Consider the following 107500-nt stretch of genomic DNA (forward strand, 5'->3'; position numbering starts at 1 on the left):
AGAGACAGACACGCACACACACACACACATCGAAACAACACTCCACTCAACCATTTTAAACACTAATTTTGCATTATTTATTTAAGCTCACTGAAGACACGATCACAGACACTGGTTGGATGTAAAGAGGATGCGGAGGGTTTATATTGTTGTTATACGTACTATACCTTTTCTACGTGGTTTAAATATGTCTGTATATGTTGATCTGTGTAAAACCAGCAAAATAAAACTTTAAAGCTGTACTGTCTGTGTGTATGTCTTTTTGGAGTGTCTTTGGCGCCCCCTCTGGTAGAACCTGGTCATTACATAGTTTTTTTCCTACTGCTATTCGAAAGTCAAAGTCAGCTTTATTTATCAATAATTATAATGATAATTATATTACTAAATCTATAATACGTTTCTCTCTGACACACGGTGCAATAAGAACAAAAGGATAAAATAAGGTAAAATCAGATCAGTAATATCTACAGTAAATACAAAACAGAACGGTGTATATAAAGTAAATAAATTGAAATGTGCAGATTCGAGGACCATCATTTACAACAATTTGGTTACTCTGTCTGGCACAATAACATACCAACATCCATCCCCTCCTCCCTCTCTGTCTCTCACAGAGTAGCAGTGTATGTGGACTGTCCTGCTGGCTCTCTGTCCTTCTACAGTGTCTCCTCTGACTCACTGATCCACCTCCACACCTTCAACACCACATTCACTGAACCTCTGTATCCTGGGTTTGGGCTCTGGAACCACTCACCTTGTTCCACAGTGTCCCTGTAGGAGGGAGAGTCTCCTCCTGACCTGGTAGTTCAGCCTGTACATGATAATACATTGAGGAACCATATGTATCATTGTATCTGTCGTTTGAATGACTCTAATGTCATCATAATGCTGCTGTCAAACCCAAGTTATAGCGCAGTTCGCTACCAATCATACCTTTGGAGGCATTGGTATAAGGGCCTTTTATAATTGGTCGGTATGTGTTTTTATTCTTATTTATGTGTGTGTTGTCTGTTTCTTGTATTGTATGTTTTTTAAATGGACCTTGGGTCTAATAATAAAAGTTGATGAATACACAGCTGATGTTATTCAGTACCAGCCTGATGTCTACGTTGTAAATAAGACCTCATCAGAACGGGTGATGCTAATGTCAAAATAGGATAAAATAAATCTGAATACTCAAAGTTGTTTCTGCTGGTTTGAGGTGTTTTTTTGAACAATGCGAAAAATAGTTGTAGGTGGTAAAGGTGGATCTGTCCACATTAGTGTAATAAGTAGTGACGTGGTGAACATTAAACACACCTGACTGATCAGCTGTTTGCTGGTCCTATTGCCCTTTCTGCCACTTCGTGCATCATAATCTCTGCACAATGTTTTGGTCTCCAAACAGCAGTAAACATGGACAATACACACTTCATGGACAATACACACTTCATGGACAATACACACTTCATGGACAATACACACTTCATGGACAATACACACTTCACTGAAAGGAAAACAACAACTTGCCGTGTGATATTTGTTGTTTTTTGAGTGGGCAGTAGAGCAGGTTTTCAGCATCATGCCTCAATAGGGACGTGGGGACGGGTGAGTTAAGACAACCCACAAACATTACAATTCACATTTAAACAGTGAAACTCCAGTAGCGTGACTTCAGAGTTGGAGCCAGAGGTTTTGCAGAAGGTGTAGAGGCAGTTCTCTCCCTCTGGCAGGATCAGTGGGTAAAGCTGTTTTGTTTTTATTGAAAACATCACTGTATTGAGAGCTTGTACCTCAATTTTCGTTGGACTTTTACATTTTACATTGACAATAAAGAGATTCTGAATCTGTTGCATGTCAATGTTGACTATCTCTTGCTGTAGTGGATGATGGACCACATCCCTTGGCTGAGTGTGGTCTCCAGGGGCGATGAAGCACACGTCAGACCCTGCTGGATTGTGAACTTTGTTTTTTGCTTAAACAGAAATATATCAAAGTTATATATTTTTTTTTTTAAAGATATTTTTTGGGCATTTTTATGCTTTATTGATAGTGTAGAGACAGAGGTGAAATGGGGCAGAGAGGGGAGTGACATGCAGAGAACGACCGCGGGCGGGAATCCAACCCGGGTCTTCTGCTGGGCCCGGCCCGGGAGGGGGGGACGCCTTACCAACTGAGCTAAAGGCGCCCCCATCAAAGTTATTTTAAAGTGTATTTCAACTTTGTTATGAACTTTATTTTATAAAATCATAAATGCTCCAGTTTTCATGTAACAGGGTGCAATGCTCTGAGTGAACAGCAGGGGGCAGCAGACATTCATGTTTCCACCATAGACTGTTTATAAACACTGCGGAGGGATGGATCAATCTACCCAAGTTGAATCACTTGTTTAAATGCCTAAAATATTAGTTTTTTGCACAGTATTAATGAAAGATAGACAATTACATTTTATTCCGGCTACTTTTATATCACTGTTAATAAATTAAACTGAATTGACAAATGCAAAAGACTAGATAATTATGTAAATACGTAAATTAATATGTAATTAATTATTATATATTTATATGAGTAAATGTTTAAATAAATTGATTCAATAGATAATTAAATATTTGAATGCTTCATAAATGTAGAATAATATAATTAGAGGTAGGGAATAGCCCCCTGACGTTTGATGACTGATGTTGGTGGTTTAATTTTGTACTTTTTTGGATAAATCAAATAATAAATCAATCAATAAATCATTTCCTAAGTAGACTATATGAATAAATGTTTGGGGAAATTATTAATAAGTTAAAAAATATATATACAAATTAATTTATCAGTTCTCTGCATGTCATCCCCTCTTTGCCCCATTCCAACTCTCTTTCCAAAATCTGTCAATAAAGAAAAAATGCCCAAAACCATAATCTTAACATTTAAAAAAAAATCTGTGAATATCTCCTGACAATCTGCTACCTGTCCATACTGTGTGAGAATACACAGCCTAGGCTCTGTAAACTGGTATGAAAACAAAGGGAATGTAAACAGAGCCATTCGTGCATAGTTGAGTAAACATACAGTATACTGAACATAAATATATATATCCAAATGATTCCAACTGTGTTGGTGATGAGTATCATGTATTTTTTGAGTGTAAAAATGTAAATGTAGTGTACTTTAGAGATAAATACCTGCCAAAATATTATGTTTATTTTCCATCTCACATAAAATTGATTTTGCTTTTGAGTTAAAAAAAACCAGGGGTTATTGTTAAAACAGGCGCCTTTCTGAGACATGTATTGCCATTGTTTAAGTAATGTTTTTGTTTGTTTTTGTTTTCTTGCCGTACACCATTGTTTTGTTTTGTAATGATTTAATTTGAACTGTGTGCTCCATGCCATGTGCTATGGCCGTGAGCCTTAATAATAAATGAAAATGAAATATATAAATACAGTCTCTGATATACATGAATACAAACCATTTAGCAGAGGCAAATCTCAATCTGTTCTGCACTATCAAATACAGTTACCTGCTTTGACACACACACACACACACACACACACACACACACACACACACACACACACACACACACACACATTTGTACTTGAGTGAGGACATTCTTTGACAAAGCATTCCCTAGCCCCTTACCCTCACCCAAAAAATCAAAAAGCCTAACCCCAACCTCACACTAACCCTAACACTAAATTGTACCCTGAACCTTAAAACCTAATTGTAACCCCCACTCAGCCCTTTAAAGACCTTTCCAACCATTCATTCATTCATTCATTCATTCATTCATTCATTCATTCATTCAACCTTTATTTATAATTAGAGATCATTGAGGGGCGATACTCATTTCTGTTCCGGAAAACAGGGAGAACTGTCAGAATATGTCCTCACCGTGAAACGATTAAAAGAAGTCCCCTCTTGAGCTTTTGCCATTTCTGCCCCAACCCTCTGGAACTCCCTCCCCCCAAACATCCCAAACTCAGACTCCATAAACTCATTCAAAAGCCAACTCAAAACTCACCTCTTCAAGAAAGCATACGACCCCTGACTCCACCCATACCACACCTGACTCTATTTTTGAATTTGTTTTTGTGTTTTTCTTTTTCTTTTCTTTTATGTATATTCTATGCAATGTAAAGCGTCTTTGAGTGACCTACAAAAAAGCGCTATATAAAACCTATCAATTGTTATTATTATTATTATTATTATTATTATTATTATTATTATTATTATTATTATTATTATTATTATTATTATTATTATTATTATTATTATTAATTGGCACCTTCTTTAAAAAAAATTAAAAGGCATATTTAAATTAATATTCTGACAATATACCTTAAAAGGTTAGTTTTCTATGGTATTTTTTTTATTTATTAATGAACAGGAATAGAGGTCCACACTTGGTCAATGTAGACCGATAGTCCACTCTTGGTTATGTAGGAATGTACAGCATATTAGATATTTTATTTTATATAGTTTAATTTGAGGGATTTTGTCCCCACTGGGAATAAAAACTATTTAGCAGAGGCAAATCTCAACCTGTTCTGCACTTCCTCAATAAACCACCAGATGTCAGTCCAGCGCAACCACACACACGCGCGCACACACACACACACACACACACACACACACACACACACACACACACACACACACACACACACACACACACACACACACACACACACAGTGGCCTATCAGAGAAGTGCAGAACAGGTTGAGATGTGCCTCTGTTAAATAGTTTTTATTCCCAGTGGGGAAAAATCCCTCAAATTAAACTATATTTCAAATATCTAATATACTGTACATTCCTACATAACCAACAGTGGACTATCGGTCATTATAATGACCAAGTGTGGACCTCTATTCCTGTTCATAACAATAAATGAAAATAGAATTAAAATATATATTTTAAGGTCTATTGTAAGAATATATTAATTTAAATATACATTTTTATTTTTTTAAAGAAGGTGCCAAAAGGGGACTTCAATCCTTGAACAATACATTAAAGATACATATTAAAGACTTCATTCACTGCAGCAGTGGAGCTGTCAGACCTTTAGCTTCACCAAATCTGACACACACACACACACACACACACGCACGCACGCACGCACGCACGCACGCACGCACGCACGCACGCACGCACACACACACACACACACACACACACACACACACACACACGCTCCTGCATTGCACTGGTCTACATTGTCCAAGTAGGGACCTCTAAACCTGATAACTAAAAAAATTTGCAAAGCATTTTTTCTTAAAGAAGTTGCCAAAAGGGGCCGTGTTGTTGTCAGAGGTCAGAGGACAGAGGGCAGACTCGTTTGAGATCAAATACACTTTTTTAAATACAGTTTATGTCTCCTTTAAACGTGGTGGAAATATTTTTTTCCAATTGATGTGTTTGTTGTGAGTTGTTTGTGTTGTATGTTTTCTACTGGACCTTGAGTCTGATAAAATAGATGATGTGTTTTCTTTTATGTTACTCAGTGCATAAGTTGACGTGGTGAATCTATCTCCAGCCACCTCAAAGTAGTCATGTATGCGTGTGTCAGGTTACGAGAATATATAGGAACTGCTCTGGGAGATTCAGGGACATGACCCCCTAATAAAATATTAGATTTCCCTGAATCTTAATGTGCCTCTGAAGACATTTGTAGAGCAAATATTGGAGAGCATTAGCTTTAAAACCCTGTCAGTCTGTCAGCTATAAACCGGAGAATCAGGTTAAATGTTGTAATGATCCGCTCTACTCTGCTCTGGAATGCACTACCCCCGACATCCGCAACACTGACTCCATATCCCTGTTTAAATCCAAACTCAAAACCCACCTTTTCAAATCTGCATACCCCCCCCCACCCCCTTGATCTTCCCTTCCTCATCACCACATCACCCATTGTCTACTTATTTTAAATTGTTTTTAATTCTATTTGTGTACCTGCCTTGCTTTTTATAATGTATATGTTTTTAAACGTACGGCGACCTTGAGAGTCTTGAAAAGTGCCTCAGAATAAAATGTATTGTAATTATCCACTCTACAATCCATTTAATGATTTTTTCCTTTCCATATTAATAGTCAGCACTTTGTAATATCTTTATTAAACTTCATATTTAATGTCACAGAAAGAGACAAAGAAAACATAAAAAACATGTTGTACTTCAAACTTTTAAGCCACAAAATACAGCGAAGACTGAAATATTTAGTAATAAAAATCACTTGTTGTGCCAGGTGTCATAGGTGTGAAGGAGATCACTCGATGTGTTCCCATGAGGGTTTTTCACTAGTTGAGTGTAATTACTTACTGCTCTGAAAAACAAACCACAATGGATTTGGCAAGACTGATGAGAAAGCTTTGATCATGCGTTCCCATGAAGTGTTTCAACGGTTGAAGCTATGATCATTAATCAGCTTTTCATTTACTGCCAGAACATGTCTGGGCATCTAGTTTGTTAACTGTTTGTTATTCCGTGTGTAGAAACATTTCAAACTCAGTTCTTTCTTCATATCTGTATTTACGTCATTCAATTTCACAGATAATAATTTTAACAACAAAGCAAGCAAAGCCCAAAATATTATTCACTAAAAATCAATATTTCCCCCGTTTATCCCATGTTTTCCCCATTATGTTCTTGTTGCATGTTTGTCTCCCCTGTCTGTCAGTGTGTGTCTGGGCGTGGCTCACCTACATTCTGCTCTCCAGCTAAACTCCTCCCACCTGCAGTTCATTCACTCTGATTGACAGCTAACTGATTTAAACCGGTCCGTCCCATCCAGTCTTTGCCAGTTTGTTGTGAAACCTTCAGTGTGAACTCGGGATGAGCCTGAATACGAATAGGAATTCGTAAAAGCACGTTTAATGAGATAGATACAGATATTTATTTATTCCCAACCAGCCTCTTTATTCATATTTAAAAAAACATATATACTATAGTGTTTGCATCTATTCATACAGTGTAATTTTAGTTTTGGCCCTGTTTGTTTGAGAATTGATTATAAGATTCTGTTGATTGCTTAATAGGCTATGGCCTGGGCCTAGACTATATCTGCCACCTTTTGACGCCATATGAACCTGTGTGCTGTGTTACATCCTCAGGCTCTTCTGGCTCTCTGTCCAGGCCTAAAGGAGACCAAGCCTTTTCCTGCAGGGCCCCAAGGCTCTGGAAGGCCCTGCCTGAGACATAAGGCTGCCACTGTCTTCTTTAAAGTCTCATTTAAAAAGTGGATAGCCCAGTGTGACTGTATTTGATCCTTTGGGTTTTTGCTTGACTTGTGTTTTATCTGGTATTTAATTTGATTTATTTTTGTTTTATTGAAATCTACACCCGTAAGGCCCTTTGTACTACTACTGTTTGATAAGTGCTTTATAAATAAAGCTTATAGTTGGCCTACATCGGGGGCGCCTTTAGCTCAGTCGGTAAGGCGTCCCCCTCCCGGGCCGTGCCCAGCAGTAGACCCGGGTTTGATTCCCACCTGCGGTCGTTCTCTGCATGTCACTCCCCTCTCTGCCCCATTTCACCTCTGTCTCTCTGCACTATCAAATAAAGCATAAAAAATGCCCAAAAAATATCTTTAAAAACAAAAATGGTTGGCCTACATCCTGTAATGATTCTCGTGAATTTCTGCCTTATTTTTGGAATCCTGCCTTAACTTATATAGTGCTTTTATCCAAAGCACTTTACATAGTTTGTCTCATTCATTCATACACACACACACACACACACACACACACACACACACACACACACACACACACACACACACACACACACACACACACACACACACGCTCACATTCGCGCCTCACGTGACAGCTTAAAGCTTAAAATACCTTAGGAGTATATGACATGCGTTCTTTCCCCTCGTTTGGTACGTAGATTGTGATGTGTTCAAGTGCCGTCAGTAAAAATTTGTATTCGGCGGAGGTAGCGTCATAGTGATTTATTCAATGTAATCTTGTAAAATGTATAAAAACTGTAACACCGGAAGGTAGTACCGTATACTGGGGTCTCATTTGGGGAAGGTTTAAAGGTATTAAAACATGGATACCACCCAACCCTGCTGTCCAGCCACGTCCAGCCACGTCCAGCCTCTCCTAGTGTGTCTCTGTGGATCATCCCCCCCCCCCCCACGTCCAGCCTCTCCTAGTGTGTCTCTGTGGATCACCCCCCCCCAGCCTCTCCTAGTGTGTCTCTGTGGGTCACCCCCCCCCACGTCCAGCCTCTCCTCGTGTGTCTCTGTGGATCACCCCCCCCCCCACGTCCAGCCTCTCCTAGTGTGTCTCTGTGGGTCACCCCCCCCCCCCCAGCCTCTCCTAGTGTGTCTCTGTGGATCACCCCCCCCACGTCCAGCCTCTCCTAGTGTGTCTCTGTGGGTCACCCCCCCCACGTCCAGCCTCTCCTAGTGTGTCTCTGTGGATCACCCCCCCCACGTCCAGCCTCTCCTAGTGTGTCTCTGTGGATCACCCCCCCCCCACGTCCAGCCTCTCCTAGTGTGTCTCTGTGGATCACCCCCCCCCCCCACGTCCAGCCTCTCCTAGTGTGTCTCTGTGGATCACCCCCCCCCACGTCCAGCCTCTCCTAGTGTGTCTCTGTGGATCACCCCCCCCCACGTCCAGCCTCTCCTAGTGTGTCTCTGTGGATCACCCCCCCCCCACGTCCAGCCTCTCCTAGTGTGTCTCTGTGGATCACCCCCCCCTCCCCCCACGTCCAGCCTCTCCTAGTGTGTCTCTGTGGATCACACTCCCCCCCCCTCCCACGTCCAGCCTCTCCTAGTGTGTCTCTGTGGGTCACCCCCCCCCCCCAGCCTCTCCTAGTGTGTCTCTGTGGATCACCCCCCCCACGTCCAGCCTCTCCTAGTGTGTCTCTGTGGATCACCCCCCCCCCACGTCCAGCCTCTCCTAGTGTGTCTCTGTGGATCACCCCCCCCTCCCCCCCATGTCCAGCCTCTCCTAGTGTGTCTCTGTGGATCACCCCCCCCCCTCACGTCCAGCCTCTCCTAGTGTGTCTCTGTGGGTCACCCCCCCCCACGTCCAGCCTCTCCTAGTGTGTCTCTGTGGATCACCCCCCCCCCATGTCCAGCCTCTCCTAGTGTGTCTCTGTGGATCACCCCCCCCCTCACGTCCAGCCTCTTCTAGTGTGTCTCTGTGGATCACACCCCCTGCAGTTGGGAGTGCCTGTTTAAATGCCCTGACTAGAATGAACCTGCATTGTGGCACCAGATAACAACTGCTAGATCATATCACTGTTCTTGTGCCAGGTTTAATAGGCGTGGGTGTAACGAAGGACACGCTATCTGTTCTCCCATGAACTGTCAAATTTAATTACTACCTGCTTTGAGCCAAACAATAAATCAGTGTTGATCAATACAAACAAGGCAGACCTGAACAAGAGACACACACCCACATGTGTTTCCCCACAAACTGTTTTAACGGCTCAAGTTATTATTACCGTTATCAAGCTATTCATTCATTGCCAGAAAATGTCTTGGCAACTTTACTTTATCACGTACGTGATGAATCCAGTTTTTAATGACTTTGGCAACTTCGACTGTGTGTTGATCCAAACAGGCGCTGTGAAGACGTGACTTTGGGCATCTGGGAAATGGTGGTTTTAACCTTGTGGAATTAATTCTAGTTTTAACCACTCTTACAGCATTCAAACATTATGAAGTGTCTTCTAACAGGGGACCAAGCTGAGCTATTGTCTGAGAGATAGACTGACACATTAGACATCATTGGGTAGGTGTATTATATTAATAAATAACAAGGAAAAGAACTAGCGGAAATGCCCTCACATTCAAGGCATATTGACGCATAATGAAATAATATAATAACATCTAATCATCTAGTACAGGTCAGGCCAACCTGCGGCTCTTTGCCTAGCTTTGTGCGGCTCTTCAGTTCATATCAAATTTTGTGTTTATAATTTTTCTTAAAGGGCCCCAACTCCTCCCTATCCAGTCAGGTACACTGACTTTTCCGCACAGATACAATTATTGGCAAAAACATATTAAGGAAGTCAGTGTTTCCCAGATGATTTTGGGATACTGTGGCAGGGATACTGGTCCTTGTCCCTGAATAACATTTTTACCGTTTTAAAGTAAAATGCATCAATCAAATAAACTTTAAAGGAAGATTTAGAGGCTAAATCAAATCCTGAGATGCAGAAGGAACATTATTTTTCAGATTTTTCTTAATTAGGCAGCACTCTTTACTCTGCAACTGTAAAAACAGTAGATTGGTCTGCAGACCCATGTTCTATGGTGGAGAGACCCATTTCAACAGATAAAGGGTGGATAGCTACTTTTTATGAACAGCATTTACACACAGAAAGTTTATTCCTGTATGTGTGGGGGCCTTAGAGGCCCCTCATGAAGCCCCTAAGACAGAGTTAATAATGCTGTTGTTTTGCACTTTTTTATTTCTCCCCTACTAGTTGAGGGGGCCATGATGATTTATTTCCTTATATTTAGGATATTCCTTTTTGGAACCTGTTATTGACATGAGTGACTGAGCTCTTTGACTAGACGACACATAAAGTTACTATCAGTATCTCTGGCATAGGGCCCCCTTGAGCCCTTGTGCCCCTGGGCCTGGTAGCATGCACAAGCATTATTTATTTAATTAAAAAAAAAATAATAATAAAATTCAATTGAAACGGGTGAAACATAGTCAAGGCCGCTACTGCATTATCATTTTGGTTGTGTGACATTTACAGTAAATCTGGCTGAGCAGAGGTGTGTGTGTGTGTGTGTGTGTGTGTGTGTGTGTGTGTGTGTGTGTGTGTGTGTGTGTGTGTGTGTGTGTGTATGAGGAAGGGATGGGGGGATGTTCATGTGTACCTGTGTGTACGATGTGGCTCTTAGTCTCTGACTGGTTGGCCATTCCTGATCTAGTAGCTCCACCTGAAACACTTAAAACAGAAAACTTTTAGCCCGATCCCCCAGTACAACCCATGCTGCTAACTCCCCTCAACATGCTAGGCCCCCACTGAACATGCTACTAACTCCCCTCAACATGCTAGGCCCCCACTGAACATGCTACTAACTCCCCTCAACATGCTAGGCCCCCACTGAACATGCTACTAACTCCCCTCAACATGCTACTAACTCCCCTCAACATGCTAGGCCCCCACTGAACATGCTACTAACTCCCCTCAACATGCTACTAACTCACCTCAACATGCTAGGCCCCCACTGAACCAGTTTCAGATCAAATGCAAATATAATATAATTCATGTTCAAATACAGAGAAAACAAATCAACATGTAACAACATTATTCTTTGGAGTGCATACAATTCTAATAGAAAAATAAATGCAATTAATGTGAAATTCTTCTTTTACAATTGATGATACATCATGTTAGGATTTCACTGTGTGTTTGTGTGTGTGGTGTGTGTGTGTGTGTTTGTGTGTGTGTGTGTGTGTGTGTGTGTGTGTGTGTGTGTGGTGTGTGTGTGTGTGTGTGTGTGTGTGTGTGTGTGTTCAACTGTCGTTTGTTTGTACTCATTGAAACAGGTCATGGTGACAAATGCCTTGAGGATATTTTTTTTGGATGACTCATCAACGGTGACAATGGCAGTTACAATGACACAATGAGCCACAGCATCTCTTTTCTCTATATAAAGGAGGCTGACTCTTGGTAGGTGCATCAGAACTCAGCACATCAGTTGACTTCTTGCTGCCTAGCATTCACCCTGTCACCAGACACGTAAGTGTTCAAGAATCTATTTTTTCTATAGACTTTGTTCAGACCTTCATCATTATAATCTTTGTTAAATATTAATTTACCATGTCATTATGATGATCCATTATTGACAAGTTATATTTAACTTTGTGATATTGTGTTTACTCATGGTCTTCCTTCTTGTTTGCAGTTAACCACAATGGGCGACTACGTCACCGACATCTATGTGTCCGTCAATGCACTTGAGGAGCAACAGCTCCAATCACAAGGTTTCTTCATCATCGATGAGAATCTGAACGCGGGGGCCGGAGGAAACCGCGTCTTTCTTTGGTACAAACTAGGAAGCAACTCAAAACCAATCACCAGGATTCAAGCGTCATTCAACGACGAGATGGCCGTGGGGCTGGCGAAAGCCGGGTACCATAAGATCAAAAGAAACCTCAATGAAGGAGCAGGATGCGAATGCAAAGCAATCTACCTGTGGTACTACAAAGGGCGCGGGCAGTACCATACACCCATAGAGGACATCAGTGTCACTACAAATTGCGAGAATGAAGCCCGGAAGTTTAAGAATGGCTGGGAGAGACTGGCCTGTAATCTGAACCGCAAAGTTGGAGGGAAATGGGTCCACATCTGGTTGAGGAGATCCGAGCAAACCTACATCTGTGATGTCGATGCCACTGATTCCTTCGGTGTGGACAAAGACAACTTCAAGGATGGCTACATCCGTGTGGATGAAGATACTAACAGGGGTCCAAGGGGGTCCTTCGTCTTCCTCTGGTACCGTGAGACCACCGACCCCAAGCGTGCTCTAACTGACCTGAAAATCTCCACCGATAACAGCGAGAGAATGAGTTATCAGCAGCAAGGCTACACACCACTGTATGTGAACCTCAACGATCGGAGCGGAGCTGACCAGGTGTACATGTGGTACAAGAAATCCATGGGCGACAATCCCATTATGGGCATGACCCTGATTGTCAATGACGAAACTCTCAAGGATTATGCGAAGTATGGTATCAATGTCATTGATAAAAATCTCAACGCAGGGAACTGCAACACCATGTTCCTGTGCTTTAAAAAATGAGAGCCAGAGAAAGCCGTCCCCATGCCAACACAGCTGAGAATTCTCAACACTCAGTCCCCATCCTCCCCCCAACAAAAAAATAGATAAACAAAATCATTTTGGTGAACGCTTCTTTCAACCTTTCTTTCTGTTTTACTACAGTGTATAAACAATGTGATTCATTACTTAACATGTTTACTACTGGTAATAAGTATCAATGGTGTTTGAATTAAATGTTAAACGTGTTCAAATCAAATTAATCAAACTGTTTCAAATGGCTGTTTATCGTGAAGTTTGAGCTCTGTATCTCTTTGTTCTGCACATTTCCTGCTTAAAAATAAATCAAAAAAGACAAAGTTGAATGTTCAGTGTGTTTGCTTTAGACTGAGTGTCTTCATCTTCTTATTCCCATCACTGTCCTACTGACAACACAGGGCCCACATCTATCACACTGCTAAAAGTAACATTTTTAAACTTTATTGTAAAGTTTATTTAAATTTATCAATTTCAGAAAAATATGTTTAAAAAATCATCCTATAGTAACTTATGCATTTCTTCTAAAGTGAAATGCTCTTTTAGGGAGCCCAAGTTCCTAGATGAATATTGTGCACACACATTTGGAGACTGTTATGTACAAACTATCCTTGGTAATGATAAATAAATAGTTTGATAAAATCCCTTTATGGGGACACATGTCTGTGTATCTCTGAGCTAGCTTTTCACCTAGCACAAAGGCTATCACTAAAGCAGGTAATAACTACACTGAACTAATTAAAACACGTTATAACCTCTGCACAATGTCTGTCATGTTCACCTGCAGCAGAATCTAAATTATCAAATCAGTTTTATTTTGTACAGCCCAATATCACAAATAGACAGTTGCCTCAGTGGGCTTTACATTCCATAAAATGTGTTGTTTTATCGAGGACAATAAGCTAATAACTATACTTCATATTTTAATTAGATATACAGTGTATGTCTTTTCATTGGTTAAACACATGATGAAAACTGCTAGAGTTTAAAGGCAGAATGTCAACGGTTCCTGCCTCTCATATCTTTGGAACGTAAGACATTGCAATCAATATTTCTCTAACAATTATAGGGCCGACATTCAGCAGGGTGATTTATTTGACCGATCACTGATAAAATGAATTAATTAGAAAGTGCACTACTTTGACTCTGCTGCAGCTTTGTTCCTCCCTCTGCTGAGTTTACACTCACCATTCGCTCTGACTTAATGTCTCGCCCACAACACTGTCTGATTGGCTAGATGCCCACGACACTGTCTGATTGGCTAGACGTCACACGAGTAATGGCCAATCAAGACTGATGCCTTGGTGCCACTGATTCATAATAGGTTTGTACGTGATACAGTACTAAGTACTAGTAATATAGCAGTAGCTTCCAAGTTAGCACATAAGATACACAAATCTGAATAATAAAGAGGCTATTTGGGAATAAGAAAATATCTGTATTTATCTCATTATACGTGCTTTTGCAAATTCCTGTTTGGATTCAGTCTCATCCCGAGTTCACACTGAAGGTTTCACAACAAAATGGCAAAGACTGGATGGGAAGGACCGGTTTAAATCAGTTAGCTGTCAATCAGAGTGAATGAACTGCAGGTGGGAGGAGTTTAGCTGGAGAGCAGAGTTTAGGTGAGCCACGCCCAGACACACACTGACAGACAGGGGAGACAAACAGACAGAACAGAGTGGGAAAAACAAGGGACAGACAGGAGAAACACAGCTAGTTGTCAGTTATTATCAGCTATTCATTTAGTGCCAGGAAATATCTTGGCATCTATTATATATTTACTGTATGAGTTATTCTTCATGTAGAAAGATTTCGTGTTTCCATCTTTTCAATGTATGAAAAAGTGTTGCTTTTAGTAATTGTAACATTTTAATTCATTTTCCATAATTTTGCAGTCTCGACTGTTGGTTGGTCCTAACAGCTGTGATGATGATGTCACTTTGATAATTTGGGGATTGTGACAGTGTTTCTCACTGTTTCAGCTCTTTACACATTGAGTCTGCCACCTGTCCCAATCCTTTGACACAGTGAATGAATGAGAGAGATGCAGGAGTCACTAACAGGCCCAGACGCCGTCCTATACGGACCTGGACCTGTCAATCAATCAATTATTTAAGTATTTTAAATTTTGACAAGGCACTTCTACTTTGACCGGTGCAGCTTTTCTAGACTTTACGGTTTAGCACATCAGGAAATCCATTGACCAATTGCATTCGAGTAAAGCCGTCCCACGTGATGCCACTCCCGGCATCAGGCTCACAGACAGACAGAGAGAGAGAGCTATGGGAGAGAACAGTGAACTGGAGACAGACAAATAACTAGACATCGCGCTCTCCCAAAACAAATAACACAACAACTAACACATTTGAGAAAGCCATTCCTTATGAAAAGACAGGCAAGCTCTGGAGAGAGGTAAAGGCAAATGTTTTACCTGGCAAAGGATATTATTTTAAGTTATGACAAAGAGTTTGTTCAAAAGAGTCTGAGGTAAACCATGTCAACATTCTTGTTAATGTTAAAAATTGGTTAAATTGCACACACAGATTAAATCTGGTTTAAAAAGCTAGGCAAGGCAAGGCAAGGCAAGGCAAGGCAAGGCAAGGCAAGGCAAGGCAAGGCAAGGCAAGGTAAGTTTATTTATATAGCACAATTCAGACACAAGGCCACTCAAAGTGCTTTACAGGGGCAAGATTAGAATACATAAAACACATTATAAAACATTTAAAAGCGAATAAAAGAAGCAAATAAAATTAAAATTGCAGGTTAAAATGGAAACAAAAAAGTCTTCAGACTTGATTTAAAAGAACTGAGAGTTGCAGCAGACCTCAAGTTTTCTGGGAGTGTGTTCCAGATTTTTGGTGCATAATAACTAAAAGCTGCTTCTCCTTGTTTAGTCCTAACTCTGGGGACTGTAAGTAGACCTGTCCCAGACGACCTAAGGGCTCTGGGCGGTTCATAACGTATCAGCAGATCAGTAATGTAGGCCTTCTTTGACCTGAATGGTCTGTTTTTTTCTATTTTTTCATGTGCATAAATGTGTTTATTTAACTAAGTTTAGCCTATTACAGGCCTACTAAGACTTGTTAAATAGTCTTAACCAGTATGATAAACTAATGAATCGGGATAGAATCAAGAGTGTGATCCTGCCATAAAAAAGGTGATAGGTTATGGTATTTTTGCCAATAGCGCAGATCATAATTTTATTTTACATGCATTATTTTTTTAATTACTACCTGTGTAGTGGCACTCCGTCTCATTCCTTCTCCTGCGTACCACTTGTTGGAGTCAACTCACAGTGTTTGCAACGCGAGCGAAAAGACGAGACAATGTTCCTTCGTTTTAAAATGTTTACTTGAAAGTCTTCAAAATAAAATACACGTCTTCACATGGTAAAATGCACGGTCTAACGCACGGTCAAAAAACTGTGTAGCTTCCATCAAAGTCAAACTCCAAACTGAATTACGTTACAGCCGTTACCGTTATAACTACACAGTGATGTCATCACGTAAAAATCCAAAAACATAGAAAATAACTTATTTAACATATTACATAATAAATTATGCATTTTAACAGTTGTTACACATTATGAATAATTATGAAATTATTGTTAGCAGTTTTTAACCATTTTAAACTAAATATTTATAATAAATCAATTACTGGCATATTGGCTCTTACAACCTGCTTTGAGTATAAATCAGTATTGATCAAGATAGACCTGAACAAAAGACACCCACAAACTGTTTTAACAGCTCAAGTTATTATTACCGTTATTCAGCTATTCATTCATTGCCAGGAAATATCTTGGCAACTTTACTATGTCACGTACAACTATTTTATGAATCAGTGGCAATAATGTAATAACTGATATAATGTAAAAAGGTTTTTTATTTTGCATCAGTTAAAACAATATGAAGCCAGGAACATATTTTTCTCCTAATGTCCTAGTGTAATAATTTTATTACATTAGAGTGAGTCAATAATTGATGGATCTCAGGGGAAATTTCTTCAATGTAGAATGCAATGAAAGAGCTCTTTCAATAGTGTTTACTGTAATTCAGCTCAGAGTGGATTATGGTGTTTTTGCCACTTCAATGTGGAGGACTGTAACGTGTTTAACTTTGGAATCACCTGCTGCCGTGTAGCTCAGTTGATGGCGGCAGTGGCGGAGTGGGTAGGGAGTTTGCCTCTGGTGTGCAGGGTCGGAGGTTCGATCCCCCTTTTCCCCGCCACATGTCGAAGTGTCCCTGGGCAAGACACTGAACCCCGAATTGCTCCCGATAGTTAGCTTGCACCCTGCGTGGTAGCTGCTGCTATCGGTGTATGAATGAAAACAATGTAAAGCGCTTTGAGTCTGTGGAAAATGGAGATAAAGCGCTATATAAGTCCATTTACCATTTACTCAGTGCTGCCAACTGACACCTGACACTCCTGCTGCTTTTGCATGTCAGCTGCACCAAGGCTTCTGTCTTGATTGGCCGTTACTCGTGTGACGTCTAGCCAATCAGACAGTGTTGTGAGCTTCTAGCCAATCAGACAGTGTTGTGGGCGAGACATTAAGTCAGAGTGAATGGTGAGTGTAAACTCAGCAGAGGGAGGAACAAAGCTGCAGCAGAGTCAAAGTCGTGCACTTTCTAATTAATTCATTTTATCAGTGATCGGTCAAATAAATCACCCTGCTGAATGTCGGCCCTATAATTTGTTAGAGAAATATTGATTTGAGTTCCTCACGTCCCAAAGATATTAGTGAGTCAGGATCCATTGAAATTTGTTATAGTTATTAGTAATTATTTCTGATTAAAACTATAATTATGGGGCGCTCCGGTGGTGTGGTGGGTAGAGCGCGTACCATATGGGCTCAGTCCTTGTCCCAGTGGTCGTGGGTCCGAATCCGACCCGTGGACCATTATTGATTGTCAACTAGGGCCCGACTGACATTGATTTTGGAGTGCTGATGCCGATACCGATTCCGATTATTTACCCTGGCTTTTCCTCCCTATTAACTATCTTACATCTGCACTACTGTCTTTGTTATTATGTGGATGTCTGGATTTTATGTCTTTTATTTTTGTTATTGTTATTTTACCTGTTATTGTACCATTTTTCACCTACTGAATGCACTATAAATAGCACTTTGGTCAGTGCAAACTGTTATAAATGTGCTTTTATAAATACATTTTACTTACTTACTTATAACTCACCTAGGCCCTTTGGCACAAATCACCCCAACCCCAGCATTTTGGATAATAAGCATGATGCAGCAATTTAGGACTTACAGCGTGTTAACTGTATAGACTCAAAGTGTAGCATACTAAAGCACTAAAACATGTGTCAAAGGTTTTCAAATGTGTCTATAATTGTTCAGACACAATAATCAAAAAAACCTTGATCATAGAAATTTTACTTTGAAAGGCAAAAAACTGTTTTTTTTTAGCTTTAATGTGCTTATATCTTATTCCATGTTTCTCCCTTCTTTACAGGATGAGTCAAATGGATGGCTCTTTCAAAAATATGTGGTCACATTTCCAATTTCTTCTATGGTGGCACTACTTCCCCGCTGGCACAACTCACCCCACTCTCCCATACTATATATATGATTATAATATACAGTATAGCTATAGTATAGTTATTTAGCTTATTGTCCTCGATAATGCAACATATTTTATAGTCTGCTGCAGGTAAACATGACAGACATTGTGCAGAGGTTATGAAAAGTGTTTTAGTGACTTAATTAGTTATTACCTGCTTTAGTGATAGCCTTTGTGCTAGGTGAATAGCTAGCTCAGAGATACAGTCACACAGACATGTGTCCCCATAGAGGGATTTTATCAAACTATTAATTTGTTATTACCAATGATAGTTTGTACAGAACAGTCTCCAAATGTGTGTGCACAATATTCATCAAGGATATACAATTAACCAACTTGGGAGCCCTCTTGCCCTCCCTTAAATAGCATTTTACTTTAGAAGAAATGCCGAAGTTACTTGAATTGTGCAACAAATTTAAAATCTACTTTTTCTAGCACAATAAACATTTTACTTTTAGCAGTGTGATAGATGTGGGCCCTGTGTTGTCAGTAGGACAGTGATGGGAATAAGAAGATGAAGACACTCAGTCTAAAGCAAACACACTGAACATTCAACTTTGTCTTTTTTGATTTATTTTTAAGCAGGAAATGTGCAGAACAAAGAGATACAGAGCTCAAACTTCACGATAAACAGCCATTTGAAACAGTTTGATTAATTTGATTTGAACACGTTTAACATTTAATTCATACACCATTGATACTTTTTACCAGTAGTAAACATGTTAAGTAATGAATCACATTGTTTATACACTGTAGTAAAACAGAAAGAAAGGTTGAAAGAAGCGTTCACCATTTTTTTTGGGGGGGGGAGGGGGGCCTCGACGACAACTGAGTGTGGAGAATTCTCAGCAGTGTTGGCATGGGGACGGCTTTCTCTGGCTCTCAATTTTTAAAGGCCAGGAACATGGAGTTGCAGTTCCCTGCATTGAGATTTTTATCAATGACTTTGACACCATTCTTCGCATATTCCTGGCAAGTATTGTCATTGACAATCACGGTCATGCCCTCAATGGGATTGTCGCCTCTGCTTTTCTTGTACCACATGTACACCTGGCCAGCTCCGCTCTGATCGTTGAGGTTTGCATACAGTGATGAGTAGCCCTGCTGCTGATAACTCTGTCTCTCGGTGTTATCGGTGGAGATTTTCAGGTCAGTGAGCGCCTGCTCGGGGTTGGTGGTCTGACGGTACCAGAGGAAGACGAAGGACCCATTGGGACCCCTGTTAGTATCTTCATCTATACGGATGTAGCCATCCTTGAAGTTGTCTTTGTCCACACCGAAGGAATCAGTGGCATCGACATCACAGATGTAGGTTTGCTCTGATCTCTTCATCCAGATGTGGATCCAATCCCCTCCAACTTTGCGGTTCAGATCACAGGCCAGTCTCTCCCAGCCATTCCTAAACTTACGGGCTTCATTTACGGAATTTGTAGTGACACTGATGTCCTCTATGGGTGTATGGAACCGCCCGCGCCCTTTGTAGTACCACAGGTAGATTTCTTTGCATTCGCATCCTGCTCCAGAATTGAGGTTTCTTTTGATCTTATGGTACCCGGCTTTCCCCAGCCCCACGGCCATCTCGTCGTTGAATGACGCTTGAATCCTGGTGATTGGTTTTGAGTTGCTTCCTAGTTTGTACCAAAGAAAGACGCGGTTTCCTCCGGCCCCCGCGTTCAGATTCTCATCGATGATGAAGAAACCTTGTGATTGGAGCTGTTGCTCCTCAAGTGCATTGACGGACACATAGATGTCGGTGACGTAGTCGCCCATTGTGGTTAACTGCAAACAAGAAGGAAGACCATGAGTAAACAGAATATCACAAAGTTAAAAGCTTGACTCGTCACCATATTAAAATATAACTAGTCAAAAATTGATCACCATAATGACATAGGAAATTAATATGTGCATGCATACTGCCCCATTTACACTATTAACAAAGATCATAATGGATGAAGGTCTGATTTAAAAATTTAAAAAAGTCAATAGAAAAAAAAATATTCTTGAACACTCACTTGTCTGGTGACAGGGTGAATGCTAGGCAGGAAGAAGTCAACTGATGTGCTGAGTTCTGATGCACCTACCAAGAGTCAGCCTCCTTTATATAGAGAGAAGAGATGCTGTGGCTCATTGTGTAATCCCTACCTTTTGATGAGTCATCCAACAAAATGTCCTCAAGGTATCTGTCGCCATGACATGTTCTAATGAGTCTTATTGAGTTTCTACCTGCTTTGGGCCAAATAAATGACAGGTGGCTTGGCAGGACTTCAGAGAAGAAAAGTTGATTAAGTAAAAAGAGCAGGACCTCACAACCCTCTATGTGCAGTCGAACTCTCTCTCTCTCGTTTGTCCATTGATTTCGATGATGACGTCGACTTTTAAACTGTTTGTAAAGTTTTAAATAAATAAAAACATGCTTTATAGCCGAAAACAGCACTACCACTTTCAACAGACAGAGTAACTGCATAGTCCCTTATGCCTCGTTTCCACCGAGTAGAGCGGGTCGGATCGGAGCGGTTCGGTCCGGGTAGCTTTTCATTTGCCAAAAGTTGGGTAGGGTACGGTTTAAGCGCACCTAACCGCTCTGAGCCGCTCCTAATTTCGGGTGGGGGGGGGGTACCAGCCGCCTGAAAGGGTGCCGAAAAGGCGTAGCTACACATGCCGTCCGTTTATTGGTCGAAAGAATCATTTCCGCCGTGTGTAGTCACCTCGGCAAGAGTGAAGAGAGTCTTGTGTTTTAGCGAAAATGTGAGCACAGCACTGTTTATTGTGTGGTGTTTTTCCTCGTCATTAAATTAATCAGTTGGCTACACTGTGTCCCATAGTCACGTAGCTGCCGCAGCCAGCGCTGTTCGCTCACTGTCTCTATCAGTTGCACCGAGCCGTCTCTGTGCGTTTACGCTTACAACAACACGGGGGGGAATAAATAAAGAAGCGGCTGGTTTGACCAAGCAAAAACGGGAGACCGCTGGCTTGACCACAGTTGTTCCACAGCCCAATAGTTTGACCCATATTCTGGCGGCGGCTATAGCAGTCCAGCCTAAACCCGGCCTACCAGTAAGCTGTCCCGCTCTGAGCCGCTCCGACCCGACCCGCTCTACTCGGTGGAAACGAGGCATTACATGTGGAAATGTGGTTCAATATAAGTGTCTAGTGTTATGTAGGATTTCTTTGGGAGAAATATGAATTCATGTTAGGACCACCAAGGCTTTCTGTTTCAAAGTGGTTCTTCTGACACATTAGTCATTATTGCACGGATATGGTCCCAACAAACACAAAGGCTCCAGCTGTGTAGCGATGTTAGCTCTACCTAGCATGCTGTGTAGCGATGTTAGCTCTACCTAGCTTGGTGATGAATGTTCCACTCTGTGTTTGTCTGCACCGTTTCAAGAAATGAGCTGGGGATCGAAGCAAAATAATCTCCACCAAAGTTTTCACTCTCAAATGGATTTAAGGGAAAAGATCTTATACATTTGGGGGGCGGCTGAAATCCTGTGTGTTTAGTGCCCATGTTCATTGTGAATAAGGTCATGTGCCTCTGCTCCATTGGTGGACTAATACAATGGCCACACAGACAGAGGCTGGGCTGCTGGTTCAGTGGGGCCCTAGTATGTTGAGGTGAGTAAGAAAGCAGCATCGGTTGTATTGGTGGTTCGGGCTAAAACGTTAATATTGCCTGTCTTATGGGTCAGTCTGTCTCTGACAAAAGTTCAGCTTGCACCCTCTGTGGTAGCTGCTATCAGTGTATGAGTGTCTGTGTGTGTGTAAATGAGACAAACTACGTTAAGTGCTTTGGATAAAAGCACTATATAAGTGCAGCCCAGTCCAAAAATACAGAGTTCAGGCAGGATCCAAAAATAGGTCAGAAATTCACGAGAATCATTACAGGAAGTAGACCAAGTTCCCACTGAATAATAACAAGATTTATTTATTTAAAGCACTTTCCAGTGTATTTAAAAGTGTTTTTGATTGTATTGCCTCAAAAAAAAGACTGGATGGGACGGACCGGTTTAAATCAGTTAGCTGTCAATCAGAGTGAATGAACCGCAGGTGGGAGGAGTTTAGCTGGAGAGCCGAATGTAGGTGAGCCACGCCCAGACACACACTGACAGACAGGGGAGACAAACATGCAACAAGAACATAATGGGGAAAACAAGGGACAAACAGGGGAAACATTGATTTTTAGTGAATAATATTTTGGGCTTTGCTTGCTTTGTTGTTAAAATTATTATCTGTGAAATTGAATGATGTAAATACAGATATGAAGAAAGAACTGAGTTTGAAATGTTTCTACACACGGAATAACAAACAGTTAACAAACTAGATGCCAAGACATGTTCTGACAGTAAATGAAAAGCTGATCAATGATCATAGCTTCAACCGTTGAAACACTTCATGGGAACGCATGATCAAAGCTTTCTCATCAGTCTTGCCAAATCTATTTATGTCTAGCAGCAGAGCTAACGTTAGCTTCATGCAGGCTGATGTCTAGCAGCAGAGCTAACGTTAGCTTCATGCAGGCTGATGTCTAGCAGCAGAGCTAACGTTAGCTTCATGCAGGCTGATGTCTCTAGCAGCAGAGCTAACGTTAGCTTCCTGCAGGCTGATGTCTCTAGCAGCAGAGCTAACGTTAGCTTCATGCAGGCTGATGCCTAGCAGCAGAGCTAACGTTAGCTTCATGCAGGCTGATGTCTAGCAGCAGAGCTAACGTTAGCTTCATGCAGGCTGATGTCTCTAGCAGCAGAGCTAACGTTAGCTTCATGCAGGCTGATGTCTAGCAGCAGAGCTAACGTTAGCTTCCTGCAGGCTGATGTCTAGCAGCAGAGCTAACGTTAGCTTCCCTGTCACTGGAGCTAGACTCATGTTGGGTGCGTTTAAAAAAACAAGGATATTTTTACTGCTTTTCAGACGGCTGGGGTCGACTTTGTTCAATTTATCATTTACTCGGTCGCTTTTGGATGTATTTGCACTTTACGCGTGTAGCTCTCTTCTCTGTCTCTCTGACTGAGGGTGTGTGTGAGCGTGTGTGTGTGTGTGTGTGTGTGTGTGTGTGTGTGTGTGCGTGTGTGTGTGTGTGTGTGGGTGTATGTGTGTCGTCGGTTGAGCCCCGCCCTTCACAAAACTCAAGAGGAGAGAGCAAAGCAACTCAGTGACACTACCTGCACATGAAGTAGATAAAAAACAAAAGCGTTTAGTTTGTTACGTGACATAGTAAAGTTGCCAAGATATTTTCTGGCAATGAATGAATAGCTTAATAACGGTAATAAAAACTTGCAAAACAGTTTGTGGGAAAACACATGTGGGTGTGTGTGTCTTGGTCTGTCATTCATAATGATTTATCAACTCTTCATGAGAGAACAGATAGCGTGTCCTTCATTACACCCACGCCTATTAAATCTGGCACAAGAATAGTGATATGATCTAGCAGCTGTTATATGTGGGCTACACTCACGGACCTATAAAGGATACACTGTGTCCCGCTGCTACGATGTCACTATAGTTAGCCTGTAGCTTCTGCGGCCCGCGCTGTTTGCTCACTGTCTCTGTCGGCTTGCACCAAGCTGTCTCTGTGCAAAAAAATTACCGGCCTAATACGCTCGCAACACGGGGGAATAAATATATAAGCGGCCGGTTTGGCCAAGCAAAAACGAGAGACCGCTGGCTTGACCACAGTTGTTCCACAGCCCAATACTTTGACCCAGGGCTGGACTGGGACAAAAAATCGGCCCTGGCATTTTTGGCCATGGTAGCTCACCATGATTATTTATACGATATGCGGAGGCAGGGGCGTTGTACCACTTTCTGGGCCCCTATACAGGAAGTCCCGATGGGCCCTCTGAGAGGCGGTCTTACAATACAAACATGTAAAAGCTGTTTGTCTTTAGTCCAAAACCTATGAGTGACTGGTCCCTCTCTGAGCCAGATAACAACACAATGTTTCTATTGATGAATGAGCAAATCATTACACGTACTTGAACACAACCCCTGGTCTAATGACTCTTAATAACCATGCACACACACAGTGTTTCTCACAGAAATTTTGGAGACTGTGTCGTGGACCCTGGACCTTCTAGGGGGTTCTGGGGGAATGCTCCCCCGGAAGATTTTTTTTTAAATGTTAAAGTAAAATTCATCAATCTGGTGCACTTTGAGGAGAAAACTAAGGCTAAATCAACTGTTTCCTATGTAAGCTATTTAGCACTATTTTCTGGAATAATTAATAGACACAGAATGACCAAAAAGCAGAAAGAAGAAATGTACATGTTTAAAAAATCCAGTCAGCTTCGGGAATTTTTTTACCTTTGTTTGTATTTTTTAATGGCCCAATATAGGCCCCTGATCTTCGTAGCCCCGAACAATGTTATTTAAAAAATGTACTGACGAATGAAAGGCCCCTGATATCCGTTTTTTTCTTCCTAAATAATATTTTTCAGGGCCTTCAAAGATCAGGGGCCTATAATAAGCCAGTAAATTTTTTATTTTTTTTTAAATAAGTTTTTTTTTTTTGGGTGCAGCCCCCCTCTGCCTTGGGCCCCCCAAGCCTGTCCGCAGTCCGACGGCCCTGAACGTAACTGACCATCGTCAGATGCTCAAAATTACCGAGTAGAAGTTGAATGCGTGATAATACAATTCAATGCAGCCTCTGAATGGGCGGCCCTCTGCTGTGTGTGTGATTGGGCCAGGCCCAGCCTAGAACCATTCTGAGTAATGGCCTGGGACAAAGTTTTATTTAACTTTCAGGTGAAGTTGACAGCCTGCACACACATTTATATGTCCATGGCACTCCCGAGAGGGAAGGGACCTCGGCCCTCGGCTGTGTGACTTGGCCGGGCCGGGCCGAGTCACACAGCCGAGGGTCCATTTAAAAAAAAAAAAAAAAAGATTTACATTTTTTTATTTTATTTTTTTTTTGGACCCGGCCCGGCCCAAAATGTCTGCCGGCCCACCGGGCATTGCCCGGTACGCCCGATGGCCAGTCCAGCTCTGCTTTGACCCATATTCTGGTTTGTGTTGTCGGTTGAGCCCCGCCCTTCACAAAACACAAGAGGAGAGAGCAAAGCAACTCAGTGACACTACCTGCACATGAAGTAGATAAAAAACAAAAGTGTTTAGTTTGTTACGTGACATAGTAAAGTTGCCAAGATATTTTCTGGCAATGAATGAATAGCTTAATAATGGTAATAATAACTTGAGCTGTTAAAACAGTTTGTGGGAAAACACATGTGGGTGTGTGTCTCTTGGGCAATAATTGAATTTGAACACCTGCAAAAGTGAGAAATCACCATTTCCCAGATGCCCAAAGTCATGTCTTCACAGCGCTTGTTTGGATCAACCAACAGTCGAGGTTGCCAAAGTTTTATACGATATTTAGCCATAACTTGAGCCATTGAGCAACAAACTTTGTGGGAATACACATGTGGGTGTGTGTGTCTTGTTCAGTTCTGTCTCGTTTGGATCGATCCATAATGATTTATTGACTCATAATGTTTGTTTCGCTCAAAGCAGATAGTAAGTAAAATTGGCAGTTCATTACACCCACGCCTATTAAACCTGGCACAAGAACAGTGATATGATCTAGCAGTTGTTATCTGGTGCCACAATGCAGGTTCATTCTAGTCAGGGCATTTAAACAGGCACTCCCAAGTGACATACTTCAGAAAATCTGAAGGGGGCAGATGATGAAGTGTCCCTGTACCCCAAATTGCTCCCAATGGTTATCTTTATCTAAGAGCCTAGGTTTTGTTTCAACATTAACGGGGACACAGTAAATGGGGGATCCAGGGTACCTCCCCCATATCTATCTCATTATACCTGCTTTTACGAATTCCTATCAGGATTCAGTCTCATCCCGAGTTCACACTGAAGGTTTCACAACAAACTGGCAAAGACTGGACGGGAAGGACCGACTTTAATCAGTTAGCTGTCAATCAGAGTGAATGAACTGCTGGTGGGAGGAGTTTAGCTGGAGAGCAGAATGTAGGTGAGCCACGCCCAGACACACACTGACAGACAGGGGATATGAACAGACAGAACAGAGTGGGGAAAACGGGACAAACAAAAATTCACTACAATTACACTGTAAGAATAGATGCAGAAACTAACATTTACTCTACCACTATAGCAATGCCTGCTGGGTATGGAAGGTAGAGGTGATGTGTGCGGAGCATCTCTCTCATTCACTCACTGTGTGGAACTGTTTGGGAGGACAGGTGGCACACTCAAAGAAAAATAATGCCATTCCCAATTCATCTCAACACTAATGATTACTATGAACTAAAAAATGCATAATGTTGCTTAAAAAAAGTAAGTAATGCCCGTTATGCAAAATATTCTGAAAAATACTCTAATGTGCAAAGCATACAGGTTAGGCCGACAATTTGGCTTTCCTCAGGTGTATTTAGATAATGTGACCCATGACCCTTATCTAGTTTCGGCGCATTACATGGAAAGAAGGGTGTATCACAAAAGGTGGCCTTGCTAGATCACCATGTTAACTTAGGCTGCACGGCTAACCTGCTCAGACCTGCTTTTGTTCATAGTTTGAGATAAGAATCGTCTCTTAAACTGTATCGTAACATTGGTTTACCACCTCTAGTGTATGAGCGGGGATCCTTACAGTCCATGACAGGGACTCATACTGTCCAATGCACAGGGGAAATAGGGTAAGGTCAAGCGCCGCGCCACCTTTAACCTAGCCAGTGACCACCTAAAACCCTAGCCAGTGACCATCTAAAACCCTAGCCAGTGACCACCTAAAACCCTAGCGAGTGACCACCTTTAAACCCTGGCCAGTGACCACCTAAAACCCTAGCCAGTGACCATCTAAAACCCTAGCCAGTGACCACCTAAAACCCTAGCCAGTGACCAGTGACCACCTTTAACCCTAGCCAGTGACCACCTTTAAACCCTAGCCAGTGACCACCTTTAAACATAGCCAGTGACCACCTAAAACCCTAGCCAGTGACCACCACCTAGCCAGTGACCACCTAAAACCCTAGCCAGTGAGCACCTAAACCCCTAGCCAGTGACCACCTAAAACCCTAGCCAGTGACCATCTAAAACCCTAGCCAGTGACCACCTAAAACCCTAGCCAGTGACCACCTTTAAACCCTAGCCAGTGACCACCTAGCCAGTGACCACCTAGCCAGTGACCACCTTTAAACCTAGCCAGTGACCACCTTTAAACCTAGCCAGTGACCATCTTTAACCCTAGCCAGTGACCACCTTTAAACCTGGCCAGTGACCATCTTTAACCCTAGCCAGTGACCACCTAAAACCCTAGCCAGTGACCACCTAAAACCCTAGCCAGTGACCACCTAAAACCCTAGCCAGTGACCACCTTTAAACCAGTGACCACCTTTAACCCTAGCCAGTGACCACCTTTAACCCTAGCCAGTGACCACCTAAAACCCTAGCCAGTGACCACCTTTAACCCTAGCCAGTGACCACCTAAACCCTAGCCAGTGACCACCTAAAACCCTAGCCAGTGACCACCTTTAAACCTGGCCAGTGACCACCCTGACTAAGACATTTCTTACAGTGCACTGGGGAAATAGGGTAAGGTCCCACACAAAGCCAGGAAGCATGCTGTTAACGCAGTCAAGAGGCTGCTACAGTGACTGACGCGACATTTTCCTGTTTCTTCAAAATAAAAGTCAACTCACGTCTTGCCAGTTTAATGATTTTAATGTGAAGGTGCAGCTGCAGGAAATGCTCAGTCTGCATTAGCAGTAACTTAACCTGGATCTGTGCACCTCTACTGACTGTTCCTGCTAAGTAGCCTATACCTTTAAGAAATGCTATTGAGCAACGTTTGCATTTATTTAGTGTTACTTGATGATAAAGGGTTCCCACTTTACAATTATGGTCACAGAGAACATTAACAGAGAACATTAACAGAGAACATTAACAGAGAACATTAACAGAGAGCAATAACCAGTACAAACAGTTTCAAGCCTTTGAAACTTATTTTTTTCAAATTTGAATTATGTCAGGATTGTAATCCCTTTGAAGTCAATATCTTCACCAAACAATATGCATTCTCTCTCCTTGGAGTTCATGTGTGAATCACATTTCATGTCAGTCCTCTTGGTATTTTGAGAGTCTAGAAATCGTTCCAAACAAATCCTACAAAGAAGGAAATCCCACATAATACTAAACCTTTATATTACACCACAGTAGTTACTCTGTGTGCACAGGAGATGATGCTTTTGCACATTATTTGTTTAGATCATGAATTCGGTATTTACAAATATAATCAAAATATGATAAAATTCAGGTTCAAATACAGGAAAAAATAATCAACATTATTTTGATAACGTAAAATTCCGAAACTCACATTGTTATCATCAGTTGAAGTCCTTTCATAAAGAAAAATGATTGCAGTATTTGTGAAATTCTTCATACCTTCAGGACATTTTTTTTGGAATGACGCATCAAAAGTTATAATTGCACAATGAGCCACAGCATCTCTTTTCTCTATATAAAGGAGGCTGACTCTTGGTAGGTGCATCAGAATTCAGCACATCAGTTGACTTCTTCCTGCCTATCATTCACCCTGTGAGCAGACACGTAAGTGTTCAAGAATCTTTTTTCTAAAGACTTAAGATTTGTTTTTTAAATCAGACCTTAATCCATTATAATCTGTGTAAATGGGGGCAGTATGCGTGCACATGTAAAGTATTATTTACCTCAGATTTCATTATGGTCATCGATATTATATATAATATATATATACACTCACCGGCCACTTTATTAGGTACACCTATTCAATTGCTTATAAAATCCAATAGCTAATCAGCCAATCACATGGCAGCAACTCAGTGCATTGTTCAAAGTCACTTAAACCCCCTTTCGTCCCCATTCTGTTGCTTGGTTTTAACTGCAATAAGTTGTCCTGTCCAGGTCTACATGTCTAAATGCATTGAGTTGCTGCCATGAGATTGGCTGATAAGTTATAGTGTTAACAAGAAATTGATCCACTGTACCTAATAAAGTGGTCGGTGAGAGTATGTATTATATATAAGTGATATTTTAATTTGCCACAATTATATTACAGCTCACCTGAAAAGTTATACTTCTAACATTGTTTACTCATGATCTTCCTTCTTGTTTGCAGTTAAACACAATGTCTTTCATTACCGACATTAATGTGTCCCTCGATGCAATTGACGAGCAAAGTCTCCAAGCACAAGGTTTCTTCATAATCAATGAGAATCTGAACAAAGGGGTAGGAGGAGCGCGCATCTTTCTTTGGTACAAGAGAGGAGCCAATCCTGCAGCAGCAATCACCAGGATTCAAGCGTCATTCAACGACGAGATGGCCGAGGGGCTGGGAAAAGCAGGGTACACAAAGATCTGCAAAGACCTCAATGCTGGAGCAGGATTCATATCCAGACCAATCTACCTGTGGTACTTCAGAGGGTCCGGAGAATACCATACTCCCATAGAGGACATTTCTGTCACTACAAGTGTAGCAAATGAAGGCCAGAAGTTTACTCGGGGCTGGGAGAGAGTGGCCTGTGATCTGAACCGAGGGGTTGGAGGGGACTGGATCCACATCTGGATGAAGAGATCAGAGCAAACCTACATCTGTGATGTCAATGCCACTGATTCCTTCGGTGTGGACAAAGAAAACTTCAAGGATGGCTACATCCGTGTGGATGAAGATACTAACAGGGGTCCCAATGGGTCCTTCGTCTTCCTCTGGTACCGTCAGACCACCGACCCGGAGCGTGCTCTCACTGACCTGCAAGTCTCCACCGATGAGAACAAGATGGAGGAACTTGAGCAGCAAGGCTACACACCAGTGAGTGTGAACCTCAACGACCGGAGCGGAGCTGACCAGGTGTACATGTGGTACAAGAAAACCAACGGCGCCAATCCCATTAAGGCCGTGACCCTGATTGTCAACGAAGAAGCTCGCCCAGATTATTTGAGGGCTGGTATCAATGTAATAGACAAAAATCTCAACGAGGGAAACTGCGGCCCCATCTACCTGTGTTTTAACCAGTGAAAGCCAGAGAAAGCCTTCCCCATGGCAAAACACCACAATCAGTCTCCCCCTCCCCCTCAAAAAAGTAGGTGGGGGGGGGGGGGGGGCACCTGTGGCGCAGTGGATAAAAAAAAAGTAAAATCATTTTGGTGAACGCTTCTTTTAACCTTTTTTTTCTGTTTTACTACAGTGTATAAACAATGTGATTCATTACTTAACATGTTTACTACTGGTAATAAGTATCAATGGTGTTTGGGTTAAATGTTAAACTTGTTCAAATGAAATTAATCAAACTGTTTCAAATGGCTGTTTATCGTGAAGTTTGAGCTCTGTATCTCTTTGTTCTGCACATTTCCTGCTTAAAAATAAATCAAAAAAGACAAAGTTGAATGTTCAGTGTGTTTGCTTTAGACTGAGTGTTTTCATCTTCTTATTCCCATCACTGTCCTACTGACAACACAGGGCCCACATCTATCACACTGCTAAAAGTAACATTTTTAAACTTTATTGTAAAGTTTATTTAAATTTATCAATTTCAGAAAAATATGTTTAAAAAATCATCCTATAGTAACTTATGCATTTCTTCTAAAGTGAAATGCTCTTTTAGGGAGCCCAAGTTCCTAGATGAATATTGTGCACACACATTTGGAGACTGTTATGTACAAACTATCCTTGGTAATGATAAATAAATAGTTTGATAAAATCCCTTTATGGGGACACATGTCTGTGTATCTCTGAGCTAGCTTTTCACCTAGCACAAAGGCTATCACTAAAGCAGGTAATAACTACACTGAACTAATTAAAACACGTTATAACCTCTGCACAATGTCTGTCATGTTCACCTGCAGCAGAATATAAATTATCAAATCAGTTTTATTTTGTACAGCCCAATATCACAAATAGACAGTTGCCTCAGTGGGCTTTACATTCCATAAAATGTGTTGTTTTATCGAGGACAATAAGCTAATAACTATACTTCATATTTTAATTAGATATACAGTGTATGTCTTTTCATTGGTTAAACACATGATGAAAACTGCTAGAGTTTAAAGGCAGAATTTCAACGGTTCCTGCCTCTCTCTCTTTGGAACGTAAGACGTTGCAATCAATATTACTCTAACAATTATAGGGCCGACATTCAGCAGGGTGATTTATTTGACCGATCACTGATAAAATTAATTAATTAGAAAGTGCACTACTTTGACTCTGCTGCAGCTTTGTTCCTCCCTCTGCTGAGTTTACACTCACCATTCACTCTGACTTAATGTCTCGCCCACAACACTGTCTGATTGGCTAGATGCCCACAACTCCATCTGATTGGCTAGACGTCACACGAGTAATGGCCAATCAAGACTGATGCCTTGGTGCCACTGATTCATAATAGGTTTGTACGTGATACAGTACTAAGTACAAGTAATATAGCAGTAGCTTCCAAGTTAGCACATAAGATACACAAATCTGAATAATAAAGAGGCTATTTGGGAATAAGAAAATATCTGTATTTATCTCATTATAGGTGCTTTTGCAAATTCCTGTTTGGATTCAGTCTCATCCCGAGTTCACACTGAAGGTTTCACAACAAACTGGCAAAGACTGGATGGGAAGGACCGGTTTAAATCAGTTAGCTGTCAATCAGAGTGAATGAACTGCAGGTGGGAGGAGTTTAGCTGGAGAGCAGAGTTTAGGTGAGCCACGCCCAGACACACACTGACAGACAGGGGAGACAAACAGACAGAACAGAGTGGGGAAAACATGGGACAGACAGGGGAAACACAGCTAGTTGTCAGTTATTACCAGCTATTCATTTAGTGCCAGGAAATGTCTTGGCATCTATTATATATTCACTGTATGAGTTATTCTTCATGTAGAAAGATTTCGTGTTTCCATCTTTTCAATGTATGAAAAAGTGTTGCTTTTAGTAATTGTAACATTTTAATTCATTTTCCATAATTTTGCAGTCTCGACTGTTGGTTGGTCCTAACAGCTGTGATGATGATGTCACTTTGATAATTTGGGGATTGTGACAGTGTTTCTCACTGTTTCAGCTCTTTACACATTGAGTCTGCCATCTGTCCCAATCCTTTGACACAGTGAATGAATGAGAGAGATGCAGGAGTCACTAACAGGCCCAGACGCCGTCCTATACGGACCTGGACCTGTCAATCAATCAATTATTTAAGTATTTTAAATTTTGACAAGGCGCTTCTACTTTGACCGGCGCAGCTTTTCTAGACTTTACGGTTTAGCACATCAGGAAATCCATTGACCAATTGCATTCGAGTAAAGCCGTCCCACGTGATGCCACTCCCGGCATCAGGCTCACAGACAGAGAGAGAGAGAGAGAGAGAGAGAGAGAGAGCTATGGGAGAGAACAGTGAACTGGAGACAGACAAATAACTAGACATCGCGCTCTCCCAAAACAAATAACACAACAACTAACACATTTGAGAAAGCCATTCCTTATGAAAAGACAGGCAAGCTCTGGAGAGAGGTAAAGGCAAATGTTTTACCTGGCAAAGGATATTATTTTAAGTTATGACAAAAAGTTTGTCCAAAAGAGTCTGAGGTAAACCATGTCAGCATTCTTGTTAATGTTAAAAATTGGTTAAATTGCACACAGATTAAATCTGGTTTAAAAAGCTAGGCAAGGCAAGGCAAGGCAAGGCAAGGCAAGGCAAGGCAAGGCAAGGCAAGGCAAGGCAAGGCAAGGTAAGTTTATTTATATAGCACAATTCAGACACAAGGCCACTCAAAGTGCTTTACAGGGGCAAGATTCGAATACATAAAACACATTATAAAACATTTAAAAGCGAATAAAAGAAGCAAATAAAATTAAAATTGCAGGTTAAAATGGAAACAAAAAAGTCTTCAGACTCGATTTAAAAGAACTGAGAGTTGCAGCAGACCTCAAGTTTTCTGGGAGTGTGTTCCAGATTTTTGGTGCATAATAACTAAAAGCTGCTTCTCCTTGTTTAGTCCTAACTCTGGGGACTGTAAGTAGACCTGTCCCAGACGACCTAAGGGCTCTGGACGGTTCATAACGTATCAGCATATCAGTAATGTATTTTGGCCCTAAACCATTTAGTGCTTTATAAACCAACATCAGTATTTTGAAATCAATTCTTTGAGTGACAGGAAGCCAGTGTAAAGACCTCAGAACTGGGGTAATGTGATCTACTTTAGAGGATGTAGTTTGTACAAATAGCTGTTGCCTCAGTATTGACAGAATTGACACACACACACACACACACACACACACACACACACACACACACACACACACACACACACACACACACACACACACACACACACACACACACACACACACACACACACACACAGGGTCGGAGGTTCGATCCCCCTTTTCCCCGCCACATGTTGAAGTGTCCCTGGGCAAGACATTGAACCCCGAATTGCTCCCGATAGTTAGCTTGCACCCTGCATGGTAGCTGCTGCTATCGGTGTATGAATGAAAACAATGTAAAGCGCTTTGAGTCTGTGGAAAACGGAGATAAAGCGCTATATAAGTCCATTTACCATTTACTCAGTGCTGCCAACTGACACCTGACACTCCTGCTGCTTTTGCATGTCAGCTGCACCAAGGCTTCTGTCTTGATTGGCCGTTACTCGTGTGACGTCTAGCCAATCAGATAGTGTTGTGAGAGTCTAGCCAATCAGACAGTGTTGTGGGCGAGACATTAAGTCAGAGTGAATGGTGAGTGTAAACTCAGCAGAGGGAACAAAGCTGCAGCAGAGTCAAAGTCGTGCACTTTCTAATTAATTCATTTTATCAGTGATCGGTCAAATAAACCCCCCTGCTGAATGTCGGCCCAATAATTTGTTAGAGAAATATTGATTTGAGTTCCTCACGTCCCAAAGATATTAGTGAGTCAGGATCCATTGAAATTTGTTATAGTTATTAGTAATTATTTCTGATTAAAACTATAATTATGGGGCGCTCCGGTGGTGTGGTGGGTAGAGCGCGTACCATATGGGCTCAGTCCTTGTCCCAGTGGTCGTGGGTCCGAATCCGACCCGTGGACCATTATTGATTGTCAACTAGGGCCCGACTGACATTGATTTTGGAGTGCTGATGCCGATACAGATTCCGATTATTTACCCTGGCTTTTCCTCCCTATTAACTATCTTACCTCTGCACTACTGTCTTTGTTATTATGTGGATGTCTGGATTTTATGTCTTTTATTTTTGTTATTGTTATTTTACCTGTTATTGTACCATTTTTCACCTACTGAATGCACTATAAACAGCACTTTGGTCAGTGCAAACTGTTATAAATGTGCTTTTATAAATACATTTTACTTACTTACTTATAACTCACCTAGGCCCTTTGGCACAAATCACCCCAACCCCAGCATTTTGGATAATAAGCATGATGCAGCAATTTAGGACTTACAGCGTGTTAACTGTATAGACTGAAAGTGTAGCATACTAAAGCACTAAAACATGTGTCAAACGTTTTCAAACGTGTCTATAATTGTTCAGGCACAATAATAAAAAAAACCTTGATCATAGAAATTTTACTTTGAAAGGCAAAACACAGTTTTTTTTAGCTTAAATGTGCTTATATCTTATTCCATGTCTCTCCCTTCTTTACAGGATGAGTCAAATGGATGGCTCTTTCAAAAATATGTGGTCACATTTCCAATTTCTTCTATGGTGGCACTACTTCCCCGCTGGCACAACTCACCCCACTCTCCCCTACTATATATATGATTATAATATACAGTAGTTATTTAGCTTATTGTCCTCGATAATGCAACATATTTTATAGTCTGCTGCAGGTAAACATGACAGACATTGTGCAGAGGTTATGAAAAGTGTTTTAGTGACTTAATTAGTTATTACCTGCTTTAGTGATAGCCTTTGTGCTAGGTGAATAGCTAGCTCAGAGATACAGTCACACAGACATGTGTCCCCATAGAGGGATTTTATCAAACTATTAATTTGTTATTACCAATGATAGTTTGTACAGAACAGTCTCCAAATGTGTGTGCACAATATTCATCAAGGATATACAATTAACCAACTTGGGAGCCCTCCCTAAAATAGCATTTTACTTTAGAAGAAATGCCGAAGTTACTTGAATTGTGCAACAAATTTAAAATCTACTTTTTCTAGCACAATAAACATTTTACTTTTAGCAGTGTGATAGATGTGGGCCCTGTGTTGTCAGTAGGACAGTGATGGGAATAAGAAGATGAAGACACTCAGTCTAAAGCAAACACACTGAACATTCAACTTTGTCTTTCTTGATTTATTTTTAAGCAGAAAAGTGCAGAACAAAGAGATACAGAGCTCAAACTTCACGATAAACAGCCATTTGAAACAGTTTGATTAATTTGATTTGAACACGTTTAACATTTAACCCAAACACCATTGATACTTATTACCAGTAGTAAACATGTTAAGTAATGAATCACATTGTTTATACACTGTAGTAAAACAGAAAGAAAGGTTGAAAGAAGCGTTCACCATTTTTTTTTGGGGGGGAGGGGGGCCTTGACGACAACTGAGTGTGGAGGATTCTCAGCTGTGTTGGCATGGGGACGGCTTTCTCTGGCTCTCAATTTTTAAAGGCCAGGAACATGGAGTTGCAGTTCCCTGCATTGAGATTTTTATCAATGACTTTGACACCATTCTTCGCATATTCCTGGCAAGTATTGTCATTGACAATCACGGTCATGCCCTCAATGGGATTGTCGCCTCTGCTTTTCTTGTACCACATGTACACCTGGCCAGCTCCGCTCTGATCGTTGAGGTTTGCATACAGTGATGAGTAGCCCTGCTGCTGATAACTCTGTCTCTCGGTGTTATCGGTGGAGATTTTCAGGTCAGTGAGCGCCTGCTCGGGGTTGGTGGTCTGACGGTACCAGAGGAAGACGAAGGACCCATTGGGACCCCTGTTAGTATCTTCATCTATACGGATGTAGCCATCCTTGAAGTTGTCTTTGTCCACACCGAAGGAATCAGTGGCATCGACATCACAGATGTAGGTTTGCTCTGATCTCTTCATCCAGATGTGGATCCAATCCCCTCCAACTTTGCGGTTCAGATCACAGCCCAGTCTCTCCCAGCCATTCCTAAACTTCCGGGCTTCATTTACGGAATTTGTAGTGACACTGATGTCCTCTATGGGTGTATGGAACCGCCCGCGCCCTTTGTAGTACCACAGGTAGATTTCTTTGCATTCGCATCCTGCTCCAGAATTGAGGTTTCTTTTGATCTTATGGTACCCGGCTTTCCCCAGCCCCACGGCCATCTCGTCGTTGAATGACGCTTGAATCCTGGTGATTGGTTTTGAGTTGCTTCCTAGTTTGTACCAAAGAAAGACGCGGTTTCCTCCGGTCCCCGCGTTCAGATTCTCATCGATGATGAAGAAACCTTGTGATTGGAGCTGTTGCTCCTCAAGTGCATTGACGGACACATAGATGTCGGTGACGTAGTCGCCCATTGTGGTTAACTGCAAACAAGAAGGAAGATCATGAGTAAACACAATATCACAAAGTTAAAAGCTTGACTCGTCACCATATTAAAATATAACTAGTCAAAAATTGATCACCATAATGACATAGGAAATTAATATGTGCATGCATACTGCCCCATTTACACTATTAACAAAGATCATAATGGATGAAGGTCTGATTTAAAAATTTAAAAAAGTCAATAGAAATATTCTTGAACACTTACTTGTCTGGTGACAGGGTGAATGATAGGCAGGAAGAAGTCAACTGATGTGCTGAATTCTGATGCACCTACCAAGAGTCAGCCTCCTTTATATAGAGAAAAGAGATGCTGTGGCTCATTGTGTAATCCCTACCTTTTGATGAGTCATCCAAAAAAATGTCCTCAAGGTATCTGTCGCCATGACATGTTCTAATGAGTCTTATTGAGTTTCTACCTGCTTTGGGCCAAATAAATGACAGGTGGCTTGGCAGGACTTCAGAGAAGAAAAGTTGATTAAGTAAAAAGAGCAGGACCTCACAACCCTCTATGTGCAGTCGAACTCTCTCTCTCGTTTGTCCATTGATTTCGATGATGACGTCGACTTTTAAACTGTTTGTAAAGTTTTAAATAAATAAAAACATGCTTTATAGCCGAAAACAGCACTACCACTTTCAACAGACAGAGTAACTGCATAGTCCCTTATGCCTCGTTTCCACCGAGTAGAGCGGGTCGGATCGGAGCGGTTCGGTCCGGGTAGCTTTTCATTTGCCAAAAGTTGGGTAGGGTATGGTTTAAGCGCACCTAACCGCTCTGAGCCGCTCCTAATTTTGGGTGGGGGGGGGGGGGAAAGAATCATTTCCGCCGTGTGTAGTCACCTCGGCAAGAGTGAAGAGAGTCTTGTGTTTTAGCGAAAATGTGAGCACAGCACTGTTTATTGTGTGGTGTTTTTCCTCGTCATTAAATTAATCAGTTGGTTACACTGTGTCCCATAGTCACGTAGCTGCCGCAGCCAGCGCTGTTCGCTCACTGTCTCTATCAGTTGCACCGAGCCGTCTCTGTGCGTTTACGCTCTCAACAACACGGGGGGAATAAATAAAGAAGCGGCTGGTTTGACCAAGCAAAAACGAGAGACCGCTGGCTTGACCACAGTTGTTCCACAGCCCGATAGTTTGACCCATATTCTGGCGGTGGCTATAGCAGTCCAGCCTAAACCCCACCCCACCAGTAAGCTGTCCCGCTCTGAGCCGCTCCGACCTGACCCGCTCTACTCGGTGGAAACGAGGCATTACATGTGGAAATGTGGTTCAATATAAGTGTCAAGTGTTATGTAGGATTTCTTTGGGAGAAATATGAATTCATGTTAGGACCACCAAGGCTTTCTGTTTCAAAGTGGTTCTTCTGACACATTAGTCATTATTGCACGGATATGGTCCCAACAAACACAAAGGCTCCAGCTGTGTAGCGATGTTAGCTCTACCTAGCATGCTGTGTAGCGATGTTAGCTTGGTGATGAATGTTCCACTCTGTGTTTGTCTGAGCTGGGGATCGAAGCAAAATAATCTCCACCAAAGTTTTCACTCTCAAATGGATTTAAGGGAAAAGATCTTATACATTTGGGGGGCGGCTGAAATCCTGTGTGTTTAGTGCCCATGTTCATTGTGAATAAGGTCATGTGCCTCTGCTCCATTGGTGGACTAATACAATGGCCACACAGACAGAGGCTGGGCTGCTGGTTCAGTGGGGCCCTAGTATGTTGAGGTGAGTAAGAAAGCAGCATCGGTTGTATTGGTGGTTCGGGCTAAAACGTTAATATTGCCTGTCTTATGGGTCAGTCTGTCTCTGACAAAAGTTCAGCTGTCTGGGCGCTCCGGTGGCGTAGTGGATAGAGCATGTACCATATTGGCTCCGGCCTTCGTTGCATTGGTCGCGGGTTCAAATCCGACCCGTGGACCTTTACTGCAGGTCATCCCCCCTCTCTGTCTCCCCATTTCAACTCTGTACTGTCTAATAAAGCTTGAAAATTCCCAAAAATAATCTTTAAAAAAAAAGTTCAGCTTTGTCCCCTGTTAGAACACACTTCATAATGGTTGTATTCTGTAAGAGTGGGTAAATCTTGTATATATTCTACAAGGTTAAAAACCCTAATCTCACAAATTGACAGTAACAGAATTGGGCAATACTTTAATTTGAACACCTGCAAAAGTGAGGAATACACATGTGGGTGTGTGTCTCTTGTTCAGTTCTGTCTCGTTTGGATCGATCCATAATGATTTATTGACTCTTGTTGTTTATTTGGCTCAAAGCAGGTAGTAATTAAAATTGATACTTCATGGGAGAACAGATTGCGTGTCCTTCATCACACCCACGCCTATTATACCTGTCCCTCTGTCTGTCTGTCTGTCTGTCTGTCTGTCCCTCTGTCTGTCTGTCTGTCTGTCTGTCTGTCTGTCTGTCTGTCCCTCTGTCTGTCCGTCCGTCTGTCTGTCTGTCTGTCTGTCTGTCTGTCTGTCTGTCTGTCTGTCCCTCTGTCTGTCCGTCTGTCCCTCTGTCTGTCTGTCTGTCTGTCCCTCTGTCTGTCTGTCTGTCTGTCTGTCTGTCTGTCTGTCTGTCTGTCTGTCTGTCTGTCTGTCTGCACATTTATTATTATTCAGTGGTAACTTGGCCTACATCCTCTAATGATTCTCGTACATTTCTGCCTTTTTTTTGGAATCCTGCCTGAACTCTGTAATTTTGGACTCGACTGCACTTATATAGTTTATTCTAAATGTATATTTAGATTTATTTATAATTATAAAGGACTCATTAAAACACTTGATGGGAGAACAGATAGCGTGTCCTTCTTTACACCCACGCCTATTAAACCTGGCACAAGAATAGTGCTATGATCTAGCAGCTGAAACCACAATGCAGGTTCATTCTAGTCTCTAGTGAGACTTCAGAGAATCGGGGGGCCGATGATCCACCCAGACACACTAGGGCTGTGTCTTGATTCAGGGGTTGCAGCCTTGGTAGGACGCAGTCTCGCGGTCTATGAAGGCTATAGCCTATGAAGGCCGATTTTAAGGCCGGTTTTAAGGCCAACGAGCCTTGTTAAATGAGACGGTCTCGGCAGGTCTCGGTTTACGAGCATTTCCGGTCTACGTAACAAGCCGTTACCTTGCGTGACGACTCGCCGCTCCTGTGCTGCCTAGCAACCCTGATGCCTTGCAAACGGGACAGCCTTTGCGCGCCGCTATGACGCAATCGGTCTTCAAATGCAGCCTACGTAGGGTGCAACCCCTGAATCAAGACACAGCCTAGGTAAGGCTGGACGTGGCTGAACAGTGCAGGTGAATATGGGAGAGGCACAGAGAAAGGGCTGATGTAGCTAAGCATGTAGAGCAGGTGAATATGGGAGAGGCACAGAGAAAGGGCTGATGTAGCTAAGCATGTAGAGCAGTTGTCCACTGATTACGGGGTTGGTGGTTTAATCCCCGCCTCCTGCCACATGTCCAAGTGTCCCTGAACCCCACATTGCTCTGATGGTTAGCTTGCACCCTCCGTGGTAGCTGCTATCAGTGTATGAGTGTCTGTGTGTGTGTAAATGAGACAAACTACGTTAAGTGCTTTGGATAAAAGCACTACCAGCAGCCTGTTTTCTATACTAGTACCTGTCAAGATCACACATAATTATGAAACCAGGCAGGCCTTAAGTTGTCGTTTCAAACAACCGAGACCTCGAACAAATGCACTGAAAAAAACTGTATTGTACAGAGCTATTGCATATTGGAACGGACTTCCGTACTGCCTCATTCTTAAGAGTAAAAAAATAGGATTTAGAAGGGAATTGAAAAAAGCTGTTTTGAGCAAAGAAATCAGGTTAAATTCAGTCAACCAGTGTTTGTAAAGCTGCAGAGTGCCTTATTTTGAATTCTTAGTTTAAACTTATATATAGGGACAGCTCTTAATGAAATGATCTCTGAATGTATACTTGTAGTGTGTATGTATGGTGCATGCAAATGTATTCTGTATGCTTACAATATGAACCTTTAGGCATCTAATGTGGGTAAGCGGGTGTGTGTATGCACACGGTATGATGTAGGCTATGATTTGAGTTTCTTCTTTTTTATGAGAAAAATGTAATTGCTTGTTTCAGATTTTTTTTTTGTGTATGTGATTCCTATTTTGGGAAAACTGTATAGGAATTGTTTTGCTTTTTAGGGACCCCAGGAAGAATAGTTGTCACAATGGTGACAACTAATGGGGATCCAACAAACAATAAACAAACTATATAAGTGCAGCCTAGTCCGAAAATACAGAGTTCAGGCAGGATCCAAAAATAGGTCAGAAATTCACGAGAATCATTACAGGAAGTAGACCAAGTTCCCACTGAATAATAACAAGATTTATTTATTTAAAGCACTTTCCAGTGTATTTAAAAGTGTTTTTGATTGTATTGCCTCAAAAAAAAGACTGGATGGGACGGACCGGTTTAAATCAGTTAGCTGTCAATCAGAGTGAATGAACTGCAGGTGGGAGGAGTTTAGCTGGAGAGCCGAATGTAGGTGAGCCACGCCCAGACACACACTGACAGACAGGGGAGACAAACAGACAGAACAGAGTGGGAAAAACATGGGAAACATTGATTTTTAGTGAATAATATTTTGGGCTTTGCTTGCTTTGTTGTTAAAATTATTATCTGTGAAATTGAATGATGTAAATACAGATATGAAGAAAGAACTGAGTTTGAAATGTTTCTACACACGGAATAACAAACAGTTAACAAACTAGATGCCCAGACATGTTCTGGCAGTAAATGAAAAGCTGATTAATGATCATAGCTTCAACCGTTGAAACACTTCATGGGAACGCATGATCAAAGCTTTCTCATCAGTCTTGCCAAATCTATTTATGTCTAGCAGCAGAGCTAACGTTAGCTTCATGCAGGCTGATGTCTTGCAGCAGAGCTAACGTTAGCTTCATGCAGGCTGATGTCTCTAGCAGCAGAGCTAACGTTAGCTTCATGCAGGCTGATGCCTAGCAGCAGAGCTAACGTTAGCTTCATGCAGGCTGATGTCTAGCAGCAGAGCTAACGTTAGCTTCATGCAGGCTGATGTCTAGCAGCAGAGCTAACGTTAGCTTCCTGCAGGCTGATGTCTCTAGCAGCAGAGCTAACGTTAGCTTCCTTGTCACTGGAGCTAGACTCACTGTGCGTTTAAAAAAACAAGGATATTTTTACTGCTTTTCAGACGGCTGGGGTCGACCTTGTTCAATTTATCATTTACTCGGTCGCTTTTGGATGTATTTGCACTTTACGCGTGTAGCTCTCTTCTCTGTCTCTCTGACTGAGGGTGTGTGTGAGCGTGTGTTGGTGTGTGTGTGTGTGCGTGTGTGTGTGTGTGTGTGGGTGTATGTGTGTCGTCGGTTGAGCCCCGCCCTTCACAAAACTCAAGAGGAGAGAGCAAAGCAACTCAGTGACACTACCTGCACATGAAGTAGATAAAAAACAAAAGCGTTTAGTTTGTTACGTGACATAGTAAAGTTGCCAAGATATTTTCTGGCAATGAATGAATAGCTTAATAATGGTAATAAAAACTTGCAAAACAGTTTGTGGGAAAACACATGTGGGTGTGTGTCTCTTGGGCAATACTTGAATTTGAACACCTGCAAAAGTGAGAAATCACCATTTCCCAGATGCCCAAAGTCACGTCTTCACAGCGCTTGTTTGGATCAACCAACAGTTGAGGTTGCCAAAGTTATATAAGATATTTAGTCATAACTTGAGCCATTTGTGGGAAAACACATGTGGGTGTGTGTGTCTCTTGGTCTGTCATTCATAATGATTTATCAACTCTTCATGGGAGAACAGATAGCGTGTCCTTCATTACACCCACGCCTATTAAACCTGGCACAAGAATAGTGATATGATCTAGCAGCTGTTATATGTGGGCTACACTCACGGACCTATAAAGGATACTCTGTGTCCCGCTGCTACGATGTCACTATAGTTAGCCTGTAGCTTCTGCGGCCCGCGCTGTTTGCTCACTGTCTCTGTCGGCTTGCACCAAGCTGTCTCTGTGCAAAAAAATTACCGGCCTAATACGCTCGCAACACGGGGGAATAAATATATAAGCGGCCGGTTTGGCCAAGCAAAAACGAGAGACCGCTGGCTTGACCACAGTTGTTCCACAGCCCAATACTTTGACCCATATTCTGGTTTGTGTCGTCGGTTGAGCCCCGCCCTTCCCAAAACTCAAGAGGAGAGAGCAAAGCAACTCAGTGACACTACCTGCACATGAAGTAGATAAAAAACAAAAGTGTTTAGTTTGTTACGTGACATAGTAAAGTTGCCAAGATATTTTCTGGCAATGAATGAATAGCTTAATAATGGTAATAATAACTTGCAAAACAGTTTGTGGGAAAACACATGTGGGTGTGTGTCTCTTGGGCAATAATTGAATTTGAACACCTGCAAAAGTGAGAAATCACCATTTCCCAGATGCCCAAAGTCACGTCTTCACAGCGCTTGTTTGGATCAACCAACAGTCGAGGTTGCCAAAGTTATATAAGATATTTAGTCATAACTTGAGCCATTTGTGGGAAAACACATGTGGGTGTGTGTCTCTTGTTCAGTTCTGTCTCGTTTGGATCGATCCATAATGATTTATTGACTCATAATGTTTGTTTGGCTCAAAGCAGGTAGTAAGTAAAATTGGCAGTTCATGGGAGAACAGATAGCGTGTCCTTCGTTACACCCACGCCTATTAAACCTGGCACAAGAACAGTGATATGATCTAGCAGTTGTTATCTGGTGCCACAATGCAGGTTCATTCTAGTCAGGGCATTTAAACAGGCACTCCCAAGTGACATACTTCAGAAAATCTGAAGGGGGCAGATGATGAAGTGTCCCTGTACCCCAAATTGCTCCCAATGGTTATCTTTATCTAAGAGCCTAGGTTTTGTTTCAACATTAACGGGGACACAGTAAATGGGGGATCCAGGGTACCTCCCCCATATCTATCTCATTATACCTGCTTTTACGAATTCCTATTCGTATTCAGGCTCATCCCGAGTTCACACTGAAGGTTTCACAACAAACTGGCAAAGACTGGATGGGAAGGACCGGCTTTAATCAAGTAGCTGTCAATCAGAGTGAATGAACCGCAGGTGGGAGGAGTTTAGCTGGAGAGCAGAATGTAGGTGAGCCACGCCCAGACACACACTGACAGACAGGGGAGATGAACAGACAGAACAGAGTGGGGAAAACGGGACAAACAAAAATTCACTACAATTACACTGTAAGAATAGATGCAGAAACTAACATTTACTCTACCACTATAGCAATGCCTGCTGGGTATGGAAGGTAGAGGTGATGTGTGCGTAGCATCTCTCTCATTCACTCACTGTGTGGAACTGTTTGGGAGGACAGGTGGCACACTCAAAGAAAAATAACGCCATTCCCAATTCAACTCAACACTAATGATTACTATGAACTAAAAAATGCATAATGTTGCTTAAAAAAAAGTAAGTAATGTCCGTACAGGAGCTAAATGTTCTGAAAAATACTCTAATGTGCAAAGCACACAGGTTTGTATTTAGATAATGTGACCCATGACCCTTATCTAGTTTCGGCGCATTACATGGAAAGAAGGGTGTATCACAAAAGGTGGCTCTCTTTTTACCTTGCTAGATCACCATGTTAACTTAGGCTGCACGGCTAACCTGCTCAGACCTGCTTTTGTTCATAGTTTGAGATAAGAATCGTCTCTGAAACTGTATCGTAACATTGGTTTACCACCTCTAGTGTATGAGCGGGGATCCTTACAGTCCATGACAGGGACTCATACTGTCCAATGCACATGGGAAATAGGGTAAGGTCAAGCGCCGCGCCACCTTTAAACCTAGCCAGTGAGCACCTTTAACCCTAGCCAGTGACCACCTAAAACACTAGCCAGTGAGCACCTTTAACCCTAGCCAGTGACCACCTAAAACACTAGCCAGTGACCACCTTTAACCCTAGCCAGTGACCATCTAAAACACTAGCCAGTGACCACCTTTAAACCCTAGCCAGTGACGACCTTTAACCCTAGCCAGTGACCACCTAGCCAGTGACCACCTTTAACCCTAGCCAGTGACCATCTAAAACACTAGCCAGTGACCACCTTTAAACCCTAGCCAGTGACCACCTAAAACCCTAGCCAGTGACCACCTTTAAACCCTAGCCAGTGACGACCTTTAACCCTAGCCAGTGACCACCTAAAACCCAGTGACCACCACCTAGCCAGTGACCACCTAAAACCCTAGCCAGTGACCACCTAAAACCCAGTGACCACCACCTAGCCAGTGACCACCTAAAACCCTAGCCAGTGACCACCTAAAACCCTAGCCAGTGACCACCTAAAACCCTGGCCAGTGACCACCTTTAAACCTAGCCAGTGACCACCTTTAACCCTAGCCAGTGACCAGCCTGACTAAGACATTTCTTACAGTGCACTGGGGAAATAGGGTAAGGTCCCACACAAAGCCAGGAAGCATGCTGTTAACGCAGTCAAGAGGCTGCTACAGTGACTGACGCGACATGTTCCTGTTTCTTCAAAATAAAAGTCAACTCACGTTTTGCCAGTTTAATGATTTTAATGTGAAGGTGCAGCTGCAGGAAATGCTCAGTCTGCATTAGCAGTAACTTAACCTGGATCTGTGCACCTCTACTGACTGTTCCTGCTAAGTAGCCTATACCTTTAAGAAATGCTATTGAGCAACGTTTGCATTTATTTAGTGTTACTTAATGATAAAGGGTTCCCACTTTACAATTATGGTCACAGAGAACATTAACAGAGAACATTAACAGAGAGCAATAACCAGTACAAACAGTTTCAAGCCTTTGAAACTTATTTTTTTCAAATTTGAATTATGTCAGGATTGTAATCCCTTTGAAGTCAATATCTTCACATATATGCATTCTCTCTCCTTGGAGTTCATGTGTGAATCACATTTCATGTCAGTCCTCTTGGTATTTTGAGAGTCTAGAAATCGTTCCAAACAAATCCTACAAAGAAGGAAATCCCACATAATACTAAACCTTTATATTACACCACAGTAGTTACTCTGTGTGCACAGGAGATGATGCTTTTGCACATTATTTGTTTAGATCATGAATTCGGTATTTACAAATATAATCAAAATATGATCAAATTCAGGTTCAAATACAGGAAAAAATAATCAACATGTAACAATATTATTCTTTTGAACATAAAATTCCGAAACTCACATTTTTATCACCAGTTGAAGTCCTTTCATAAAGAAAAATGATTGCAGTATTTGTGAAATTCTTCATACCTTCAGGACATTTTTTTTGGAATGACGCATCAAAAGTTATAATTGCACAATGAGCCACAGCATCTATTTTCTCTATATAAAGGAGGCTGACTCTTGGTAGGTGCATCAGAATTCAGCACATCAGTTGACTTCTTGCTGCCTATCATTCACCCTGTGAGCAGAGACGTAAGTGTTCAAGAATCTTTTTTCTAAAGACTTAAGATTTGTTTTTTAAATCAGACCTTAATCCATTATAATCTGTGTAAATGGGGGCAGTATGCGTGCACATGTAAAGTATTATTTACCTCAGATTTCATTATGGTCATTGATATTATATATAATATATATACACTCACCGGCCACTTTATTAGGTACACCTATTCAATTGCTTATAAAATCCAATAGCTAATCAGCCAATCACATGGCAGCAACTCAGTGCATTGTTCAAAGTCACTTAAACCCCCTTTCTTCCCCATTCTGTTGCTCGGTTTTAACTGCAATAAATTGTCCTGTCCAGGTCTACATGTCTAAATGCATTGAGTTGCAGCCATGTGATTGGCTGATAAGTTATAGTGTTAACAAGAAATTGATCCACTGTACCTAATAAAGTGGTCGGTGAGAGTATGTATTATATATAAGTGATATTTTAATTTGCCACAATTATATTACAGCTCACCTGAAAAGTCATACTTCTAACATCGTTTACTCATGATCTTCCTTCTTGTTTGCAGTTAAACACAATGTCTTTCATTACCGACATTAATGTGTCCCTCGATGCAATTGACGAGCAAAATCTCCAAGCACAAGGTTTCTTCATAATCAATGAGAATCTGAACAAAGGGGTAGGGGGAGCGCGCATCTTTCTTTGGTACAAGAGAGGAGCCAATCCCGCAGCAGCAATCACCAGGATTCAAGCGTCATTCAACGACGAGATGGCCGAGGGGCTGGGAAAAGCAGGGTACACAAAGATCTGCAAAGACCTCAATGCTGGAGCAGGATTCATATCCAGACCAATCTACCTGTGGCACTTCAGAGGGTCCGGAGAATACCATACTCCCATAGAGGACATTTCTGTCACTACAAGTGTAGCAAATGAAGGCCAGAAGTTTACTCGGGGCTGGGAGAGAGTGGCCTGTGATCTGAACCGAGGGGTTGGAGGGGACTGGATCCACATCTGGATGAAGAGATCAGAGCAAACATACATCTGTGATGTCAATGCCACTGATTCCTTCGGTGTGGACAAAGAAAACTTCAAGGATGGCTACATCCGTGTGGATGAAGATACTAACAGGGGTCCCAATGGGTCCTTCGTCTTCCTCTGGTACCGTCAGACCACCGACCCGGAGCGTGCGCTCACTGACCTGCAAGTCTCCACCGATGAGAACAAGATGGAGGAACTTGAGCAGCAAGGCTACACACCAGTGAGTGTGAACCTCAACGACCGGAGCGGAGCTGACCAGGTGTACATGTGGTACAAGAAAACCAAAGGCGCCAATCCCATAAAGGGCATGACCCTGATTGTCAACGAAGAAGCTCGCCCAGATTATTTGAGGGCTGGTATCAATGTAATAGACAAAAATCTCAACGAGGGAAACTGCGGCCCCATCTACCTGTGTTTTAACCAGTGAAAGCCAGAGAAAGCCTTCCCCATGGCAAAACACCACAATCAGTCTCCCCCTCCCCCCTCAAAAAAGTAGGGGGGGGGGGGGGCACCTGTGGCGCAGTGGATAAAAAAAAAGTAAAATCATTTTGGTGAACGCTTCTTTCAACCTTTTTTTCTGTTTTACTACAGTGTATAAACAATGTGATTCATTACTTAACATGTTTACTACTGGTAATAAGTATCAATGGTGTTTGGGTTAAATGTTAAACTTGTTCAAATCAAATTAATCAAACTGTTTCAAATGGCTGTTTATCATGAAGTTTGAGCTCTGTATCTCTTTGTTCTGCACATTTCCTGCTTAAAAATAAATCAAAAAAGACAAAGTTGAATGTTCAGTGTGTTTGCTTTAGACTGAGTGTTTTCATCTTCTTATTCCCATCACTGTCCTACTGACAACACAGGGCCCACATCTATCACACTGCTAAAAGTAACATTTTTAAACTTTATTGTAAAGTTTATTTAAATTTTACGGCACAATTTATCAATTTCAGAAAAATATGTTTAAAAAATCATCCTATAGTAACTTATGCATTTCTTCTAAAGTGAAATGCTCTTTTAGGGAGCCCAAGTTCCTAGATGAATATTGTGCACACACATTTGGAGACTGTTCTGTACAAACTATCCTTGGTAATGATAAATAAATAGTTTGATAAAATCCCTTAACGGGGACACATGTCTGTGTGAGTATCTCTGAGCTAGCTATTCACCTAGCACAAGGGCTATCACTAAAGCAGGTAATAACTACACTGAACTAATTAAAACACGTGATAACCTCTGCACCATGTCTGTCATGTTCACCTGCAGCAGAATCTAAATGATCAAATCAGTTTTATTTTGTACAGCCCAATATCACAAATAGACATTTGCCTCAGTGGGCTTTACATTCCATAAAATGTGTTGTTTTATCGAGGACAATAAGCTAATAACTATACTTCATATTTTAATTAGATATACAGTGTATGTTTTTTCATTGGTTAAACACATGATGAAAACTGCTAGAGTTTAAAGGCAGAATTTCAACGGTTCCTGCCTCTCATATCTTTGGAACGTAAGACATTGCAATCAATATTTCTCTAACAATTATAGGGCCGACATTCAGCAGGGTGATTTATTTGACCGATCACTGATAAAATGAATTCATTAGAAAGTGCACGACTTTGACTCTGCTGCAGCTTTGTTCCTCCCTCTGCTGTATTTACACTCACCATTCACTCTGACTTAATGTCTCGCCCACAACACTGTCTGATTGGCTAGATGCCCACGACACTGTCTGATTGGCTAGAAGTCACACGAGTAATGGCCAATCAAGACTGATGCCTTGGTGCCACTGATTCATAATAGGTTTGTACGTGATACAGTACTAAGTACTAGTAATATAGCAGTAGCTTCCAAGTTAGCACATAAGATACACAAATCTGAATAATAAAGAGGCTATTTGGGAATAAGAAAATATCTGTATTTATCTCATTATACGTGGTTTTGCAAATTCCTGTTTGGATTCAGTCTCATCCCGAGTTCACACTGAAGGTTTCACAACAAACTGGCAAAGACTGGATGGGACGGACCGGTTTAAATCAGTTAGCTGTCAATCAGAGTGAATGAACCGCAGGTGGGAGGAGTTTAGCTGGAGAGCAGAATGTAGGTGAGCCACGCCCAGACACACACTGACAGACAGGGGAGACAAACAGACAGAACAGAGTGGGAAAAACAAGGGACAGACAGGGGAAACACAGCTAGTTGTCAGTTATTATCAGCTATTCATTTAGTGCCAGGAAATGTCTTGGCATCTATTATATATTTACTGTATGAGTTATTCTTCATGTCGAAAGATTTCGTGTTTCCATCTTTTCAATGTATGAAAAAGTGTTGCTTTTAGTAATTGTAACATTTTAATTCATTTTCCATAATTTTGCAGTCTCGACTGTTGGTTGGTCCTAACAGCTGTGATGATGATGTCACTTTGATAATTTGGGGATTGTGACAGTGTTTCTCACTGTTTCAGCTCTTTACACATTGAGTCTGCCATCTGTCCCAATCCTTTGACACAGTGAATGAATGAGAGAGATGCAGGAGTCACTAACAGGCCCAGACGCCGTCCTATACGGACCTGGACCTGTCAATCAATCAATTATTTAAGTATTTTAAATTTTGACAAGGCGCTTCTACTTTGACCGGCGCAGCTTTTCTAGACTTTACGGTTTAGCACATCAGGAAATCCATTGACCAATTGCATTCGAGTAAAGCCGTCCCACGTGATGCCACTCCCGGCATCAGGCTCACAGACAGAGAGAGAGAGAGAGAGAGAGCTATGGGAGAGAACAGTGAACTGGAGACAGACAAATAACTAGACATCGCGCTCTCCCAAAACAAATAACACAACAACTAACACATTTGAGAAAGCCATTCCTTATGAAAAGACAGGCAAGCTCTGGAGAGAGGGAAATGCAAATGTTTTACCTGGCAAAGGATATTATTTTAAGTTATGACAAAAAGTTTGTTCAAAAGAGTCTGAGGTAAACCATGTCAACATTCTTGTTAATGATTTTTGGTGCATAATAACTAAAAGCTGCTTCTCCTTGTTTAGTCCTAACTCTGGGGACTGTAAGTAGACCTGTCCCAGACGACCTAAGGGCTCTGGACGGTTCATAACGTATCAGCAGATCAGTAATGTAGGCCTTCTTTGACCTGAATGGTCTGTTTTTTTCTATTTTTTCATGTGCATAAATGTGTTTATTTAACTAAGTTTAGCCTATTACAGGCCTACTAAGACTTGTTAAATAGTCTTAACCAGTATGATAAACTAATGAATCGGGATAGAATCAAGAGTGTGATCCTGCCATAAAAAAGGTGATAGGTTATGGTATTTTTGCCAATAGCGCAGATCATAATTTTATTTTACATGGATTATTTTTTTAATTACTACCTGCTTTGAGTATAAATCAGTATTGATCAAGATAGACCTGAACAAAAGACACCCACAAACTGTTTTAACAGCTCAAGTTATTATTACCGTTATTCAGCTATTCATTCATTGCCGGGAAATATCTTGGCAACTTTACTATGTCACGTACAACTATTTTATGAATCAGTGGCACTCATAATGTAATAACTGATATAATGTAAAAAGGTTTTTTATTTTGCATCAGTTAAAACAATATGAAGCCAGGAACATATTTTTCTCCTAATGTCCTAGTGTAATAATTTTATTACATTAGAGTGAGTCAATAATTGATGGATCTCAGGGGAAATTTCTTCAATGTAGAATGCAATGAAAGAGCTCTTTCAATAGTGTTTACTGTAATTCAGCTCAGAGTGGATTATGGTGTTTTTGCCACTTCAATGTGGAGGACTGTAACGTGTTTAACTTTGGAATCACCTGCTGCCGTGTAGCTCAGTTGATGGCGGCAGTGGCGGAGTGGGGAGTTTGCCTCTGGTGTGCAGGGTCGGAGGTTCGATCCCCCTTTTCCCCGCCAAGTGTCGAAGTGTCCCTGGGCAAGACACTGAACCCCGAATTGCTCCCGATAGTTAGCTTGCACCCTGCGTGGTAGCTGCTGCTATCGGTGTATGAATGAAAACAATGTAAATCGCTTTGAGTCTGTGGAAAACGGAGATAAAGCGCTATATAAGTCCATTTACCATTTACTCAGTGCTGCCAACTGACACCTGACACTCCTGCTGCTTCTGCATGTCAGCTGCACCAAGGCTTCTGTCTTCATTGGCCGTTACTCGTGTGACGTCTAGCCAATCAGATGGAGTTGTGAGCTTCTAGCCAATCAGACAGTGTTGTGAGCTTCTAGCCAATCAGATGGTGTTGTGAGCTTCTAGCCAATCAGACAGTGTTGTGAGCTTCTAGCCAATCAGACAGTGTTGTGAGCTTCTAGCCAATCAGATTGAGTTGTGGGCGAGACATTAAGTCAGAGCGAATGGTGAGTGTAAACTCAGCAGAGGGAGGAACAAAGCTGCAGCAGAGTCAAAGTCGTGCACTTTCTAATTCATTCATTTTATCAGTGATCGGTCAAATAAACCCCCCTGCTGAATGTCGGCCCTATAATTGTTAGAGAAATATTGATTTGAGTTCCCCACGTCCCAAAGATATTAGTGAGTCAGGATCCATTGAAATTTGTTATAGTTATTAGTAATTATTTCTGATTAAAACTATAATTATGGGGCGCTCCGGTGGTGTGGTGGGTAGAGCGCGTACCATATGGGCTCAGTCCTTGTCCCAGTGGTCGTGGGTCCGAATCCGACCCGTGGACCATTATTGATTGTCAACTAGGGCCCGACTGACATTGATTTTGGAGTGCTGATGCCGATACCGATTCCGATTATTTACCCTGGCTTTTCCTCCCTATTAACTATCTTACCTCTGCACTACTGTCTTTGTTATTATGTGGATGTCTGGATTTTATGTCTTTTATTTTTGTTATTGTTATTTTACCTGTTATTGTACCATTTTTCACCTACTGAATGCACTATGAACAGCACTTTGGTCAGTGCAAACTGTTATAAATGTGCTTTTATAAATACATTTTACTTACTTACTTATAACTCACCTAGGCCCTTTGGCACAAATCACCCCAACCCCAGCATTTTGGATAATAAGCATGATGCAGCAATTTAGGACTTACAGCGTGTTAACTGCATAGACTCAAAGTGTAGCATACTAAAGCACTAAAACATGTGTCAAATGTTTTCAAACTTGTCTATAATTGTTCAGACACAATAATCAAAAAAACCTTGATCATAGAAATTTTACTTTGAAAGGCAAAAAACTGTTTTTTTTAGCTTTAATGTGCTTATATCTTATTCCATGTCTCTCCCTTCTTTACAGAATGAGTCAAATGGATGGCTCTTTCAAAAATATGTGGTGACATTTCCAATTTCTTCTATGGTGGCACTACTTCCCCGCTGGCACAACTCACCCCACTCTCCCCTACTATATATATGATTATAATATACAGTAGTTATTTAGCTTATTGTCCTCGATAATGCAACATATTTTATAGTCTGCTGCAGGTAAACATGACAGACATTGTGCAGAGGTTATGAAAAGTGTTTTAGTGACTTAATTAGTTATTACCTGCTTTAGTGATAGCCTTTGTGCTAGGTGAATAGCTAGCTCAGAGATACAGTCACACAGACATGTGTCCCCATAAAGGGATTTTATCAAACCATTTATTTATCATTACCAATGATAGTTTGTACAGAACAGTCTCCAAATGTGTGTGCACAATATTCATCAAGGATATACAATTAACCAACTTGGGAGCCCTCTTGCCCTCCCTTAAATAGCATTTTACTTTAGAAGAAATGCCGAAGTTACTTGAATTGTGCAACAAATTTAAAATCTACTTTTTCTAGCACAATAAACATTTTACTTTTAGCAGTGTGATAGATGTGGGCCCTGTGTTGTCAGTAGGACAGTGATGGGAATAAGAAGATGAAAACACTCAGTCTAAAGCAAACACACTGAACATTCAACTTTGTCTTTTTTGATTTATTTTTAAGCAGGAAATGTGCAGAACAAAGAGATACAGAGCTCAAACTTCACGATAAACAGCCATTTGAAACAGTTTGATTAATTTGATTTGAACACGTTTAACATTTAATTCAAACACCATTGATACTTATTACCAGCAGTAAACATGTTAAGTAATGAATCACATTGTTTATACACTGTAGTAAAACAGAAAGAAAGGTTGAAAGAAGCGTTCACCATTTTTTTTTGGGGGGGAGGGGGGCCTCGACGACAACTGAGTGTTGAATATTCTCAGCAGTGTTGGCATGGGGACGGCTTTCTCTGGCTCTCAATTTTTAAAGGCCAGGAACATGGAGTTGCAGTTCCCTGCATTGAGATTTTTATCAATGACTTTGACACCATTCTTCGCATATTCCTGGCAAGTATTGTCATTGACAATCACGGTCATGCCCTCAATGGGATTGTCGCCTCTGCTTTTCTTGTACCACATGTACACCTGGCCAGCTCCGCTCTGATCGTTGAGGTTTGCATACAGTGATGAGTAGCCCTGCTGCTGATAACTCATTCTCTCGGTGTTATCGGTGGAGATTTTCAGGTCAGTGAGCGCCTGCTCGGGGTTGGTGGTCTGACGGTACCAGAGGAAGACGAAGGACCCATTGGGACCCCTGTTAGTATCTTCATCTATACGGATGTAGCCATCCTTGAAGTTGTCTTTGTCCACACCGAAGGAATCAGTGGCATCGACATTACAGATGTAGGTTTGCTCGGATCTCTTCATCCAGATGTGGATCCAATCCCCTCCAACTTTGCGGTTCAGATCACAGGCCAGTCTCTCCCAGCCATTCCTAAACTTACGGGCTTCATTTACGGAATTTGTAGTGACACTGATGTCCTCTATGGGTGTATGGAACCGCCCGCGGCCTTTGTAGTACCACAGGTAGATTTCTTTGCATTCGCATCCTGCTCCAGAATTGAGGTTTCTTTTGATCTTATGGTACCCGGCTTTCCCCAGCCCCACGGCCATCTCGTCGTTGAATGATGCTTGAATCCTGGTGATTGGTTTTGAGTTGCTTCCTAGTTTGTACCAAAGAAAGACGCGGTTTCCTCCGGTCCCCGCGTTCAGATTCTCATCGATGATGAAGAAACCTTGTGATTGGAGCTGTTGCTCCTCAAGTGCATTGACGGACACATAGATGTCGGTGACGTAGTCGCCCATTGTGGTTAACTGCAAACAAGAAGGAAGATCATGAGTAAACACAATATCACAAAGTTAAAAGCTTGACTCGTCACCATATTAAAATATAACTAGTCAAAAATTGATCACCATAATGACATAGGAAATTAATATGTGCATGCATACTGCCCCATTTACACTATTAACAAAGATCATAATGGATGAAGGTCTGATTTAAAAATTTAAAAAAGTCAATAGAAAAAAAAAGATTCTTGAACACTTACTTGTCTGGTGACAGGGTGAATGCTAGGCAGGAAGAAGTCAACTGATGTGCTGAGTTCTGATGCACCTACCAAGAGTCAGCCTCCTTTATATAGAGAAAAGAGATGCTGTGGCTCATTGTGTAATCCCTACCTTTTGATGAGTCATCCAAAAAAATGTCCTCAAGGTATCTGTCGCCATGACATGTTCTAATGAGTCTTATTGAGTTTCTACCTGCTTTGGGCCAAATAAATGACAGGTGGCTTGGCAGGACTTCAGAGAAGAAAAGTTGATTAAGTAAAAAGAGCAGGACCTCACAACCCTCTATGTGCAGTCGAACTCTCTCTCTCGTTTGTCCATTGATTTCGATGATGACGTCGACTTTTAAACTGTTTGTAAAGTTTTAAATAAATAAAAACATGCTTTATAGCCGAAAACAGCACTACCACTTTCAACAGACAGAGTAACTGCATAGTCCCTTATGCCTCGTTTCCACCGAGTAGAGCGGGTCGGATCGGAGCGGTTCGGTCCGGGTAGCTTTTCATTTGCCAAAAGTTGGGTAGGGTATGGTTTAAGCGCACCTAACCGCTCTGAGCCGCTCCTAATTTCGGGTGGGGGGGGTGGGGGGGGGGTACCAGACGCCTGAAAGGGTGCCGAAAAGGCGTAGCTACACATGCCGTCCGTTTATTGGTCGAAAGAATCATTTCCGCCGTGTGTAGTCACCTCGGCAAGAGTGAAGAGAGTCTTGTGTTTTAGCGAAAATGTGAGCACAGCACTGTTTATTGTGTGGTGTTTTTCCTCGTCATTAAATTAATCAGTTGGTTACACTGTGTCCCATAGTCACGTAGCTGCCGCAGCCAGTGCTGTTCGCTCACTGTCTCTATCAGTTGCACCGAGCCGTCTCTGTGCGTTTACGCTCTCAACAACACGGGGGGAATAAATAAAGAAGCGGCTGGTTTGACCAAGCAAAAACGAGAGACCGCTGGCTTGACCACAGTTGTTCCACAGCCCGATAGTTTGACCCATATTCTGGCGGCGGCTATAGCAGTCCAGCCTAAACCCCTCCCCACCAGTAAGCTGTCCCGCTCTGAGCCGCTCCGACCCGACCCGCTCTACTCGGTGGAAACGAGGCATTACATGTGGAAATGTGGTTCAATATAAGTGTCTAGTGTTATGTAGGATTTCTTTGGGAGAAATATGAATTCATGTTAGGACCACCAAGGCTTTCTGTTTCAAAGTGGTTCTTCTGACACATTAGTCATTATTGCACGGATATGGTCCCAACAAACACAAAGGCTCCAGGTGTGTAGCGATGTTAGCTCTACCTAGCATGCTGTGTAGCGATGTTAGCTTGGTGATGAATGTTCCACTCTGTGTTCGTCTGCACCGTTTCAAGAAATGAGCTGGGGATCGAAGCAAAATAATCTCCACCAAAGTTTTCACTCTCAAATGGATTTAAGGGAAAAGATCTTATACATTTGGGGGGCGGCTGAAATCCTGTGTGTTTAGTGCCCATGTTCATTGTGAATAAGGTCATGTGCCTCTGCTCCATTGGTGGACTAATACAATGGCCACACAGACAGAGGCTGGGCTGCTGGTTCAGTGGGGCCCTAGTATGTTGAGGTGAGTAAGAAAGCAGCATCGGTTGTATTGGTGGTTCGGGCTAAAACGTTAATATTGCCTGTCTTATGGGTCAGTCTGTCTCTGACAAAAGTTCAGCTGTCTGGGCGCTCCGGTGGCGTAGTGGATAGAGCGTGTACCATATTGGCTCCGGCCTTCGTTGCATTGGTCGCGGGTTCAAATCCGACCCGTGGACCTTTACTGCAGGTCATCCCCCCCTCTCTCTGTCTCCCCATTTCAACTCTGTACTGTCTAATGAAGCTTGAAAATTCCCAAAAATAATCTTTAAAAAAAAAGTTCAGCTTTGTCCCCTGTTAGAACACACTTCATAATGGTTGTATTCTGTAAGAGTGGGTAAATCCTGTATATATTCTACAAGGTTAAAAACCCTAATCTCACAAATTGACAGTAACAGAATTGGGCAATACTTGAATTTGAACACCTGCTAAAGTGAGAAATCACCATTTCCCAGATGCCCAAAGTCACGTCTTCACAGCGCTTGTTTGGATCAACCAACAGTCGAGGTTGCCAAAGTTATATAAGATATTTAGTCATAACTTGAGCCATTTGTGGGAATACACATGTGGGTGTGTGTGTCTTGTTCAGTTCTGTCTCGTTTGGATCGATCCATAATGATTTATTGACTCTTGTTGTTTATTTGGCTCAAAGCAGGTAGTAATTAAAATTGATACTTCATGGGAGAACAGATTGCGTGTCCTTCATCACACCCACGCCTATTATACCTGTCCCTCTGTCTGTCTGTCTGTCTGTCTGTCTGTCTGTCTGTCTGTCTGTCCCTCTGTCTGTCCGTCTGTCTGTCTGTCTGTCTGTCTGTCTGTCTGTCTGTCCCTCTGTCTGTCCGTCTGTCTGTCTGTCTGTCTGTCTGTCCGTCTGTCCGTCTGTCCGTCTGTCTGTCTGTCTGTCTGTCCCTCTGTCTGTCTGTCTGTCTGTCTGTCTGTCTGTCTGTCTGTCTGCACATTTATTATTATTCAGTGGTAACTTGGCCTACATCCTCTAATGATCCTCGTAAATTTCTGCCTTTTTTTTGGAATCCTGCCTGAACTCTGTAATTTTGGACTCGACTGCACTTATATAGTTTATTCTAAATGTATATTTAGATTTATTTATAATTATAAAGGACTCATTAAAACACTTGATGGGAGAACAGATAGCGTGTCCTTCGTTACACCCACGCCTATTAAACCTGGCACAAGAACAGTGATATGATCTAGCAGTTGTTATCTGGTGCCACAATGCAGGTTCATTCTAGTCTCTAGTGAGAGACTTCAGAGAATCTGAAGGGGGGCCGATGATCCACCCAGACACACTAGGGCTGTGTCTTGATTCAGGGGTTGCAGCCTTGGTAGGACGCAGTCTCGCGGTCTATGAAGGCTATAGCCTATGAAGGCCGATTTTAAGGCCAACGAGCCTTGTTAAATGAGACGGTCTCCGCAGGTCTCGGTTTACGAGCATTTCCGGTCTACGTAACAAGCCGTTACCTTGCGTGACGACTCGCCGCTCCTGTGCTGCCTAGCAACCCTGATGCCTTCCAAACGGGACAGCCTTTGCGCGCCACTATGACGCAATCGGTCTTCAAATGCAGCCTACGTAGGGTGCAACCCCTGAATCAAGACACAGCCTAGGTAAGGCTGGACGTGGCTGAACAGTGCAGGTGAATATGGGAGAGGCACAGAGAAAGGGCTGATGTAGCTAAGCATGTAGAGCAGGTGAATATGGGAGAGGCACAGAGAAAGGGCTGATGTAGCTAAGCATGTAGAGCAGTTGTCCACTGATTACGGGGTTGGTGGTTTAATCCCCGCCTCCTGCCATATGTCCAAGTGTCCCTGAACCCCACATTGCTCTGATGGTTAGCTTGCACCCTCCGTGGTAGCTGCTATCAGTGTATGAGTGTCTGTGTGTGTGTAAATGAGACAAACTACGTTAAGTGCTTTGGATAAAAGCACTATTTAAGTGCAGCCCAGTCCAAAAATACAGAGTTCAGGCAGGATCCAAAAATAGGTCAGAAATTCACGAGAATCATTACAGGAAGTAGACCAAGTTCCCACTGAATAATAACAAGATTTATTTATTTAAAGCACTTTCCAGTGTATTTAAAAGTGTTTTTGATTGTATTGCCTCAAAAAAAAGACTGGATGGGACGGACCGGTTTAAATCAGTTAGCTGTCAATCAGAGTGAATGAACCGCAGGTGGGAGGAGTTTAGCTGGAGAGCAGAGTGTAGGTGAGCCACGCCCAGACACACACTGACAGACAGGGGAGACAAACATGCAACAAGAACATAATGGGGAAAACAAGGGACAAACAGGGGAAACATTGATTTTTAGTGAATAATATTTTGGGCTTTGCTTGCTTTGTTGTTAAAATTATTATCTGTGAAATTGAATGATGTAAATACAGATATGAAGAAAGAACTGAGTTTGAAATGTTTCTACACACGGAATAACAAACAGTTAACAAACTAGATGCCCAGACATGTTCTGGCAGTAAATGAAAAGCTGATTAATGATCATAGCTTCAACTGTTGAAACACTTCATGGGAACGCATGACCAAAGCTTTCTCATCAGTCTTGCCAAATCTATTTATGTCTAGCAGCAGAGCTAACGTTAGCTTCCTGCAGGCTGATGCCTAGCAGCAGAGCTAACGTTAGCTTCATGCAGGCTGATGTCTAACAGCAGAGCTAACGTTAGCTTCATGCAGGCTGATGTGTAGCAGCAGAGCTAACGTTAGCTTCATGCAGGCTGATGTCAAGCAGCAGAGCTAACGTTAGCTTCATGCAGGCTGATGCCTAGCAGCAGAGCTAACGTTAGCTTCATGCAGGCTGATGTCTCTAGCAGCAGAGCTAACGTTAGCTTCATGCAGGCTGATGCCTAGCAGCAGAGCTAACGTTAGCTTCCTGCAGGCTGATGTCTAGCAGCAGAGCTAACGTTAGCTTCCTGCAGGCTGATGTCTCTAGCAGCAGAGCTAACGTTAGCTTCCTTGTCACTGGAGCTAGACTCACTGTGCGTTTAAAAAAACAAGAATATTTTTACTGCTTTTCAGACGGCTGGGGTCGACCTTGTTCAATTTATCATTTACTCGGTCGCTTTTGGATGTATTTGCACTTTACGCATGTAGCTCTCTTCTCTGTCTCTCTGACTGAGGGTGTGTGTGAGCGTGTGTGAGCGTGTGTTGGTGTGTGTGTGTGTGTGTGTGCGTGTGTGTGTGTGTGGGTGTATGTGTGTCGTCGGTTGAGCCCCGCCCTTCACAAAACTCAAGAGGAGAGAGCAAAGCAACTCAGTGACACTACCTGCACATGAAGTAGATAAAAAACAAAAGTGTTTAGTTTGTTACGTGACATAGTAAAGTTGCCAAGATATTTTCTGGCAATGAATGAATAGCTTAATAACGGTAATAAAAACAGTTTGTGGGAAAACACATGTGGGTGTGTGTCTCTTGGGCAATACTTGAATTTGAACACCTGCAAAAGTGAGAAATCACCATTTCCCAGATGCCCAAAGTCACGTCTTCACAGCGCTTGTTTGGATCAACCAACAGTCGAGGTTGCCAAAGTTATATAAGATATTTAGTCATAACTTGAGCCATTTGTGGGAATACACATGTGGGTGTGTGTCTCTTGGTCTGTCATTCATAATGATTTATCAACTCTTCATGGGAGAACAGATAGCGTGTCCTTCATTACACCCACGCCTATTAAACCTGGCACAAGAATAGTGATATGATCTAGCAGCTGTTATATGTGGGCTACACTCACGGACCTATCAAGGATACACTGTGTCCCGCTGCTACGATGTCACTATAGTTAGCCTGTAGCTTCTGCGGCCCGCGCTGTTTGCTCACTGTCTCTGTCGGCTTGCACCAAGCTGTCTCTGTGCAAAAAAATTACCGGCCTAATACGCTCGCAACACGGGGGAATAAATATATAAGCGGCCGGTTTGGCCAAGCAAAAACGAGAGACTGCTGGCTTGACCACAGTTGTTCCACAGCCCAATACTTTGACCCAGGGCTGGACTGGGACAAAAAATCGGCCCTGGCATTTTTGGCCATGGCAGCCCACCATGATTATTTATACGATATGTGGAGGCAGGGGCGTTGTACCAAATTCTGGGCCCCTATACAGGAAGTCCTGATGGGCCCTCTGAGAGGCAGTCTTACAACACAAACATGTAAAAGCTGTTTGTCTTTAGTCCAAAACCTATGAGTGACTGGTCCCTCTCTGAGCCAGATAACAACACAATGTTTCTATTGATGAATGAGCAAATCATTACGCGTACTTGAACACAACCCCTGGTCTAATGACTCTTAATAACCATGCACACACACAGTGTTTCTCACAGGAATTTGGGAGACTGTGTCGTGGACCCTGGACCTTCTAGGGGGTTCTGGGGGAATGCTCCCCCGGAAGATTTTTTTTTAAATGTTAAAGTAAAATTCATCAATCTGGTGCACTTTGAGGAGAAAACTAAGGCTAAATCAACTGTTTCCTATGTAAGCTATTTAGTACTATTTTCTGGAATAATTAATAGACACAGAATGACCAAAAAGCAGAAAGAAGAAATGTACATGTTTTAAAAATCCAGTCAGCTTCGGGAATTTTTTTACCTTTGTTTGTATTTTTTAATGGCCCAATATAGGCCCATGATCTTCGTAGCCCCGAACAATGTTATTTAAAAAATGTACTGACGAATGAAAGGCCCCTGATATCCGTTTTTTTTCTTCCTAAATAATATTTTTCAGGGCCTTCAAAGATCAGGGGCCTATAATAAGCCAGTAAATTTTTTATTTTTTTTTAAATAAGTTTTTTTTTTTTGGGTGCAGCCCCCCTCTGCCTTGGGCCCCCCAAGCCTGTCCGCAGTCCGACGGCCCTGAACGTAACTGACCATCGTCAGATGCTCAAAATTACCGAGTAGAAGTTGAATGCGTGATAATACAATTCAATGCAGCCTCTGAATGGGCGGCCCTCTGCTGTGTGTGTGATTGGGCCAGGCCCAGCCTAGAACCATTCTGAGTAATGGCCTGGGACAAAGTTTTATTTAACTTTCAGGTGAAGTTGACAGCCTGCACACACATTTTTATGTCCATGGCACTCCCGAGAGGGAAGGGACCTTGGCCCTCGGCTGTGTGACTTGGCCGGGCCGGGCCGAGTCACACAGCCGAGGGTCCATTTAAAAAAAAAAAAAAAAAAAAGATTTACATTTTTTTATTTTATTTTTTTTTTGGACCCGGCCCGGCCCAAAATGCCTGCCGGCCCACCGGGCATTGCCCGGTACGCCCGATGGCCAGTCCAGCCCTGCTTTGACCCATATTCTGGTTTGTGTTGTCGGTTGAGCCCCGCCCTTCACAAAACACAAGAGGAGAGAGCAAAGCAACTCAGTGACACTACCTGCACATGAAGTAGATAAAAAACAAAAGCGTTTAGTTTGTTACGTGACATAGTAAAGTTGCCAAGATATTTTCTGGCAATGAATGAATAGCTTAATAACGGTAATAAAAACAGTTTGTGGGAAAACACATGTGGGTGTGTGTCTCTTGGGCAATAATTGAATTTGAACACCTGCAAAAGTGAGAAATCACCATTTCCCAGATGCCCAAAGTCACGTCTTCACAGCGCTTGTTTGGATCAACCATCAGTCGAGGTTGCCAAAGTTTTATACGATATTTAGCCATAACTTGAGCCATTGAGCAACAAACTTTGTGGGAATACACATGTGGGTGTGTGTGTCTTGTTCAGTTCTGTCTCGTTTGGATCGATCCATAATGATTTATTGACTCATAATGTTTGTTTCGCTCAAAGCAGATAGTAAGTAAAATTGGCAGTTCATTACACCCACGCCTATTTAACCTGGCACAAGAATAGTGATATGATCTAGCAGTTGTTATCTGGTGCCACAATGCAGGTTCATTCTAGTCAGGGCATTTAAACAGGCACTCCCAAGTGACATACTTCAGAAAATCTGAAGGGGGCAGATGATGAAGTGTCCCTGTACCCCAAATTGCTCCCAATGGTTATCTTTATCTAAGAGCCTAGGTTTTGTTTCAACATTAACGGGGACACAGTAAATGGGGGATCCAGGGTACCTCCCCCATATCTATCTCATTATATGTGCTTTTACGAATTCCTATTGGATTCAGGCTCATCCCGAGTTCACACTGAAGGTTTCACAACAAACTGGCAAAGACTGGATGGGAAGGACCGGCTTTAATCAAGTAGCTGTCAATCAGAGTGAATGAACTGCAGGTGGGAGGAGTTTAGCTGGAGAGCAGAATGTAGGTGAGCCATGCCCAGACACACACTGACAGACAGGGGAGACAAACAGACAGAACAGAGTGGGAAAAACAAGGGACAAACAAAAAATCACTACAATTACACTGTAAGAATAGATGCAGAAACTAACATTTACTCTACCACTATAGCAATGCCTGCTGGGTATGGAAGGTAGAGGTGATGTGTGCGGAGCATCTCTCTCATTCACTCACTGTGTGGAACTGTTTGGGAGGACAGGTGGCACACTCAAAGAAAAATAACGCAATTCCCAATTCAACTCAACATTAAAGATTAATATGAACAATACAATGCATAATGTTGCTTAAAAAAAGTAAGTAATGTCCGTACAGGAGCTAAATGTTCTGAAAAATACTCTAATGTGCAAAGCACACAGGTTTGTATTTAGATAATGTGACCCATGACCCTTATCTAGTTTCGGCGCATTACATGGAAAGAAGGGTGTATCACAAAAGGTGGCCTTGCTAGATCACCATGTTAACTTAGGCTGCACGGCTAACCTGCTCAGACCTGCTTTTGTTCATAGTTTGAGATAAGAATCGTCTCTTAAACTGTATCGTAACATTGGTTTACCACCTCTAGTGTATGAGCGGGGATCCTTACAGTCCATGACAGGGACTCATACTGTCCAATGCACAGGGGAAATAGGGTAAGGTCAAGCGCCGTGCCACCTTTAACCCTAGCCAGTGACCACCTTTAAACCTGACCAGTGACCACTTTAACCCTAGCCAGTGACCACCTTTAAACCCTAGCCAGTGACCACCTTTAAACCCTAGCCAGTGACCACCACCTAGCCAGTGACCTTTAACCCTAGCCAGTGACCACCTAAAACCCTAGCCAGTGACCACCTTTAACCCTAGCCAGTGACCACCTAAAACCCTAGCCAGTGACCACCTAAAACCCTAGCCAGTGACCACCTAAAACCCTAGCCAGTGACCACCTAAAACCCTAGCCAGTGACCACCTAAAACCCTAGCCAGTGACCACCACCTAGCCAGTGACCACCTTTAACCCTAGCCAGTGACCACCTAAAACCCTAGCCAGTGACCACCTAAAACCCTAGCCAGTGACTACCTTTAAACCTAGCCAGTGACCACCTTTAAACCTGGCCAGTGACCACCTTTAAACCTGGCCAGTGACCACCTTTAAACCTAGCCAGTGACCACCTTTAACCCTAGCCAGTGACCACCTTTAACCCTAGCCAGTGACCACCTTTAACCCAGTGACCACCTTTAACCCTAGCCAGTGACCACCCTGACTAAGACATTTCTTACAGTGCACTGGGGAAATAGGGTAAGGTCCCACACAAAGCCAGGAAGCATGCTGTTAACGCAGTCAAGAGGCTGCTACAGTGACTGACACGACATTTTCCTGTTTCTTCAAAATAAAAGTCAACTCACGTTTTGCCAGTTTAATGATTTTAATGTGAAGGTGCAGCTGCAGGAAATGCTCAGTCTGCATTAACCTTGCTTCAGATCGGCTGACTGGATCTGTGCACCTCTACTGACTGTTCCTGCTAAGTAGCCTATACCTTTAAGAAATGCTATTGAGCAACGTTTGCATTTATTTAGTGTTACTTGATGATAAATGGTTCCCACTTTACAATTATGGTCACAGAGAACATTAACAGAGAACAATAACAGAGAACATTAACAGAGAACATTAACAGAGAACATTAACAGAGAGCAATAACCAGTACAAACAGTTTCAAGCCTTTGAAACTTATTTTTTTCAAATTTGAATTATGTCAGGATTGTAATCCCTTTGAAGTCAATATGCATTCTCTCTCCTAGGAGTTCATGTGTGAATCACATTTCATGTCAGTCCTCTTGGTATTTTGAGAGTCTAGAAATCGTTCCAAACAAATCCTACAAAGAAGGAAATCCCACATAATACTAAACCTTTATATTACACCAGTAGTTACTCTGTGTGCACAGGAGATGATGCTTTTGCACATTATTTGTTTAGATCATGAATTCGGTATTTACAAATATAATCAAAATATGATCAAATTCAGGTTCAAATACAGGAAAAAATAATCCACATGTAACAATAGTATTCTTTTGATAACATAAAATTCCGAAACTCACATTTTTATCATCAGTTGAAGTCCTTTCATAAAGAAAAATGATTGCAGTATTTGTGAAATTCTTCATACCTTCAGGACATTTTTTTTGGAATGACGCATCAAAAGTTATAATTGCACAATGAGCCACAGCATCTATTTTCTCTATATAAAGGAGGCTGACTCTTGGTAGGTGCATCAGAATTCAGCACATCAGTTGACTTCTTCCTGCCTATCATTCACCCTGTCACCAGACACGTAAGTGTTCAAGAATCTTTTTTCTAAAGACTTAAGATTTGTTTTTTAAATCAGACCTTAATCCATTATAATCTGTGTAAATGGGGGCAGTATGCGTGCACATGTAAAGTATTATTTAGCTCAGATTTCATTATGGTCATCGATATTATATATAATATATATATACACTCACCGGCCACTTTATTAGGTACACCTATTCAATTGCTTATAAAATCCAATAGCTAATCAGCCAATCACATGGCAGCAACTCAGTGCATTGTTCAAAGTCACTTAAACCCCCTTTCTTCCCCATTCTGTTGCTCGGTTTTAACTGCAATAAGTTGTCCTGTCCAGGTCTACATGTCTAAATGCATTGAGTTGCAGCCATGTGATTGGCTGATAAGTTATAGTGTTAACAAGAAATTGATCCACTGTACCTAATAAAGTGGTCGGTGAGAGTATGTATTATATATAAGTGATATTTTAATTTGCCACAATTATATTACAGCTCACCTGAAAAGTCATACTTCTAACATCGTTTACTCATGATCTTCCATCTTGTTTGCAGTTAAACACAATGTCTTTCATTACCGACATTAATGTGTCCCTCGATGCAATTGACGAGCAAAGTCTCCAAGCACAAGGTTTCTTCATAATCAATGAGAATCTGAACAAAGGGGTAGGAGGAGCGCGCATCTTTCTTTGGTACAAGAGAGGAGCCAATCCTGCAGCAGCAATCACCAGGATTCAAGCGTCATTCAACGACGAGATGGCCGAGGGGCTGGGAAAAGCAGGGTACACAAAGATCTGCAAAGACCTCAATGCTGGAGCAGGATTCATATCCAGACCAATCTACCTGTGGTACTTCAGAGGGTCCGGAGAATACCATACTCCCATAGAGGACATTTCTGTCACTACAAGTGTAGCAAATGAAGGCCAGAAGTTTACTCGGGGCTGGGAGAGAGTGGCCTGTGATCTGAACCGAGGGGTTGGAGGGGACTGGATCCACATCTGGATGAAGAGATCAGAGCAAACCTACATCTGTGATGTCAATGCCACTGATTCCTTCGGTGTGGACAAAGAAAACTTCAAGGATGGCTACATCCGTGTGGATGAAGATACTAACAGGGGTCCCAATGGGTCCTTCGTCTTCCTCTGGTACCGTCAGACCACCGACCCGGAGCGTGCTCTCACTGACCTGCAAGTCTCCACCGATGAGAACAAGATGGAGGAACTTGAGCAGCAAGGCTACACACCAGTGAGTGTGAACCTCAACGATCGGAGCGGAGCTGACCAGGTGTACATGTGGTACAAGAAAACCAAAGGCGCCAATCCCATCAAGGGCATGACCCTGATTGTCAACGAAGAAGCTCGCCCAGATTATTTGAGGGCTGGTATCAATGTAATAGACAAAAATCTCAACGAGGGAAACTGCGGCCCCATCTACCTGTGTTTTAACCAGTGAAAGCCAGAGAAAGCCTTCCCCATGGCAAAACACCACAATCAGTCTCCCCCTCCCCCCTCAAAAAAGTAGGGGGGGGGGGGGGGCCACCTGTGGCGCAGTGGATAAAAAAAAAGTAAAATCATTTTGGTGAACGCTTCTTTCAACCTTTCTTTCTGTTTTACTACAGTGTATAAACAATGTGATTCATTACTTAACATGTTTACTACTGGTAATAAGTATCAATGGTGTTTGGGTTAAATGTTAAACGTGTTCAAATCAAATTAATCAAACTGTTTCAAATGGCTGTTTATCGTGAAGTTTGAGCTCTGTATCTCTTTGTTCTGCACATTTCCTGCTTAAAAATAAATCAAAAAAGACAAAGTTGAATGTTCAGTGTGTTTGCTTTAGACTGAGTGTTTTCATCTTCTTATTCCCATCACTGTCATCATACTGACAACACAGGGCCCACATCTATCACACTGCTAAAAGTAACATTTTTAAACTTTATTGTAAAGTTTATTTAAATTTTACGGCACAATTTATCAATTTCAGAAAAATATGTTTAAAAAATCATCCTATAGTAACTTATGCATTTCTTCTAAAGTGAAATGCTCTTTTAGGGAGCCCAAGTTCCTAGATGAATATTGTGCACACACATTTGGAGACTGTTCTGTACAAACTATCATTGGTAATGATAAATTAATAGTTTGATAAAATCCCTTAACGGGGACACATGTCTGTGTATCTCTGAGCTAGCTATTCACCTAGCACAAGGGCTAGCACTAAAGCAGGTAATAACTACACTGAACTAATTAAAACACGTTATAACCTCTGCACCATGTCTGTCATGTTCACCTGCATCAGAATATAAATGATCAAATCAGTTGTATTTTGTACAGCCCAATATCACAAATAGACATTTGCCTCAGTGGGCTTTACATTCCATAAATTGTGTTGTTTTATCGAGGACAATAAGCTAATAACTATACTTCATATTTTAATTAGATATACAGTGTATGTTTTTTAATTGGTTAAACACATGATGAAAACTGCTAGAGTTTAAAGGCAGAATTTCAACGGTGTCTGCCTCTCATATCTTTGGAACGTAAGACATTGCAATCAATATTTCTCTAACAATTATAGGGCCGGCATTCAGCAGGGTGATTTATTTGACCGATCACTGATAAAATGAATTCATTAGAAAGTGCACGACTTTGACTCTGCTGCAGCTTTGTTCCTCCCTCTGCTGAGTTTACACTCACCATTCACTCTGACTTAATGTCTCGCCCACAACACTGTCTGATTGGCTAGAGGCCCACAACACTGTCTGATTGGCTAGACGTCACACGAGTAATGGCCAATCAAGACTGATGCCTTGGTGTCACTGATTCATAATAGGTTTGTACGTGATACAGTACTAAGTACTAGTAATATAGCAGTAGCTTCCAAGTTAGCACATAAGATACACAAATCTGAATAATAAAGAGGCTATTTGGGAATAAGAAAATATCTGTATTTATCTCATTATACGTGCTTTTGCAAATTCCTGTTTGGATTCAGTCTCATCCCGAGTTCACACTGAAGGTTTCACAACAAACTGGCAAAGACTGGATGGGAAGGACCGGTTTAAATCAGTTAGCTGTCAATCAGAGTGAATGAACTGCAGGTGGGAGGAGTTTAGCTGGAGAGCAGAGTTTAGGTGAGCCACGCCCAGACACACACTGACAGACAGGGGAGACAAACAGACAGAACAGAGTGGGAAAAACAGGGGACAGACAGGGGAAACACAGCTAGTTGTCAGTTATTATCAGCTATTCATTTAGTGCCAGGAAATGTCTTGGCATCTATTATATATTTACTGTATGAGTTATTCTTCATGTAGAAAGATTTCATGTTTCCATCTTTTCAATGTATGAAAAAGTGTTGCTTTTAGTAATTGTAACATTTTAATTCATTTTCCATAATTTTGCAGTCTCGACTGTTGGTTGGTCCTAACAGCTGTGATGATGATGTCACTTTGATAATTTGGGGATTGTGACAGTGTTTCTCACTGTTTCAGCTCTTTACACATTGAGTCTGCCACCTGTCCCAATCCTTTGACACAGTGAATGAATGAGAGAGATGCAGGAGTCACTAACAGGCCCAGACGCCGTCCTATACGGACCTGGACCTGTCAATCAATCAATTATTTAAGTATTTTAAATTTTGACAGAGCGCTTCTACTTTGACCGGCGCAGCTTTTCTAGACTTTACGGTTTAGCACATCAGGAAATCCATTGACCAATTGCATTCGAGTAAAGCCGTCCCACGTGATGCCACTCCCGGCATCAGGCTCACAGACAGACAGAGAGAGAGAGAGAGAGAGAGTTGTTAAAAATTGGTTAAATTGCACACACAGATTAAATCTGGTTTAAAAAGCTAGGCAAGGCAAGGCAAGGTAAGTTTATTTATATAGCACAATTCAGACACAAGGCCACTCAAAGTGCTTTACAGGGGCAAGATTAGAATACATGAAACACATTATAAAACATTTAAAAGCGAATAAAAGAAGCAAATAAAATTAAAATTGCAGGTTAAAATGGAAACAAAAAAGTCTTCAGACTTGATTTAAAAGAACTGAGAGTTGCTGCAGACCTCAAGTTTTCTGGGAGTGTGTTCCAGATTTTTGGTGCATAATAACTAAAAGCTGCTTCTCCTTGTTTAGTCCTAACTCTGGGGACTGTAAGTAGACCTGTCCCAGACGACCTAAGGGCTCTGGACGGTTCATAACGTATCAGCAGATCAGTAATGTAGGCCTTCTTTGACCTGAATGGTCTGTTTTTTTCTATTTTTTCATGTGCATAAATGTGTTTATTTAACTAAGTTTAGCCTATTACATGCCTACTAAGACTTGTTAAATAGTCTTAACCAGTATGATAAACTAATGAATCGGGATAGAATCAAGAGTGTGATCCTGCCATAAAAAAGGTGATAGGTTATGGTATTTTTGCCAATAGCGCAGATCATAATTTTATTTTACATGCATTATTTTTTTAATTACTACCTGCTTTGAGTATAAATCAGTATTGATCAAGATAGACCTGAACAAAAGACACCCACAAACTGTTTTAACAGCTCAAGTTATTATTACCGTTATTCAGCTATTCATTCATTGCCAGGAAATATCTTGGCAACTTTACTATGTCACGTACAACTATTTTATGAATCAGTGGCACTCATAATGTAATAACTGATATAATGTAAAAAGGTTTTTTATTTTGCATCAGTTAAAACAATATGAAGCCAGGAACATATTTTTCTCCTAATGTCCTAGTGTAATAATTTTATTACATTAGAGTGAGTCAATAATTGATGGATCTCAGGGGAAATTTCTTCAATGTAGAATGCAATGAAAGAGCTCTTTCAATAGTGTTTACTGTAATTCAGCTCAGAGTGGATTATGGTGTTTTTGCCACTTCAATGTGGAGGACTGTAACGTGTTTAACTTTGGAATCACCTGCAGCCGTGTAGCTCAGTTGATGGCGGCAGTGGCGGAGTGGGTAGGGAGTTTGCCTCTGGTGTGCAGGGTCGGAGGTTCAATCCCCCTTTTCCCCGCCACATGTTGAAGTGTCCCTGGGAAAGACACTGAACCCCGAATTGCTCCCGATAGTTAGCTTGCACCCTGCGTGGTAGCTGCTGCTATCGGTGTATGAATGAAAACAATGTAAATCGCTTTGAGTCTGTGGAAAACGGAGATAAAGCGCTATATAAGTCCATTTACCATTTACTCAGTGCTGCCAACTGACACCTGACACTCCTGCTGCTTCTGCATGTCAGCTGCACCAAGGCTTCTGTCTTGATTGGCCGTTACTCGTGTGACGTCTAGCCAATCAGATGGAGTTGTGGGCATCTAGCCAATCAGACAGTGTTGTGAGGTTCTAGCCAATCAGACAGTGTTGTGAGCGTCTAGCCAATCAGATTGAGTTGTGGGCGAGGCATTAAGTCAGAGCGAATGGTGAGTGTAAACTCAGCAGAGGGAGGAACAAAGCTGCAGCAGAGTCAAAGTAGTGCACTTTCTAATTCATTCATTTTATCAGTGATCGGTCAAATAAATCACCCTGCTGAATGTCGGCCCTATAATTTGTTAGAGAAATATTGATTTGAGTTCCTCACGTCCCAAAGATATTAGTGAGTCAGGATCCATTGAAATTTGGACCATTATTGATTGTCAACTAGGGCCCGACTGACATTGATTTTGGAGTGCTGATGCCGATACCGATTCCGATTATTTACCCTGGCTTTTCCTCCCTATTAACTATCTTACCTCTGCACTACTGTCTTTGTTATTATGTGGATGTCTGGATTTTATGTCTTTTATTTTTGTTATTGTTATTTTACCTGTTATTGTACCATTTTTCACCTACTGAATGCACTATAAACAGCACTTTGGTCAGTGCAAACTGTTATAAATGTGCTTTTATAAATACATTTTACTTACTTACTTATAACTCACCTAGGCCCTTTGGCACAAATCACCCCAACCCCAGCATTTTGGATAATAAGCATGATGCAGCAATTTAGGACTTACAGCGTGTTAACTGTATAGACTCAAAGTGTAGCATACTAAAGCACTAAAACATGTGTTTAAACGTGTCTATAATTGTTCAGACACAATAATCAAAAAAACCTTGATCATAGAAATTTTACTTTGAAAGGCAAAAAACTGTTTTTTTTAGCTTTAATGTGCTTATATCTTATTCCATGTCTCTCCCTTCTTTACAGGATGAGTCAAATGGATGGCTCTTTCAAAAATATGTGGTCACATTTCCAATTTCTTCTATGGTGGCACTACTTCCCCGCTGGCACAACTCACCCCACTCTCCCCTACTATATATATGATTATAATATACAGTAGTTATTTAGCTTATTGTCCTCGATAATGCAACATATTTTATAGTCTGCTGCAGGTAAACATGACAGACATTGTGCAGAGGTTATGAAAAGTGTTTTAGTGACTTAATTAGTTATTACCTGCTTTAGTGATAGCCTTTGTGCTAGGTGAATAGCTAGCTCAGAGATACAGTCACACAGACATGTGTCCCCATAAAGGGATTTTATCAAACTATTAATTTATCATTACCAATGATAGTTTGTACAGAACAGTCTCCAAATGTGTGTGCACAATATTCATCAAGGATATACAATTAACCAACTTGGGAGCCCTCTTGCCCTCCCTTAAATAGCATTTTACTTTAGAAGAAATGCCGAAGTTACTTGAATTGTGCAACAAATTTAAAATCTACTTTTTCTAGCACAATAAACATTTTACTTTTAGCAGTGTGATAGATGTGGGCCCTGTGTTGTCAGTAGGACAGTGATGGGAATAAGAAGATGAAGACACTCAGTCTAAAGCAAACACACTGAACATTCAACTTTGTCTTTTTTGATTTATTTTTAAGCAGGAAATGTGCAGAACAAAGAGATACAGAGCTCAAACTTCATGATAAACAGCCATTTGAAACAGTTTGATTTGATTTGATTTGAACACGTTTAACATTTAACCCAAACACCATTGATACTTATTACCAGTAGTAAACATGTTAAGTAATGAATCACATTGTTTATACACTGTAGTAAAACAGAAAGAAAGGTTGAAAGAAGCGTTCACCATTTTTTGGGGGGGGGAGGGGGGCCTCGACGACAACTGAGTGTGGAGAATTCTCAGCTGTGTTGGCATGGGGACGGCTTTCTCTGGCTCTCAATTTTTAAAGGCCAGGAACATGGAGTTGCAGTTCCCTGCATTGAGATTTTTATCAATGACTTTGACACCATTCTTCGCATATTCCTGGCAAGTATTGTCGTTGACAATCACGGTCATGCCCTCAATGGGATTGTCGCCTCTGCTTTTCTTGTACCACATGTACACCTGGCCAGCTCCGCTCTGATCGTTGAGGTTTGCATACAGTGATGAGTAGCCCTGCTGCTGATAACTCATTCTCTCGGTGTTATCGGTGGAGATTTTCAGGTCAGTGAGCGCCTGCTCGGGGTTGGTGGTCTGACGGTACCAGAGGAAGACGAAGGACCCATTGGGACCCCTGTTAGTATCTTCATCTATACGGATGTAGCCATCCTTGAAGTTGTCTTTGTCCACACCGAAGGAATCAGTGGCATCGACATCACAGATGTATGTTTGCTCTGATCTCTTCATCCAGATGTGGATCCAATCCCCTCCAACTTTGCGGTTCAGATCACAGGCCAGTCTCTCCCAGCCATTCCTAAACTTACGGGCTTCATTTACGGAATTTGTAGTGACACTGATGTCCTCTATGGGTGTATGGAACCGCCCGCGCCCTTTGTAGTACCACAGGTAGATTTCTTTGCATTCGCATCCTGCTCCAGAATTGAGGTTTCTTTTGATCTTATGGTACCCGGCTTTACCCAGCCCCACGGCCATCTCGTCGTTGAATGACGCTTGAATCCTGGTGATTGGTTTTGAGTTGCTTCCTAGTTTGTACCAAAGAAAGACACGGTTTCCTCCGGTCCCCGCGTTCAGATTCTCATCGATGATGAAGAAACCTTGTGATTGGAGCTGTTGCTCCTCAAGTGCATTGACGGACACATAGATGTCGGTGACGTAGTCGCCCATTGTGGTTAACTGCAAACAAGAAGGAAGATCATGAGTAAACACAATATCACAAAGTTAAAAGCTTGACTCGTCACCATATTAAAATATAACTAGTCAAAAATTGATCACCATAATGACATAGGAAATTAATATGTGCATGCATACTGCCCCCATTTACACTATTAACAAAGATCATAATGGATGAAGGTCTGATTTAAAATTTTTAAAAAGTCAATAGAAAAAAATAGATTCTTGGACACTTACTTGTCTGGTGACAGGGTGAATGCTAGGCAGGAAGAAGTCAACTGATGTGCTGAGTTCTGATGCACCTACCAAGAGTCAGCCTCCTTTATATAGAGAAAAGAGATGCTGTGGCTCATTGTGTAATCCTTACCTTGGATGAGTCATCCAAAAAAATGTCCTCAAGGTATTTGTCGCCATGACATGTTGCAATGAGTCTTATTGAGTTTCTACCTGCTTTGGGCCAAATAAATGACAGGTGGCTTGGCAGGACTTCAGAGAAGAAAAGTTGATTAAAACCCTCCTATTGTACTGGGGTCAATTTGACCCCACAAGACATTTCTTTTGAGGGGAAAACATGTTTGTCATTCACCAAATGGTCTGAAAATTATAGGGGTTGTTCAATACTATGCTTTTGATGATTCCTATACATTTGAAGTGTTTTGATAAAATTATGGGTGTTTTATTGAATTTTATAACACCTGTTGTACTCTGGGGTCAATATGACCCCGCAGCACACAATGGTGCAATGGGGCAAAATGTCACACTATACTGCTTCTAACAGAGGAAATACCCGCCCCCCCCCCCTTCTTCTAACGACATCCACACACACACACACACACACACACACCTACACACACACACAAACACACACACACACACACCTACACACACACACACACACCTACACACACACACACACACATACACACACACACACTTCACCAGCACACACACACACGAGCACACACACGCACGCAAGTACGCACATACACACACACACACACACACACACAGACCCACACACACACACACAACACAGACACACACACACCCACACACACATACACACACACACCCACACACACACACATGCACATACCTGTACATGAGCACACACCCACGAGCGCACACACACGCACACACACACACACATGCACACATGAGCACTCCCCCCCCAAAAAAACACACACAGACACACACAAACAGAACCAACTTTGATGTGTGGGGTCAAGCAATGGTTAGGAAAACAAAACACATAAACAGATCGTTTCTGGCAGACTCTGCACCATTTCAAATCGTAGTCTGAGACAGGCAGCATGATCAGCAGGCAGCAGGCTTTACCTAACAGGCTTGTGAGCTCATTTTGAACCAAGTTCAACAAAATGCAATGAAGTGAATCAGCAAAGATCACTCCATAACTACCGGCCTCGCATGCAACTGAGGGCCAAATCGAGGGTGACTCACTTCTAAAAAGTACATTTTTGCAAAGTTTTACATGTTTTAATGTTGTGTTGTGATGTTTATTATGTCAGGTAAAGAGGGAGGATAAAGTTGAGTATAAAACTGAAAAACTGAGGTTAGTGATTATTTATGCTTTTTGCCTTAGAAACAGTCAAACCAGGCGAGAACTGACCCTGCCTGGTTTGACTGTCTAAATCCAAAAATGCATACTTTTATATAAACAAGGTCTGTTGGCCCTAAATTCAAAAACTAAGGGAAATATTTGTGGTAATGGGTTGGACTCAAGTCAGACTAAAGGTGTAACACAATTAATTGATAATTTATACTTTATAGGCTTTAAAAAACAGCCGAACTGGGCGGGGTCAATATGACCCCAGAGGACCATGGGTGTTTGTATTTGCTCCTATTCAAAAAATCTAAGTGATTCAAAAACAGTTTTTTCACTAACCTTTGACATAAGCCACTCTCTAATGAGTCATATAGTCAAAATCATGTTAAGGATTTTTTTTTTATTTTTTTATTTAATTTCAAATAGAAAAAATTGTATATTTTTATGTAAACAAGGTCCGTTGGCCTAAAATTCCAAAACTAAGGCAAATATTTGTGGTAATGGGTTGGACTCAAGTCAGAGTAAAGGTGTAACACAAAATTTATTGACAATTTATACTTTAGGCTTTAAAAAAACACCAAACCGTTTGGGGTCAATATGACCCCAGAGGACCATGGGTGTAAGTCTGTCGGGAGTACATTACGAGGGTTAAGTAAAAAGAGCAGGACCTCACAACCCTCTATGTGCAGTCGAACTCTCTCTCTCGTTTGTCCATTGATTTCGATGATGACGTCGACTTTTAAACTGTTTGTAAAGTTTTAAATAAATAAAAACATGCTTTATAGCCGAAAACAGCACTACCACTTTCAACAGACAAGAGTAACTGCATAGTCCCTTATGCCTCGTTTCCACCGAGTAGAGCGGGTCGGATCGGAGCGGTTCGGTCCGGGTAGCTTTTCATTTGCCAAAAGTTGGGTAGGGTACGGTTTAAGCGCACCTAACCGCTCTGAGCCGCTCCTAATCTCAGTACTCCTCCGTAGGGGTACTAGCTGCCTGAAAGGGTGCCGAAAAGGCGTAGCTACACATGCCGTCCGTTTATTGGTCGAAAGAATCATTTCCGCCGTGTGTAGTCACCTCGGCAAGAGTGAAGAGAGTCTTGTGTTTTAGCGAAAATGTGAGCACAGCACTGTTTATTGTGTGGTGTTTTTCCTCGTCATTAAATTAATCAGTTGGTTACACTGTGTCCCATAGTCACGTAGCTGCCGCAGCCAGCGCTGTTCGCTCACTGTCTCTATCAGTTGCACCGAGCCGTCTCTGTGCTCTCAACAACACGGGGGGAATAAATAAAGAAGCGGCTGGTTTGACCAAGCAAAAACGAGAGACCGCTGGCTTGACCACAGTTGTTCCACAGCCCGATAGTTTGACCCATATTCTGGCGGCGGCTATAGCAGTCCAGCCTAAACCCCTCCCCACCAGTAAGCTGTCCCGCTCTGAGCCGCTCCGACCCGACCCGCTCTACTCGGTGGAAACGAGGCATTACATGTGGAAATGTGGTTCAATATAAGTGTCTAGTGTTATGTAGGATTTCTTTGGGAGAAATATGAATTCATGTTAGGACCACCAAGGCTTTCTGTTTCAAAGTGGTTCTTCTGACACATTAGTCATTATTGCATGGATATGGTCCCAACAAACACAAAGGCTCCAGCTGTGTAGCGATGTTAGCTCTACCTAGCTCGGTGATGAATGTTCCACTCTGTGTTTGTCTGCACCGTTTCAAGAAATGAGCTGGGGATCGAAGCAAAATAATCTCCACCAAAGTTTTCACTCTCAAATGGATTTAAGGGAAAAGATCTTATACATTTGGGGGGCGGCTGAAATCCTGTGTGTTTAGTGCCCATGTTCATTGTGAATAAGGTCATGTGCCTCTGCTCCATTGGTGGACTAATACAATGGCCACACAGACAGAGGCTGGGCTGCTGGTTCAGTGGGGCCCTAGTATGTTGAGGTGAGTAAGAAAGCAGCATCGGTTGTATTGGTGGTTCGGGCTAAAACGTTAATATTGCCTGTCTTATGGGTCAGTCTATCTCTGACAAAAGTTCAGCTGTCTGGGCGCTCCGGTGGCGTAGTGGATAGAGCATGTACCATATTGGCTCCGGCCTTCGTTGCATTGGTCGCGAGTTCAAATCCGACCCGTGGACCTTTACTGCAGGTCATCCCCCCTCTCTCTGTCTCCCCATTTCAACTCTGTACTGTCTAATAAAGCTTGAAAATTGGAGTTAGCTGGAGAGCAGAATGTAGGTGAGCCACGCCCAGACACACACTGACAGACAGGGGAGACAAACATGCAACAAGAACATAATGGGGAAAACAAGGGACAAACAGGGGAAATATTGATTTTTAGTGAATAATATTTTGGGCTTTCCTTGCTTTGTTGTTAAAATTATTATCTGTGAAATTGAATGATGTAAATACAGATATGAAGAAAGAACTGAGTTTGAAATGTTTCTACACACGGAATAACAAACAGTTAACAAACTAGATGCCCAGACATGTTCTGGCAGTAAATGAAAAGCTGATCAATGATCATAGCTTCAACCGTTGAAACACTTCATGGGAACGCATGATCAAAGCTTTCTCATCAGTCTTGCCAAATCTATTGTGGATTGTTTTTCAGAGCAGTAAGTAATTACACTCAACTAATGAAAAACCCTCATGGGAACACAGCGAGTGATCTCCTTCACATGCACACCTATGAAACCTGGCACAACAAGGGATTTTTATTACTAAATATTTCAGTCTTTTGCTGTATTTTGTGGCTTAAAAGTACAACATGTTTTTTTTAATTATGTAGGCTATATAGTTTTTTGTTGTTGTTTTGTTTTTCCACAATGTCTTGTTTTTAATGATTTAATGATGATTTTATGCTCTGGAAGGTGACCTTGGGTGTCATGAAAGGCGCCTATAAATTAAATGTATTATTATTATTATTATTATTATTATTATTATTATTATTATAATAACAATTATTATTATTATTATTATTATTATTATTATTATTATTATTATTATTATTATTATTATTATAATAACAATTATTATTATTATTATTATTATTATTATTATTATTATTATTATTATTATTATTATTATTATTATTATTATTATTATTTCATTACCTCCTGGTATGTGAAGTCAGACCCCACAGGTCCATTGATGGAGATCTACATGCAGGCTGATGCCTAGCAGCAGAGCTAACGTTAGCTTCATGCAGGCTGATGTCTAGCAGCAGAGCTAACGTTAGCTTCATGCAGGCTGATGTCTAGCAGCAGAGCTAACGTTAGCTTCATGCAGGCTGATGTCTCTAGCAGCAGAGCTAACGTTAGCTTCATGCAGGCTGATGTCTAGCAGCAGAGCTAACGTTAGCTTCATGCAGGCTGATGTCTAGCAGCAGAGCTAACGTTAGCTTCATGCAGGCTGATGTCTCTAGCAGCAGAGCTAACGTTAGCTTCATGCAGGCTGATGCCTAGCAGCAGAGCTAACGTTAGCTTCATGCAGGCTGATGTCTAGCAGCAGAGCTAACGTTAGCTTCCTGCAGGCTGATGTCTCTAGCAGCAGAGCTAACGTTAGCTTCATGCAGGCTGATGCCTAGCAGCAGAGCTAACGTTAGCTTCATGCAGGCTGATGTCTCTAGCAGCAGAGCTAACGTTAGCTTCATGCAGGCTGATGTCTAGCAGCAGAGCTAACGTTAGCTTCATGCAGGCTGATGCCTAGCAGCAGAGCTAACGTTAGCTTCATGCAGGCTGATGTCTCTAGCAGCAGAGCTAACGTTAGCTTCATGCAGGCTGATGCCTAGCAGCAGAGCTAACGTTAGCTTCATGCAGGCTGATGTCTAGCAGCAGAGCTAACGTTAGCTTCCTGCAGGCTGATGTCTCTAGCAGCAGAGCTAACGTTAGCTTCATGCAGGCTGATGCCTAGCAGCAGAGCTAACGTTAGCTTCATGCAGGCTGATGTCTCTAGCAGCAGAGCTAACGTTAGCTTCCTGCAGGCTGATGTCTCTAGCAGCAGAGCTAACGTTAGCTTCCTGCAGGCTGATGTCTCTAGCAGCAGAGCTAACGTTAGCTTCATGCAGGCTGATGTCTCTAGCAGCAGAGCTAACGTTAGCTTCATGCAGGCTGATGTCTCTAGCAGCAGAGCTAACGTTAGCTTCATGCAGGCTGATGCCTAGCAGCAGAGCTAACGTTAGCTTCATGCAGGCTGATGTCTAGCAGCAGAGCTAACGTTAGCTTCATGCAGGCTGATGTCTAGCAGCAGAGCTAACGTTAGCTTCCTGCAGGCTGATGTCTCTAGCAGCAGAGCTAACGTTAGCTTCCTGCAGGCTGATGTCTAGCAGCAGAGCTAACGTTAGCTTCATGCAGGCTGATGTCTCTAGCAGCAGAGCTAACGTTAGCTTCCTGCAGGCTGATGTCTAGCAGCAGAGCTAACGTTAGCTTCCTGCAGGCTGATGTCTCTAGCAGCAGAGCTAACGTTAGCTTCCTGCAGGCTGATGTCTAGCAGCAGAGCTAACGTTAGCTTCATGCAGGCTGATGTCTAGCAGCAGAGCTAACGTTAGCTTCATGCAGGCTGATGTCTAGCAGCAGAGCTAACGTTAGCTTCATGCAGGCTGATGTCTCTAGCAGCAGAGCTAACGTTAGCTTCATGCAGGCTGATGTCTCTAGCAGCAGAGCTAACGTTAGCTTCATGCAGGCTGATGCCTAGCAGCAGAGCTAACGTTAGCTTCATGCAGGCTGATGCCTAGCAGCAGAGCTAACGTTAGCTTCATGCAGGCTGATGTCTAGCAGCAGAGCTAACGTTAGCTTCATGCAGGCTGATGCCTAGCAGCAGAGCTAACGTTAGCTTCCTTGTCACTGGAGCTAGACTCATGTTGGGTGCGTTTAAAAAAACTGGGGTCGACCTTCTTCAATTTATCATTTACTCGGTCGCTTTTGGATGTATTTGCACTTTACGCATGTAGCTCTCTTCTCTGTCTCTCTGACTGAGGGTGTGTGTGAGTGTGTGAGCGTGTGTGAGCGTGTGTTGGTGTGTGTGTGTGTGTGTGTGTGTGTGTGTGTGTGTGTGTGTGTGTGTGCGTGTGTGTGTGTGTGTGGGTGTATGTGTGTCGTCGGTTGAGCCCCGCCCTTCACAAAACTCAAGAGGAGAGAGCAAAGCAACTCAGTGACACTACCTGCACATGAAGTAGATAAAAAACAAAAGCGTTTAGTTTGTTACGTGACATAGTAAAGTTGCCAAGATATTTTCTGGCAATGAATGAATAGCTTAATAATTGTAATAAAAACTTGCAAAACAGTTTGTGGGAAAACACATGTGGGTGTGTGTCTCTTGGGCAATACTTGAATTTGAACACCTGCAAAAGTGAGAAATCACCATTTCCCAGATGCCCAAAGTCACGTCTTCACAGCGCTTGTTTGGATCAACCAACAGTTGAGGTTGCCAAAGTTATATAAGATATTTAGTCATAACTTGAGCCATTTGTGGGAATACACATGTGGGTGTGTGTGTCCTCGTCTGTCATTCATAATGATTTATCAACTCTTCATGGGAGAACAGATAGCGTGTCCTTCATTACACCCACGCCTATTAAATCTGGCACAAGAATAGTGATATGATCTAGCAGCTGTTATATGTGGGCTACACTCACGGACCTATCAAGGATACACTGTGTCCCGCTGCTACGATGTCACTATAGTTAGCCTGTAGCTTCTGCGGCCCGCGCTGTTTGCTCACTGTCTCTGTCGGCTTGCACCAAGCTGTCTCTGTGCAAAAAAATTACCGGCCTAATACGCTCGCAACACGGGGGAATAAATATATAAGCGGCCGGTTTGGCCAAGCAAAAACGAGAGACCGCTGGCTTGACCACAGTTGTTCCACAGCCCAATACTTTGACCCATATTCTGGTTTGTGTCATCGGTTGAGCCCCGCCCTTCCCAAAACTCAAGAGGAGAGAGCAAAGCAACTCAGTGACACTACCTGCACATGAAGTAGATAAAAAACAAAAGTGTTTAGTTTGTTACGTGACATAGTAAAGTTGCCAAGATATTTTCTGGCAATGAATGAATAGCTTAATAATGGTAATAATAACTTGCAAAACAGTTTGTGGGAAAACACATGTGGGTGTGTGTGTCTTGTTCAGTTCTGTCTCGTTTGGATCGATCCATAATGATTTATTGACTCATAATGTTTGTTTGGCTCAAAGCAGGTAGTAAGTAAAATTGGCAGTTCATGGGAGAACAGATAGCGTGTCCTTCGTTACACCCACGCCTATTAAACCTGGCACAAGAACAGTGATATGATCTAGCAGTTGTTATCTGGTGCCACAATGCAGGTTCATTCTAGTCAGGGCATTTAAACAGGCACTCCCAAGTGACATACTTCAGAAAATCTGAAGGGGGCAGATGATGAAGTGTCCCTGTACCCCAAATTGCTCCCAATGGTTATCTTTATCTAAGAGCCTAGGTTTTGTTTCAACATTAACGGGGACACAGTAAATGGGGGATCCAGGGTACCTCCCCCATATCTATCTCATTATACCTGCTTTTACGAATTCCTATTCGTATTCAGGCTCATCCCGAGTTCACACTGAAGGTTTCACAACAAACTGGCAAAGACTGGATGGGAAGGACCGGCTTTAATCAAGTAGCTGTCAATCAGAGTGAATGAACTGCAGGTGGGAGGAGTTTAGCCGGAGAGCAGAATGTAGGTGAGCCACGCCCAGACACACACTGACAGACAGGGGAGATGAACAGACAGAACAGAGTGGGGAAAACAAGGGACAGACAAAAATTCACTACAATTACACTGTAAGAATAGATGCAGAAACTAACATTTACTCTACCACTATAGCAATGCCTGCTGGGTATGGAAGGTAGAGGTGATGTGTGCGGAGCATCTCTCTCATTCACTCACTGTGTGGAACTGTTTGGGAGGACAGGTGGCACACTCAAAGAAAAATAACGCAATTCCCAATTCAACTCAACATTAAAGATTAATATGAACAATACAATGCATAATGTTGCTTAAAAAAAGTAAGTAATGCCCGTTATGCAAAATATTCTGAAAAATACTCTAATGTGCAAAGCACACAGGTTTGGCCGACAATTTGGCTTTCCTCAGGTGTATTTAGATAATGTGACCCATGACCCTTATCTAGTTTCGGCGCATTACATGGAAAGAAGGGTGTATCACAAAAGGTGGCCTTGCTAGATCACCATGTTAACTTAGGCTGCACGGCTAACCTGCTCAGACCTGCTTTTGTTCATAGTTTGAGATAAGAAACGTCTCTTAAACTGTATCGTAACATTGGTTTACCACCTCTAGTGTATGAGCGGGGATCCTTACAGTCCATGACAGGGACTCATACTGTCCAATGCACAGGGGAAATAGGGTAAGGTCAAGCGCCGCGCCACCTTTAACCCTAGCCAGTGACCACCTTTAACCCTAGCCAGTGACGACCTTTAACCCTAGCCAGTGACCACCTAAAACCCTAGCCAGTGACCACCTTTAAACCTAGCCAGTGACCACCTTTAAACCTAGCCAGTGACCACCTTTAACCCCTGGCCAGTGACCTTTAAACCTAGCCAGTGACCACCTTTAAACCTAGCCAGTGACCATCTAAAACCCTAGCCAGTGACCACCTTTAAACCTAGCCAGTGACCACCTAAAACCCTAGCCAGTGACCACCTAAAACCCTAGCCAGTGACCATCTAAAACCCTAGCCAGTGACGACCTTTAAACCTAGCCAGTGACCACCTAAAACCCTAGCCAGTGACCACCTAGCCAGTGACCACCTTTAAACCTAGCCAGTGACCACCTAAAACCCTAGCCAGTGACCACCTAAAACCCTAGCCAGTGACCATCTAAAACCCTAGCCAGTGACCACCTTTAAACCTAGCCAGTGACCACCTAGCCAGTGACCACCTAGCCAGTGACCACCTTTAAACCTAGCCAGTGACCACCTAAAACCCTAGCCAGTGACCACCTTTAAACCTAGCCAGTGACCACCTAGCCAGTGACCACCTTTAACCCTAGCCAGTGACCACCTTTAAACCTAGCCAGTGACCACCTAGCCAGTGACCACCTAGCCAGTGAGCACCTTTAACCCTAGCCAGTGAGCACCTTTAACCCTAGCCAGTGACCACCTTTAACCCTAGCCAGTGACCTTTAACCCTAGCCAGTGACTTTAACCCTAGCCAGTGACCACCTTTAAACCTAGCCAGTGACCACCTAAAACCCTAGCCAGTGACCACCTAAAACCCTAGCCAGTGACCACCTTTAAACCTAGCCAGTGACCACCCTGACTAAGACATTTCTTACAGTGCACTGGGGAAATAGGGTAAGGTCCCACACAAAGCCAGGAAGCATGCTGTTAACGCAGTCAAGAGGCTGCTACAGTGACTGACGCGACATTTTCCTGTTTCTTCAAAATAAAAGTCAACTCACGTCTTGCCAGTTTAATGATTTTAATGTGAAGGTGCAGCTGCAGGAAATGCTCAGTCTGCATTAGCAGTAACTTAACCTGGATCTGTGCACCTCTACTGACTGTTCCTGCTACGTAGCCTATACCTTTAAGAAATGCTATTGAGCAACGTTTGCATTTATTTAGTGTTACTTGATGATAAAGGGTTCCCACTTTACAATTATGGTCACAGAGAACATTAACAGAGAACATTAACAGAGAACATTAACAGAGAACAATAACCAGTACAAACAGTTTCAAGCCTTTGAAACTTATTTTTTTCAAATTTGAATTATGTCAGGATTGTAATCCCTTTGAAGTCAATATCTTCACCAAACAATATGCATTCTCTCTCCCTGGAGTTCATGTGTGAATCACATTTCATGTCAGTCCTCTTGGTATTTTGAGAGTCTAGAAATCGTTCCAAACAAATCCTACAAAGAAGGAAATCCCACATAATACTAAACCTTTATATTACACCAGTAGTTACTCTGTGTGCACAGGAGATGATGCTTTTGCACATTATTTGTTTAGATCATGAATTCGGTATTTACAAATATAATCAAAATATGATCAAATTCAGGTTCAAATACAGGAAAAAATAATCAACATGTAACAATATTATTCTTTTGAACATAAAATTCCGAAACTCACATTTTCATCATCAGTTCTGAAGTCCTTTCATAAAGGAAAATGATTGCAGTATTTGTGAAATTCTTCATACCTTCAGGACATTTTTTTTGGAATGACGCATCAAAAGTTATAATTGCACAATGAGCCACAGCATCTATTTTCTCTATATAAAGGAGGCTGACTCTTGGTAGGTGCATCAGAACTCAGCACATCAGTTGACTTCTTCCTGCCTATCATTCACCCTGTGAGCAGAGACGTAAGTGTTCAAGAATCTTTTTTCTAAAGACTTAAGATTTGTTTTTTAAATCAGACCTTAATCCATTATAATCTGTGTAAATGGGGGCAGTATGCGTGCATATGTAAAGTATTATTTAGCTCAGATTTCATTATGGTCATCGATATTATATATAATATATATACACTCACCGGCCACTTTATTAGGTACACCTATTCAATTGCTTATAAAATCCAATAGCTAATCAGCCAATCACATGGCAGCAACTCAGTGCATTGTTCAAAGTCACTTAAACCCCTTTCTTCCCCATTCTGTTGCTTGGTTTTAACTGCAATAAGTTGTCCAGTCCAGGTCTACATGTCTAAATGCATTGAGTTGCAGCCATGTGATTGGCTGATAAGTTATAGTGCTAACAAGAAATTGATCCACTGTACCTAATAAAGTGGTCGGTGAGAGTATGTATTATATATAAGTGATATTTTAATTTGCCACAATTATATTACAGCTCACCTGAAAAGTCATACTTCTAACATCGTTTACTCATGATCTTCCTTCTTGTTTGCAGTTAAACACAATGTCTTTCATTACCGACATTAATGTGTCCCTCGATGCAATTGACGAGCAAAGTCTCCAAGCACAAGGTTTCTTCATAATCAATGAGAATCTGAACAAAGGGGTAGGAGGAGCGCGCATCTTTCTTTGGTACAAGAGAGGAGCCAATCCTGCAGCAGCAATCACCAGGATTCAAGCGTCATTCAACGACGAGATGGCCGAGGGGCTGGGAAAAGCAGGGTACACAAAGATCTGCAAAGACCTCAATGCTGGAGCAGGATTCATATCCAGACCAATCTACCTGTGGCACTTCAGAGGGTCCGGAGAATACCATACTCCCATAGAGGACATTTCTGTCACTACAAGTGTAGCAAATGAAGGCCAGAAGTTTACTCGGGGCTGGGAGAGAGTGGCCTGTGATCTGAACCGAGGGGTTGGAGGGGACTGGATCCACATCTGGATGAAGAGATCAGAGCAAACATACATCTGTGATGTCAATGCCACTGATTCCTTCGGTGTGGACAAAGACAACTTCAAGGATGGCTACATCCGTGTGGATGAAGATACTAACAGGGGTCCCAATGGGTCCTTCGTCTTCCTCTGGTACCGTCAGACCACCGACCCGGAGCGTGCTCTCACTGACCTGCAAGTCTCCACCGATGAGAACAAGATGGAGGAACTTGAGCAGCAAGGCTACACACCAGTGAGTGTGAACCTCAACGATCGGAGCGGAGCTGACCAGGTGTACATGTGGTACAAGAAAACCAAAGGCGCCAATCCCATCAAGGGCATGACCCTGATTGTCAACGAAGAAGCTCGCCCAGATTATTTGAGGGCTGGTATCAATGTAATAGACAAAAATCTCAACGAGGGAAACTGCGGCCCCATCTACCTGTGTTTTAACCAGTGAAAGCCAGAGAAAGCCTTCCCCATGGCAAAACACCACAATCAGTCTCCCCCTCCCCCCTCAAAAAAGTAGGGGGGGGGGGGGGGGGCGCCTGTGGCGCAGTGGATAAAAAAAAAGTAAAATCATTTTGGTGAACGCTTCTTTCAACCTTTCTTTCTGTTTTACTACAGTGTATAAACAATGTGATTCATTACTTAACATGTTTACTACTGGTAATAAGTATCAATGGTGTTTGGGTTAAATGTTAAACTTGTTCAAATGAAATTAATCAAACTGTTTCAAATGGCTGTTTATCGTGAAGTTTGAGCTCTGTATCTCTTTGTTCTGCACATTTCCTGCTTAAAAATAAATCAAAAAAGACAAAGTTGAATGTTCAGTGTGTTTGCTTTAGACTGAGTGTTTTCATCTTCTTATTCCCATCACTGTCCTACTGACAACACAGGGCCCACATCTATCACACTGCTAAACGTAACATTTTGCAATTTTATTTATATGGCACGATTAACAATTTGCCTCAGGGGTGAGACTAATAAGTCAAAATCCCTGACTGAAAGATATGAACAAAGTATGGAATTCCTTATTTACTGTTATTATGGAAGACAAGTTCCCATTCCAGACAAAACTGTATAAAACTGTATTGATTAGATGCAAAAACTTTACTTTATCATTATAAAGTATTCATTAATATTAATATTTATAATTTTATTTTATTATAATAACTTATTTGAGTCTTCATATTGCTGTCAGAGGTTGGAGGAAGAGGTTAGACTAGCTACGCCATATTTATACAACTGTTGAGATGATTATAAATGGCAGATGAAGTTGCAAATGTGGTTTAAATGGAGTCAGTGTTGAGGGCAATAGGCCAAATAACGATTCCAATTATGTTTGTTTCGTCAAGGGAAAATATATTTTCTTCAAAAGGTTTTTGTCTGTACATTTGAAAATGTACAATTTTTAATCAATACTCAAAGAAAACTTTGTGTTTGCGAGACTCAAATTGCAGCATTGTATGTCCTTCTTTCATACAGGGTAAGTGTATTCTAAGTTGTTATTGGAACAATTTCTGGTTCCACACAGTTCCACATTTATTTTATCACTTTGGATTAAAAACCATATGGTCAGAAATTGGACACCAAAGATGTTTTACTTTAACTGCTCCATGTCAACTCTTTTATCATTAGGCAATACAATATGCTGAACAAAAATCTGGTGTTAAAACACAGCCTAGGCTCTGTAAACTGGTATGAAGACAAAGGGAATGTTAACAAAGGATTTCTTCCAGCGCATTCACAGTACAGACAAGAAGCAGATTGTGAGGAGGTGTTCACTGATTTGACAAAAAGTGATTTTGTCAACAAACAATCTCCAGATTATCTGACTCCACCTGTAAGCCAAGGTGTCCAGACCAGACTAGGTCACGCCTCGCCAAGGTGTCCAGACCAGACTAGGTCACGCCTCGCCAAGGTGTCCAGACTAGACTAGGTCACGCCTCGCTGTAAGCCAAGGTGTCCAGACTAGACTAGGTCACGCCTCGCTTTATCAATCATCCTGGACATCTGAATTCCACTTTAGTGCAATAGGCCTGTTCTGCACTTCCCCAACACACTAGAGAATAATTCAGAACTGATGAAACACAACATTTATATATTGTTTTCAAATATTTTTAAGCAATAGCATTAATATTGTGCTTTTGACTGTTCTGGATGTAAACAAGGCATTGTTTCAAAATATTTCATTGTTTCATAATTCTATGTTCTTCAAAGAATAATGTCACATTAACATGTTGATTTGTTTTCTCTGTATTTGAACATTAATTATCAAATTAGAATTATATTTGGAAAAACTGAATTCATGGTCTTACCAAATAAAGTGCAAAAGCACCATCTCCTGTGCACACAGAGTAACTACATACAGTTCCTTACATGTGGAAATGTGTTTCTATAAAAAGGTTTAGTATATTGTAGGATTTATTTCTAACTTACTATTTTAGACTCAATAACAAACTGCAGGGGGCCTCGGGTGCCCCACCGTGCGGCCACCCCCTCCCCAGGGGGCCTGTGCTAATTTGGGGTTCCACATTTCAACTTCAGCCACTTTGTCCCGCCTTTGGAATGCCCTTCCACCAGACAGCTGTAACTTTTACACCATTTAAAGTCCCATCTCAAAACACATATTTTTAAACTGGCATATTCTGTCTTATTGTTGCTCAGCAGCCACTTCATCCACTAGTTCTTGTTTTTAAAAACTGATTAATTTGTGATTTGTCAAGTTGATTTTATTGTTGTTGTTTGTATTTTTGTATTTATATTTTTAAATATTTTTTGGCATTTTTCATGGTTTTATTGATAGTTTTGAAGAGACAGAGGTGAAATGGGGCAGAGAGGGGAGTGACATGCAGAGAACGACCGCGGGCGGGAATCGAACCCGGGTCAGCTGCTGGGCCCGGCCCGGGGGGGGACGCCCTACCAACCGAGCTAAGGGCCTTTGTTTGTATTTTTTAACTGTCTTATAAGGTGGCCCTTAGTGCTTTGAAAGGCGCCTATAAATAAATTAAAATATTATTATTATTATTCCTACTTAGGGTTAGAGCACATTTCTATCTTCAATTTGTTCCAGTAGTTGACCCAGATTTTGCACATGACAACAGCTGTGAATTACAGGTGAAACTCAAAAAATTTGAATATCGTGCAAAAGTTCATTTATTTGAGTAATTCTAAAAACTTAAAAGGTGAAACTAAAATATTATATACACTCATTACATGCAAAGTGAGATATTTCAAGCCTTCATTTGTTATAATTGTATTTATTATGGCTTACAGCTTATAAAAACCCTACATTAAAAATCTCTGAACATTTTAATATTACATAAAAATCAATAAAAAAGGGATTTTAAATACAGAAATGTCGGCACTATATAAAGTATAATCATCGATATGTACTCAGTACTTGGTTTGGGCCCCTTTTGCATGAATTCTTGCCTCAATTCCGATTCATTTTCCATGATATTCTAATAATACGAGTATCACCTGTATGTGAAATATTCTTGTGCATCTGATTAGGCCATGTTATATAATTCCATTAGCAGAGGCTCTGCTGCTATACTACCCAGGGATCCAAGAATAAATTTGACAGAATTTGGCGCCCCTTCCTAAATTATTTTAAAAAACCAACAACTATAGAAGAGTAGCTACCTCCCCCCCTCTTTTATTTGATTCAATTTTATTTCTTTATGTGTTTTTTTTTTTTTTTTTTCATATTGATTGTTTATTTCTGTTTCTTGTGGTGTATATTTCGTGTTGTTGGGTGTGAGGGTGGGATGTGGGTGGGGTATGTTCGGGAAAAAAAGGGGAAAAAATTTGTATTCATTGTGCTACAATTTTGTTACTAACATTTAATAAAAAAAACTTTGAAAGAAAAAGCAGAGGCTCTGCTATCGTTCCCCTCTCCCTCAGGATCAGCCTGGCATCTGGTAGTATGCCTTCACTGAAATAGATAAGTTATACATTGTTATTGGGGTCTAAAGCCCTTGCCAGTTCCCTCTTTATGCGAGTTTGCTCATTGATAACAGATTGATTGGTTAACCTATTGACATATAGGTTTTTTAAGATGAAATGTGATTTACTCGAGTAACACAATTAAATGTTGTTGTGTTATAATAAGTTATAGTGAATATTTTGGTTCATTATAAAGTTTAGTTTAGTTCGTGTCTTGACCACTTTCTCCCCCGTATGGCCAGCCCTGCCTGCAGCCAAAGCCCTAAACAAAATAACCAGATACATCACACCAGTGCCACTTCGTCTGTTATTTTTATGTGTTATGTTTCTGCATGCAAGTATTACTATTGTCTACACACAACATACACGTTCCAAAATGTATGGTGTTTAGGTGCTCAACAATGAGAAAGATGTGTGAAGGGGTTTTAGAACCTTGTTGACAAAGCAATGAGCATTTCAATAAGTGATGTTACCAACCAAGGGCGTAGGTTTTGTTAAGGTCAAACACTTAATGAAATATAATTGATAATATATGGAATATAAGGCAGTAAGACTCTCAGGCATTCTATTGTGCTTTCAAATATTTATTCTCCCGTATTGTCCAAAAACCATTCAACACATATCACCTGTTTTGTGATTTTTTTTTTTTAGGAAACATGTTTATGTCAATAACCCAACAGACCCAACTAAAGCCTTTGGCTCCAAAGTTTAAATCTACATAAAAGACATGACGGTCAAAATCAAAAGAAATCATCAATATCTATATCTTTCACATTAGGCTGAAAGGCTACTCCATCCTAAGGCTACTCCTACATATAAGACACTTGACACAATCTAATTCAGGTCAGCAAGTGAAGTATTGGGCTGAACATGGTTGTATGGACAGGTTGCAGATCCTGAGGAGATATTCACTGATTCTGACAACATGGGTTTCCCAGAAATGTGACTCCACGTTCATTTTATTGAGAAGTTTAGCAGTAGAACCCATATACCATTGATACTTTCTTATGTCACCAGTAATACAACTGTAAAATAATGAATCACATTGTTTTTATATTGTAGTAAATAGAGGAAAAAGGTTAAAAGAAACCTTCAGAAACTTTCACCAAAACAATTTGACTTTTTTATGGGGGACTGAGTGTGGTGGATTCCCAGCTGTGCTGCCATGGATACGGCTTCCGCTGGCTTTCACTGGTTAAAACACAGGTAGATGGGGCAGCAGTGACCCTCGTTGAGATTTTCCCCAATGACATTGATACCAGCCCTCATATACTCTGGGACAGCTTCTGTGTTAAGAATCAGGGTCATGGCCTTAATGGGATTGTCGCCTTTGGTTTTCTTGTACCACATGTACACCTGGTCAGCTCCGCTCCGGTCGTTGAGGTTCACATTCACTGGTCTGTAGCGTTGCAGCATGAAGTTCATTCTCTCGCCGTTATTTGTGGAGACTTGCAGGTCAGTGAGCGCACGCTCCGGGTCGGTGGTCTGACGGTACCAGAGGAAGACGAAGGACCCATTGGGACCCCTGTTAGTATCTTCATCCACACGGATGTAGCCATCCTTGAAATTGTCTTTGTCTATACCGTAAGAATCAGTGGCATCCAAATCACAGATGAAAGTTTGCTCGGATCTCCTCAACCAGATGTGGATCCATTCCCCTCCAACCCCTCGGTTCAGATCACAGGCCAGTCTCTCCCAGCCACTTCTGAACTTCAGGGCTTCATTTGCTGCACTTGTAGTGACAGAAACCTCCTCTATGGGAGTATGGTATTCTCCGGACCCTCTGAAGAACCACAGGTAGATGGGTTTACCTCCTGCTCCAGCATTCAGGTTTTTTTTAATCTTCTTGTACCCGGCTTTCCCCAGCCCCTCGGCCATCTCGTCGTTGAATGACACTTGAAGCCTGGTGATTGGTTGTTTGGCAGGTCGATGTTTGTACCAGAGAAAGACGCGCTCTCCTCCTGCCCCCTTGTTCAGATTCTCATCGATGATGGTGAAACGTTTCGATTGGAGAGTTTGTTCGTCAGCTGCCTTAACAGAAACTTTAAGGTTGGTGATGTACTTGGCCATAGTCGTTAACTGCAAACAAGAAAGAAGATCATGAGTAATAATCCAAAAAAGGTTCATTCATACGAGAACATTCAAGTTAAAGGTGGAGTCAGTGATCCTGCAAAATACTTGTTGTCAAAATCAGTGAATATCTCCGCATGAGTGAAAAAGCTGAGCGGGCATATGTGAAAAAAAGACAAATTTCAATGTGCCCTGTGTAAAATTTAATTAAAGGTCCTTTTATAATAATAATAATGATAATAAAATGTTATTTGACAGGGACAATACATACAACATCGCCACAAAAAAAATGGGAAAATGTGATGCATATAAGACGTCTAGCTTCAGCTAATTTGCAGTCTTTGTCCCTGGGTCAGGCTTTAAAATACAATCAAAGATACTAAATACAATAAATGCAGTGATAGAGATACAGTGAATAATACAATTAATAGGTACCATGAGTCAATACACACAGCTGTAGTTATACATTTCAGATTAAAACACAATTAAATTTAGCATTAAACATTAGTAAAGTGCTCTATTAAAATAACTTGAGAGACGTTAATGTTCACATTTCTGCTGCTGCTTGAGCCACTGTTTAACTTTCACACTAAAACTCTTTAGTTCTGTTTGGGATTTAATCTCTGACGGTAGAGAATTCCATAGGTGTGTACCTTGCACTGAGAGAGATAATTGGCCAAATGTTGTCCTGCATCTTCGAACTTTACAGTTTTGTTTGGTTATACTCCTTGTCATTGTCCGGCAGTTGTCAGTCTTTTTAAAGATCTGAGACATTGCTTGTGGGGCCAGTCCATTTAGGCACATAAAAACAACTTTCAAGGAACAGAATTTTATAAAGTTGGAAAAAGTCAACAAATTGTATTTCTCAATAATTTTACAATGGTGCCATTTCTGTGGCTTCTGGTCTAAAATTTTTAAAGCTTGTTTATAGAGTGAGAATAGAGGTCTAGTAGCTGACTCAGTGGCCTGGCCCCAGGCAGTGATGCAATAGGATAGATGTGAAAAAACCATGGCATGCAGATACAAATGAGATGCCTTAAAGGAGAGGCATGACCTGATAAGTCTAAAGCAGTTCAGACTAGTTTTTACAGTTTTAGATAGCTTCTTTATATGTGAGTCAAACTTAATTTGAGGATCTAGAGTTATACCTAGATATTTAAACTCATTTACCAACTCAATTGCTTTACTATCTATAGTGATGTCAAATTTCTCTAGGACTTTCTTTCTTATTGAGAAGCACATTGATACTGTTTTTGTGTGATTAAGTGTTAAGTGATTCCTTTGTAGCCATTCTGAAACAGTAATCATCTGTCTGCTTAAGATCTCTGAAGCTTGACAGGGATTCTTTGCTGAAACATAAAACACTGAGGGATTCTTTGCTGAAACATAAAACACTGAGGGATTCTTTGCTGAAACATAAAACACTGATTTTAGCTAATTTCCTGTTCCCTCGTCCCTACGTCTCCACCACATGAACACACAGCCTTCTTCATCAGATAGTGCCGCGATGGAGAGCAGCAAGTTATCGTTCACAGGCACAGAGACCCGCCTCTTTATAGCGCTCTGTCTCCTGATTGGATAAAAACTAGCGGGATACTCAAGATTTTAATCTGGCAATAACTGCAAATCTGAATGACTGGGAGACCTGTGTTATGAACTGTTCATACTGTTTAAGTGATTAGTGTATGAATATAACGTGATTTAACATGTCTATTTACAAACATAACATCACTTACTTCTCCTTTAATAGCTGAACTGTGTTGTTACCTGAAGCTGTTGCTAAAAGTGGAAGTAAACAGACTCAACTTGATTTTACCTCTCCATCTCTTTTGTTACGCCACTCCCACAATGTAAACAAAGGAGCCTAAGGTAGCTAGAAACCTGCCTGTTTAGTTTTTTGCATTTTTTTTCAGCACACATACACGACGGGCAATTGGTGGATCGTGAGGAGAAATTAACCTATTTGAAAAAAATTATAATAATGACAACAAGCATTCACCAACATTGCTGACACCTCTAAGCTCATGAGTAAACAGAATATCAAAATGTTATAAATATGACTTCTCAGATGAGCTCTAATTGTTGCAAATTAAATATCACTTGTCAAAAATATGGCATCTGAAATGAATTATATTATACATGTTCACGCATACTGCCCCCATTTACAAGTGCATCTCAAACAACCATGGACATTTGTTTTTTTCTGTAACCTAATTCAAGAAGTAAAACATTAATATACTCCTGATTTGTTACACAAAGTGAAATATGTCAGGCCTTTTTTTGTGTAATTTAGCTTTAATGGCTTACAGCTTGTGAAAAAAAAATCCAGCATCTCGAAATATTGGAATATTACATAAGAACAATTGTTTTGAAAAGATTTATAATACAAATATGTCGACGTTCTGAAAAGTGTCATAGCAAAACAAAAGACATATTTCTCTTTGTGTAACTGATCTAGACTTTATTAAAGTTTACCTTTTTTAATTAAATTCCTGGCATTTCTTTTCACTACCAAGATATTCTCATTGTTTAAGATGCACCTATATACTATTTACACAGATTATAATGGATCAAGGAAAGATTCTTGAACACTTACGTGTCTGCTGACAGTGAATGTTAGGGGGGAAGAAGTCAATGATGTGCTGAATTCTGATTTAACTTTCAACGGCCACTTTATATGGAAAACTGAGACGGGGCGGCTCTAGGCATAGGAAATATAGGTGGTTGCGCAGTAAAAGGTTTTCTTTTGGAAGTGTGCCCTATACCTAACCATTCATCTGTTCATTTTTTCACAGGTCTGAGCACGGAGCTTGTTCTTCTGAGTTGACTTGAACGCAGGTTGGTAGGTGTGGCTACGTAGGTAGGGCAGCCGTCCAATGATCTGAAGTTGGTGGTTTGATGCCACATGTCCCTGGGCAAAAATACAATGAAGTCCAAATTGGGTTTAAATTATCAAGTAGCACATGGTTTTAAAGCTTTTATTTGTCTCTATCATTGCAACATTTAAAGGCATACTAGGTCATTCTGGAGAATGTTTGTTGACAAATATCTTTTTTCAAAATCAGTGAATATCTCCTCAAAATGTGCTACCTGTTCGTACTGTGTGCACTCTGAAGAAAATCTGTTGGAAATACAGATTCTAGGCTCTGTAAACTGGTATGTAAACACAGGGAATGTTAACAAAGCCCAGTCCTTCTGTTTACATACCAGTTTACAGAGTCCAGGCTGTGTGTTCACTGTGTGGACAGGTAGCAATTTTTGTGGAGATATTCACAGATTTCAAACAATCTCCAGAATGACCTAGTATGCCTTTAACTTAATTCTCATATATTATAGGGTTAGGGTTAGGGGTTATATTATGCCTGGCAGATCATTCATGCAAAAGTCCTGTAACAGGTCGGGTACCCGCAGGAAAGAGGCAAATAATTAGATCAGGTAAATTTGATGTTTTCTTTGGGGGGCATGTCCCTGAACCTTCCCATTAAATAAAAAAATGCAGAAGTTCATTTTGCCTCAAGCTGTGGTAGCATCACTGATTGCATTGTCGTCAAAGTTTCTAAAACCTCTTTTCCACACTTCTTTCTGAATATTGAGAAACTGAACACAATCATTTTTTAAACTTGTACATGTGTCTATAAACGGGTCATGGACATGAGAACTTGGGCGTGGGCGGACACAGCTTCAGTTCATGTTGTAGCAAGCAGGGGTTGAGGAGTGTGATCAGTAACAATATCAACAGATCTGTTTGAAAAGGATATTGGGAAAATAAATAAATCTTTGATTTGAAGTGTGACCCACAAGTGGTGATTGAACAATGACTGACTGAAAGATAACGTTCTCATTTAACACAGAGAAAACAGATCATGTAATATTCTTTGAAAACATCCAATTATTTTGGCTTTATTCATATTTGGTAACCGATGCCTCGTTTACACCCAAAACAGTCAGAAACACAATACAGATGCTAATGCTTCAATTCTATTAAAACAAACCAAATGTTTGTTTTATACAGTATGTCTGTTAATGAAGAAAAGTGAAGTCTTTGACAAATGATGCCAGGATTTCACTGAATATACGGTGTGTGTGTGTGTGTGTGTGTGTGTGTGTGTGTGTGTGTGTGTGTGTGTTGTGTGTGTGTGTGTGTGTGTGTGTGTGTGTGTGTGTGTGTGTCTGTGTCTGTGACTGTGTATGGACTGACCCCTGGTGAGGGTTTTAGGAAGTGCAGAACAGGATTAGATTTGCCTCTGCTAAATAGTTTTTAGTCCCAGTGGGGAAAAAATCCATAAAATAAAAATGTGTTTAATCTCATTCTGATATTTTAGCATATGTCCAGCATCAGAATTTAACAATCTCTTTAGCCTTAATTATTGCACTATATATACATAGGGGAGAACCGGGTAATCTGAGCCACTTTTTACATTTGCTCCCCTCTAAGGGAGCTAAAATGATTTATCACTCAAATGTACACATTTCCCATTAATTCAGGATGTTTCCTAGAAATGGGCATTAGCAGAATTTTTTTAAGGCAAAGGGCAGTGAAAATATGATTGTTTTAAAAAAAGTTGTCATGTGGCTCACTTTACCCCAGCTGTGGGGTAAACTGATCCACTTACTGTTTCCACTCTGAAACTACCATAACAACATTATATATACAGAAATAGACTAGTAGTAGCTCATGGCATTTTTTCAGCTACAGCCTCCATTCAAACGTTAAACAATTCACATGAATTACAGCTATTCAATTCTTTGACAACTTTTTAAAATCTTAAACAGTCTTTGAACAAACATAGTTTTAGTTTTAAGCTTTTTTCAACCTCTTTCTAAATTTATAATGGGATCCGGATGGGACGGAATGTTCAGAGGCAGAGTGGGGGAACCAACTGTTACAGCGTAGAACTGTTGTAAAAATACATCAAAACCTATGATATAACTGCCTCTCACTCCCACAAATTAAACCCTACATGGATGATTTTGACATCAAAATGTAGGACATATTCTGCCGGTCGCATAGATGTGACTACTGAAGCAATCGGACCTACACAATGGGAGGTCTGGGCTTCCAAGCTAAATGGTGTCCAACCAACTGCCGCATAGACTCCCTTGTTAACTGAGACATGACATTTCTGGAGGAAGGCAGACTGTACCACACATTTAAAATGCTCTGGTTCTCATATTCTTCACATTATAGACACAATGTTCACACTGTGTCTTCATCAGATTCTTCTGGTTCTAACAGTAAAATAATTTTGTCAGTTAAGATCACGGTCGGTCAGTTAGAGGCAGCGGTTTGAGGTGAGGTTTTGGATGAAATGACCTCTCTGAGGCCTCTAAAAGGTGGGATTTCTGCCTGATCACAGACCCTCAATAAGACATACACTCACCTTGGTGACTCACTCTGCCCATTAAAGGGCAATTTCACATTTTTTTCTTGATTTTCTTTTTCTTTTTTTTCTTCTTTTTTCCGCTTTATTAGACAGTTTGGAGAGACAAAGTTGAAATGGGCCTATTTCACACAAACAAATTCATGTCTTTCAATTATAATTTTATCTAGACATTTTTAAATATTCAACATCATTCCTATAAGAGTTAAACAATTCAATACTATTCATACTTAAGACTATTTCTTACTTTTCCACATCTTCATACTCCTTTAGCTGATTCATATAAATTCAAGCCATCAAGGTTGTTTAGCTCCAAGTCTATTCAATTACTATTTCATAGTTTTAAGTTTTGTATCCATGTCTTTCAACTTAATCATAATTTCAGCAAGAAATCATATTCAAACTTCTATATATTCAAATCCTTTCATACTAAACAAACCTTTTTAAACTTTTTTAAATCTTCATACTCAGCTATCCAGTTTAGCGTAAGCTGTTTCAGCATTCACACGCATTTTCAGCAGGAAATGCATTTTCTAGTTTGAGTTACTGTTGCCTTTCTATCATCTCAAACCAGTCTGCCCATCCTCCACTGACCTCTGACTTCAACAAGGCATTTTACGTCCACACAAATGCCGCTCACTAGATATTTTTTCTTTTTCGTACCATTCTCTGTAAGCCCTAGAGATGGTTTGGAGTGAAAATCCCAGTAGATCAGCAGTTTCTGAAAAACTCATAACAGCCCTCGTGGCACCCTCAACATTGCCATGTTCAAAGTCACTTAAACCCCCTTTCTTCCCCATTCTGTTGCTTGGTTTCAACCTCAATAAGTTGTCCCGTCCAGGTCTAAATGCCTAAATGCATTGAGTTGCTGACATGTGATTGGCTGATTAGTTATATTTGTTAACAAGAAAATGAACCGCTGCACATAATAAAGTGGCCGGTGAGTGTGAGTGTGTGAGTGTGAGTGTGAGTGTGAGTGTGAGTGTGAGTGTGAGTGTGAGTGTGAGTGTGAGTGTGAGTGTGAGTGTGAGTGTGAGGTTGCGTTCCGAATCGCATACTCTTTCTTTTTTCTATTCTACATACTACATCTGACGATAAAAAGAATCTAGTTAGGATGCAGTAGACATACTATTGGGACATACTTTTCTCTCTTATTTCATCATAACATTGCGCCTTGATCTTGCCTCTTGCTTTTATATCCGTCGCATCCCCGTTTGTTTTCATAACATGGACCTATAGGCTTCGTCGATGTTACGTCACTTCACGTGCGCACTGGATTGTGGGTCAGAATCGCCCAAATAGGATGCACTTTTCAACACTAACAATCTTGGCCGCATGAAGTAGACCATCCGGGTATTCTAACCATCCTAAATCTGGCCACAAGAATCGGGACATCCTAAATCTTTTTTCTACATACTATATAGTAGAAAGTATGCGATTCGGAACGCAACCTGAGTGTGTGTGTGTGTGTGTGTGTGTGTGTATATGTGTGTTTCCTGTTTTATTTTGATAAGTGTTGTCACTTCCTGTAAGCTTTGATTGCTGGCCCCGCCCTAATGTGTTTCACCTGTGTGTAGTTGTCTCCCGTTGAGTCCCAGGCAAGAATACATGTATAAATATGAGGTGTACCAGATCTTCAAAAAAAAAAAAAAAACATTCTCAACCACCATGCTCTGCCCCAGATTCTGTGCTACACTGTGTGAGTACACAACTACTTGTTATAGAATTAAGCTTAATATACATCTAGGAATATCTAGAGATGGATTTTTAAGTAATTTATGTGTAACATGTAAATGTAGTTGTGGTCCAAACTTCTTTCAAAATTGTGAATGGAAACTTGCATGTGTCAGTGTTATAGTTAGTTAGTTTAACTCGGTTAAAATCTTATGACTGTCCTGCATAGTTCTAAAAATGGTTTAATTGACTCTGCTTTGATAGGACAGAGAATGTTGCACTTTGGATTACTTTGTGTACAATTAATGTGCCAGAAATTCTAGTTTTAAAAAACCTTTATAACTTTTTCTTTTGTGTTTTATTTGTAGTTTACTCTGAGGTTTATATGAACTGTCTGACTTTGCTGTTTGTCTTGCAGTGCTTGCAGCAACGTGTGTGTTTTTGAAAGCAGGTAAATATCTGTGTGAGAGAATTATGATAAAGTGTGTGTGTGGATAAACCCCCCCCCCCCCTGATTCTGAATCTTCAACCCACAGGCGGGGATTAAAGCACTGATGAAAATATTATAATTCTTTCTCTTCATAGGTGGTTTGACAGCTCTCAGAGTGAGTATAACATGTGAGGGAGATGAGGCACGCCTGAATTGTGGTAAGATAACTATTTATTTTTTTATTTAGACGGACAGACAGACTATTTATTAAAACTGCATATGTGGAATTGGCCAGAACATGGGATACTTTTTTTTTCTTTTTCTTTGTTTTGTTAACTTTTTCTTTGTGGTTTGTGTCCTTGTTGTGATGGTCCAGATATCTGTTTGTCTGTGTTTTGTAAAAAAGACAAACGGCAATTAATATATTGGGGAAAATAAATACCAGTGAGATATCGGTAGAGGGTTAACTACATGTCTCTCCTCTCTGCCTCTGTAACTTATTGTTTCAGATAGAGGACAGGTTATATCCGTCCAGAGTGCCGTTTATGGCCGCACAGACCGGACCACATGTTCTACTGGAAGACCTGACTCTCAGCTCCAAGACACTCGTTGCTCAGGGAACGCTGACAAAGTGGCTATTGTGTAAAGTGCCCCAGTCTTTTATAAATACTATAAACCCTATTTTAACTTGCATTCAAGCCTCACTAAAATCACTCTTTGTCAACAGCTGTAGCGGGACAACCTCCTGTACCATTCGCGCGACCAACAAAGAGTTTGGAGACCCCTGTGTCGGAACTTACAAGTACCTGGATGTGGCTTACAAATGCCTTCAGTAGCTTAAAGGTGAGTGTAATGGAGGACTGTATGATTGTTGGTTAGGAGTTTGTAACCACTGTAGTGCATCGGTAAGAATGCAAAGGTCCGAGGATGATCTCATCAACAGGGTTTATTTAACAGTTTGTGTGTAGTTAGTTAGTTGGTTCTGTGGACGTACACATAACCCTTAATGCTGAGAATACTGGCAGCAAACACACTTTTAACTCTTATTAATCTATAAACTGGCAAACAGCACGTCTCCAGCTAGCAGTTACATTCTAACGAATACGCAAATCTGCTTGGCAACAGGACGAGCTCTCTTATTGGCTGATGGAAGTTATCGGGCAGATTTATAACTACGGATGCCTGAACTGACCGTCCTTCTTTAGTCAGTCTGAGCTGTTTCACTCTGCTGAGGAAAAGATAATGTGCACAGGAAGATGTAGCGCATTTTACATTAACTAAGCAGCAATGCAGAGATGATTGGCGTATTTATAATAGTTATTAAAATCCTTATTGTGCTTCCGTTTGCTCACTGTAACTCCTCCAAATCTTCAGCTATTAAATTTGATATCTCCTCATGATCCTATCTGTAGTATGTGTGTTTTTGTTTTTTTGCAGAGGAAAAACAAATGCAATGTTAATACACAGCCTAGGCTCTGTAAACGGGCATGTTACAGTGGACCCCTTTGTTGACATACAGTACCAGTTTACAGAGCCTAGGCTGTATATAAACTCTGGATTTTTCCCCAGCGCACACACACGGTACAAATACCTATTGTGAGGAAATTTTGACAAGCGTTCTCCAGAATAACTGACTCCACCTTTTTTAAAAAGCACTAATAAGTCAGATAACGAGATCACATTTGCTGCTGTTGTAAAGTTGGAACAAATATTTTGTGCCACAAGTTGCTTAAATTATTTGTCTAAATTTTGTCTTTTCCCTTGCAGGTCCACTTGCCGGCTGAAATCACAATATTACTGCAATATTTTATTTCCTGGTAATAACTTTGGGTCTATTAAAATTTGAATCCAATAAAATGTTTGTTTTGCATTCTTACTCCTAATGTGAATCAGTTTAAAATGCATCTGTATTTGAAGGGGAAAATAAACTTATACCGCAGTAAATCCTGCTTCGTATCCCTTCTCCGAAATTTCACTATAACAATTAAAGGTGCACTATGTAACTTTGGGTTCGTCAGATAAGTGAAAATTATAGGTATATTCTCATAACTGTATTGATAAAGTTTACTCGCAGGAAAAGATTATCCTGGACACTGTTTGAAGTTAGAAATATACCCAAAAAGTTACTGTTTCACTGTTTACAGCAGCAGGGCACACAGTTTGGTTTACAAACGGGTCATGGACATGAGAAAACTTGGGCGTGGGCGGACACAGCTTCAGTTTGTATTGAAGCAGGCAGAGGTTGAGGAGTGTGATCAGTAATCATATCAACAGATCTGTTTGAAAAGGATATTGGGAAAATAAATAAATCTTTGATTTGAAGTGTGACGACCCACAAGTGATTGAACAATGACTGACTGAAAGATAACTTTCTTTTCAAACACAGAGAAAACAAATCATGTAATATTCTTTGAAAACATACTATTATTTTGGCTTTTTTCATATTTTGTAACCAATGCCTTGTTTACATCTGTGTGTCTGTGTATGGACTGACCCCTAGTGAGGGTTTTAGGAAGTGCAGAACAGGATTAGATTTGCCTCTGCTAAATAGTTTTTAGTCCCAGTGGGGAAGAAATCCATAAAATAAAAATGTGTTTAATCTTATCCTGATGATCCTAGTTCCATCAGCTTTTTTATTTTATTAAAACAAGTTTTATTAAATTTAAAGTTCATACAGGTTGTGGCCTGTCAGAGGGGAACTTTATACAGCAGTGAAAATAAGTGGTTATTTGACAACAAAAAAAATTATTTTATTTTTAATCTACATTTGTTTTTAGTTAAAATCTTCCAATTTTACCTCCAATGGCCCTAATATGCTCATTTCTTTATTTACTGTTTCTATGTTTATTTTATTTTTTAAATCAGTTGTTGCACCTTCAAACCTTTTAAAGTGAACCGATGTGTTCCTAGAGGCAAACAAACAATAAGATATGTGTTCACATGTTTGACTGACAGAACCTCACCTTTCCGGTTGACATGCGTTGGCCGCTGGTTGTGCTGGTTTTAGTCCAGTGGAGGAGAGAAGGGTCGTTGCTTCATACAGTGGAGGAGAGAAGGCAAACGAGGCCAGAAAACATCACGGTCTGAAAGGACTCCAGATCTGATGGTGGCCTGCAGCGCAACAAAACAAATTCAAGAGAACTTCAGACACATGCTCGTTTGCAACACAGTCATATAGAGGCAACATATCATATTGATAATATTGCTATAACATTTCTATTTCCACATTCACCTCTAAAACACAAAACTGACACAAACCTTCTTAGACAAGATGACATGTTTAGTCTTACCGAAAGGACAAATGGGTGGTAGGAGGGGGTCCAACTAATAACTACAAGGTCGCTGGTTCAATCCCCGGCACCGGACAGGAGGGTGTTAGTAGTAAAACTAGTGGTGGCTGCTATTATATCTACGGTGCCCACCATCTCAACCATTGTGACCATGAGCAAGACACTTAACCCCAAACTGCTCCAGGGGCGCTGTGCTATGGCTGACCCTGCGCTCTGATACCCTCCGAAAACTAACTTGAGAGGGGATATTCAAAGAATGAATTTCGATAAACCTTGTGTAAATTGACAAATAAAGAAACTTTAACTTTCAGCCAGCGTCTGTTGAGAGTAATCTGCGACAGGGCCTCGTGTGCTGCAAAACCAGATGGTATGAAATCTTTCTCCCGATTCGCTACATCCTATGGAGGATGTTGACGTCTGCCAAGGACCCATTCATGCACGCGTGTGAAATAGCTCATTACACCTTTGCCACACTAATATAAATTGGCATTTTCAGTTGAATTAATAATGCTGTGTGACATTCATTTATTCAACATTATTTATACTCAATATTTATATAATATCAACATAAATATAGATCAACAACCAGTAATAGAAAACATGTCAATGAATGTGGACTTACTTCACAGGTGATTTCTTGTAAGCAATACTACTGTATATTAGTAATGTTGAAATTGACACTTAGTATACTTCAAGTTAGAAATGAAATACAGAATAACCGGTCATATTCTCCTCCAGTTGATGATTCTGGAAGATTAGTAGGACCAGGATGCTTACTGGGCGTAGATGTAGTTGGACCCTGGATTGTCATTCCTGTGGATTTTGTATTTTGGTATCTGGAATGCAAATGAAAAATAATATTCAGAATGCTGGAAAATATATAAGAATGATATCTAGAATAACAGCACGTTCTGTAATGTTGCTAGATTTTATTTTGACTATTTGCTCCATGATACTTGCAGTTTACAAATGAAGTGTGCACCACAGATTGTGTGTGTTTTCTTTAGGAAGCCTTCTCACAGGAATTACCAGCTATAAGTAGAGAGTAGGCGAGCACAGATCACAGCAAAGTAGGCAAACAGGCTCCGATCGATTGGTGCACCTCTAAATAGCTCATTAATCATTGATCTGGGGTTGATTGCTTGAAAAGGTCAGCTAACAAAGTTTCAAACAACAAGCACCCCAATTGTACAGCCGCATAGGCAACAAGGGTCGGGATGATCTAGCTAACGTTATCCACTCAATATAGTGAATTGCTACCGTAGCAAAATAGACTACTGCAAAGTAACTAACGTAGAATTTCCACGTAAGTTAGTCGTTTGTCTGCCTTAGCCAGAAAGCTAACCTGGCTAACCTGAGGTAACGAACAGCGAAAACCACAATATGAAGTTATTTAGGAACATAACTATTACACTACAGTCAGTGCGTTTACATGCAGACTCATAATCGGGTAAATAAAGGAATAAGACTTCAACAGGACTTGTAAACTGCATGTAAACACCTTTATCCGATCTACTTCACACACAAATCGGCACATTAACGGACAAGCAAAGTCGGATAAGAACACCTAGATAATTCGTTCATTGTCGGCATTCTCTCTGCATGTAAACAGGGATCGGACATCGCATATCGGAGTTCTCGTTCTGCGCTTGCTCGAGAATCCCTGCGGAGGATTTCACAAGGAAGTGTAAGGAGACGACGTAATAAATAGTAGGGTTGTTGCCGGAAGGGAATCGGACGTGGCTCTATAACCACTTGTTGAAAGGGCTACAGCGCCACCTAGCACAGTGGAGACAGCCATGCATCGGACATTTATTCTATTCTCTGAAAGGCCATGTATACTCAGACAAGTGACGCGGTCCGTTCGAGTGTCTAGTTCGGTATATGTCTTAATCCAATCTGTTCTCTTACCTGTCCAAGGGGAAAAGCCTCATCGAAGCTTTGGAGCTTCAAAACAGAACAAAGTCCCTCCCAGGCTCGAAGGCACAGCCGATGTTTATCCTGATTTTCTTCTGTCGTTCAATTCTAGTTTGGCCTGGCAGGCTTCAGCTGATAGTTCTCTTGTCTTAAGTGAAGTCTGACTTGGACCTTCTTGACTTTTCCCAAACAAAGTGTGAAGGGATTTACCAAGAATAACGTTTAAAGAAAACAACATAGAAAAACGGTAAAATGGCAAAAACCAGCTTGTTGATATTTATATATAAAGTGAATGAGAGAAAAGACTTTAAATGAGGCAGAAAATAACATGGAGCCTCAACTCAGTCACACCCGCTTCCCTTAGCCTACAATAAACTAGAGAGATTGTGGCACACAGGATTTTCATTGTCATTGCTACACAACCATCAAACCATCACACAGAAACACAGTCACTCTAGTGCTCACACTCAAACACACAGAGACACACACACACACACACACACACAGACACACACACACACACACACACACACACACAGACACACACACACACACACACACACACACACACACACACACACACACACACAGACACACACACACACACACACACACACACACACAGACACACACACACACACACACACACACACACACACACACACACACACACACACACACACACACAGGAGCACTCTCTCTCTCTCTCTCTCTCTCTCTCTCTCTCTCACACACACACACGCGCTGGAACATAACGGTGCATAATATGAGGAAACAGGTGAGTGTGTTGTTTCGGCGCTGATCTGCTATAATCACTACATTCACTTCAGGTGTGTCAGCCAGCCCAGAACGCCATGCACCATTCAAGGCACATTAACACGGTAAAATAATAGCACTGCGGCTTGCACGGCTTGCATACCATGGACCAGTTTTAAAACGCTCAGATAAATTGGAGAGAGGAAAAAAAGTCAACTTCCCTGTAGACGATCTGACTGACTGATGTCACCGCCCCTCACTGAAAAATACTGGATCTGATTGGCCAAATGACCGTCAAAGCACATATGATTTGAGTTACCGTCTGTCACTCATACTCAGTCACTATTAGTCCAGGCATTATAGGCTACAACCAAAACGTTAACAATTTGGCACACATCACCTCTACAATAAAAGAGTACTTTAGGAAGTTTAAAATTGGTATAAAAGGTATGGTTAGGAAAACCCTTAGAACATAACTTTCCACCACTTGGATTCCTTAAGACTTTTAGTATGTTATTTATTACATATTCACGAGTCAAAAACAGTTGGAATGGTTTCTGTTGCAATTTTTGAGAGGTCCACCCATATTTTCTCACAAAATGCCTGGACTATATGGTCACTCCACACCTCCACATACACACACACACACACACACACACACACACACACACACACACACACACACACACACACACACACACACACACACACACACACACACACAGCACACGCACTCACAGTGCTGGCCATCCCATACACGTCCACAAACAGAGCAATACATTGCAGTTTGCTTAAAATCTGTTCAGTTAGTCAACCTTTCATATCATGACTTTAAAAGCTCAAATGTACTTGCTTTAACGGACTTGTTTAGTTTATAACAAGTGCACACACACACACACGCACACACACACACACAGACACACACACACACACGCACGCACACACACACACACACGCACGCACACACACACACACACACACACACGCACACACACACGCACACACGCACACACACGCACACACGCACACACACGCGCACACACAGACACACGCACGCACACAGACACACACACACACGCACACACACACTCACACACTGCTCTGTACAGCATAACTGGCGGCAAATCCATCAATAAACTCTTTCTAACTAGACAAAGTCCCAGTAGCATGTGTCCAGCATCAGAATGTAACCATCTCTTTAGCCTGAATCATTGCACAACGACCCCGTTAAGCTTGTCAGTTAGCAACAATGAAAACACAACTGCTCATATGAATATAAAATGCATCAAGGCTTGCACTCGCCATCAATGCATCCACACATTAATTCAAAATAATACCCCGAAAATAGTTTCTGACTCACCAATCTGTCGGCCTGGCTCGTAGAAGACAAAGCAAGCAGGAATAGCGGCAGTCCAGTCACTCACCGAAAGCACAGCTAGCTAGCCGACCCTTTGCCAACTGTCCGTATGAAACACTCAACATTGTTTGTCCTTCTCGCCGCTGCAAAACCGTCCACGTCATGTCCATGGCGCAGGCCTTTCTCTTGCTGTTCATTCTTTACGTTTTCTTATTAAATTAAAATCCAACTTGTTTAAATCCCTCCGGTCTGAGATGTCTGCGCGGTCACGGTAGCTGCAATGTTGACTTTGATATTCGCGGGGCCGTTACGACGTTAACGAGTGTAGCCTGCGTAATGACGTCAGCTGCGCAAACGAGTGAAACTATCCCTGCGTTCCAAATCACATACTCTTTCTTTTTACTACACTACATACTAAAGTACAGAAGAGTTTTAGTCGTTTTACTACACTACATACTAAAGTACAGAAGAGTTTTAGGGCCACAGACAGGAGAGAAAAAAAAATCTGATAAAGAAGATTTTCTTTTCATTATGTCGAGAAATGTCAAGAAATTAGACGAATACTCCAAAATGCTATTGGAATTAGTGGGGCATTTATGTATTTTCAGCATACTACAATTGATGTGCATGTATTGGGACATCCTAAATCTTTTCCTGGCATACTAAATAGAAGGGAAGTATGGGGATTGGAACGCAGGGTGTGTCCAGCGCTGGCCTACTTTACATGTGATAGATTTTGTTTTATTTGTTAGATAAATTGTGAGAATACATTTTGGTGTGGTTATCCTTCAACACCAACATTACATTTCAGCCAGTCAGCATTTACTGCATTGATTCATCACATTGAGAGCTATACACAACCTGAAACAAGCCGGGTCACCCAGGGAGCGTTGCAATCTAGAACTTTCTAGAACTTTCTTTTCTTGATGATGTCATATTACACAGTGAAATGGTTACTGACATGTCATCACTTTACAATAACGTTTTTTTCATGTTATTTTGAAGCGAAAAATAAATACATTGAGTGATTTCCTGTAATATCTATAATGTTTATTTGTCTGAATGAAGTATGAAAATAAATGTCAGCTTGGTAGGCTACTGTTGGATAAATATTCCAGAGGGTGTAATGCTCTGAGTGAACCCCAGGGGGAAGCAGACGCTCAGGTTTCCACACACTGCAGAGTCCCTGTAACACAACCAACACTAACCCTGCGTTCCAAATCACATACTCTTTCTTTTTACTACACTACATACTAAAGTACAGAAGAGTTTTAGTCTTTTTACTACACTACATACTAAAGTACAGAAGAGTTTTAGTCTTTTTACTACACTACATACTAAAGTACAGAAGAGTTGTAGTCTTTTTACTACTCTACATACTAAAGTACAGAAGAGTTTTAGTCTTTTTACTACACTACATACTAAAGTACAGAAGAGTTTTAGTCTTTTTACTACACTACATACTAAAGTACAGAAGAGTTTTAGTCTTTTTACTACACTACATACTAAAGTACAGAAGAGTTTTAGTCTTTTTACTACACTACATACTAAAGTACAGAAGAGTTTAAGTCTTTTTACTACACTACATACTAAAGTACAGAAGAGTTTTAGTCTTTTTACTACACCACATACTAAAGTACAGAAGAGTTTTAGTCTTTTTACTACACCACATACTAAAGTACAGAAGAGTTTTAGTCTTTTCACTACACTACATACTAAAGTACAGAAGAGTTTTAGTCTTTTTACTACACTACATACTAAAGTACAGAAGAGTTTTAGTCTTTTTACTAAACTACATACTA

At 41.3% G+C, this 107500-nt stretch overlaps 10 protein-coding genes across 10 annotated transcripts; 5 read left to right on the forward strand and 5 right to left on the reverse strand.

Moving 5' to 3' along the window:
* Positions 1-11553: 11553 nt before the first annotated feature.
* LOC307270409 (uncharacterized protein) lies at positions 11554-13089 on the forward strand. Its single transcript, XM_080054291.1, has 2 exons — positions 11554-11691; positions 11858-13089. Exon 2 carries the CDS (start codon positions 11867-11869, stop codon positions 12752-12754), a length of 888 nt encoding a protein of 295 aa, XP_079910417.1. The 5' UTR covers positions 11554-11691; positions 11858-11866; the 3' UTR covers positions 12755-13089.
* Positions 13090-18910: 5821 nt separating this feature from the next.
* LOC307270408 (uncharacterized protein) lies at positions 18911-20453 on the reverse strand. Its single transcript, XM_080054290.1, has 2 exons — positions 20367-20453; positions 18911-20133 (listed from the first exon to the last, which is right to left on the reverse strand). The coding sequence occupies exon 2, from the start codon at positions 20122-20124 to the stop codon at positions 19237-19239; it is 888 nt and encodes a 295-aa protein (XP_079910416.1). The 5' UTR covers positions 20125-20133; positions 20367-20453; the 3' UTR covers positions 18911-19236.
* An 8396-nt stretch (positions 20454-28849) lies between these two features.
* On the forward strand, positions 28850-30824 carry LOC307270411 (uncharacterized protein). Its single transcript, XM_080054293.1, has 2 exons — positions 28850-28923; positions 29471-30824. The coding sequence occupies exon 2, from the start codon at positions 29480-29482 to the stop codon at positions 30365-30367; it is 888 nt and encodes a 295-aa protein (XP_079910419.1). The 5' UTR covers positions 28850-28923; positions 29471-29479; the 3' UTR covers positions 30368-30824.
* Positions 30825-35610: 4786 nt separating this feature from the next.
* Positions 35611-37199, reverse strand: LOC307270418 (uncharacterized protein). The gene is made up of 2 exons (XM_080054299.1): positions 37059-37199; positions 35611-36831 (listed from the first exon to the last, which is right to left on the reverse strand). Exon 2 carries the CDS (start codon positions 36820-36822, stop codon positions 35935-35937), a length of 888 nt encoding a protein of 295 aa, XP_079910425.1. The 5' UTR covers positions 36823-36831; positions 37059-37199; the 3' UTR covers positions 35611-35934.
* Positions 37200-46242: 9043 nt separating this feature from the next.
* LOC307270406 (uncharacterized protein) lies at positions 46243-48095 on the forward strand. The gene is made up of 2 exons (XM_080054289.1): positions 46243-46295; positions 46841-48095. Exon 2 carries the CDS (start codon positions 46850-46852, stop codon positions 47735-47737), a length of 888 nt encoding a protein of 295 aa, XP_079910415.1. The 5' UTR covers positions 46243-46295; positions 46841-46849; the 3' UTR covers positions 47738-48095.
* Positions 48096-53254: 5159 nt separating this feature from the next.
* On the reverse strand, positions 53255-54830 carry LOC307270413 (uncharacterized protein). The gene is made up of 2 exons (XM_080054295.1): positions 54710-54830; positions 53255-54476 (listed from the first exon to the last, which is right to left on the reverse strand). The coding sequence occupies exon 2, from the start codon at positions 54465-54467 to the stop codon at positions 53580-53582; it is 888 nt and encodes a 295-aa protein (XP_079910421.1). The 5' UTR covers positions 54468-54476; positions 54710-54830; the 3' UTR covers positions 53255-53579.
* A 10016-nt stretch (positions 54831-64846) lies between these two features.
* Positions 64847-66767, forward strand: LOC307270416 (uncharacterized protein). Its single transcript, XM_080054297.1, has 2 exons — positions 64847-64929; positions 65477-66767. The coding sequence occupies exon 2, from the start codon at positions 65486-65488 to the stop codon at positions 66371-66373; it is 888 nt and encodes a 295-aa protein (XP_079910423.1). The 5' UTR covers positions 64847-64929; positions 65477-65485; the 3' UTR covers positions 66374-66767.
* Positions 66768-71764: 4997 nt separating this feature from the next.
* On the reverse strand, positions 71765-73342 carry LOC307270414 (uncharacterized protein). Its single transcript, XM_080054296.1, has 2 exons — positions 73221-73342; positions 71765-72986 (listed from the first exon to the last, which is right to left on the reverse strand). Exon 2 carries the CDS (start codon positions 72975-72977, stop codon positions 72090-72092), a length of 888 nt encoding a protein of 295 aa, XP_079910422.1. The 5' UTR covers positions 72978-72986; positions 73221-73342; the 3' UTR covers positions 71765-72089.
* A 10472-nt stretch (positions 73343-83814) lies between these two features.
* On the forward strand, positions 83815-85797 carry LOC307270419 (uncharacterized protein). The gene is made up of 2 exons (XM_080054300.1): positions 83815-83888; positions 84433-85797. Exon 2 carries the CDS (start codon positions 84442-84444, stop codon positions 85327-85329), a length of 888 nt encoding a protein of 295 aa, XP_079910426.1. The 5' UTR covers positions 83815-83888; positions 84433-84441; the 3' UTR covers positions 85330-85797.
* A 3439-nt stretch (positions 85798-89236) lies between these two features.
* Positions 89237-93663, reverse strand: LOC307270410 (uncharacterized protein). The gene is made up of 2 exons (XM_080054292.1): positions 93490-93663; positions 89237-90902 (listed from the first exon to the last, which is right to left on the reverse strand). Exon 2 carries the CDS (start codon positions 90891-90893, stop codon positions 90012-90014), a length of 882 nt encoding a protein of 293 aa, XP_079910418.1. The 5' UTR covers positions 90894-90902; positions 93490-93663; the 3' UTR covers positions 89237-90011.
* Between the last annotated feature and the right edge of the window lie 13837 nt (positions 93664-107500).

This window comes from Ammodytes marinus (genome assembly GCF_949987685.1).
Source record: "Ammodytes marinus genome assembly, contig: scaffold_76, whole genome shotgun sequence".
Taxonomy (NCBI): domain Eukaryota; kingdom Metazoa; phylum Chordata; class Actinopteri; order Uranoscopiformes; family Ammodytidae; genus Ammodytes; species Ammodytes marinus.

Coding starts and splice junctions, on each gene's coding strand:
- LOC307270410 (XM_080054292.1), bottom strand. CDS start 90,893: ATGGCCAAGTACATCACCAACCTTAAAGTTTCTGTTAAGGCAGCTGAC.
- LOC307270408 (XM_080054290.1), bottom strand. CDS start 20,124: ATGGGCGACTACGTCACCGACATCTATGTGTCCGTCAATGCACTTGAG.
- LOC307270419 (XM_080054300.1), top strand. CDS start 84,442: ATGTCTTTCATTACCGACATTAATGTGTCCCTCGATGCAATTGACGAG.
- LOC307270409 (XM_080054291.1), top strand. CDS start 11,867: ATGGGCGACTACGTCACCGACATCTATGTGTCCGTCAATGCACTTGAG.
- LOC307270411 (XM_080054293.1), top strand. CDS start 29,480: ATGTCTTTCATTACCGACATTAATGTGTCCCTCGATGCAATTGACGAG.
- LOC307270418 (XM_080054299.1), bottom strand. CDS start 36,822: ATGGGCGACTACGTCACCGACATCTATGTGTCCGTCAATGCACTTGAG.
- LOC307270414 (XM_080054296.1), bottom strand. CDS start 72,977: ATGGGCGACTACGTCACCGACATCTATGTGTCCGTCAATGCACTTGAG.
- LOC307270406 (XM_080054289.1), top strand. CDS start 46,850: ATGTCTTTCATTACCGACATTAATGTGTCCCTCGATGCAATTGACGAG.
- LOC307270413 (XM_080054295.1), bottom strand. CDS start 54,467: ATGGGCGACTACGTCACCGACATCTATGTGTCCGTCAATGCACTTGAG.
- LOC307270416 (XM_080054297.1), top strand. CDS start 65,486: ATGTCTTTCATTACCGACATTAATGTGTCCCTCGATGCAATTGACGAG.